The following is a 136,810-nucleotide window of genomic DNA, read 5'->3' on the forward strand; positions in this document are numbered from 1 at the left end:
TAAACAATACGAATGATGAAATATTGGAATAGAACAAAATGAAATATATTGGAACAATATGATAATATGAAGGGACACAGTAAAATAGTAAAAACTGATTATTTACATTTTTTAGATATTTTATAATAGAGCGGGATAAATTTATCAATCTATTATTTGAATGATGGATAAAACAAAATGAATTGTATTCTTTTCTATTTTTATATTACCTTATTTTAAAAACAATATTATTGAATATATAAAATATGTAGAGGTAGAAAAAAAATATTATAATTTTAGCGGTTATCATTGTTTCAACCATTCCCTTCCAAGTTCCAATCAATTTGGAGGGTATGAATAGAATGTGATAACATCGTCTTTGATCTCACTTCATCCTCATTTAACAATATTATATTATACAATGGAAATTAATCACGCTCTCTCATATTTCATCTCATTTCACCCCTCCCAGGCTCCCATCAATTCAAATATAGTTTGAGAGATTATGAGGTAAAATTAGAACTTTATTGCATTAAAATAACATAGCAAAGAATAAGTGCATTTCATCACAAAAGTAATACGTGGAGAATCTCGTTTAATTTATTGAAGCAAAGAGACTGTTAGAAGTCCCACATTGGCTAGAGATAGAGCATAGATAGCCTTTATAAGGGTAGTGCAAACCTTAACTCTTGAGCTAGCTTTTGTGGTTGAGTATAGGTCTCCCAATTTCTAATATGGTATCAGAGCCTATCCTAGATCCATTTGTTGTTTGTTGTGGAGACTTCTCATATTTGGGGCACCCGTTGTTGTTGTTCCCACGTTCCAGGTTGTTCAGTCCTGGACGTGAGGGGGTGTGTTAGAAGTCCCACATTGGCTAGAGATAGAGCATAGATAGCCTTTATAAGGGTAGTGCAAACCTTAACTCTTGAGCTAACTTTTATGGTTGAGTATAGGCCTCCCAATTTCTAATAGAGACTAAGACATAAATACTTAGTTCATTGTTTAGGCAACCGAAAGTTGTTGTATATTTGTGATGATGCAAGAATTAAAGAAACAATTAATGTAAGGAAGATAGTTTAGAGATAAATTAAATAAGTCTCAATGTTACAGTGTAATAATTGATTTTGGTCCCCAATTTATGTATCATATATAATGTCATAATGATTTATATGAAAGTCAATTATACTCATTTACCTCACGACCAAGTTGCTGCTTATAACTTCCTATCAAAACTCACTACTCACAAGTACATGCACACATGCTGGAATGCACAAGCATGAAGACCAAAGGGGGTGTTCAACGATCAACTATCTAGACAAGTTGAAAGTATAATTAAAAAGCTAGTTCTAAAACCTCTTCCTGGTGCTAATTATTCTTAACAACACCACAAGTTGGGTGAACCTAATATGCACCATTTTTAGGGAGTATAATTTTACACCACCTACTTTGATTGGGTATAGCAGATCAACACATTATTTTTTTTTAAGAAAAAATATCATTAAAAATTTATCATATATTAAATTTCTTTAAAAAAAGATGTGTTGATCTATTATAACAGGTTAAAAAAAGTGATCTAAAATTAGACTATTTTAAAAATGGTCCACATTAGGGGTCACCTAACAAGTTATACTTTTTTTTGACAGTATCTTAACAAGTTATACTTGACTCAAGTAAATTAATACCTATATATCCCTAAAGCGAATTAACCGTACTAGAGATTAACTCCTCCGTGCAGGGGCGGACCCACGTTAGAGTCAGGGGTTCAGACTGAAAAAAAAATTTCCCACTTACCCCCTTGTATAATATATTTTTTGAACCCCCTGGAAAATTTAATTTGCACCAAAGACCCTCTCTCTCTCATAGACACGCACGCACCAGAGCACCACCGGCCACCACCACGCCACCACCAGTCCACCACGCACCCTGTGCTGCGCCTCTGCCTCTGGGATCGATGTTGGTAGCCTCGCCTCCGTCGCGGTTACGAATGCTTCCGTGTTGAAGCTGGTTGTCAACAATGGGGAAAAGATCAACGCGTGGGTTGATTACGAGGCTGGTTCGAAAACGTTGGAGGTTCGTTTGAGCAAATTGGGTGAACCCAGATCTTCAGATCCAATTGTTTCGCACCGCATTGATCTGTTCAACCTCTGGGATCGCAAACCTGTGTTCGTGGGTAAGATTCTGCACCTATTTTGATTTTGATTGATTTTTTCCCCCATTAATTTTGATGGTTTCTTGTTCTTTTGATAAAAAAACAATTGTTATGGATTCAGTTCCAGCTGAAGGAATGAAAGGCGGCTTGGCCATTCTGTGGAGGAAAAACGCTTTGGTGATTAATAGGGTGGTAAAAAATCAAAGGTTTTTTGGCATATGCGATTCTGAATGAAGCTGTGTTCTGTTTCAATAATTGTGAGAGTGGCAGTGGGTAGTTGGAAGGAACACTGGTTTATGTGTTGATTGCATTTGTGCTGCTGCAACTTGAAGGAAATCTGATTTGTGTTTTTGAATGCTCATATGCTACTGCAACTGGGAGGAATTCTGGTTTGTATTTTTTTATTGCAGATTTGCTGACAGATTTATGTACTTGATGGAGAGGCTAGAAAGGGTTGCAGGTCCTCATATTAATTGCTGAGTTCAAGGGTGAGAGGACTGCCAAAGATTTGTTACAATGGTTATGAATTGGGATGTTAGAATCTTGAGGATTATGCAGAAATCTCGCGGGCAATGGAGAGTGGAAGAGTGGCTTTGGTATTGGTTGGCTACTGGGGTGCTTGTGGTGCTGTTCATGTGGGTCATCTTCTTTCACAAGCATGAGGAAGAGTCTCTGGCTAAACTCCCTAACTACCCTGCAGATGTAAGGTATGAGAGAATTGATGTGTCTGTTGAGAAGCATACAAAAGATGATGAGAATTAGACGCATAGGTTATGTGATTTGTGATTTTTTAGATGATGTTGTTCTTGTTGTTGTTGTGTATCTGTATGATGTGTAAAATTCTTTTGTAGGAGATTATGATTATGATATTGTAAATTTACTGTGACCAATCATGTAAAATATTTTAACATCCTGTTTTGGGAGCCACTTTGATTACAATCTTGTTTGTCAATTTTTGCACTTGGAAGTTTTGTAATCTCATATGATCCTTAGCTTAACTGTTGTGTACTTGTGTTACCATATATTGCTACTTTTCCCCCTTCAATAAGAGTTAAATTGGGTGAATGGTCACTTTCGTCCCTAAAGTTACAGGGGTCGAGCAATTTAGTCCCTATTCTATGGAAATGTCGCTCGTAGTCCCTGATATTGCAAAACGTCAATCATGTTGGTCCCTAGCTTGGCTCCCGTTAGTGAATGTTAACGGGAAGGGTGATTTGGCACGTTAAGTGCCTATGTGGACTTTCCACGTGGATTTAAATATTGGAATTTTTTAGAAAAATTTAAAAACTTCAATTTAGTCCCTGACCAAATTCCCCAAATCAGAAAAGTTTTAACCTCTCCATCATCTTCTTCCTACTCATCTTCTTACCAAGAAAAAATAACTGAAGTTCAATGACTTCAGAAGAAACCCAGATGAAAATAGAATTTGGGGGTGGAGACTTACATAGACAAGTTGTTAAAAGGTCAAGTTTTTTCCTTTTACTTGCTCGGTGGATGTTTGATAATGACCAAAGATATAATTTTCTTTCCTTATCTTCATCTTCCAATTCTTCTTCCATATTCTCCTGCTTCTGTGACTTTACAAAAACCCCAATAGATTCCAGAAAATAAAAAACCTAAAGAGAGAAGGAGAGAACGACAAACACCATGAGATCTACACTTATGCTACCCTTCCTTTCAGATATGAAAAGGGTTGTTTGTAAATTGGGGTTTCCTTTTCTGCATTTTCACTATTAAAAGTTTCAATCTTCTTTGATTTTTCCTTTTGTGTTTGCAGCGTTTTTTGGGTTGTGAGATCTCTTGGTGGGTTTGTAGGTTGTGGATTTTTTGGTTTTCAGGGTTAGGAAGGGAGTTGATTCTTTGATGGTGGCTAGTGATGGTTACAAAAAGAAGATCTTATTGGAAGGTGGATTGATGCTCATGGTGGGGAGGGTTTGGTTGTGCGTAGGGGTGATTTTGATAAAAAGCTCAAGCTTTTTTCTGGGTAAGATAATAAGGAGGAAGAAGATGATGGAGAGGTTGAAGCTTTTCTGATTTAGGGATTTTGGCCAGGGACTAAATTGAAGTTTTTAAGTTTTCCCAAAAAATTTCTCAATATTTAAATCCACATGGAAAGTCCACATAGACACTTAACGTGCCAAATCACCCTTCCCGTTAACGTTCACTAACGGGAGCTAAGCCAGGGACCAACGTGATTGACGTTTTGCAACATCAGGGACTACGGGCGATATTTTCATAGAATAAGGACTAAAATGCCCGATGCCTATAACTTTAGGGACGAAAGTGACCATTTACCCTTCATTATATATGTCTGGTGTAAAATAATCATTATACTTTCTCTGTCTTTTCCTGTTTTCCAATAATCAATCTAGAATTATTCATCAATCTACACACTACACCATTTGGCTTTTGAGGAGTTGACCCATTAACTGAGTAAAGTTGACTTCTCTTTTCTTCAGGCTACGGACTCATTGTGCAATTCCTTACATAATTGCCACAAACAGGCAACTGAGTGCAATGCATCCAATCTACAGGCTGCTGCATCCACATTTTAGGTACGGCTTTCTTTTATTTACGCCCCACTTTCTCTTTATTCCACTCACTTTCTCTTTCTAACTCTATCTTCAATTCCTATCACTCATCTTATTGTTCATTTCCTTCTATGAGTGTGAGTGTAATTGGGGTGTTAACGAAACTTTCATTAGGTACACAATGGAGATCAATGCTCTTACTCGTGCGGCATTAATAAATGCCAATGGAGTAATAGAGAACAATTTCGCTCCAGGGAAACTCTCCATCCTTCTAAGTTCAGTTGCCTATGACCAGCACTGGCAGTTTGACTTGCAAGCTCTCCCTGCTGACCTCATCCACAGGGGAATGGCAGAGGAGGACCCAAATGCTCCTCATGGCTTAAAGCTATCCATAGAAGACTACCCTTATGCCAATGATGGCCTCATTCTCTGGGATGCTATCAAAAGTTGGGTCACTGACTATGTGAACCATTACTACTCAGAGCCAGAAACAAACACAGGTACATGGAAAATGGGGCGTTCGTCCACGAGAAAAAATTCCTTAAAATATAAGGCTTAAACAAGTTTTTAGTTCTCTAATTTACACTCAAATTTGGTTTTGGTTCCTACCATCTAATTTTTATGGTTTTGGTCCCTACTTTTACATATCAATCTGGTTTCAGTCCCTCCTCCGTTAACTGGTAATGTAATTAGTTGAAGGTCACGTCATCATGGCCACGTGTCCAGAATAATCTTACATGGCATGTTTTGCTGGAAAGTCAGATACGATAGCTTGCACAGTGCACTTATAATAAATGAAATTCTTATAGATTGAAAAATGATAACCTTTCATATAGTGATTTTTTTTATAAAATGAGCTTGTAAGTGTATCTGATTTGGAAGCAAAATATGCCAGATGTGATTACTCTGGACCAGACTTGTTAATAGCTCGCTATAGCGGCGCAATAGCCTATAGCGTAGCGCCCTAAGGGTTCACCGCTATTTGCCACTATAGCGCCGCAATAACGCTCGAAATAGCATTTTTTGGGCTTGCCGCTACACTACGCTATCCGCCATTAACAACCCTGCTCTGGACATGTGACAATGGCGATGTAGCCCTCAGCTAGCCACACCACCTGTTAACAGGATATTGTAAAGCAGTGAGTGGAACCAAAGTTATATGCAAAAGTAGGGACCAAAACCATAAAAATTAAATGACAGACCAAAATCAAAACTGACTGTAAAACAAAGGATTAAAAACTTATTTAAGTCATATAATAATATCCATGTTATATCTGCCCCCTGAAAAAAATTATATTGTCTTATTAATTCTTTCTGGCTCCATTCCTGCTCAGGCACAAGCCTCATTGAGTCAGACCAAGAACTGCAAGCATGGTGGGAAGAGATCAGAACAGTAGGCCATGGTGACAAAAAGGACGAGCCTTGGTGGCCTGTTCTGAAAACCAAACAATACCTTATTGAGATTGTGACCACCATTGTGTGGATAACATCAGGGCACCATGCAGCTGTGAACTTCGGACAGTACTCTTATGCAGGCTATTTCCCCAACAGGCCAACTGTTGCAAGAAACAATATGCCAACAGAGGACCCTTCTGACCCTGAATGGGAACTTTTCTTGGACAAACCAGAGGTGACACTGCTCAAGTGTTTCCCATCTCAGATTCAAGCCACAACTATAATGGCAGTGTTGGACATTTTGTCAAGCCATTCATCTGATGAGGAGTATCTTGGGGAAACTCTGGAGCCATCATGGGAACAGGATCCAATTATCAAAGCTTCGTTTGAAAAGTTTCAAGGGAAGTTGAAGGAGCTTGAAGGGATCATTGATTTGAGTAACGCAGATATGAACCGGAGGAACAGAAATGGTGCTGGGATTGTGCCCTGTGAGCTTCTGAAGCCAGTTTCAGAGCCAGGGGTCACAGGAAAGGGAGTTCCATATAGCATCTCTATTTAAACTTGCATTTATAATGTATGATGTATCGTCTTGATCTTTGAATGCTCCGTTTTGAACTCCTTGTGACTCGAATGAATTGTATTAGAGAACTGTTTATCAGTTGCTAAATTGTGAATTTCTAATAGATGTGGTTCAAGCCTTTGCATGAGCTTTGTACACAATCTCATAAATGGTTAAATTAGTTTATCTAACCAACATTTAAACGACAAATATTGAAACATTTATGTGACTTGTTCAGGCAATAATGCCTATGAGTTCTTTTTGCTCATGTGTGACTAGTATTGAAAATACCAGTGAAGTCTCCTCCAAGGAGTACGCCTGCACTTTTCTTCACCAAATGACAGAATCAAGAAATGCGAGAAAGGTTGCTACTTTGTAGTATCTAACGACCAAGTATTCGGCCGTTGGGATAAAGAAAATAAAACACGGGTAGTTGTACGTAATATTTTGAAGTTTGGATTGAAGTGGTTTTGAAAAAAAATAATTTAGAAGTAAATCTTAACATGTCTATAGTACTGTTTTTTTTAATGGATGTCTATAGTACGTACTGTTGCTGGAATCTAAAGCTTAGGTGAAACAAAAATATGATTTGTTATTGTCTACGGCATTCATTCCCCTTTTATTTTCTTGCCTCTGCCAAACGACCAAAGATAAGAATTTTTCCCGTCCGTTTCCTTGCTGCTGTTTTCCATTCCCCTTTACAAAATCCCCCCCAGAAACGAACAATGCATTAATATTTGTAAACTGATTTCACAAAACAACAAAGGGTCGTCTGAAATTTGGATTGTTTGTTTAAATAAAATCAATTTTAATAAAAATCAGTTCAAATATATATATATATATATATATATATTTATATATATATGTTTATTGCTTAAAAGTCCATCTCATACAGTACAATTTTAAGTGGAACCCACAATTCAATGCATATGAATATCGTGCCAATTATTTTTTGATTTTTTCCCATTCTAAACCATATACAACCTTTATTATTGAAAGGCAAATGTTGGGGTATCTACCCTTATATATGTCTGGTTTGGTGTGACGTTAATGCGATTTTAAGTAGCTCAATATATCAATAGAAAAAATTTTAAAAAAATTATATATCAATAGAAAAATTAGGATTTACCATGTTGAGTTTAATGTGGATATGAAAAATATATTTCAAACACACTTAAATACTAACAAGTCTACTTTTTTTTTGAAACTACAAGTCTACTTGAAAATGAATATAGTTACTTTAATATATATATATATATATAGGGAGCATATCAGGTGAGAGGAGTAGTTTATTATGAGAGATGAGAGGATTAATAATAGCCATTCGATAGTTTTGAAGGGTCATGATTTAATCTCATTTATAACCCTCCACGTGACACTCCAAACTCCAATTTTTAATCCCCACGCGCACCTCATCTGATTTGTCTTCTCCCAACCTCCTCCTCCAAAAAATCTCTCACCGGCCGCTTCTGCCATAGCCGCCAGCCGTCGACCGCCACCTCTCATTCCATCACCGGCCACCACATCAACCTTCTTCACCACCAATCTGACCCATTCCTTTTCTCTGCCTCAAACGCACCACCACTGCCCACCGATGTCCAGATCTGGAACAGCACCGCCGTCATGGACCAAGACTTCGATAGATCGGAACCACCATGGCGAGTTCGCGTAGTTGAAGGTCGCTCACCAGTCTGTAGTGTTGGGGCGCTGTTGTTGAAGGTTCCACGCTGATTTGCAATCAAAGCAGTGAATTGGATTTAGAGGGGGTGATGTAAGAAAAATGGGTAAAATGCTATACAGATCTGCAACTAAATTATATATTGTTGATATATATGTTCCATGACCCCAAACCCAATTGAATTGAGGATTTGATTTGGTCATTTTTTTGTATCGGTTGTGTGAAATTGGAGAGGGGAAATGGTAGAAAGGAGAACAGTGAGAAAGACGAAGCAGGGAGATGAAAGGGGTTTTCAGTGCGCGTGGGGCTTTGGGAAAATAATAGAGTGTCACGTGCACAGTTCAGTTGAATAAAATATCTGAACCGTATAAATTAATCCAACGGTTAATATGTAATGCTCTCACCTCTCACAATAAACTACTCCTCTCACCTGATATGCTCCCTATATATATATATATAGTTGGGTTCTTAAAACAAACATGTTGTTAAAGATTAAGACTTTGAGTATGAAAATGAGTATTTGTTGGGAGAGGCAAGTCTCAATTTTTATGCCTTAAAATGGAGTAATCTCTGAATATCGGTTAGGGATGACAATGAGCCAGATAGTTCTTCTTCGCTCCCTACTCCTCCTTCAATCATTTGTTCTCGTCCCTATCCACATGCATCCCCTATCTTTTACGGCCGAGTGAATTTTTCCCTCATTTCCGTTTAGGGGTGGAAATAGGCCAGCCGGCTCGTCAGGGGCCTATGGCTCGGCTCGTCTGAGGCTCGGCCCGGCCTGACTCGTTTATTAAAAAGGCTAGACTTAGATTTTTTAAAAGGCCTATTTAACTAAAAAGGCCAGGCCCAAACAATTTAAAAAGCCTATTTAGCCTGATAGGCCGGCCTACTTATATATTATTTTTATTAATAATATAAATAAATATAATTTAATTATATATAATTTAATTTTTTTTAAACTGATGTATACTTTAGTATAAAAGAAAACCCTAAGTCCCTACCCTAACCTAGATTAGAAACGTTTCAAACATATTCAGCATAGCACATCCTCAGCCACACAGGACGCAAGCTGCAGCCAGCCGCCACTACCGATCTACCGCTGCTAAGTCCACCTCTCATCCAATGATATAGGTTTAGTTTTTGAAATGCAATGATACAGGTTTTTTTATTTGAAAAGAAAGTGCAATGATATATAAAAGACTTATTAGCCCGCAAGTCTAATGACCTTCTTTTGATAAAATTGTCTGTTAAATAGGCTTTTAAGAAGGCTTGTAGGCCAGGTCAGACCCTAGAAAAGACCAGGCCAAGCCATAAAATTTGGCCTATTGATAGACCACAGGCCAGGCTTGGGCCACGAAAAAAAAATGCAGGCCAGGCCTAGGCCACGCAAAGCTTGGCTCGGCTCGGCCTATTTCCACCCCTATTTCCGTTCCTCACCTCCCTACGAGTCCCTATGAGGATCCCAACACATTATTAAAAATAAAAATATAAAGAAAATACATAAATTTATGCAATTTTTTTATCAAAATCCACTAATGACAATGGAACCACATCGAATCTAATAGGAAATATTTGATAAAATACAAATAACATTAATTGAAATTCATCAGAGAAATCTACAAAATAAAATTTTCGGAATGTAAAAACCAATATTCTATTCCTATGAAATGTGAACTCTGACACACTCAAAATATACCCTTAAAAATCAACTTATCCACAAAAGTAAAGTCTTCACTATAAGCGATCTAATTTTCATCTCAAGCGAAAAGTTTTTGTTGTTGAAATTATTTTTTAGCTTTTTTATATAATGAGTTGTGCTTAGCCCGTTTTTGTTGGTACATTAAAAAGATAAATTATACACTGCTAATAAAATTCATTCGTGGGTCTACCCTTCCCAACTTATATGTCACACAACTCTTACCGTTTGAATTATCATTCGAAGTCATTATATGAATAAATTAATTTATGAAAATTTCGAGTCATAACTTAACATAAAGTTTAGTCCACAATTCAACCTTAATAATTAAACTTAAAAAAAAAACAATAATATATACACATTTCATTTTCTAAACACTTCATTTCCACTCATTTTTATTTCTATCTCTCTTCTCTTATCATCTATCACATCTCATACTTTCTCTCTTTTACTTTTTCTTTTCTTCTTATCTCTCTCCTCCTCCACCTCTCTTAACCTCATCTTAGAGGTGTGGACATAACATTATTCAAAAAAAAAACAATCAAGTTGTCTTGCCAAGCTGTGCTTGTATCCGGTCATCATGAGACTAAATCATTATTTTAATCGATGTATCCGGTCATCATGAGAATAAATCATTATTACCTACAGTTAATATACTATCTACCAAAAAAAACCTACAGTTAATATACTAAGCATTAGCATTTTATCAATGAGCTTTGTTATTTGGACGTCTCAAATTTGGAAATTTGGAATTGTACATGGAAATCTATCACGAGCAATAATGCACATCTCATTGCTGTAGTCTCCTTGACTTTAAAAAGAGTTAAGCACAAAGTTCGCCCACTCACACTCAGAGTGACTAAATATATGAAAGGAAACTCTCTTGTGTAACTTCATCCCTCAATTTAATCATTAGAACCTCTCCCACTCTTCTTGCTCAAAACAAAGAAGCAGTGTACGTAAATATGCTTCTGCAACAAGTTCATGTATCAAATTCAAGGCCAAATGGTTTCATCTTGCACAAGCCATGCTTGATCCAGAGTAATTACCACCCATCTTTTCAGGTTTTGTCAAGGCCTTCTTCCTTGGCAAACCAAAAGAAGCAAAAAAGGTTGGTTAGGCATCATGGCTGCAGTAAAATCAAAGCTGTGGCTGTGAGTACCGAAATTGAACTGAAATCAACTACGGTTAAAGCCACCGTAACTGTTCAGCCTACGGTTGGTGGGTTTTTCTCAGAACTTGGTTTAGACCGAGGGTTGGATGATTTAACAGATTTACTTGGTAAATCACTTCTCTTGGAGCTTGTTAGCGTCTCGCTAGATCCCAGTAAGTACTTATTTAACTGGATTTTCAATTATGAAAGAGCATACACATTTTTTACATAAGAGGATCATAATCACACGGATCTAATAATGGACGAAGAATGATAATTTTCTATTAATGGACCAAGATGAAATTATGATAATTTTCTATTTTTGAAAAAAGTGGCATTGTTTCCTCTTTTCAACGATCATTTAAATGTTTAAATTGCTTCTTAATTTCGTTAAAATACATTTTAACATGTTGTTTTAAAATCTTATGCATGTACTTAATTTTTTTTCTTTGTTTAATTTGCTTGAAAAAGAAACAACACAAGAGAAGGAAAATATCAAAGGCTACGTCCACAAGACGCATCAATCAGCACAAGAGGTTAAGTATGAGGCTGAATTTGAAGTACCAGAAAGCTTTGGGGAGATTGGTGCCATTCTTGTGGAAAATGAGCATCACAAGGAGATGTTTCTTAAGGAAATTGTTCTTGATGGCTTCCTCACTGGCCCCGTCAGTTTTTCCTGTGAATCCTGGGTTCATTCCAAGTATGATAACCCTGTTAAGAGGGTGTTTTTCTCCAATAAGGTTAATTTCATCACCTCCAGATTATCCTAATTGTAAAATAACTTGTCCATATCAAATTTCGTGAAATTTGATGGGGTCAAAATTATTTACAATTGAGAGATAATAATCTCATAACTTATACTATTTAAAGTGAGGATTATATTTTTAGTGAATATCACATAAATTTCAACAACTAACGGGAGAGTGTTAAGGAAAAAAATTAATAGTAAAAGTTATTTACAATAATTAATAATAATTGTACTAAAAAATAATAAATATTTTTATTAATGTGATAGTAAGAGAATAATCTTGATCATTAGACCTAATTATAATTAATAACACTAAGACATAAAGTAATAATTTTTTAAAATGACATGACATTTTCAAGTGAAATTTCTCACTAGCAGCTATAGTATAAATCCCTGACACATGTATTTACCATCTATAGTATTAAAAATGTGATATATCATGAATTCATACATAAAAAATGTTAACATCAAATATGAATAAATAATTAAATATTGATGCTTACCAATCACGTGCTTGCAGTACCCAAAAATTCAGTATGTCAGCCTTTGCGCTGAACATAGTACAACAATTTCAGAAGAAAAAAAAACATCACTAGCACATGGTATGTTCAATTACCAGACAAATCGTTTTTTCTAAAAAAAAAAAATCAAAATAGGCAAATCATGTGTCTTGAAACGTAAAACGTGAAAGAAATCTCCACATTATTTTGATATGTTTGTATTGGAAGGAGGATGTGAAAGTTATTTCATTAAATATAACTTTTTTTTTTGAAATGATTAAATTTAACTCTTTGTCCCATATGTTTGGATTATATATATGATTTCAGTTTCTTAGCATATTTTATCTCTCAATTTAATTGTTGAAAATCAAGTCTATGTATCATTATCATTATACTTAAAAGTTAAAACTCTCAATTTTTGGCTTTTTAAGAAAAATCTTAGACAAGGTGAACTTAATTATTCTAGATATTATTCGGGTGTGTTTACTATGGACCACATTTTTGTGGTCTATAATTACACCACCCCTTTTAATCTGCTAGTGCAGGTTTCTTGAATTTCTTTTTTAAATAAAAATACATATTTATTAAACACAAAAATTAATATAGTTAGTGGATAATTAATATGATTAAATCTAAGTGAATCATCATTTTCAACCTTTCACAATCTTATCCTCTCATCATCCACCCAACCACCACTGCAACACCATCTTCAACACAGATCCGAAAATACAACTTCCCTTCAACACAATCTTCCATCTCCAGATCTGCATTTCCCTTTACTCCATTTACCTATTCAAACCTCTGGCACAGTAGTGATCATATCATCAAACTCTAGATCCAAAAACAAATGCAACAAACACAAATCTTCAAAATTTATACTTTTATGATGAAAACAGATTCAACACTAGTCAGTTTTCATCTCTAACAACATTAACAACAAGAGTAGCATGTTTAAAATCACAAAGCGGAGAAGAAAAAAAATGGAAAAACGATAAGCGATGAAGAGTGCAGAGGAATTTTGTGGTCGGTGGTGAGTGAAAAATTTCATTATGAAAAATCCCTGATGCTCTCTACCCCGCTTCATCTCCTCCTCTCCCCACCATTTTTTCTCACTCAAACCCAACAACCTGCAACCCAGATCTGGTGGTGGTGGTGGTGGTGGTTGTTCTCCACCTCGAATATGGAAGATCGGCGCTGGAACCGGCGAGGAGTGTGGCGGCGCTGGTCACAGCAACAGATGAAGGTATGAAAAACGGTAGAAAGGGGGGTTTGAATAACGTTTTCAGTATAAAACTTCCACCTTAAAGATTTTGACAAATCTTTCGAGAACTTAAGTGCTAAAGATAAGAGACAGAAAAGCACACAGGGATTTTATCCTGGTTCACTTGATAAATCACTCAAGCTACTCCAGTCCACCCGTTAAGGTGATTTCTTCCTTCTTAGAATGAAGGCAATCCACTAATCAGGTAAGAGTTACAACTGCACTTGAAACCTACAAGTGACTAACAATTACACTGACTTAGCTCACACTAAGATTCATTCTCTTAGTCTTCTCTAGGATCCGATCAACCTTGATCTCCTAAAGGAACTAAACAAACTGTTTATCAAAGAATTGTTTACAAGAGATTTGCTTCTAAAAAGCTAATAGTAAACTCAATGAATTTCAGATGAAAGAAAACTTAGAAGATTTTTGAATATGTCTTGCGTATGTGAATGCTTCTTCTCGCCGTTTCTTTCAGTCTTCAGCCTCTTTATATACTCCAAGGATTAGGGTTGAGCGATGCATGGGAAATGCTACCGTTGGAGGGCAGTTCTGGAAAATCCAGCTTCTGCTGTGGCTGAGAACGTTAGGTAGGTCGTCAGGAAGGTACAGTAGCTTTTGTACTTGGATAGCGACGCGACCTTTAAACCTAGGAGACTTCTGATCAGGGGAATGCTTCGTATTGGAACTTGTGAAGCCGGTTGATCAGAGTCAGAGGGAAAGCACAGATCCTCTGACCATTGTATCTTCTGATTCTGAACTCAGAGGGAAGAACATGGCCTTCAGAGTTTCTTGCTTCTGGACTTCAGAGTTTCCACTATTCAGCTTCTGGATCTTCAGAGTCTTCTACACCATCAGAACATCTGAACCTTCAGTGTTTCTTGGTTATCAGAACATCTGGATCTTCAGAGCTTCTAGTGACTGAGTCCACATCAGAGTTTGTATAACTTCAGAACTTCTGAAGCTTTTCCACTGTTCATACTGAACATGGTGAATGCGAAAGCGTTGCTTGGGTAGCTCTTTATACACAGTGCTTCTGATTTGTGTGAGATTGAGTTGAGGTCAGAGCCTGCAAATAGCACACTCAGAAAAACACGTTAGAGTACCACAATTGTTCATATCAAAAGGTTAACTTGTAATCATCAAAACATAGAGTTGTACTACTAGATCAAAACTTGATCTTACAACAGAGGAGGAGCGTGGCGACGACGCTGGACACAGAAGAGCATGGCGGCGGCGCGATTTGATCTGGAAGCTGAAGCGTCTCCTAATAAACCTCTATGGCGGAAAGTTCGTGGGGTTGAAGAAGATTTTTTTTTTTTTGTAGGTATGGGGTTGGAGAAGATGATGACGAAGATGGGTGAATTAATTTAGGGATTAGGGATTAGTTTATTTTTGGTAAACCAAGTTTAGATAATTTAATTAAAAATTAAGAAAATAAGTTTTTTTTTTAAACTTGTTATTGGGGGTCAAAAGGAGGTGGTGCAACTTTGCACTACTTTTTAGTGGTCCATGATAAATTTTCCCATATTATTCCCATTAAAACTCACTAATCAAATTATTAAATTGCCACCATGGGTTGACACCACTAGCTTTAGGTTTTAGATTTAACTCTGACCTCCCAATTAGTTGAGAGTTTGAATCTTTTAGGGCCCGTTTGGTGGTCAGGATAGGATATGATAGGATATGATATGTGAATAGGATATCAACAGGATAGGATAAGAGCAGGATAGACTCTTATCATATCCTGTGTTTGACGTGCACATGATAAGGACAGGATATGATAAGGAAAAATGTATCAGATTTATATTTGAATAAAAAATACATTTAAAATTAATCATTCTATTAAATTTAATTTCTTTACATTTTCATGAATGAGTCTATATTTTAAAATAAATAAAATTAATTTAAATTTTATTAATTAGCCTATATTATTGTTTTGAAGATACCCTATGTTTTAAATAAAATTATGCAGTTAACCGATTGGTTTTCACTTAGTTGTGACACGTGATAATTAACAATAAAAGTTAAATAAATTAAGAATATTATTATTTCAAAAGTATTTTATATTTGAATTATAAATTATTATATAAGTAGATAAGTAGTTTTAAATAATAGGAGATGAAAATAAAAAATTAATCTATTACTATTAAAAAATCAATATTTGTAATCAATGTTTTTCACTTAGTTGTGACACGTGATAAAAAATAAAAATTAACTAAATTAAAAATATTATAATTTCAAAAATACTTTATATTTAAATTATTATATAAGTAGATAAATAATTTTTAAATAATAGGAGATGAAAATATTAAATTAGTCTATTATTATTAATAAATCAATATTTGTAAGTTAGTCTATTTTACTATTTATGAATAATAATTTTATTTATTTATTATTTTAGTTAAATTAATATTTTTATATTTATTAATTAATATTATTATAAATTATAAATTATAAATTATATAATATTAAAATAAATTAATTTGGAGTTAGGATACTGAAAGAAAATATATAACTGGTATCCTATCCTGCTCTATCCTAGCTCCCCCTCAGGATAACTTTTACACATGATTGACAGGATATGATAGGATACATGATAGTGTTATCATATCCTGCTGGCGCAACAAACAACAGATAACAACAGGATATGATTATTATCTTGTCCTATCCTATCATGTCCTGGTCACCAAACGGGCTCTTAGACTTAGTAAAATCCTAGTTAGTGGATAACTTTCCTCGGAGAGATCCCCCAATCCCCCACGCCTCCTTCTAGGGGTGAGCTTATGTTGGCCTCCCAAGCATGTTACTGACGCCCTACCGATTGTTGAAGAGTCGTAATTTAGATGTGTTTTATCTCGGTTCTACCATTTTTGTAAAAAGAAAATTATTAAATTTCATTAAAAAATTAAAATCTCATTTCCATTCATTTTGAACATGTTGATTCATTTATTTTGGTTTATTGACTGTGGATGAACAGTCATTTTTACCCTCAGAAACACCAGAAGGATTGCAGAAGCTGAGAGAACAGGAACTGTTACATTTACGCGGCAATGGCCAAGGTGAACGCAAAACCTTCGAGCGAATCTACGATTACGATGTCTACAACGACCTCGGAGATCCCGACAGCGACATCGAACTCAAACGACCTGTTCTTGGCGGCAACCAACATCCATACCCTCGGCGTTGCAGAACCGGAAGACCTCGTTGCCACAAAGGTAATCAGTTTCATCATCATCATTCAATTGTAATTCATGTAACCATCATTCTAATTTGTTGCACAATGTTGATTTGTGTGTGACAGATCCGTTATCGGAGAAAAGGAGCAACACGGTGTATGTACCTAGGGATGAATGTTTCGCAGAAGTGAAGCAGCTATCGTTTTCGGCCAAGACATTGTATTCAGGGTTGCATGCTCTGGTGCCGTCACTGAGTACAGCTATAGTTGACAAGAATCTTGGGTTTCCTGTGTTTTCAGCCATTGATGCCCTTTTCAATGAAGGGCTCAGCTTGCCTCCTCAGAAAGCCAGAGGACTTCTCAGCGGGCTTTTGCCGAGGCTGGTCAAGTTAATCCAAGACACTGAGAATGATGTTCTCCGTTTCGAGACTCCCGCAACAATGGACAGTAAGACAATACTACACATACAATAAGGGTTTTAAATTGTAGTTGCGGTTATGTCGCGAAATTGCAAATGAATGTGGGTTGAAATGCGGTCGCAATTTATGTTGCGGCTGTAATTGCAATTATAGACCGCAATTTGAAATCCTCACTATATGTTATCGTTGTGTATGATAGTTTGTGTTTTTTGAGGTTAATTACTAATCAATGAATCTGGGTGCTTGTGATTTCAATATGGCAGAGGACAGGTTCTTTTGGTTTAGGGATGAAGAATTTGCAAGGCAAACTGTAGCTGGTCTTAACCCATGTTGCATCCAATTGGTCACGGTACTAGGCCATGTTACCCCTTTTTTATAAAATTGATCAACAGAAACTTCTAACTTGTTTGTAAATATACTGAAATCAATTGCAAAGATGGCCAATGATACATTTTTTGGATCAATCATTGATACTTGGAGCAAAAATATATTTGTCATGTAGGAATGGCCAATGAGAAGCAAACTTGACCCTGAAATTTATGGCCCTCCGGAATCAGCAATTACCACTGAAATAGTTGAGCGAGAAATCAGAGGATTCTTTACGGTGGAAGAGGTATGTATATAGTAGTCAATTATATCATGGTTTGAACTCAATAAATAGTCTCTTATATAAGTGAATGTGGTTTTTTACCTTTGGTTTAATAAGCAATAAATTATATCATGATGTTAACTCAAGAAATAATTTAGTGTTAATTGTTGACGTAAAGTAAATTTTCTGGTTTTTTTATGCAATTTGAGCAATGCAGGCCATAAAACAGAAGAAGCTGTATGTCCTGGACTACCACGATTTTTTATTGCCATTTGTGGAGCAAGTTAGACAACTTGAAGGCACAACGCTATACGGGTCAAGGACATTGTTCGTCCTAACCCACGATGGCACATTGAGGCCACTGGCTATTGAGCTAACTCGGCCACCAATGGATGGAAAGCCGCAATGGAGGGAAGTGTACACACCTTCTTGGCACTCAACTTCCGTTTGGCTTTGGAGGCTTGCCAAAGCTCATGTCCTTGCACATGACTCTGGTTACCACCAACTTGTTAGTCACTGGTATGAACCAATTAACTGATGATCAATAAACATTAATTGAATTGAACATAAGATGCTGCAAGATGCAGGTAGTTGGGATGAGGATAACCATATCTTTCAATAACAAAACATTTTATATACAGAAGGTTAGTTAGTATATATAGTTTGCCTTTAAATACCAGGTGACTTCAACTTGAACAAACTTTTATCCCAATTCATCAGAAGAGTTTCTTTCTCTTTATAGCTTGAAGAATGTGTTAGCAAAATGACACTCATATTACTTCTTTGGTGCATTGTTTTTTGCTTACTGATTATGAATATGTATAATACTTTTCAATTCAAGGTGGAGTTTTGAATAATAAAATGCAATCATTGTAAAACATTTGAAACATTCATTATATATATCTGGTGTAAAATAATCATTATACTTTCTCTGTCTTTTCCTGTTCTCTAATAATCAATCTAGAATTATTCATCAATCTACATACTGCACCATTGGGCTTTTGAGGAGTTGACACATTAACTGAGTAAAATTTATTTCTCTTTTCTTCAGGCTACGGACTCATTGTGCAACAGAACCTTACATAATTGCCACAAACAGGCAACTGAGTGCAATGCATCCAATCTACAGGCTGCTGCATCCACATTTTAGGTACGGCTTTCTTTTATTTATGCCTCATTCCCACTTTCTCTTTATTCCACTCACTTTCTCTTTCTAACTCTATCTTCAATTCCTATCACTCATCTTATTGTTCATTTCCTTCTATGAGTGTGAGTGTAATTGGGGTGTTAACGGAACTTTTTCATTAGGTACACAATGGAGATCAATGCTCTTGCTCGTGAGGCATTGATAAATGCCAATGGAGTAATAGAGAACAATTTCACTCCAGGGAACCTCTCCATCCTTCTAAGTTCAGTTGCCTATGACCAGCACTGGCAGTTTAACTTGCAAGCTCTCCCTGCTGACCTCATCCACAGGGGATTGGCAGAGGAGGACCCAAATGCTCCTCATGGCTTAAAGCTATCCATAGAAGACTACCCTTATGCCAATGATGGCCTCATTCTCTGGGATGCTATCAAAAGTTGGGTCACTGATTATGTGAACCATTACTACTCAGAGCCAGAAGCGAACACAGGTACATGGAAAATGGGACAGTTCGTCCACGAGAAAAAATTCCTTAATATAATACGGCTTAAACAAGTTTTTAGTTCTCAAATTTGGTTTTGGTTCCTACCATCTAATTTTTGTGGTTTTGGTCCCTACTTTTACATATCAATCTGGTTTCAGTTCCTCCTCCGTTAACTGGTGATGTATGTAATTAGTAGAAGGTCACGTCATCATGGTCACATGTCCAGAGTAATCTTACATGCAATGTTTTACTGGCAAGTCAGCTAAGATAGCTTGCACAGTGCACTTATAATGAATGAAATTCTTATAGATCGAAAAATGATAACCTTTCATATAGTGATTTTTTTAATAAAAAGAGCTAGTAGTTATATCTGATTTGGAAGCAACATATACCAGATGTAATTACTCTGGACATGTGACAATGGCGATGTAGCCCTTAGCTAGCCACATCACCAATTAACAGGATATTGTAAAGCAGTGATTGGAACCAAAGTTATATGCAAAAGTAGGGACCAAAACCATAAAAATTAAATGACAAACCAAAATAAAACTGACTGTAAAACAAAGGATTAAAAACTTATTTATGTCATATAATAATATTCATATGTTATATCTGCCCCCTGAAGAAATTTATATTGTCTTATTAATTGTTTCTGGCTCCATTCCTGCTCAGGGCCAAGTCTCATTGAGTCAGACCAAGAACTGCAAGCATGGTGGGAAGAGATCAGAACAGTAGGCCATGGTGACAAAAAGGACGAGCCTTGGTGGCCTGTTCTGAAAACCAAACAAGACCTTATTGAGATTGTGACCACCATTGTGTGGATAACATCAGGGCACCATGCAGCTGTGAACTTCGGACAGTACTCTTATGCAGGCTATTTCCCCAACAGACCAACTGTTGCAAGAAACAATATGCCAACAGAGGACCCTTCTGACCCTGAATGGGAACTTTTCTTGGACAAACCAGAGGTGACACTGCTCAAGTGTTTCCCATCTCAGATTCAAGCCACAACTATAATGGCAGTGTTGGATATTTTGTCAAGCCACTCATCTGATGAGGAGTATCTCGGGCAAACTGTGGAGCCATCATGGGAACAGGATCCAATTATCAAAGCTTCGTTTGAAAAGTTTCAAGGGAAGTTGATGGAGCTTGAAGGGATCATTGATTTGAGTAATGCAGATAAGAGCCGGAAGAACAGAAATGGTGCTGGGATTGTGCCTTATGAGCTTCTGAAGCCAGTTTCAGAGGCAGGGGTCACAGCAAAGGGAGTTCCATACAGCATCTCTATTTGAACTTGCATTTAGAATGTATGTGGTATCATCTTGATCTTTGAATGCTCCGTTTTGAACTCCTTGTGACTTGAATAAAGTGTATTACAGAACTGTTTATCAGTTGCTAAATTGTGAATTTCTAAAAGATGTGGTACAATCCTTTACATGAGCTCTATACACAAGCTCTCATAAATGGTGAAGTTAGTTTATCTAACCAACATTTCTTCATCAAATGACAGAATCAAGAGATGCGAGAAATGTTGCTACTTTGTAGTATCTAACGACCAATCATTCCGCCGTTGGGATAAAGAAACTAAAACATGGGTGGTTGTCCCACCTAGAGTATACTCCTAAGCACTTAGTATGTTGTTTATCGCTATTGTTTTGTTCTGGAACTTATTGGTGTAGATGGGAAATTTGGAGTACCAAAATAAAAACAACTAACAAACATTACATTTCATAATGAGTAATGATTTCTGTATACTGGTAGATGAAACACACAGATTGTGGTAGTTTTTGAACGCAAAACTGCAATCTATGTAAAAAAAAAAAATTCTAGCGAATTGGGAGACCGCCACAAAGTTGCGTATTTACTATGCAGTTTTTTCTTTAGTTTTTATTTTTTTAAATTTATTTGATGGTTTAGGAACTCGGCCTGAAAGTGTCATAAAATTGCGTCTTTATTGTACAGGGTTTAAAATCTCCTCAAACATTTTGTTTTAACTCTTCGAGTTTATCAAGAGTCTAAACACGCATATCAGAAGTATGTTCGGAAACACAAGTTTATATATCAGTACTTTTCATAATACTCCCTCCGTTTCTATTTATAAGAACCAAATGAAGGGTGTAGTTTGGTCATTGTTATAAGAACCATTTCAAATTTCAAGATACATTAATTATTTTTTGGCAACAATACCCTCATTTAATAGAGATTTCTCTTTCTTTCCACTAGGCAACTCATTAATGATAAATAGAAATTAAAAAAAATAAATTGGGATAGTTTTGGAAAGTTGAGATAAATTTGAACAAATTCAATACTACCAACCACTTTCTTAAGGAGCGTGAAATGTTAGTTTGGTTCTTATAAATAGGAAGTATAAATTTTAGGAATCTGCTCGTGGTATAATTTTTCACCATCGGTCTACCACTAACACAAAAAAAAAACTTATGATGGTTAAAAATGACTGTTATATAAAATCCGCTACAAAATATACGATTGAGATTAACTTCACTTATTTTATTTTATTGATATTGAGAACTAAAAATATGAATTTATTTGAGGGGTCAAATTCAATACACTCAAAATATGAAGTAAAAACAACCCAAATCTAGACCCAACCCAAATCTAGTCATATCAAAATCAATATCTATAGGTAGGGAATTTATTCTGCATGTGTCCAATAAAAATGCATAATAAATAATGGTGAATTCTGTGATAATGGACTAATGGTAATTACGCATGAGCCGAATAGTGATTCGACATATCGTACGTGGTCCACGTGATGATTTGATTTGATGAAATGGGTGGACCCAATTCAAAATACCTCATCTTATATTGTACGTGATCCACGTGAACAAACTGACCCAACTCAAAATGTAACAAACATGATTGTACTTGTTTACACGGATTTTTGGTAAACAAATATCCTCTTAGTTCGACTAAAGGAAGTTTAGATTCGGGGTCCTTTTGAGAAAACGCTTTGCCAAAGTGTAGTGTGTGAACGAGTGTATTCTCGACAGCAATAAACAACTCAAACGAAACTGGACTTTATTGAATATGAGTCGATTACAAAACAGTCAAGCAAACTAAAATAGCATGAAAGCAAATTTCGACAAAACAAGCTACACACAAGAACTGAAAATCAACAAACTGAAATGCAGGGAAACTAAAGCGTTGGTTCTGCAACATACTCCTCCATCATCACGTTCTGCTCTCGAAGTCTCATTGATGCGGACGTTTAGAGCTTTTGGTGAATTTTCAGAGTTTTTAGTTGGGAACCCCTTCTTCTGCTGCTGCTTCCTCTATTTATATTGTTCTTTCTGCCCATGTTCTTGGCGGTTTTCCTTGGATGCACGATGGCTTCGTGGGTTTTGAATTTTGGCGCCATACCCCACGTTTAGCCGATGGTCTTCGCGCACGTGACTCTATTGCCATGTGGATGGTTCTGAGTCGTGGACAACCGTTGCTATTCGTGGCATCGTGGGTGTACGCACGTGCTTGTAGTTGCTTGTTATTCGGTAACTGCCTCTTCCATTAAGATGATCGAGATTTCTTCATCTTCTGAGTGTGTCGAGTTATGGCTTTTACTAACTTGTCTTTGAGGGACATCGTGTGCTGAGTTGCCGGCTTCGCCCAACCCTTTCTGTCGAGAAACCACTTTTGCACCATGGTGTCGAGAATTGTAGTACTTGTAATTTTGGCTTAACAATTGCCCCCCAAAAATGTTGGTTGTCGACTGCTTTAGCTCAAAGACACCAAGCATTTTTTTTTTTTATATCGCAGCCGTTCGATTCCAACGATTCAAATGCTTTGTGCTCTCGACCATTCGATCTTCAAGTCCAATCGGCAGCCATAACGTCTGATGACTTCTCCACTAGCTGACAGTTATAGCCTTTTTAGGGCCATGATTTCACCTATGCCAAAAAGCTGAGAGGTGACATGAATTAACTAATAAAATAATCGCTTGGACCCCAAATTTTTATAAATTGCTGCTCAATGCGGCTTGGGTTCCGTTTTCCCTTCCGTTTATAAATACCCTTTTGGTATTCCTTGTTCAAGCTTTACTCTTTCCTCCAACCTGCAACTTCTTCTTCCAGACTTCATCACTTCATCTTCTTCCATCTTCTCTGAAATACTTACTGCGTCTTTCAATGGCTGAAGGTATGAAAAACGGTAGAAAGGGGGGGTTTGAATAACGTTTTCAGAACAAAACTTCCACCTTAAAGATTTTGACAAATCTTTCGAGAACTTAAGTGCTAAAGATAAGAGATAGAAAAGCACACAAGGATTTTATCCTGGTTCATTTGATAAATCACTCAAGCTACTCCAGTCCACCCGTTAAGGTGATTTCTTCCTTCTTAGAATGAAGGCAATCCACTAATCAGGTAAGAGTTACAACTGCACTTGAAACCTACAAGTGACTAACAATTACACTGACTTAGCTCACACTAAGATTCACTCTCTTAGTCTTCTCTAGGATCCGATCAACCTTGATCTCCTAAAGGAATCACCACTAAGATTCACTCTCTTAGTCTTCTTAAGGATACTGACCTACCCGGTCCCTTAAGGAAAATCAAACAACTGTTTGAGGTTGGTGTTTACAAAGGTTTTGCTTCTAAATAAGCTGAGTGTAAACTAAATAAATTTCAGATGAAAGAAGCTTAGAATATTTTGAATATGTCTTGCGCGTGTGTATTGCTTCTTCTTAGTTTCTTTTCTCACGCCGCTTCTTTCAATCTTCAGCCTTTATATATACTCCAAGGATTAGGGTTGAGCGTTGCATGGGAAATGCTACCGTTGGAGGGCAGTTCTGGAAAATCCAGCTTCTGCTGTGGCTGAGAACGTTAGGTAGGTCGTCAGGAAGGTACACTTGCTTTTGTACTTGGATAGCGACTTGACCTTTTAACCTAGGAGACTTCTGATCAGAGGAATACTTCATATTGGAACTTGTGAAGCCGGTTGATCAGAGTCAGAGGGAAAGCACAGATCCTCTGACCATTGTATCTTCTGATTCTGAACTCAGAGGGAAGAACATGGCCTTCAGAGTTTCTTGCTTCTGGACTTCAGAGTTTCCACTATTCAGCTTCTGGATCTTCAGAGTCTTCTACACCATCAGAACATCTGAACCTTCAGTGTTTCTTGGTTATCAGAACTTCTGGATCTTCAGAGCTTCTAGCGACTGAGTCCACATCAGAGTTTGTATAGCTTCAGAACTTCTGAAGCTTTTCCACTGTTCATACTGAACATGGTGAATGCGAAAGCGTTGCTTGGGTCACTCTTTATACACAGTGCTTCTGATTTGTGTGAGATTGAGTTGAGGTCAGAGCCTGTAAATAGCACACTCAGAAAAACACGTTAGAGTACCACAATTGTTCATATCAAAAGGTTAATTTGTAATCATCAAAACATAGAGTTGTACTACTAGATCAAAACTTGATCTTACAATCTCCCCCTTTTTGATGATGACAAAACTAAGATTTTTGATGAACAATTCTTAAACATTAAACTGAATTCACTCAGAGTTTAGAGATATAGAATAATACTTATCCTGATGTGAATAGTTTATCTTGCTCATTCTGAATTCAAGTCACTGCTTGATTCTGAGCTTAGCTCCCCCTGAATCTAATACTTGATGAAAACGTTAGTAAAGTCTAGATTCTGAGCTAAAAAATATAAGAGTTCAGAGTGAGAAGCTTATGACATAGATGAAAAACGAATAATCAGAGCGCATAAGTGATCAGAGTCATGGACAAGGTATCAGAGTCTTGGGTATCAGAGTCAACTTAGAATCACTTCAGAAGAAGTGAAATGTATTCCTTGTATTTGCCCAGTGACACATCTATGGTCATGAAGGTGGAACTCTTAAATTCTCCAAAAGAAAAATAAATCACACTAACACATCTTACACATCAAAAACTGGGTTTACTCCCCCTTTTTGTCATAAGCAAAAAGCTTGGGGTGTGAAAAACTTAGCTTGAAGTACAAGGTACTCCCCCTTAGAGAAGGTCTAAGTTTAAAGAAAATGAAAACGATGTAAGAATCAGAGTTAGGCGAAAATAAATAGAAGAGTTAATGCAAGGGATGAACGTTTACCACCGGTCAAGTGAGTAAAGAGAAGGGTCAGTTACCAAGAACTTAACCTCGAGAAACTGTAATAGCATTAACTTTCAGAGAGAAAGTGAAGCCTATAAAAAGCGTTGGAGAGAAAGATAAGCTTCACACCTCGAATAATTTTCAGTAAGAAAAAAAATGGCATCATACAACGTAGCACTAGAAGAGCTGAGGAAGAAGGCCTTTGAAGAGGACTTGTTCCTGAACATCAGGCATCCAGAGGGTGCAACGACCATCGCGGAGCTGACACGGACACTGCTGGAAGAGGACCTGCGTCCAGAGTTGGAGAGAGACCTGAAGGAATTTCTTGCCTTCGTGAAGGAGGTGCAAGAACTCAGCCGGCTTGAACTCAAGCTGCTGGAAGAAAAAGAAATCTTGGAAAAGAAGCTAAGGACTTCAGAAGAGATTCTGGAGAAAGATGAGCTAAAGGTCAGACTCAACAACATCCAGCATGTACTGGAGCGTCTGGAGAAGGATAGGTCAGAGCAGCGCCAGGAGTGCAGAAGAATGAGAAGGGATCCTCCATTCTAGATTATATGATGTAAAGAAATATGATGTAAACATAGAACAATGAATAAAAAAGACTTTTGCAAACATATGTGACATAAGTATATAGATATATATGCATATATAATCACACACGAACAAAAGAGAATAAATAAATAAAAAGAAATAGAGTTTAACAAAAGGAAAACAAAGTTAACGAAAAAGAAGAAAAAGAAGAGATCCTAAAAACTAAGGTTTGTCAGTGCGTCTCAGAAGTTCCATCATCATTTGCTTCATCTCAATCAGCATGGATTCATGAGTGTCAAGACGTTGTTCCATGATGTCGAGTCTGGATGAGCTTGTCTGAGTAGAGCTGGAAGGAACATTCTGAGCAGCTTGAGGTTCTGGAATGGAAGCAGAAGCAGCAGGAGTAAACACAACTGGTGCAAGTCGCTCTGCCTCAGCCTCAGCTTCAAGACGCTCTGCCTCAAGTCTGGCTTGTTCAGCCTGAGCTGCTGCTTGACGTGCAGCTTCTTCTGCTTGTTCTTTCTTTCTCTTGGCTTCTTCAATAGCTTCAAGAAGCTTATTTCTCTGTTCTAGTTCATGAAGAGCCACCCTCCTAGCAAGCCTTTGCTTTGCAGCCTCAATGCTCTGACTGCCCTCTGCATGCAGGAGCTGCATCATAATTGGAACTTGAGCCACTAGCCAAGTGCTCAGATTGTTCCACTCATCAGCCACATTTTCAGCATTCTCACTGAGATCAGTCTGACCGTGCACATTGCGGAGCCTCAAAGAGGCTTCATGATAGAAGATATTGATGCACTCAGAGAGAGATGTGGGTTGACGGTGAGTATAGGGAATTATGGAGAGGTTGGGTTCAGGAGAGGCTGGGTGATTGCTGCTATGGGCTTCAGAGGCACCTTGTGGAGAACCAATGTTAATCATGGGAGCATTGGGTTCAGAGGTTCCAAGGTGAGGGTCTGAAGTTTCAACCAGAGGGTGAGGTGATCTAACCGAGGATTGGTTAGACACTGATTGTTCAGGTTCAGGGTCTGGTTGAATGGGCTCTTGTTGGTCAGGGACAGGGTGAGCTTGTTGAACTAAGGGGTCTGCCTCTTGGATAGGATTGGCCAAGATAGGTTCATCTGGGTCAACTAGACGTTCAGGTCTAGGGCCAGGATATCTCCTAGGGCTTGGACAGGTAAGGTAATACTCTTCCAAGGCAGATACCTTTTCTTTTCTAACCTCCATGAATTTTCTAATTGATTCAGAGGTATTGGAGGGAGGAGAGTCAATAACATTGGTTGGGAAGGATACAGGTGTGAAGGCTGTTGAAGAGTCTGTATCCGTGGTTCTGACAGCAGGACGTGCTGATGCTCTGGGAGCAGAGTGATCAGACGTTCTGGGTTGTGGTTCTGTTTGGTTGGGCTCAGGTTGGTCTTGGACGATTGGTTCAGAAGATAATGGGTCGTATGGAATGGTAAGGAGAGAGGTTGGATCTTCTGACCTAGAGGTTGGGTTCTGAAGCAGATTCCAGAGAGGTGCTTCAGAAGGAGAAGGTTGAAAGAAGGAAGATCTTGGGGAATGTGGTGGAGAGGTGGTTTGTTCGGCTGGCTGGGATTCAGGAATAGGAGTGAGGGGATTTGAGGAGTGTTGAAGCAAGGCAGAAATAGGGAGTGCATCAAATAAATTCAAATCATCATCAGAAGCAAGTGCAGGCTTACTTGAATGTGCTGATGATCGAGTCACTCTGGCAGGAGGTTCAGTCCTTCTGACCACTGCAGCAGCTGGTTCCACCCGAGTAGGCTTCACCACGATTCTGACCTTGTTCTGCTTCTTCTTTGGAGGACCATCCTCACTATCATCATCATCACCATCATCAGGCTTTCTCTTTGTCTTCTTGACCAGAGGGACATCAGAGTCTTCAGAGGATTCTTCCAGAACCATCTTCCTCTGAGCTTTCTTCTTTGGAGGAGAAGGAAACTCTGAAGCTGGCGGTAGTCTGCTGATGAAATCATCAAGGTCAATCTCGAATCCTTGAGCCCTGAGGTCTTCAACATAGCATCTGATGGCTTCAGGATGGTCTGCTTGAGTCCACAGAGGGTAGTCATTCAGAGGCATTCTTTTTCCTCTGATCTCAGAAGATGTGTCTTCATGAGCAGGGGCAATCTTCTTCTGGATTAAGCCCATCTTCTTCAAGGAGTTTGCAGTGAAGACATCACTGACAATTGTGCTCAAATCCTCTGTGCAACCAGCATCGATCAAATCTTGCACCAAGTTGCTTTCAATGAGAAAGTCTGAGAGCAGCCTCCCAAAAGGGATATATTTTATTGCAGACTTAATGGAGGCGGTGGTGCGAGACTTCCGGATGCATTCCTTCAAGTAGGAGAACAGGAAGTAGGGAAGGCAGATCTTCTCCTGATCTTGGATGAAGAACAACATCGCCTTCTGGTTGAAGTTGATGTAATCTGGGGAACTGCCCTTCGGTCTCTGATTGATGCAGTTGAGCAGGATCTTGTGCCAGATTCTGAGTTTGGGGTGAAGATCCATCACCTTGTACAATCTGCTCTTGAACTTGAACTTGTTCTTGTGCCGGGTTCTCAGAGCCCCTTTGACCCGTTGCCAAACCAACTTCCATGTGAGGGAACTGAGGTGCATCTGCAGTAGATCTTCTGGTTTGTCTCACCATTTTGAAGAGGTTGAAGGTTTGAGGTAGAAGATGAAGTTTGAAGGATGAAGAGAGATCGAGAGAGAAATCAAGAAAGAGGCGGTTTTGAAAAGCAGAGAGTGCGAGAGTGAAAACCGGAAGTGAACGAGAACGTGTGTGTATAGTGGGTTTTATCAAATAACCGTTGTTGATTCAAAAAGCACTTTAAGATCAACGGTTGAAAATTAAAGATTGATAGTAATAGTAAAATACACAATCACACATAGGAGATAAGCATATCTACACGCAGTCATAACAGACTGTCACACGGGCACAAGGAATTATGCATCAGAAATTCTGACACACGTGTTGTTGTCTCAGCTTCAGAGTCAGTACCGGTGGGCACACACACTCTGATTGAGTTACCTTCTGGACTAGACATCTTCTGATCAAGAAGTATCATAGTCAGAGGTTCTGATCCATCTTCACTCTGGACAAAAGTCCATTTTAGATTTTTCAGAATAAAATTAAATCTATCCTCTGCTAAGGGCTTTGTAAAGATATCTGCCCATTGATGGTCAGTATCAACAAACTTCAGAAGAAGTACGCCCTTCTGCACATAATCTCTAATGAAGTGATACTTTACCTCAATGTGCTTTGCCCTTGAATGCAAGATAGGATTCTTGCTCAACGAGATTGCAGCAGTGTTATCACAATAAATTGGGATATTGCTCTCAAGGATCTGATAATCCTCCAGCTGATGTTTCATCCAGAGCATCTGAGTGCTGCATATTGCTGCTGAGATATATTCTGCCTCTGCAGTTGATAGTGCAATGGTTGATTGCCTCTTGCTTGCCCATGAGACTAGATTGCTTCCCAGAAATTGACAATTTCCAGAAGTACTTTTTCTCTCTGTTCTATCTCCAGCATAATCAGCATCACAATAACCTGAAAGCTTATACTCTGATGTTTTCTTATACATCAAGCCAAGGTTAGTGGTGCCTTTCAGATACCTTAGGATCCTCTTAACAGCAGTTAAGTGGGTTTCCCTTGGATCTGATTGGAAACGAGCACATAAGTGAACACTAAATAATATGTCTGGCCTAGATGCAGTTAAGTATAGAAGTGAACCTATCATTCCACGATAGAGCTTCTGACATACTTTACCACTTTTATCTTCTTTCTCCAAAATGCATGTAGGATGCATTGGAGTCTTGGCCACTGTAGATTCCAGCATATTGAACTTCTTCAGAAGTTCTTTAGTGTACTTGCTCTGATGGATATATGTTCCTTCTGGTTTTTGATCAACTTGTATTCCCAGAAAGTACTTTAATTCTCCCATCATACTCATCTCAAATTCAGCCTGCATCATCTCAGAAAATTCTTTGCATAGAGATTGATTAGCAGAACCAAATATAATATCATCAACATAAATTTGCACAATTAAGATATCATCTTTATAAGTCTTGCAAAAAAGAGTTGTATCTACTTTACCCCTTACAAACTCATTCTCTAGAAGGAATGAGCTAAGTCTCTCATACCATGCTCTGGGAGCTTGCTTCAGATCGTAGAGTGATTTCTTCAATTTGAACACATGGTCTGGTTTCTTTTCATCTTCAAAACCTGGGGGTTGATGAACATAGACTTCCTCTGAGATATAACCATTTAGGAAGGCACTCTTTACGTCCATCTGATGTAGAACTATGTTGTGATTTACTGAGAAGGAGATCAACAGTCTAATTGCCTCCAGTCTTGCTACCGGAGCAAATGTTTCAGTGTAGTCTATTCCTTCCTGCTGGCTGTAGCCTTGAGCAACTAGCCTTGCCTTGTTTCTGACTACTTCTCCTTTCTCATTTAGCTTGTTTCTGAATACCCATTTCGTTCCAATAACATGGACACTCTCAGGCTTCTTCACTAAGCTCCAAACATCGTTCTTGGAGAATTGATTCAGTTCTTCTTCCATGGCCAGAATCCAATCCTTGTCCTGAAGAGCTTCATCTATGGACTTGGGTTCAATTAAGGACACCAATCCTTTCAGACTCAGCAAGGTCTCTTCAGAGGGTCTGAAGGCAGATCTGGTTCTGACTGGTTCATCTTTGTTGCCCAGAATCAATTCCTTAGGGTGAGCTGCAGTGATTCTGCTCTTCTTCAGAGTTTGTGAGTTAGAGGGACCAGCTTCTTCCTCTGGTTCATCTTCCTCTGGCTCAACTTCCTCTGGAGCTTTGCCTTTGTCAGAAACATTAATGCTTAAATCTGCAAACTTTTCAACTAGCTTTGACTGGTCAGAGTCAAGCTTATCATCAAATCTAACATGAATAGATTCTTCAATAGTCTTAGCATCAGTATTATAAAATCTAAAACCTTTAAATCTATCAGAATAACCAAGTAATAAACACTTAGAAGACTTAGCATCAAATTTATGCAATCTATCCTTAGTATTGAGAACATAACAAACACAGCCAAAAGGATGAAAATAAGAAATGTTGGGTTTTATGTTCTTCCACAATTCATAAGGAGTCTTATTCAGAATTGGTCTCACAGAGATTCTGTTCTGAATGTAACATGCTGTATTTACTGCCTCTGCCCAAAAGTGCTTAGCCATGCCAGTTTCTTGGAGCATGGTTCTAGCCATCTCCTGAAGAGTTCTGTTCTTCCTCTCAACAACACCATTTTGTTGAGGAGTTCTGGGACAAGAGAAATCATGTGCAATTCCATAGGAATCAAACAGACTCTCAAACTTGTCATTCTCAAACTCTCCACCATGGTCACTTCTGAAACGCACAATCCTACAAGCCTTCTCGTTTTGCACTTGAGCAATGAAGGTAGAGAACACAGCATGAGACTCATCCTTGCGGATTAGAAACTTTACCCATGTCCAGCGGCTATAGTCATCAACGATAACCATCCCATATCTCTTGCCACCTATAGACTCAGTTTTCACTGGTCCAAAAAGGTCGATATGCAGAAGTTCCAACGGCCTTGAGGTTGAGACAACATTCTTTGCCTTGAAAGGGACTTTTGTGAATTTGCCTTTCTGACATGCTTCACAAAGAGCGTCTGAAGCGAACTTCAGATTGGGTAAGCCCCTGACAAGGTTTAGCTTGCTCAGCTGAGAAATCTTTCTCATACTGGCATGCCCTAACCGTCTATGCCATACCCACTGCTCTTCATTAACAGACAGAAGGCACTTCACATTCTGAGCCTCCAACTCAGATAATCTGATCTTATAAATGTTGTTCTTCCTCTTGCTGTTAAACAGAACAGAGCCATCGATCTGACTTACAGCCCGGCAGGACTTTTGATTGAATATAACATCATAACCCTTGTCAGCTAATTGACTTATAGACAATAAGTTATGTGTTAAACCGTCTACCAATAAAACATTATCAATGCATGGACTACTATCTACACAAATAGTACCAGTACCAACAATTTTACCCTTTTCATTTCCTCCGAAGCCAACTTCGCCTCCAGGCTTAAGTTTCAGCTCTCGGAACATACGCTTTTCTCCCGTCATGTGACGCGAGCATCCACTGTCCAGATACCATGATTGGTGTTTCAGTGGAGCTATCAAGGATATCTGCAACATAGATGATCTTGTCCTTAGGTACCCACTTTCTGGGTCCTCTTTTGTTAGTTACCCCAGAGGTTCTGATCACCTTGGGTGTCTCAACATAATATTTTAAAGGAATATTTGCATGATATTTAGTCATAGAGAAAGATCCCTTTTTAAGAGGATGTTTAGCAACTTTAGCAGGTACAGGATCAGGCAATATGGTACCAGAGGGAACAAAGCATTCATACAAAGATTTAGCTTTAGACACAGAAGGCTCATTTCTAATTGGTTTAGAATAGCCAATGCCATGCATTCCATTTCTGCTTACGCCATAGATCATTGAAGCCATTAAGCTTCTATCCACGCTTTTAGCTAGGAATCTTTGAAAAGACTTTTCATACTTAGATTCATTTCTACAATCAGAGGCATCACAGGCAACAATTTCTTCTAACTTAGCAATTTGATTCTTAAGCACAGAGTTAGAATTAACTAAAGCATGGTTATCATTTTTCAAATCAGATATGATTTTCTCATGTTCAGAAGGAGTTTTAGAAACAGCAGATAAGTTCTTTTTCAGCTTCTTATGCTTAGACAACAAAGAGTTATACTTATCTATAATATCAGACAAAGCATGTTTCAGTTCAGAGGTTGAGAAAGAAGCGAATACCTCATTTTCATCGTCAGAGTCTGGATCTCCTTCTGATTCTGAGTCAGAGTCAACAGCTTCCTTTGACTCTGCTCCTTTGTCATTGACAATGGCCATGAGTCCTTGGACTTCACCATCAGAGTCAACATCCTCTGACTCTGATTCATCGAATGTCACCATCAGACTCTTCTTGGTCTTGAAGTGCTTCTTTGGCTTCTTGTCTTTCTTCAACTTTGGACAATCACTTTTGTAGTGCCCAGATTCTTTGCACTCAAAACATGTGACTTCCTTGATTGAAGACTTCTTCTGGCCTGAGGACTCATACTTGCCTTTTGCCTTTCCAGAGCCTTTGAACTTGCTCTGCCTGTGCTTCCAGATGCGGTTGAGTCTCTTGGAGATCAGAGTCAGCTCATCTTCATCAGAATCTTCTGATGCTTCTTCAGATTCTTCTTCTTCAGCTTGAAGAGCCTTTGACTTCTCAACCTTAGCCTTTTCAGATTTGGATTTCAAGGCTATGGACTTTTTCCTCAGATCTTGCATCTCTGAGCGTTTCAGCTCATGGCATTTCAAAATGCTGATGAGTTCTTCTAAACTCATATTCTCAACGTCTCTCGTGAGCTCTATTGAAGTCACCAAAGGCATCCAGCTTTCAGGAAGACACCTGATGACCCTTATGACATGATCTTTTGTTGTGTAGCTCTTGTTGAGAGGTCGTATGCCAGCTACAAGCAATTGAAATCTGGAGAACATTTCTTCAATGGACTCATTTGGCTCCATGATGAAGGATTCATATAAATGGAAATAAAACTAATCTCTATATGGCATAAAAGTTCATTCTGTAATAATTATAAAAAAGAAATTATTTTAGTTAGTACAAATATTTTCATCATTGATTAATTATATTATTTATTTAAACAGTGAAAAAAAATTATTTAGCCAATAACTTTTTTATAGGAGATACTATATTTATCACGTAAGTTGAACAAATATTTTTTAATTAACAAAATACCATGACTATTTGGAATTCTAGTAGGGAAATGTATATTTAAATTTTTAATAAAAAAATGGTATAAGAATCACATTATTTGACGATATTGACAAAACTATGTTGGTATATTCTTAAATTTAAGTCATCTTTCGAATCAGTTATTTCTAAAGATGTTAGGGTAGGAGAATAGCAAAAAATGAATTTGTAAGATTAATATAAATTATAGCGGCAACTAAAAACAAACATAAGAATTCCAATTAAAGGTATACTGATGACCAAATAGAAAGCATATCCTTCTAAGAGAGCCATATTTTTTCATAGATAAGTGTTGTACTTGAAGATACCATCTGCTCCTATTAATGGCTCAACCATAATAGCACATTATCTTCTTTATCATGCCTAACAGTCTTCTACATGCTCTCAGTCTTCCCTGCCACAACACCATCAAACATTATAGTGAAACCAAAATCATCTCCACAAATAGATCAACAATGTGATAGTTATATGTGTTTAACTATGTAATCCTAATAATGGAGTAATATCAATAACTATTTTTTTTAGGGGTCCTTAGGTTCAGGTCAGAGCAAAGTTATAAATTTTACTCCTATAATTCACTCTTTAGCTAGAGTTAGATTGGACAGGCCAAGAAGAGGCAGTAAGCTCTTTTTCATTTTCCTCTTCTTAAAGAAAAAAATGAGTATCAACAAAAGAAAAATAATTAAGAGATGGAAGCAAAATGAAATGAATACAAAGTATGCATAATCCAAATGAATTGATTAAATCATAACCAAAATACATAATCAAAATTTATCAATGGCTGCCCAAGACGTGTTCGCCACAATATGCCAAGACGTGTTTGTAAGATCAAGTTTTGATCTAGTAGTACAACTCTATGTTTTGATGATTACAAGTTAACCTTTTGATATGAACAATTGTGGTACTCTAACGTGTTTTTCTGAGTGTGCTATTTACAGGCTCTGACCTCAACTCAATCTCACACAAATCAGAAGCACTGTGTATAAAGGGTAACCCAAGCAACGCTTTCGCATTCACCATGTTCAGTATGAACAGTGGAAAAGCTTCAGAAGTTCTGAAGCTATACAAACTCTGATGTGGACTCAGTCGCTAGAAGCTCTGAAGATCCAGAAGTTCTGATAACCAAGAAAAACTGAAGGTTCAGATGTTCTGATGGTGTAGAAAACTCTGAAGATCCAGAAGCTGAATAGTGGAAACTCTGAAGTCCAGAAGCAAGAAACTCTGAAGGCCATGTTCTTCCCTCTGAGTTCAGAATCAGAAGATACAATGGTCAGAGGATCTGTGCTTTCCCTCTGACTCTGATCAACCGGCTTCACAAGTTCCAATATGAAGTATTCCCCTGATCAGAAGTCTCCTAGGTTAAAAGGTCAAGTCGCTATCCAAGTACAAAAGCAAGTGTACCTTCCTGACGACCTACCTAACGTTCTCAGCCACAGCAGAAGCTGGATTTTCCAGAACTGCCCTCCAACGGTAGCATTTCCCATGCAACGCTCAACCCTAATCCTTGGAGTATATATAGAGGCTGAAGATTGAAAGAAGCGGCTAAGAGAAAAAAAAAAAAAAAAGAAACACATATACGCGCAAGACATATTCAAAATATTCTAAGCTTTCTTTCATCTGAAATTCATTGTGTTTACTATTAGCTTTTTAGAAGCAAATCTCGTGTAAACAATTCTTTGATAAACAGTTTGTTTAGTTCCTTTAGGAGATCAAGGTTGATCGGATCCTAGAGAAGACTAAGAGAGTGAATCTTAGTGTGAGCTAAGTCAGTGTAATTGTTAGTCACTTGTAGGTTTCAAGTGCAGTTGTAACTCTTACCTGATTAGTGGATTGCCTTCATTCTAAGAAGGAAGAAATCACCTTAACGGGTGGACTGGAGTAGCTTGAGTGATTTATCAAGTGAACCAGGATAAAATCCTTGTGTGCTTTTCTATCTCTTATCTTTAGCACTTAAGTTCTCGAAAGATTTGTCAAAATCTTTAAGGTGGAAGTTTTGTTCTGAAAACGTTATTCAAACCCCCCCTTTCTACCGTTTTTCATACCTTCAATTGGTATCAGAGCGCAAGTTCTGATTACCACACCTAACAGTGTTCAGTGATCCGGGCCGGTGTGAAAAACAATGGCTGCCACCACCAGTGAAACTCAAAGAGATGGTTACAACGCAAAGCCTCCTATGTTCGATGGTCAAAGGTTCGAATATTGGAAAGATAGACTGGAAAGTTTCTTTCTGGGTTTCGATGCAGATCTTTGGGATATTATTGTGGATGGCTATGAGCGTCCAGTTGATGCAGATGGCAAGAAGATCCCAAGGTCAGAGATGACTGCAGATCAAAAGAAGCTGTACTCACAACATCACAAAGCAAGAGCAATTCTTCTAAGTGCTATTTCCTATGAGGAGTACCAGAAGATTACAGATCGTGAGTTTGCTAAAGGCATTTTTGAATCTCTGAAGATGTCTCATGAAGGAAACAAGAAAGTCAAAGAATCAAAGGCATTGTCTTTGATCCAAAAGTATGAATCCTTCATCATGGAGCCAAATGAGTCCATTGAAGAAATGTTCTCCAGATTTCAATTGCTTGTAGCTGGCATACGACCTCTCAACAAGAGCTACACAACAAAAGATCATGTCATAAGGGTCATCAGGTGTCTTCCTGAAAGTTGGATGCCTTTGGTGACTTCAATAGAGCTCACGAGAGACGTTGAGAATATGAGTTTAGAAGAACTCATCAGCATTTTGAAATGCCATGAGCTGAAACGCTCAGAGATGCAAGATCTGAGGAAAAAGTCCATAGCCTTGAAATCCAAATCTGAAAAGGCTAAGGTTGAGAAGTCAAAGGCTCTTCAAGCTGAAGAAGAAGAATCTGAAGAAGCATCAGAAGATTCTAATGAAGATGAGCTGACTCTGATCTCCAAGAGACTCAACCGCATCTGGAAGCACAGGCAGAGCAAGTTCAAAGGCTCTGGAAAGGCAAAAGGAAAGTATGAGTCCTCAGGCCAGAAGAAGTCTTCAATCAAGGAAGTCACATGTTTTGAGTGCAAAGAATCTGGGCACTACAAAAGTGATTGTCCAAAGTTGAAGAAAGACAAGAAGCCAAAGAAGCACTTCAAGACGAAGAAGAGTCTGATGGTGACATTTGATGAATCAGAGTCAGAGGATGTTGACTCTGATGGTGTAGTCCAAGGACTCATGGCAATTGTCAAAGACAAGGAAGCAAAGTCAAAGGAAGCTGTTGACTCTGACTCAGAATCAGAAGGAGATCCTAACTCAGACGATGAAAATGAGGTATTTGCTTCTTTCTCTACCTCTGAACTGAAACATGCTTTGTCTGATATCATGGATAAGTATAACTCTTTATTGTCTAAGCATAAAAAGTTGAAAAAGAACTTATCTGCTGTCTCCAAGACTCCTTCTGAACATGAGAAAATTATTTCTGATTTGAAAAATGAAAATCATGCTTTGGTAAATTCTAACTCTGTGCTTAAGAACCAGATTGCTAAGTTAGAAGAAATTGTTGCCTGTGATGCCTCTGATTGTAGAAATGAATCTAAGTATGAAAAGTCTTTTCAAAGATTCCTAGCTAAAAGCGTGGATAGAAGCTTAATGGCTTCAATGATCTATGGCGTAAGTAGAAATGGAATGCATGGCATTGGCTATTCTAAACCAATTAGAAATGAGCCTTCTGTGTCTAAAGCTAAATCCTTGTATGAATGCTTTGTTCCCTCTGGTACCATATTGCCTGATCCTGTACCTGCTAAAATTGCTAAAAACCCTCTTAAAAAGGGATCTTTCTCTATGACTAAATATCATGCAAATATTCCTTTAAAATATTATGTTGAGACACCCAAGGTGATCAGAACCTCTGGGGTAACTAACAAAAGAGGACCCAGAAAGTGGGTACCTAAGGACAAGATTATCTATGTTGCAGATATCCTTGATAGCTCCACTGAAACACCAATCATGGTATCTGGACAGTGGATGCTCGCGTCACATGACGGGAGAAAAGCGTATGTTCCGAGAGCTGAAACTTAAGCCTGGAGGCGAAGTTGGCTTCGGAGGAAATGAAAAGGGTAAAATTGTTGGTACTGGTACTATTTGTGTAGATAGTAGTCCATGCATTGATAATGTTTTATTGGTAGACGGCTTAACACATAACTTATTGTCTATGAGTCAATTAGCTGACAAGGGTTATGATGTTATATTCAATCAAAAGTCCTGCCGGGCTGTAAGTCAGATCGATGGCTCTGTTCTGTTTAACAGCAAGAGGAAGAACAACATTTATAAGATCAGATTATCTGAGTTGGAGGCTCAGAATGTGAAGTGTCTTCTGTCTGTTGATGAAGAGCAGTGGGTATGGCATAGACGGTTAGGGCATGCCAGTATGAGAAAGATTTCTCAGCTGAGCAAGCTAAATCTTGTCAGGGGCTTACCCAATCTGAAGTTCGCTTCAGACGCTCTTTGTGAAGCATGTCAGAAAGGCAAATTCACAAAAGTCCCTTTCAAGGCAAAGAATGTTGTCTCAACCTCAAGGCCGTTAGAACTTCTGCATATCGACCTGTTTGGACCAGTGAAAACTGAGTCTATAGGTGGCAAGAGATATGGGATGGTTATCGTTGATGACTATAGCCGCTGGACATGGGTAAAGTTTCTAACCCGCAAGGATGAGTCTCATGCTGTGTTCTCTACCTTCATTGCTCAAGTGCAAAACGAGAAGGCTTGTAGGATTGTGCGTGTCAGAAGTGACCATGGTGGAGAGTTTGAGAATGACAAGTTTGAGAGTCTGTTTGATTCCTATGGAATTGCACATGATTTCTCTTGTCCCAGAACTCCTCAACAAAATGGTGTTGTTGAGAGGAAGAACAGAACTCTTCAGGAGATGGCTAGAACCATGCTCCAAGAAACTGGCATGGCTAAGCACTTTTGGGCAGAGGCAGTAAATACAGCATGTTACATTCAGAACAGAATCTCTGTGAGACCAATTCTGAATAAGACTCCTTATGAATTGTGGAAGAACATAAAACCCAACATTTCTTATTTTCATCCTTTTGGCTGTGTTTGTTATGTTCTCAATACTAAGGATAGATTGCATAAATTTGATGCTAAGTCTTCTAAGTGTCTATTACTTGGTTATTCTGATAGATCTAAAGGTTTTAGATTTTATAATACTGATGCCAAGACTATTGAAGAATCTATTCATGTTAGATTTGATGATAAGCTTGACTCTGACCAGTCAAAGCTAGTTGAAAAGTTTGCAGATTTAAGCCTTAATGTTTCTGACAAAGGCAAAGCTCCAGAGGAAGTTGAGCCAGAGGAAGATGAACCAGAGGAAAAAGCTGGTCCCTCTAACTCACAAACTCTGAAGAAGAGCAGAATCACTGCAGCTCACCCTAAGGAATTGATTCTGGGCAACAAAGATGAACCAGTCAGAACCAGATCTGCCTTCAGACCCTCTGAAGAGACCTTGCTGAGTCTGAAAGGATTGGTGTCCTTAATTGAACCCAAGTCCATAGATGAAGCTCTTCAGGACAAGGATTGGATTCTGGCCATGGAAGAAGAATTGAATCAATTTTCCAAGAACGATGTTTGGAGCTTAGTGAAGAAGCCTGAGAATGTTCATGTTATTGGAACGAAATGGGTATTCAGAAACAAGCTAAATGAGAAAGGAGAAGTAGTCAGAAACAAGGCAAGGCTAGTTGCTCAAGGCTACAGCCAGCAGGAAGGAATAGACTACACTGAAACATTTGCTCCGGTAGCAAGACTGGAGGCAATTAGACTGTTGATCTCCTTCTCAGTAAATCACAACATAGTTCTACATCAGATGGACGTAAAGAGTGCCTTCCTAAATGGTTATATCTCAGAGGAAGTCTATGTTCATCAACCCCCAGGTTTTGAAGATGAAAAGAAACCAGACCATGTGTTCAAATTGAAGAAATCACTCTACGGTCTGAAGCAAGCTCCCAGAGCATGGTATGAGAGACTTAGCTCATTCCTTCTGGAGAATGAGTTTGTAAGGGGTAAAGTAGATACAACTCTTTTTTGCAAGACTTATAAAGATGATATCTTAATTGTGCAAATTTATGTTGATGATATTATATTTGGTTCTGCTAATCAATCTCTATGCAAAGAATTTTCTGAGATGATGCAGGCTGAATTTGAGATGAGTATGATGGGTGAATTAAAGTACTTTCTGGGAATACAAGTTGATCAAACACCAGAAGGAACATATATCCATCAGAGCAAGTACACTAAAGAACTTCTGAAGAAGTTCAATATGCTGGAATCTACAGTGGCCAAGACTCCAATGCATCCTACATTCATTTTGGAGAAAGAAGATAAAAGTGGTAAAGTATGTCAGAAGCTCTATCGTGGAATGATAGGTTCACTTCTATACTTAACTGCATCTAGGCCAGACATATTATTTAGTGTTCACTTATGTGCTCGTTTCCAATCAGATCCAAGGGAAACCCACTTAACTGCTGTTAAGAGGATTCTAAGGTATCTGAAAGGCACCACTAACCTTGGCTTGATGTATAAGAAAACATCAGAGTATAAGCTTTCAGGTTATTGTGATGCTGATTATGCTGAAGATAGAACAGAGAGAAAAAGTACTTCTGGAAATTGTCAATTTCTGGGAAGCAATCTAGTCTCATGGGCAAGCAAGAGGCAATCAACCATTGCACTATCAACTGCAGAGGCAGAATATATCTCAGCAGCAATATGCAGCACTCAGATGCTCTGGATGAAACATCAGCTGGAGGATTATCAGATCCTTGAGAGCAATATCCCAATCTATTGTGATAACACTGCTGCAATCTCATTGAGTAAGAATCCTATCTTGCATTCAAGGGCAAAGCACATTGAGGTAAAGTATCACTTTATTAGAGATTATGTACAGAAGGGCGTACTTCTTCTGAAGTTTGTTGATACTGACCATCAATGGGCAGATATCTTTACAAAGCCCTTAGCAGAGGATAGATTTAATTTTATTCTGAAAAATCTAAACATGGACTTTTGTCCAGAGTGAAGATGGATCAGAACCTCTGACTATGATACTTCTTGATCAGAAGATGTCTAGTCCAGAAGGTAACTCAATCAGAGTGTGTGTGCCCACTGGTACTGACTCTGAAGCTGAGACAACAACACGTGTGTCAGAATTTCTGATGCATAATTCCTTGTGCCCGTGTGACAGTCTGTTATGATTGCGTGTAGATATGCTTATCTCCTGTGTGTGATTGTGTATTTTACTGTTACTATCTATCTTTAATTTTCAACCGTTGATCTTAAAGTGCTTTTTGAATCAACAACGGTTATTTGATAAAACCCACTATACACACACGTTCTCGTTCACTTCCGGTTTTCACTCTCGCACTCTCTGCTTTTCAAAACCGCCTCTTTCTTGATTTCTCTCTCGATCTCTCTTCATCCTTCAAACTTCATCTTCTACCTCAAACCTTCAACCTCTTCAAAATGGTGAGACAAACCAGAAGATCTACTACAGATGCACCTCAGTTCCCTCACATGGTAGTTGGTTTGGCAACGGGTCAAAGGGGCTCTGAGAACCCGGCACAAGAACAAGTTCAAGCTCAAGAGCAGATTGTTCCAATTGCAGAACGGGGCTGTGCCGTTCACTGCGTATTTGCTCCTGAGGAACTCCAAGTCCTGGCAGAATGGAGATTCGACCTCGACAACCTGGCTGCAAATGGGTTTGATCTTCGTCCTGAAGTCCAAGCTCAAGGTTGGGGAAACTACTTCAACCGACTTCGAGGACCGGTGTATGAGAAGTTGGTCAAGGAATTCTGGAAGCACGCCGACTGCGATGATACTCAAGTGGTATCTCATATTCTTGGCAGGAAGATCATCATCACGGAGAAGTCATTCGTGAATCTGCTAGGTGCAGACACTGCTTATGGGTTTCGATTCCAATTCACTGAGTCGAAGCTGAAACCCAGCACCAAAGACAAAACCAACCAGGCCCTGTACACCACTTTCAAACCGGGGAAGACAAGTTACAAGGTGATGGACCTTCACCCCAAACTCAGGATCTGGCACAAGATCCTGCTCAACTGCATCAATCAGAGACCGAAGGGCAGTTCCCCAGATTACATCAACTTCAACCAGAAGGCGATGCTGTTTTTCATTCAAGACAAGAGGAAGATCTGCCTTCCCTACTTCCTGTTCTCCTACTTGAAGGAGTGTATCCGGAAGTCTAGGACTACTGCCTCAATCAAGTCAGCAATCAAGTATATCCCCTTTAGGAGACTTCTGTCTGATCTCTTCATTGAGAGTGGCCTCATTCAAGACCTGATCAATGCTGGTTGCACAGAGGACTTGAGCACAATTGTCAGCGATGTCTTCACTGCCAACTCTCTGAAGAAGATGGGTTTGGTCCAGAAGAAGATTGCTCCTGCTCATGAAGACACATCTTTTGAGATCAGAGGAAGAAGGATGCCTCAGAATGACTACCCACTGTGGACTCAAGCAGACAATCCTGAAGCCATCAGATGCTATGTTGAAGACCTCAGGGCTCAAGGATTCGAAATTGATCTTGATGATTTCTTCAGCAGACTGCCGCCAGCTCCAGAGTTTCCTTCTCCTCCCAAGAAGAAAGCTCAGAGGAAGATGGTTCTGGAAGAATCCTCTGAAGAATCTGATGTCCCTCTGGTCAAGAAGACAAAGAGAAAGCCTGATTGTAAGGCCCAAGTTTTAACGCTTTGGATAAGTGAATAAAATAAAAGAGTTTATTTGATTAAGATAAATTTGTGAAGGAAAAAGGTTCAGGAAAAGTCCAAGAATTTATCGAAAAACTGATAAGAGTTATAGCACGACTAACATACGCTTAATCCTAGGTCAAAGGTATTAGTGAATAGTTAATTTACGCTTTAGGACATGATGGAAACTAATTCCAAAAATCCTCAGAGAAATGTTAGAACTTCTCTTTTCCGTCCTTAAACAATTATTTCGATGCGAAATCCTGGAAAGTACGAACGTCAAATTCCAATTCTCGGAAGTTTGCCGAAACGGAATCCCTGATAGTTCGAGAAACCTAAGATCGACAGACGATGAAGATTTTTTCTATTCGGAGCTGCAAATGAAGATTCCACCCGCGTTCTCCTACTTCTCTCATCATTCCTAATCTTTCTTCAGAAGGAAGTTTTCTCATCCGACGATCACTGCAAAAAGTAGTTTTTCGGGATAAACCGACTTACACCGACTTATGCCGATTTTGGATCTTTTGGTTTAATTCCAAGAATTATATTTTGAGTTCTGGAATTCTGTCGCCAGAACCTATCTTAGAATGCGCAGAGGAACGCGCAGGAAAAATCGGAATCGCAAAAAAATCATTTTTCCGTTTTTTTCCAAAACCTATAAATAGCTTGAAAATTTGATTTTTTGAGAAAAAACCCATTTTCCCCCACCCCCAAAACCGCGAGTTCCTAGAGAGAGAGAGAGATTCGGATCTTCGTCGTTTCTTGCCCGTTTTCTTCACCGATCGTTGCTAATCGAAGACCTTGAGGTAGGTAAACTATATCTCACTTCTGATCGTCAGATCTGTCGACTTTTTCCATGTTTTTCTGAGCTCAAAGTTTGGAGCTTTTTGTAAAATTGTCCAAATAGCTTGATTTCAGTGTCTAAACTTCTTCCCTGCATGCTCCTGAGCGTGTTCTGCGGATTAGATTTTGTCAAATGTCGACGAAATGCCGCCGGGATCAATTTCTACCTTAAATACCCATTTTTCGGTAAAGTCGCAACCTTTAAGCTCTAATCTATCGACTTGGCTTAGTGCTAGTAGGATTTGTCGTCATAAACGTCGTTGTGGACGTCTCCATCCAATCTGTTTTTCAAAAATCCAATTTTGAAATTTTGAGCTACAAATAATGACCAAACTACCCCTATATCAGTTTTCGATCCGAAAATTTTTCCGAGCCTAGAACCGTCTTAGTTACGGCGTATGTTAACCTAGGAACCAAGTTTGATCGAAGAAAAATCGACCCTCCCAATTAAGGAAAGTGGCCGAGAGCTATACCAAGGGGGGAGGAAATCCGACTTTTTCGAAAACTTGTCTTAACGCGTTAGATTGTCGTACCACAGAGTTTGTAATGTACCGTGTAACCCTAGGACTTATTGCTTGCTGAGTTTCTGACTCAATGTGTTGATTTCTGTGATTTTGGCTTAAGGTTCTTTTGAGGAGTTTCCTGGAGATCAAGGCGAGGAACGTGAAGGAGGTTGTGAGGAAAACGCTGGAGGAGTTACAGGTGAGGGCTACTCTCTGAATTACTAGATAATGCTTTAGGTGTCGATGAAATTCGACTTGATTTATGTGTTATGCACCTAATTGCTAAATGTCTGAAATGATTTCTGAGGCTTCGGCCGCACTTGTTGAGTACTTGATGCCATGATATTGTGTGCTAAATGATTCACATGCTATGTGCTACATGGTTAACTTAGGATGTGTTGGAATATGCTGTTTATGCCTATTGGTTGAGCTGTTTCATGATGCTATTCCACTCGTGCCTATGTTTCTGGAAAGTGAGGATTACGGGCAAGTCATGCCGAATTTTTATGAGATTTTGAGAGAGTTTGAAAGGACGAACGAAGTTCGGACCTTGTTATATTTTAATGGATCGAGACCTTCTCAGAAATTAATTGGGATTAGGGGATCCCTGAAACTCATAGGAAGTATCATAAGACTAAACGAAATCTATTTTCTCAAAGAAAATTCATAAGACATTAATCAATCTCTAAACCCCTTGAACAATGATAACAACTTTAGATAAGAGCTTAGAGCCTGAATATTAGTCTTGGAGATATGATAAGTGTCGTCGAGTCCAAGTTTTGAGGAACTTACAAGTTTTCGAGTATGTTGATACTCTTTTCGCTCGATGAGTAGTTTATTGTTTGGCTATCTAAAGTTTAGCCGGAGACTATAAGTTTCCAAGTACTTCGGTACCTTTTCGCTCGATGAGCAGTTTATTGATTGGCTATCTAAAGTTTAGCCGGGAACCATGAGTTCCAAAGTATCTTCTTCTTCTTTTGATTAATTCATTTTGTCGCAGAATCGACGTTTGCCTTAGGGTAGGCTTTTTAGAGACAATAAGTTAGCTAGAACACGTGACGACGTGTCGAGTGAGGTCGGAGACGTTGTTTGGCTAATCACTTGCATTCATGCACTCATTTTGAGGTTAATACACGGCGTGATACCGGACCTCGGTGGATTCCAAAATGGTCATAAGACCCGGATTTCCATATTTAGGACACTACGGTGGTCCTTAGTAGCAGACGGAATGGCAGACCTACGGGTTCACTGCTGATCTGACTACTTTTGTGTGGTGTAAGAGGCGCCCGAGCGGAATGGTCCCACTTTGGCCGGTGTTAGGGCTGACTCGATGGTGTCCATCCTTCTTCCGGAATGCATTTTGTTACCCAGCATTGCATTTCATGCAACATACATGCTGACTTAGTTGCTGAGTGTGATTGGTACCTGTTTATCCTACTTGAGGCATGCTAATTGTTATTATGATCTTTATATTCATTGTGATATATGCAACCCTAGGATGTTATCCCTAAACGTATAAGCCTGAGAGGCTAAATAATTATTACCCTATATATCTGGTTTTATTATTTATATAATTCTTTGGAGTTGACCCTCGCGTCTTCTGTGTGTGTTTGGGCGGACTACGCCATTGTCAGTTGAGTATGGCGGACCGGTTCACGATGGTTCACCCTTCAGGGGAAACTAGGTTGAAGAAGCTTGATCAGGAGGACTACGGTTCAGGGGTGGTCGACCCCGCTGGCCACCGAGCAACTTACTCGAGATGGGATTAGTGTAGGAGTAGTGTCGATGCTCTGACCGTCATGCTTCAGTTTTGGGGACAGGGTAGTTTCCTACCGGTAGCTTTTTGTGTGGTTTCCTATGGAGATCACAGAGAGCTGGTTGGATTTAGGGGGTCTTTTCTTAGGCCGCTGGGCCAACTTGTTCTCAGATTTTGAGGTTTAGTGTTGCGGACACAGTATTTTTACCTTGGTTTGTACTTTTGCCTACGGGCGTTACTCTCTTTTACTTTCCGTCACTGGAGGTTTGCTCGTGACGTGGTTTACAACTTACAGTGGGGGCTGTAATCATATTGTATATTAGTTCTGTTATCTTCGTTTTAGAGTTTCATCTCTTTCTGTCTTTACTTACATTATCGAAAAAAAATAATTCACGTTTTTCCGCTTAAGTTATTTCTTTGGTTACTAAAGTGACGCCACCGAAATCGGGGTGTTACACTGATGATGGTGATGATAGTGATAGTGAGGATGGTCCTCCAAAGAAGAAGCAGAAGAAGGTCAGAATCGTGGTGAAGCCTACTCGGGTGGAACCAGCTGCTGCAGTGGTCAGAAGGACTGAACCTCCTGCCAGAGTGACTCGATCATCAGCACATTCAAGTAAGCCTGCACTTGCTTCTGATGATGATTTGAATTTATTTGATGCACTTCCTATTTCTGCCTTGCTTCAACACTCCTCAAATCCCCTCACTCCTATTCCTGAATCCCAACCAGCCGCACAAACCACCTCTCCACCACATTCCCCACGATCCTCCTTCTTTCAACCTTCTCCTACCGAAGCACCTCTCTGGAATTTGCTTCAGAACCCAACCTCTAGGTAAGAAGATCCAACCTCTCTCCTTACCATTCCGTACGACCCATTATCTTCTGAACCCATCATCCATGACCAATCAGAGCCCAACCAAACAGAACCACAACCCAGAACGTCTGATCACTCTGCTCCCAGAGCATCAGCACGTCCTGCTGCCAGAACCACGGATACAGACTCTTCAACAGCCTTTACACCTGTATCCTTCCCAATCAATGTTGTTGATTCTTCTCCCTCCAATAACTCTGAATCAATTAGAAAATTCATGGAGGTTAGAAAAGAGAAGGTGTCTGCCTTGGAAGAGTATTACCTTACCTGTCCAAGCCCTAGGAGATATCCTGGCCCTAGACCTGAACGTCTAGTTGACCCAGATGAACCTATCTTGGCCAATCCTATCCAAGAGGCAGACCCCTTAGTTCAACAAGCTCACCCAGTCCCTGACCAACAAGAGCCCATTCAACCAGACCCTGAACCCGAACAATCAGTGTCTAACCAATCCTCGGTTAGATCACCTCACCCTCTGGTTGAAACTTCAGACCCTCACCTTGGAACCTCTGAACCCAATGCTCCCATGATTAACATTGGTTCTCCACAAGGTGCCTCTGAAGCTCATAGCAGCAATCACCCAGCCTCTCCTGCACCCAACCTCTCCATAATTCCCTATACTCACCTTCAACCCACATCTCTCTCTGAGTGCATCAATATCTTCTATCATGAAGCCTCCTTGAGGCTCCGCAATGTGCACGGTCAGACTGATCTCAGTGAGAATGCTGAAAATGTGGCTGATGAGTGGAACAATCTGAGCACTTGGCTAGTGGCTCAAGTTCCGATTATGATGCAGCTCCTGCATGCAGAGGGCAGTCAGAGCATTGAGGCTGCAAAGCACAAGTTTGCTAGAAGGGTGGCTCTTCATGAACTAGAACAGAGAAATAAGCTTCTTGAAGCTATTGAAGAAGCCAAGAGAAAGAAAGAACAAGCAGAAGAAGCTGCACGTCAAGCAGCAGCTCAAGCTGCACAAGCCAGACTTGAGGCAGAGCGACTTGAAGCTGAGGCTGAAGCTCTTAGATGCCAAGCACTTGCACCAGTTGTGTTTACTCCTGCTGCTTCTGCTTCCATTCCAGATCCTCAAGCTGCTCAGAATGTTCCTTCCAGTTCTACTCAGACAAGCTCATCCAGACTCGACATCATGGAACAACGTCTTGACACTCATGAATCCATGCTGATTGAGATGAAGCACATGATGATGGAACTTCTGCGACGCACTGACAAACCTTAGTTTTAGGATCTCTTCTTTTTCTTCTTTTTCGTTACCTTTGTTTTCCTTTGTTAAACTCTGTTTTTTTTTATTTATTTATTCTCTTTTGTTCGTTTGTGATTATATATGCATAACTATATACTTATGTCACATATGTTTGCTAAACTCGTTTTATTCATAATTGTTTTGTGTTTACATCATATTTCTTTCCATCATATAATCTAGAATGGAGGATCTCTCCTCATTCTTCTGCACTCCTGGCGCTGCTCTGACCTATCCTTCTCCAGACGCTCCAGTACATGCTGGATGTTGCTGAGCCTGATCTTTAGCTCATCCCTCTCCAGAATCTCTTCTGAAGTCTTGAGCTTCTCTTCCAAACTCTCTTTCTCTTCCAGCAGCTTGAGTTCAAGCCGGCTGAGTTCTTGCACCTCCTCCACGAAGGCAAGAAATTCCTTCAGGTCTCTCTCCAACTCTGGACGCAGGTCCTCTTCCAGCAGTGTCCGTGTCAGCTCCGCGATGGTAGTTGCACCCTCTAGATGCCTGATGTTCAGGAACAAGTCCTCTTCAAAGGCCTTCTTCCTCAGCTCTTCTAGTGCTACGTTGTATGATGCCATTTTTTCTTACTGAAAATTATTCGAGGTGTGAAGCTTACCTTTCTCTCCAACGCTTTTTATAGGCTTCACTTTCTCTCTGAAAGTTAATGCTCTTACAGTTTCTCGAGGTTAAGTTCTTGGTAACTGACCCTTCTATTTACTCACTTGACCGGTGGTAAACGTTCATCCCTTGCATTAACTCTTCTATTTATTTTCGCCTAACTCTGATTCTTACATCGTTTTCATTTTCTTTTAAACTTAGACCTTCTCTAAGGGGGAGTACCTTGTACTTCAAGCTAAGTTTTTCACACCCCAAGCTTTTTGCTTATGACAAAAAGGGGGAGTAAACCCAGTTTTTGATTTGTAAGATGTGTTAGTGTGACTTATTTTTCTTTTGGAGATTTTAAGAGTTCCACCTTCATGACCATAGATGTGTCACTGGGCAAATACAAGGAATACATTTCACTTCTTCTGAAGTGATTCTAAGTTGACTCTGATACCCAAGACTCTGATACCTTGTCCCTGACTCTGATCACTTATGCGCTCTGATTATTCGTTTTTCATCTATGTCATAAGCTTTTCACTCTGAACTCTTATATTTTTTAGCTCAGAATCTAGACTTTACTAACGTTTTCATCAAGTATTAGATTCAGGGGGAGCTAAGCTCAGAATCAAGCAGTGACTTGAATTCAGAATGAGCAAGATAAACTATTCACATCAGGATAAGTCTTATTCTATATCTCTAAACTCTGAGTGAATTCAGTTTAATGTTTAAGAATTGTTCATCAAAAATCTTAGTTTTGTCATCATCAAAAAGGGGGAGATTGTAAGATCAAGTTTTGATCTAGTAGTACAACTCTATGTTTTGATGATTACAAGTTAACCTTTTGATATGAACAATTGTGGTACTCTAACGTGTTTTTCTGAGTGTGCTATTTACAGGCTCTGACCTCAACTCAATCTCACACAAATCAGAAGCACTGTGTATAAAGGGTAACCCAAGCAACGCTTTCACATTCACCATGTTCAGTATGAACAGTGGAAAAGCTTCAGAAGTTCTGAAGCTATACAAACTCTGATGTGGACTCAGTCGCTAGAAGCTCTGAAGATCCAGAAGTTCTGATAACCAAGAAACACTGAAGGTTCAGATGTTCTGATGGTGTAGAAAACTCTGAAGATCCAGAAGCTGAATAGTGGAAACTCTGAAGTCCAGAAGCAAGAAACTCTGAAGGCCATGTTCTTCCCTCTGAGTTCAGAATCAGAAGATACAATGGTCAGAGGATCTGTGCTTTCCCTCTGACTCTGATCAACCGGCTTCACAAGTTCCAATATGAAGTATTCCCCTGATCAGAAGTCTCCTAGGTTAAAAGGTCAAGTCGCTATCCAAGTACAAAAGCAAGTGTACCTTCCTGACGACCTACCTAACGTTCTCAGCCACAGCAGAAGCTGGATTTTCCAGAACTGCCCTCCAACGGTAGCATTTCCCATGCAACGCTCAACTCTAATCCTTGGAGTATATATAGAGGCTGAAGATTGAAAGAAGCGGCTAAGAGAAAAAAAAAAAAAAGAAACACATATACGCGCAAGACATATTCAAAATATTCTAAGCTTTCTTTCATCTGAAATTCATTGTGTTTACTATTAGCTTTTTAGAAGCAAATCTCGTGTAAACAATTCTTTGATAAACAGTTTGTTTAGTTCCTTTAGGAGATCAAGGTTGATCGGATCCTAGAGAAGACTAAGAGAGTGAATCTTAGTGTGAGCTAAGTCAGTGTAATTGTTAGTCACTTGTAGGTTTCAAGTGCAGTTGTAACTCTTACCTGATTAGTGGATTGCCTTCATTCTAAGAAGGAAGAAATCACCTTAACGGGTGGACTGGAGTAGCTTGAGTGATTTATCAAGTGAACCAGGATAAAATCCTTGTGTGCTTTTCTATCTCTTATCTTTAGCACTTAAGTTCTCGAAAGATTTGTCAAAATCTTTAAGGTGGAAGTTTTGTTCTGAAAACGTTATTCAAACCCCCCCTTTCTACCGTTTTTCATACCTTCAGTGTTCCCATAAACATCACATTTGTAACTTTGCATTTGAAGATCTCCTCAATGGCTAAGACATATTCCTAGAAGATACATTTTATCCATTAAGTGGTGAACAAAGCCAAGCTTATTTTAAAACATTTCCAATCCCTCAACCAAGAATGAAATATGCGCATCATATGTAATAGCAAGCATTGACACAAAACAGGACATGAGTTAACTTACTAACATATTGTGCTCTGGATCTCGCTTGTCGAAAAGGGCATCAGGTTCGTTAAGACTATTTTCAAAACTTGCTACTAATTTCAGTTGCTCCATAGCCTCTAGTAAAGCATGATAAAAAAAAGAATAAAAAATCTAAACAATAGTGGAACTTATAAGAGAAATAATGAAGAAGAACGAAAGTAATTTAAAATATACAAAATAAAAAACTAATGAAAGCCCAAAATTAAGTCAAAATGGAATCAAAATCCATTCAATCTAACAAAAAATGAGTATATTCGGGTTGGTCCTACAACAGAAAATATAGTCATGATCACAACTCAAGATTATATTGGTGCCTAGATGAACCATAAAAAAGGCATATACTCATCCACTCCAGATTTGACAGATTAGTTATTCTGACTCCTGATTTCCATGTTTCTTATGACTCATCAACTCCAGCGATCGAGTTAGCTTTACGTGCCATACCTAACAGAGAGAAGGTTAACATGTATGTTGTGATTGGAGCACATAAAAGACAGGAAGGCAAAAACATACTCATTTCGTTGGCTTCGAAATATCAATCCATGTAAGAAAACAAAAGCAATATAGAGAGACAATAGAATATAAATAGAAAAAAAAAAGATAAAATCTTGACAGGAACACACATCTGACCGGTCAAATAGAACGCAAAAAATATCAAAGATTTATATTCAAAGAAGTTGTAGCAAACTGTTTCAGATACAAAATAGTGAGAGCAAGAGTAAAGCATGAGAGCAAGAGTAAAGCATTATGGAACACAAATAAGCTCAAAGTTGAAGGATTCAAAATCTCAAATAAAAAAGAATTAGTCAGGCGGTAGAATGAAAAAGAATGAGGAACAACAAAGAAAAAAGAACCAAAAAGGAATAGCAGATAATTAAAAATTCAAGAGTGAAGAGGGAGAAAAAGCAGTGTTAAGTTGAAAATTGAGAACATAAAATAATAAAACTAAAATAGAAAGAATTGATAACAGAATCAATAACAAAATCTCTAAAAGCAGCTCTTAAACAAATTCAAATCTGAAAAACAAAACAAATTGATAAAAAAAAAACCGTGCAATCAAAATCTAAACCTTAACTCAATGAACAATCCTTGATTAGTGGAATCCTCCAACGATTTGTAACTCAAGAGAAATAGTAAGGCCACAAATAACCATCCACTCACATTTTAGAAACTTCAAATTTACTATCAAAACACTGTACTGTACCACTCCTTGGGGTTTCCATTTTATTCAATTTACACCATTTCAGGGTATTGAAAACGTCAAAATGCAAATATCACAAGAAGAAAAAAATACAACTTTGATAACAAAATGTAAACCTTAAAATGCAAAGAACAAACCTTGATTAGTGGAAACCTCCAACAAATTGAAACTCCAGGAATGCTAGACCCTGTGTAAACAAAACAACTTCAATAACAAACTTTTCTTTTGAAATGAATAACAAACAAACTTAATACTTTAAGATACAAAATCTATTTACCTTTAAGAAAATAAAACCTTAAAATAAAACAAACTAACCTTGATTTAGTGGAGACCTGCATCAGATCAAAACTCCAGAGAAGAGTCAAGGTAGAGTGCTACAGAAAGAAAAAATCGTTTCTTTAGGACTAATTACACAATAAAATAGAAGAAAAATTATACAGACTGAAGTACAAAATAAAAATCAAACCTTGGAGGATGATTAGATCAAGTAGTTGGATGGCTGCTTAGAGAGGAAGAGGGAGAGGCAGAAGAAGAGAAAGGGTCTGAAAAATAGAGAGAAGGGTTTGGGGAGAAATAATCCGGTATAGAGAAAAGAGAGACATTTAGTAGAAGTAGAGAATGAAAACAATACCTCAAACACCTTGCATGCAAGAGGGAGGACGAAGAACAACAGAGAAGAAGAACAAAAGGCAGTAAAATCATAAAAAATCAAGCCTGATGAAAATGTGAGGACCCCAAGGAAGAAGAACAACGAATGAAATTTCATTTTCTTGTCAAATAGTAAGCCTTCAAAGAGATAGAATTTAAGCATGAAGAGAGGAGATGAAACTAATCGAATGGGTGTAGAAGATGCAGATTGTGATAAAAGAGATTGTGATCAAAGATAGGGTTTGGATTAGTGAGATAGGAAATCTGAAGTACAATAGAAATAGAATTTCTCAAATTTTTTATTGTTTCTCTCTCCAATTGAGACAGACTTTACAGTTTAAATTTTAAAATAAAAAAGGACAAAGAGGGAAACAGAAGGAAGAGCGGGAAGGAGAAAAGGAGGAGAAAGATTAAAATAAGCCAAAAAAAGGAGGTGCTGACACGTCACCAGAAGGGGTTTCTTTTCATAGAGTATATTGATTGAAACAGGTTTTGATTTCTTCATGGCCAAAAAAACACTTGAAATTTTTCTTTTTAATTTTTTTTAATCGGAAAGATAAATTGCATATATTAGAGATTGATTCATGGACCTCCTCCACTTAACTTACATGTCCCTTAACTCTTACCACTTGAGCTATCATTCAAGAACTAAAACATTACTTCAAAAATAATTTTAGAAAAACAATTTAATGTAAATTAAAGTAAGTGTAAAATAAGTATGAAAATTATAACTTCTCTCTTATATATTGCATGAACCTTATCCTTTCTAGTTTCTACGTACTATGACAGCGCTAGGTGTGGAGGTGGTGCTTTTCCCACCCTCTGAGATAGGAGTCCTAATTTTAAAGAACTCTATCGATCCTGTAGTTTGTTTCTTGTGTTTTTTTTTTGTTTTTGTAAACCTTCTGATGCAAGAAAAAAAGAATTTTATATCCTTGAAGTTTTTAAAGTTTTACTCCGGCCCTCCAATCTTAATATAAGAAGCAAATGGGGATGCTGATCATTTTTATAAGAACTATATTGAATTTGAGTTTAATGGATATGCACTGACAGTGTAAAATAGTTTTACACAGTCATCCAATCAAAACATGCCACATAGGAGAGATAATTACATTTAACTTTAATTTTAATTAAAAGAATAAGATATTTTCTGATTTGGCGGAATTTAATTGGATGTCTGTGTAAAACTATTTTACACTGTCAGTGCATATCCATTAAACTCATTGAATTTTACATTATATATTAATTATTATTTTTTGACAATAATATCCTTAGTATTTAATTATGAAATGTCACATTTAAGTGTAATCTTCTCATTTTTCACTCTCCAAGACTTGCCTTTACATTAAAACTAGATATTATACCCGTGCGTTGCACGGGTTTACTTACAATATTTTTTAACATTATATATAAATTATTATAGTTTAAAATAAATAATCAAATATTTTTTAATTATAATTGTAAATAAGCTGTGTTAAGACATTTCAATAAATATTATTAGATTTTTTTGTATAAGTAATTAATATTACTCAAATTTTATTATTGATATTTAATTATTAGCATACAAATGATTTTTAGAAATAAAAAAAATTATGAAAAATTATTAAGTTAATTTGAAATATTTAAATTACGTAAAAAAATGTTAAGTGCTAGTGTCATGAAATAAATTTTAATATCATTTTTTATACTTTTGTTCTGGAAATGAACACTCAAGAATGGTATAAGCCTCAAACCCTAGTAAAGCATGAGTCTAGTAATAGCCTAACCCTTTAGAATAAATGTCGAATGATCCTTTGCAATGATCATAAAGTCCCATTTTATAGAGGTTACATGAAACCTTAACTTTGCCACTAATGGAGCTTGTTGGGTCGTACCTCACTCGGCTCAACTCCCTTACATACATCAACCGCCCGTGGCGCTTGCCCTAAGGGAGTCCCTAATCTCCTAAGTCCTTTCTCTCGCCCCTAGCGAGTTCCTCTCTTTTAGGTCTTGTTCGTCCCTGGGCAAGTTCCTCTAGGGTGTTGGGGGCTCGCCCAATCCAACTTTTTACCAAGAAAGTCATTTGTTGTGACTTGTCAAGGTCAAGAAGAATAAATTAATTTTAAATTTTAGAATTATGATAAGTGATAACATAAATAGCTTAAAATATTATCAAGCGAATTTAAATTTATTTAACTTATTTGGTTTCTGAATGTTTTCTCAAAGCCGATAGCCAAGAGACTTATAATCTCTCGAGGTTCTACGATCACATTAAATGGATATGCCTCTCACAACGAACATTTATTCAACTTTGACCATTATTATTTTTCTCTATTATGCTTCCTTAAGTAATTTTTTTTACAACAAAAGATGAATATTATTAATAGCAAATGATTCATGAGAACAACCCTCTCATGGATAAGTAATTTTTACTAATATATCATAGATCAAAATTATTATTAGATATTTTTTCAATAGTGCACATATATGTTATAGTTAACTTTAAATTCATTTTAGCGGCGCTTTTTAATTTTAAAACTATTTATCTACATTATTTATTAAAAATATTATTTTATTATTAACTAATTTTAATTTTCAATATTTGTCAAATGCAAAAATAAAGAAAATTTCAGTTTTTTTTAACAAAATTAATTTTTAATATTGACAATAAATTTTTTTAGTTTTTAATTTGAGAATTATATGGTTTAATGCATTTAATACTCTTTACTAATGAGTTTAATGCAAAAGCTCAAGTGAGCTTTACATATATATATAGATCTGTGTCATGGGTAATTTTGGAAATTCAATTCATCAATATTTGAAAGCAAATTAAATACAATTAACCAAAGTAGCCGGCATTTTTTTAAAAATGTGAAGTAATTGGTTGATTTTCATATCAACACGATCTCATATTCAAATAAAACATCAATTATATTTGTATATTTAAAAAATAAGCTGCCTTGAGGTGTGAGCTAGCTATATATATCAAGTATAGAAAATAGATAACATATATGAATACAAGTAGAGGAGGTAGTTTTATTCCACATATTCTGGACCATAAAACATAAAAACGAAGAGGAAGATGATAAAGCCTCATCAACTGCAGCATCAAACACAGCACAACACCAATCAAACCCTCCTGTTTCATCAACGCCCATTCGTCCATAGAAGTGCATCTCTTCCGCTATGGTCATGGAAGCAAGTGCAAAACCAAAAGCAGGTTAAGCGCCTCCTCCAACTCGTTCCTCCCAATGTTCAAAGCAACTCTACTTCTTCTGCAACAACTGCAACAGATACTGCAGAGATTAAGACCACCACAGAAAATGGCACTGCAGTGAAGCTTAAAGCTGTGGTTAAGGTTAAGATAACTTCTTCTGGTTTTTTCTCCAGTCTGAGGTTAGACCAGAGAATCGATGATCTCACGGATTTGCTTGGTAAATCTATCCTCTTGGAGCTAGTTAGCTCCGAACTTGACCCCGGTAAGTTAATATATACGTTGCTTAATTTTTATTTTTTTTCGTTACATAAAATTAATGTTGTTTATTTTTGCTTGATAATAAAAAAAAAATTGTTCTCGCAATTCCAACACAGATGTGACTGAAGGCCAAATGTCTTTCTGTTAAAAATAATAATATAAAATTTTTAATGTGACCGTTACTCAACAGCTTAAACTTTGAGATAATTGATTATCTGACATTGTATCATAACCTTTATGACCAAACGATCAAGAGTTCGATCATAACCGCCCGCAATTACAGCTTAAGCTTTTGGAAAAATTGGTTATTTGACACTTCCCAAGAGTGTGGCTCCTCATATTAGAACTCTCGACCTCAAACAACATCTTTTTATCACTATGATTGACATTGGATCAATATGTTGTTTATTTAGTTGTTCTTCATGTGGTATTTAATTACTTTTTTAAAAAATGTTTAGTGGTAACACGCAGAGTGAATTGAAGAAAAATAAATGATAAGTGTGAAATATATGATGCAATAGAAATTGAGAGAGAAAAACATAGTGTCTATGTATGTCGATTCTGTAATTGGGTATACCTACAAATTAGGATTGATTTTTTTTTATGTTGCGGAAAAAGTTATGATTAAACTCTGAGTAGTATAAAATTTACTTAAATTTTCTTTCCATATCTCTTTTTATCACATCATATCATATAATTTATAATTTATTACGTCAATTACTTCTCTAGAGGAAAAAAATGAGTTGATACATGAATGACACCTGATCTAGATAAACATAAGAACATAAGAGCGAAAAATAAAGATATAATGTATTGTGTATAGGAAAATAAGATAGGTATAGCTAGAATAGAAAATAAATAGAACTCATATGAAAGAAAAAGTGAGGTGTGAATGAATTAAAATATTTTTTCTATTTTCTTCTTTTCTCACTGAATCTCTACGCCCATTAATTGAGTGTCTACCCGACATTTTCCTTCGAGAAAATATGATATTTATTTAACTTAATTTAGTTAAGCTTAACTGGGGGGTTTGATTCATTCATACACAATTTCTTTTTCATCCCAATCAATATGTCTTTAGTTTCTCTTTTATATATCTCTTTTATTTTTCTATCACATCAAACATTTTATATTTCATTTTTCTTTCTTCTCTTCTTATATCACTTTTAGTGTGAGTAGCTATATCCTATGATAGCAATAAAAATGTATTCTTACTCTAAACCCACCCATGCTGAGGGAAAAATAAAATATATAATTGATGATGTGATTACAAAATAGGAAAAAGTTCAAAATATTATTATGTTATTTATAATTTCTTGAATATATATATATATGTATATATATTATTCTGTTAGGTCTAAAATACTTTTAAAATTGCATGAAGCTAAGTCTAACATTTTAATTAAATAGCTAGGTTTTTTGAAAAATCTTGGCTTAATTTATTTGATAAATAAGTCTCTGGTGAATATAATGTATGCTAGATCACTCCACACTTTTTCAATCTATAAGTTTTTGGTGAAATGTTTTTTAATTATATATATTTAACTTTTTGATATATTTATAGCTTTTGTCTAATATTAATTTCACACTCAAGTTTCAAAGTGTGAGGGTAATTTTATATAATTTTTTTTCATTTTCGAAAAAAAGAAAAATTATATTTTTTGGTTACAGGAGGAAAAGAAAAAAAAAATTATATGTTTTTTTATATATTTCTCCTTAGCCTTAAAAAAAATCCTAAACAAAAAGATAATATACTTTTTACATATACAAACAAAAAGCAATTAATGTTACTATGTTAGAATGAACTGGAATCTTGTTATGATGATTACTACTGTTTTGACAAATTGTGGTACCCGAGAAATCAAACAAACAATAACATGGACCAGCTTATGTTTATGTTTGGTAATTTCACTATCCAACAGAAACACACACCAACCATTGCTTATCTTGTTTGTTTTTCATGTGCATTAATGTGGTGCATCAGAGATATCGCGAAACCCTTAGAAAAGTCGTTTAAAACTTGAAAGGTGATATGGTCATATGGACATGCATGGCGTCTGCTAAAGGAGTGCTTAGAATCTGGTAAAATCGAGCACAGAACACATCTACCACAAAATGAACTCAATTATTGTACGGTCGATGTGAAACGGACAACCTATACTTTTTCAGTTTTTGTTATTTTCTGCTGTCAGTACCACAGTCCATTATTCCAAGTTAAATATATAAAATCTGTCCTTTTTCTTCTTCTTCTTAAACTTTTTTTTTTTTTGAAATATCTTAAACTTAAAATTGAGTAACAGAGATATAGCTCAATGGGGTGGAAATAGGCCGAGCCGAGCCAAGCTTTGCGTGGCCTAGGCCTGACCTGCATTCTCTTTTGGTGGCCCAAGCCTGGCCTGTGGCCTATCAATAGGCCAAATTTTATGGCTTGGCCAGGCCTTAGGCCTACAAGCCTTCTTAAAAGCCTAACTTAACAGACAATTTTATCAAAAGAAGGTCATTAGGCTGGCGGGCTAATAAGCATTTTATATGTAATTGCACTTTCTTTTCAAATAAAAAAACTTGTATCATTGCATTTCAAAAACTAAACCTATATCATTGCAAGAGAGGTGGACTTGGCAGCGGTAGATCAACAGTGGCGACTGGCTGCGGCCTGCGTCCTGTGCGGCTGAGGATGTGCTATGCTGAATATGTCTGGAACGTTTCTAGTCTAGGTTAGGGCATGAACTTAGGGTTTTCTTTTATATTAAAGTATACATCATATTAAAGTATACATCAGTTTAAAAAAATTATACATAATTAGATTATATTTATATTATTAATAATATAATATATAAGTAGGCCGGCCTATCTGGCCAAATAGGCTTTTTAAATTGTTTGGGTCTGGCATTTTTAGTTAAACAAACCTTTTAAAAAGCCTAAGCCTGGCCTTTTTAGTAAACGAGCCAAGCCGGACCGAGCCTCAAATGAGCCGAGCCATAGGCCCCTGACGAGCCGCCTGACCTATTTCCACCCCTAGACTTAGCATGCATGTTGAATGTGCAGAAATAGATCTCAAATATTCTCACACGAAAGAATAGAGGAAGAGCTTTAATAGTTGATATATGGGTTATACTTATACCAAAAACTCTAACATTAAGTGATTTAGGAGGGCTGTAATTATTGTGACTTATTATTAGGAGGAGTGCTAGCAAGTTGTAACAATTTTTTTTAGTTATGATATATACACACCTCTCTACTCCTTTTTCACTTTCATTTCTATCTACTTCTCTTTTCTTTATGAATCAAATTACATATCACATCTTTATTTTCTCTCTCATTTATTCTTATCTCTTTTTTCTTCCACCTCTCCACACTTTATTTTTGAGGCGTGAAGATATAATTATTCATTTTTTTAACATTTTTCTTTTTCAATTGGTTAGAATTTATGTAGATCCCACTAGTGGGATCCATATAATTTAGTAAATTCTACTTAAGTTTTAATCAGTAAAAGATAGATTATTAAAAAAAGTGTTAAAAAGAGTATTAATTGCTAGCATTTTTCTTGGTGGCAGCATATTTATAATTATGTTTTTGCTTGGTGGGAGTTCTAGTGGCTTGATTTCCCTGGCAACTTTGGAATGGTATTGGGGCGGTGGATTTAGGCTTTCAATTACCTTGTTTGTTTCCCTATAGTAGCTCTTCTTTGATTTTTTTTTTTTTCTTATGTATTGGGTTGAAGTACCCCTTGTACTTCTTTTCAATATATGATTATTGTTTATAAAAAAATCTAGTATTAGTGATGAAAAAAATAAGATTTTTTTTTCATTAACACTTATCTTGGTTTATTTAATCATTATTAGAGACTCAACCACACAAATTCGGACTTGAAAGGTGGTATAGTTAGAAACAAAGAATTATCGAGGGTCCACCACTACCTTCACATAGAAATAGAAAAAAAGGTTGTCTAATTAACTCATGTCAAAAATTGAGTTAAATCACCCATTGTCCAAGTGTACCAATCATGTTATAATATGTGTTTTATATTATACACCTCACTTAATCAAACTCTTTTATTTTACATTTTCGTAAATTTTAATTTTATTATATACAGAATAAACCTATAATTTTATATAATAGCATATCTCTCCTTTTGTAAAATAAAATACCTAAAGAATCCCTAATCCTATTTTCTTCCATGCTCATCTCCTCTAAACCTCCTCTCCTGCTACAACCTAATATATAGGCGACCACCTTGTATTCATGGCTTCATGGTAGCATAGGTACCATTGATGATTTAAGAAGCAAAGGAATGTTTGTTGTCAGATCTTATGCAAGGATGAACAACCTCCTCGAAAGCCTCACCTATTGATTACCAGTACTTCTATTTTGCTGTTTGATTTAGGATTGATAGGATCTTTTATACTGTTGTTTCTAATTAGTACGTGTTGTTTGCATACGAAAGCAAAGAGTTTGACATCAATGAAAATTGGGTATTTTTTATCATGGACAAAGCGTCCGGAGAAGATAAGCGTACAACAAAATATGATTCGGGATTCTTTGGGTATTTTTACAAAAGGAGTGATATGCTATTATATAAAATTATAGGTTTATTCTGTAATTAAATCATCTAATAAATTAAATATTATGAAAATGTAAAATAAAAGAGTTTAATTAAGTGAGGTGGATAATATAAAACACATACATATTATAACATAATTTATTTAGATAAATGTGCTTTTGGCAATAATCAAGATTGCACCAAACACTATAAATAGATGAATTGTTGGTTTCAGAGACAGGGACAGAGAAGGAGACAATAAAAGCGTACGCACACAAAGCAGGACGAGGTGAAGAATCTGTCAAGTATGAAGCTGATTTCAAAATCCCAAACGATTTCGGAGAAGTCGGTGCTATTCTTGTGGAGAATGAGCACCACACGGAGATGTTCCTCGAAACCATTCTCCTCGATGGTTTCCCAGATGGTCCTGTTCACATTGATTGTTCCTCTTGGGTTCACTCCAAGTTCAATTCCCTCACCAAACGGGTCTTCTTCACCAACAAGGTAATCACGTTTTTCCATTTTGTAATTAGGGTTAGGGTTAGGGTTAAATGTGATTTCAATTTCATACAATGTGATTTATGCTCAAATTTGATTGGGGTTCTGTAGTGTTACTTGCCGTCGGAGACACCGAGTGGGCTAAGGAGATTGAGAGAAGAGGAATTGAGTAATCTGCGGGGCAATGGTGAAGGTGAACGCAAGAGCTTTGAGAGGATATATGATTATGATGTGTACAATGACATTGGGGATCCTGATCATAGCCTTGATCTGCAAAGACCTCCTTTAGGTGGCAAACTACATCCATATCCGAGACGTTGTCGAACTGGCCGTCCGCATAGCGAAGCAGGTAATTTATTTCATCCTATTCTGATCATAAACAAGATGAATCCGGTTTGGAAGAGCTTATTTGTAGTGGCATAAATAGGAATTTGAAAGAACATGGCATGTCTACTATGGTTTTTACAGCTTACATACATATGTATCACTCATGCAAGTGTGCCTCCGCACCGCCCTGCTTATTTTAGCTTATCTTATAGCATAAACACTTATGCAAGTGTTTGGATAATTTTGTTGCATTTATTTCAGCAAGTTTCTCAAGTAAACTTGTGAATAAACACTTATGTGATAACCGCTTATAGCCATAAATGCTTATTTAAGATGTTTGTCCAAACACCCTTTCTGTTTTTGTTGGTAGATTGTTCACACACAGATAAAAATGACATGTAACTAAAGAAAAACATGAACTCTTTTCAGAAGGAAATATTAACTGTATAAGTCGTGCTTGATGCAGATCGGTTATCTGAAAAGAGAACTAGACAATTTTATGTTCCAAGGGATGAGTGCTTCTCAGAGGTGAAGGAGCTAACGTTCTCGACCAAGGCCTTACATGCAGTGCTGCTAATATTGCTTCCATCTTTGGGGAGTATTATGAGAGAAGGGGAGCTTTCTTTTTCATTCTTTCACGACATAGATTCACTTTTCAGCGTTGGACTTGACTTGCCTCCTGAAAATGAACCTGAGAAGGGATTCTTAGGAACCATGATGCCTAGGCTCGTCAAAAGTATTTCTGGTGATAGCGGACATGTGCTTCGCTTTGAGATCCCAGAAACAATGAACAGTAAGACTATAAAGTGGATTAAATTAAACGCTTATACCTCTGATAATACAACATGAATCAATTTGTATTTGGTTTGCAGGGGACAGGTTTTTCTGGTTCCGGGATGAGGAATTCGCTAGACAGACTGTTGCTGGTCTCAACCCATACAGCATTAAATTGGTCAAAGTATGCATTATTCTACACATGTTGATTAAAATCTTAATTTATTTTGGTTCAAAAAATTAATCCATTGAAAGTCCAAGTTCACTTTTCTCAACCATAGTATATAAATAGCAAAAACTTAGGGTCTAATGGCTCATGTTTAAGAGATTATGTTATGTCACATTAAGTAATTAAGGTAGTCACTTACTTGGACAGGAATGGCCATTGAGGAGTAAACTTGATCCAAATATATATGGTCCAGCAGAATCAGCAATCACCTCAGAAATGATCAATAAAGAGATTGGAGGCATACTTTCTGTAGAAAAGGTTTAAATCTTCTTCTATTTATATTTGTTATTGTATTAATTAATGCTGTGATGTGGTGCGATTATTTGTGAATAAACTCATTATTTGGATTAGCAAATACAAACATGAACATCACATATTTATTTATGTATAAGAAACTCTAACTTTACTTTTTTGAAGGGACATCTTACCCTTTTTAAGTGAACTAACTCTTCATTCTCGAACTAATTATACGAGTGGATATGTAATTCTAATATGAAGATGCATGCTCATGTAGGCGATCGAAGAAAAGAAGCTGTTCATGCTAGACTACCATGACATATTGTTACCCTTTGTAAGAAAAGTACGCAAACTCAAAGGAAAATCACTCTATGGTTCACGAACTTTGTTCTTTCTAAATTCAGAGGGGACTCTGAGGCCTCTTGCCATTGAGCTGACTAGGCCACCAATGGATGGAAAGGGCCAATGGAAGCAAGTTTTCAGACCTTCTTGGCACTCAACCAGTATTTGGCTCTGGAGGATTGCCAAGGCTCATGTTCTTGCACATGACTCTGGCTATCACCAACTTGTCAGTCATTGGTACGTAACGTCTTTGTTTGAATTTCTGTTATATTGACCTAAAATTGGGAGATATGGATTTCCGTTGATAATGCTTTTAACCATTGCTGATGATAAGCCAAAAAAAAAAAAACATTGCTGATGGAGATTGGATAGCCAAGTTGTGTTTATCCTGTGTCTTTTACCTGTCTCGTGGCATCTAAGTAACAATTCTATCTCATTAATTATAATTCAGTCCATGTTCACTGATCATTGTGAAGAGGGTCTCGATTAACATTATATTTCTATCTTGTTTGATAGGTTAAGAACTCATTGTGTGACAGAGCCCTATGTTATTGCAACTAATAGGCAACTTAGTGTGGCACACCCCATATATAGATTGTTACACCCTCATTTTCGTTACACGATGGAGATTAATGCTCTGGCACGGGAAGCCCTTATCAATGCTAATGGCACAATTGAGAGTTCATTCTCGCCAGGAAAGTACTCTATGGAGCTTTGCTCGGCTGCTTACGGTCTTGAATGGCGATTTGACATGGAGGCTCTACCTGCAGACTTGATTAGAAGGTAGTCTGTTTTACTTCAAACAGGTGTCTGACAGAGTGAATAGGGAAGTGGTGACTATTTTTACTATAAAGTGAGAGAAACAAATAATAACTAATAGATCTATTCAATAAGGGTTAAGATTAAAAAAGTCATCTAATATTTTTAAATGATCTTTTGATATTTTTTAAGTAGTTATATAACTAATAAATAATTTTTGGTATTAACTATTATGTATAATTTTAACTTGTAAGTTGAGTAAGTTCATGAATAACATTCAACTATTTACAACTTACATGAGTTTGACACATTCACTTGATTAATAGGGGAATGGCTGTGGAAGATCCATTTGCTCCTCATGGGTTAAGGCTTACCATTCCAGACTATCCATTTGCCAATGATGGGCTCCTTCTATGGGATGCTATAAAGCTATGGGTCACTGACTATGTTAACCATTATTACCCTGAACCTAAACTTGTGGAGTTAGATGAAGAGCTACAAGCATGGTGGACAGAGATTCGAACAGTTGGTCATGCAGACAAAAAGGATGAACCATGGTGGCCAGTTCTTAAAACCCCAAAAGACCTCATTAAAATTCTCAACATCATCATATGGGTGACTTCTGGTCACCATGCTGCTGTGAACTTTGGGCAATACACTTATGGGGGTTATTTCCCAAACCGGCCGACAATTGCTAGAACTAAAGTGCCCTCAGAGGACCCTACAGAAGAAGAGTGGAAAAAGTTCATTGCAAAACCTGAAAGGGCACTTCTGAAGTGCTTTCCCTCAAAACTGCAAGCAACTAGAGTCATGGCTGTGTTGGATATATTGTCGACTCATTCACCAGATGAGGAGTACATAGGGGAGAAGATGGAACCATCATGGGCTGAAAACCCTGTCATAAAGGCTGCTTTTGAACGATTCAGAGAAAGACTGAAGAAGATAGAAAAAATAATAGATGACAGGAATGAAAATCCAAAGTTGAAGAACAGAAATGGAGCTGGCGTTGTCCCATACGAGCTTTTGAAGCCATTCTCCAAGCCTGGTTTGACTTCAATGGGTGTTCCCTGTAGTATATCTATTTAAATTGCCTAATGGTACATATTTTGGACACATTTTACAGTATTAAATTAATGCTAGTGTGCTTGAGCTTGAATAGAACACATAGCATGTGGGCTTTAAATCAAACATAAGAGAGGCACATTGTCACATAAACTGGATCCTCAACCAGAATTTGCATAAACTTGTATGACTAATGTTTCTTGAGGAAGTTCTTGTATCAATGACAGAACTTCTTGCATAAATACAGACATAGATACTTATAATTGATGAAAAATAATTTAAAGTTGTTACTGATGAATGATCGAGTCACATCATCTTATTAGGGATCATAACGACCTAATGCAAACAGTTTAATGTTTTTCAAGAAATTTCCTAAACCAATGGGCAGAGAGCTTTTGGTATCTTTTCAAATTATCCTTGTAATCGACGAAGTTGATTCCAAAACGCTTGGTGTAACCACCACCCCATTCAAAGCTGTCCAAAAGTGACCATGCAAAATATCCTTGTACTTTCACACCATCCCTTTGCACCAAAAGCCAACAAATAACTAGAGTTAAGATGCAGAAAACTAGATTATGAAATAAGTAAAGAGAGGATGCCAGTTACTTGATTGCAGCTGAAACATAATAAAGATGGCGATAGAAGTAATCAATTCTGTAAGTATCCATAAGTGCCTCTTCAAGTGGCAGTGTTGGATCATTGAATTCATCCATGCCTATAATTTAATTAAGATAAGAATAAGTTAGTTTATTTGGCACTAGATTTATTAGGAAGATAATGGATTTGGAGAAGTAAAAGAACAAAATTGAAGCATTACCATTTTCTGTTATGTAAATTACAGGGTCGTTATACTCTCTCTTTATATACAACAATAGTTCTCGAATCCCTCTCGGATAAACATATAACCATGGTGAAGCACCCTGAATAGAAATGATGTTTCTCTATCATCATCAACCCAACAAAATCAAATTATAGTATTTGAAATATAACAGCAAATCAAGGAGAGTCTAAACGTACTCTTGATCCAATTGGTATCCCGTTACGCTCATCTGTCATAAGTCATAGCAGAAAACATTTTTCATGAAAGGGGTATCAACATTGTCCTATATACATTTTCTATCACTGATTTAAAGTTATTTCAGCCTAATCTATTATAATTTCTTAGTCATATATTAATAACATGTTTGGATGAGTATATTTATCCTCAGAATCAATTCCGACAGCCAGAAGCTAAAAATCCTTCTCCTTGGAATTGATTGTGACTTTAGAAACAATTTAGAATGATTTCCAAACATGCAATACTAAGTTGAAATGTTCTGTTTTCCCCTTAATTTACCAAAAAGAAAAAAAGGCATATAATGTATAATTCTTTACTAAGAATTGTAATAAAGGTCTTCTTACTGGTTAATTTGACTTGAGAAATATTGTCATATGGGTGATCACTACTTGGATTGGGCATATTGGCAGCATACATCGTGGTGTAGTAATTTATTCCAATAAAATCAAATGAGCCAGCAAGTAGCTTGGATTGCTCCTCAGTGAAGTTTGGTAATTGGTTTCCCACCAAAGATTGCATGGTTTTTGGATACTCTCCTTTTGTCAATGGTTTCATGAACCTGAATTTAAATCAATTCTCTTCACTCAGAATTAATTCTGAAACACTTTGAAGCTTCTTTCAGAATTGATTTTGGCTTTAGAACCAATCATAAAAAAATTCCAAACATGCAACACACAAACAACAGATTATAGCATGTTTGCATCAATTTCTCTTTCCTCAGAATCAATTCTAAAACACAAAAGTTACTTACAGTAGCTGCTTCCCATAATTGATTCTGGCTTTAGAATCAGTTATAAAAATATTTCCAAACATTCAACATACAAACAGTAGATTAGAATAGCCTTTACCATCCAAACATGAAATCATGAGCACGTTTGGCAGCTTGATGATCTTCTTTGTCATCTGAGAAGGGCACGAACCAGTGTGAATGCAAGGAGATGCCAATCAAACCCTTTTGAGTTGCCTGCTCAATTTCATTTTTGAACATTCATAATCATAATTCATAACAATGATCAGGATTTCTACAAACTAATATTTTTTTTCATTAATATAGAACGAACTAGAGGTTCAGGTCCAGAGGTCTTGTAGTACTGCACCTGATAACTGGTTTTGTAGATTTTCACAGCAGCTCCATGAGCAAGGAGTTGGTAATGTGAGGCCGTGTAGGGCTCAGAACACAAACTGTTAGCAAAAGGTTCATTAACAGTAACCCAAAGCTTCACTCTATCTCCAAATTCCTTGAAGCAAAGCTCTGCATAGTCCTGGAAATCATTTCTGAATGTGGAAACATGTGTTCAGCACTGCTAAAATTCAAGCATTGATTTAAATTTTCCAACCATTCTATTTCTAGCTAGCTTGAATGAAAATCTGTGTAGTTTCACTTACATAATGTGAGGGCTTAAGAAGCCACCATACTCATCTTCTAAGGCTTGGGGAAGATCCCAATGGAAAAGGGTCACAAATGGTTTAAGACCTGAAATAATCCCACAAATTTATTATGAATTGAACATCACGGAGCTGAAAATCTTCTGTCCCTAAAAGGTGTTTCAATTTCTTGTCTCACCCACGAAACCTTGTCACGTTAGATAAAAGAGATATGATTGAGGCAATTACCAAACACATCAACATTTGATTAGTGAGACAGAGAATGAGACACAATTTGGGGACAGAAGATTTCAATCCATATCATGGATATGATGATATACAATAAAGAATGGATTATTTATGACCATTATCTAGTAGCTCGTTGATCAGGTTGTTGTAATATGTGATTCCTTCTTGGTTTATTCCCGAACTTATTTTTCCTTCTGTATAATTATTGGAGTGGTTAATGTAAATGGAAGATTGAAGAAGCTGAAATTTGTAATGATGTAACTAAATCCAACATTTTCTTACTAGGCAATATTCTTGACCATGAGATAGAGAATCTGTATGCATCAGTGTTCATGTACTTCATGATCTTAACATCTTCCTGTAAACATATAAAATTGTTAACATAGAGAAATGGTACTGATCCATATCAATGTCCATTTGGATTGTACCTTATAGCGATGATACTGATCCGAAGCTACATCTCCATTGCTTCTGTCCTTTATCTTTTCTGAATGCAATCATAACAATTTTGGTATTCACTTATTGCATTAGGATATAACATAAAGCACATTCTTTAACCTCTTTGGATTACTGAATTTAATCAATTTCAATATACAAGAAGTTTTTGTGTTACAAATATGTCACGTCATATGAGAATTCATTATAAGAACAGAAGAGGTAAATCAAGCATCTTTTATATTTCTTCCAAATATTCTTCACCAATTTGAGATAATGTAAAATTAAAGAAAGCAAGAAATAAATAAGTATACCTGGGGTTTTATGAGTAGCAGTATCCCATGTACTCGGTCCTCTGCCACCTTCATTTGCAGCACCTTCACTCTTCATCATCAGCACAAAAAACAATTATAATGTACCACAAAAATAACCCCAATTGCTCAAACAGAGAATTTTTTCCCTTCATAAGACAACACATGAATGATTTCATATTATATTTTTAAAATATATTCACCTGGTAGGCGGAGGAGGCGGTACCAAAGATGAAACCTTCCGGGAAACTGCTCCGGTTTAGAGAAGCAACATCAACAAATGTAGGCACAGCAGCTTCCATGATTGTAACAGAAGAGCTAATAACAAGAGTCAATAAACCAATGTGGATGAGATATAGATAATAGCCAAACCCATATACAAATGTACATTATGTTCAATATAATTACAATGGTGGAAGTGGATATGTGGGGATCTATTTATGCATCAAGATGAAGGAATAGATATAGAGATTTAAAAATTGCTGCATACTTGACTTAGAATTTGTTTGAATGCACTTGATGTTTCAGATGAGTTTCCTCTACTTTCGTTAATGAATTATCCTTAGAAGAAAAAAGAATACTTAAGTATGAAAATGTGTTTGGACAATGATATCTGTTACGAACTAGCATTAAATAATTTAAAAGAAAAACTGATCCAAGTGAAGCATCTTTTCATAACAAAAACAGTAGTTATGAAGGGTGTTTTTTTTAACTTAAATTTATTAATCAATAACTTAAAATTTTAATATAATTTAATCTAAGCCGTTTCAATATTTTATTAATATATACTAAGATGGAAGAGTTTATTTTAGAAAAGCTTTTTATCTGGTTCACTGATGGATATATAGCCCAGGACCTCCTAGCATGTCTGGATATAGAGGCATCAATTCGACTGACTATGGTCCATTCAAGTGGTTCACAATGGGCTAATGCCTAATGCAGTTAGTTTTAAATGCTATAAATTTGCTAGTTCAGTTCATTGTCGGTTTTTTTAAATAATAAATCAATAATGTTTAATAAAATGGATTAACTTATGTAATAAAGTAATAAAATATCTTTTAGTCATAATAAACATTGTGTGATTAACCTGGCTAATTCAAGTGAGATATGTTTCATTCTCTCAAGCAATGTCTCATGTTTGGATGGTTTATAAAAAAAAAGGAGAATTTACTCATCTTCATTTTGCTTTTGGACATAGCACATGGTCGTTTTTAGCATGGCCTTAACATGGCTTTTGCAATTTTTTTTTACTTATTCGGCCTAGCTATATGTTCGAATACTAATTAAGTGTTATATAAACACATTTTTATCTTGAGAAGAGTTTCATTCTATTTTTTACTTTGAAGTATGTTAATATCCTTTTGCACCGGTACCAATGGACATTCTTCTATAATTGATTATGTAGCCAAAATTAATTATGGGACAAGCTTTTGCTAGTAGATTTTAGACGCACAACATGAAGAAAAATAAAATCATTCAAACATGCAATAACTTACGATTCACAAGTGTTAGAAAACTTCAACGGAAAAATACAAATTCCAAATCTATTGGATTGAACGTGCAACTGCAAACACACACTAAGGAGAGTCACTTTCACTCCTTTCCAAAACGACTAATTACATGTCATTTTGAAAAATGGACTAATGAATTATTGCAGGCTATACCTGCAACAACCCATAAAAAACAGTGGTATGGTGCCATCGGAAACTGAGGATTGTATAATAAAGGGACCCATCTTCATTACATATTATGTGACCACTTTTGTAGCAGAAACAATGTTGAGTGAAAAGATGATGAGAGTAGATTTTGCAAGTCCGGAGTTGATTCTAAGAGTGGCAGAAGTTGATCCAAAGAGTGGGAGTGAGACGGAAAACTAAACACATAAAGATCCACAATAAATATTTGCACCATCCTAAAATATAGTAACATTTTAACCATAACAGAACACCATGAAAAACTAAAACAATTATGATACAAACATAAATACTTGTAACTTCGGAAAATTATTTAAAATTGAAGTTCTTGAATAACAATCAAGTTCACATCATATTATTGAGGATCATCATGAAATCATGCAATAAGTTTAATATTTTTTAAGAAAGTTCCTAAACCAGTGGGCAGAGAGCTTTTGATGTCTTTTCAAATTATCCTTGTAATCGACGAAGTTAATTCCAAAACGCACGGTGTAGCCAGAATTCCATTCAAAGTTGTCCAAAAGTGACCATGCAAAGTATCCTTGTACTTTCACACCATTCCTTTGCAACAAAAGCCAACAAATCAATAGTAATTAACAATAGAGTTAAGATGCATTTGATTAGATTGTGAAATAAGTAAAGACAGGAGGCCAGTTACTTGATTGCAGCTGAAATATAATAAAGATGACGGTAGAAGTAATCAATTCTGTAAGTATCCTTAAGTGCCTCTTCAAGTGATAATTTTGGATCATTGAATTCATCCATGCCTATAATTTAATTGAAATATGGACATTTTAGTAGACATTTAATGTGACTAGGAAGAGAATAAAAAAGACAAAATAATTATGGAAAAGTGATGTGTTTGGAAATTAAAAAGAACATAATTAAAGCATTACCATTTTCTGTTATGTAAATCAAAGGGTTGTTATACTTTCTCTTTATGTACAACAACAGTTCTCGAATCCCCTTTGGATAAACATATAGCCAATCTGAAGCAGCCTGCATATAAATGATGTTTCTCTATTCTTCATCAACCAAACAAATCAAGGTATTTGAGATATAACAGCAAATCAAGGAGAGTGAAACGTACCCTTGGTCCAATTAGTGTCCCGTTACGCTCAGCTGTCATTAGTCATAACAACAGACTTCATGAAATACAAAATCAAAGGCGGTATCACAGATTAATCATTCTATCAGTGCTTTAACGTTAATTCAGTTCAATGAACTCCTTGACCTCTTGGTCATAAATTATGTTGCCCATTAATTTTAAAATTTTGGATTCCCAGCAATCAAAGAAACCTCAATTCAGTGAAGTCAGGAGTCCGCAGCTGTCTGACAATGGGGTGAGATTTAAAGAGACTATTTTAAGTGTATAGTAACCTCTTCAAATCTGATCCGTCTAATGCGGACCCTAACTGAATGCAAGATTTCATGAGGTCCTTAATTTATGATTCTTCATTAAGAGTTGTAATCAAGTTGTTCTTACTTGTTAAGTTGGCATGAGAATCTGTGTAGTAGCTCGGTTTGCTTTTGTCATTATTTGGATGAGGTATATGTGCAGCATAATTAGTAGTGTAGTAATTTAGTCCAATAAAATCAAATGAGCCAGCAAGTAGCTTGGATTGCTCCTCAGAGAAGTTTGGTAATCGATTTTCCACCAAAGACATCATGGTTTTTGGATACTTTCCTGTTGTCAGTGGCTGCATAAACCTGCAACCAAATCAACTAAGAAGCAAGACAAACAGAAAGACAGTAGAGAAGACTAGTAGTATTTACTTACCATCCAAACATGAAATCAAGAGCACGCTGGGCGGCATGATGGTCGGATTTGTCATTTGAGAATGGCAAGAACCAGTGAGAGTTTAAGGTGATGCCTATGAAACCTTTCTGAGATGCCTGCTCATGTTCAACTTTTTAATGTCTTGAACATTTCATAATAAAGAACAAGATTGCTAGAACTAATAAATTGGACCATTAATGGAGAAAGATTAACAAGTTTTGAAGTCCTTTTACAATTGATTCTAAAGTCAGAATCAGTTATGGAAGAAGCTTCTGTAAGTAATTTTTGGGGGAAATTGCTCAACGGCACGAAACGAAGTTTGTCGCGGAGCCTTACTCTATTTTGATTGGTTATTAATTTCTGAATTTGTCTGAGTCATAAAATTTACTGTATTGCAAACAAACATAATTGGTTGTAATTATAATTCGTTAGATTCATGAACTAATATTTTGAGCCATGTAGCACTTCTCATTTTTGGGTGTCAGAAATTGATTCTATGGAAAAACAAGATGCTGTAGACCACCACTGTACCTGATATTTGGTTTTATAAATTTTGACAGCAGCTGCATGAGCAAGGAGTTGATAGTGTGAGGTCACATAAGGTTCATTAAAACCCAAACTGTAACTCCATGGCTCATTAAGAGTGATCCAATGCTTCACTCTATCTCCAAATTCCTTGAAGCAAAGCTCTGCGTAGTCTTGAAAACCATTTCTACACATAGAAATGCGGTTCAACACTACTACAATCCAGATCAGAATACTTTCATACGGCATGACATTGCCATGTAAAATTTTGTGTTTATTTCCCTCTCTTCATAAATAGACTGCAACCTATTTAACAAATATGATGAGAGAAGTATACACAAAAATTAAAGCTAACAATGTCATGTGGAATATCAACACATGAGAGGATTCTGATTCCTACAATCCATGTTGGGTCATGCCACTTACATGATATGAGGACTCGAGAAGCCACTATACTCATCTTGTAAGGCTTGGGGAAGATCCCAATGGAAAAGTGTCACAAATGGTTGAAGACCTGAATTAATTCCATCAATTTATTATGAATTTGAACATCATGGATGTAATAAAGAATGGATTATTTATGACCATTGTCTAGTAGCTCATTGATCAGGTTGTTGTAATACTTGATTCCTTCTTGGTTTATACCCGCACTTATTTTTCCTTCTGCATATTTATTAGAGTGGTTCAGGTAAATGAAAGATTAAATTAGTAGCTGTAAGTCATAAGGGTGCAAGTAAATCCAACATTAGCTTACTTGGCAATATCCTTGACCAAGAGATGGAGAATCTGTAAGCATCTGTATTCATATACTTCATGATCTGAACATCTTCCTATTAGCATGTAAAATTGGTAAGCATAATAGATACAAAAACTTGAGAGCAATTTACTGATATGCTCCTTAAAAGAAGGCTTTAGTTGAGCTTGATATGTGAAGAATTTACTGGTTCCATATAGATTTCAATATCATGCAAGGCACTTTTTTGATACTTAGGTTGTTAGATAAAAGTTCTCATCTTTTACTTACAAGATTGAAAGAATGGTGTTAAAATATCAACAGCCATTTGAATCTTACCTTATAGCGATGATACTGATCAACAGCTACATCTCCATTGCTTCTATCCAATATCGTTTCTGCATGCAGTTACACCAATTACTAATTAAGAAAGCATATATATGACTATTGCCAGTTCACACACGGAGTGGAATTATGGTTATTGTTGATTGATGCTTCTATTTTTTATTTTCTTCAACATCCCTATTTATTTTCTACTTCATTTTTAATTATCACCTTATTTTTACTTCATTTCCTATTTTGCAGGAAAAAAAAACTATAAATTTTCCCTATTTCCTATACAAAACTAACTGGAAACCAAGTAAAAATTTGAGAGAAGTAGACTATGTTTTTTTAGCTGTTCTAAGTTTCATTTTAACATTGGTTTAAGGGAAAATTCTGCAGAAGTTGTCAAGTTTGACACACAAAACAGAGGAGCTCCATTCAGTATGTTCCCTATCTTCAAATGTGAAAATATTTTGCCAGAGGTTCAAGTTGTCTGGTCCAATGAGTATCTTTGCCATAAGTGGGACATCTTTAAATCAATTTTTTTGTTTTCTGATTCACTTATGGCATTAATAGCATGCTTGAATCAGCTTCTCTTTCCTCAGAATCAATTCTGAAACCCATAAGCCACTCATAGTAACTTCACACCAGAATTGATTATGGCTTCAGAATCAATTGAATAAGTGTTTCCAAACATGCACAAGACATAAAGCACATTCTTTAGCCACTTGTTAACACCTTTGAGCTACTGAATTGAATCATGATCAAATTATCAATATAAATAGTATCTATGACTAGTAATTAAAAAAACAGAACATATAAACCAAAGCATCTTTCTAACAAATATTATTGACCAATTTGAGATAAGGTAGCTTATAAAAAAACCAAATTGAGATAAGGTAAAAAAAATAAATTGAAAGCAATAAATAACTAAAGATCTCTATTACCTGGGTTTTTGTGAGTAAAGGTATCCCATATACTTGGTCCTCTGCCACCTTCATTTGCAGCACCTTCGTACTACATCATCATCAATACAAAACCAAACAAAAAAAACCACACAAATGAAATCAACTCCTATTGTTAACCTTTTAAGTTGTTCCGGAGATATGTATTATCTATAAATATACTAGCTTAGGCCTTAGAATGGTCTTATGAAAATGTGAAGCAGAAATTAAAAGATTTTTCTACACAAACATACACAAAAACGCACCTGGTAGGAGGAGGAGGCAGTGCCGAAGATGAAACCTGCTGGAAAACTGGTCCGGTTTAGAGAAGCAACATCAACCAGAGTAGGAGCAATTACAACAGCTTCAACTATTGTAACAGAAGAGCTAATAACAAGGGTGAAGACACCAATGTTGATGAGCCAAAGAGATAAATAATAGTCACTGAATGCCATACCTAATGTTTTTGATTCTGCTTAATTACAATTATTAATGGAGGAAGTGAGAATGAGACTAATTAGTTGAACTTCAAGGTGAAGAAAGGAATAGGAAAAGACAAGAGTAGAGAGAGATATATATATATAGTTAAAAGTTAATGCTTGATTATTTTAGTATGTCTTGTTGGACTGCACTTGATTTCTCTTAACTACTCCATTTCAGTACTTGTATTTGTAAGGCGTTTCAAGTGCACACACTTTATGTGTTTAAAATCACGCATCATTTACTTATCCACAATCAAACACTCATGGCTAGTGGTGGAACACCCAAGGTTAGAGTAAAATAAAATAAAAAAACCAAGGTTAGAGTAAGCTTTTCTTAAATAATCGGATCTTCTTAATCTTAAGTTTGAGTCTGGCATTACTGTTATAGTGTTTCTTTTAACTTTTAAGTCTAAGCCTTTTACAGGCTAATGAGATACTTCATTATAACGTTTAAGTCAAAGTAAATGACTCATTAATTCATTTCTGATGAAGTTTATATAGTTAAATTCTTATTTTGATTTAAGTTTGCAAAACAGCGTTAAAGTAAATGTGAGTTTACAAAGCATGTGAGTTTACAAAGGATGAAAATAGATGTAGAAAGTCTCAAATTATACCGACCAAAATGCATAAAAATAATTAAATTTAAGGAAGATGAAATCATAAGGCAATATGCATTGTTTGCCCATTAGTATTTTTAAGAAAATTAAATGTCTAAGGTAAGTATCATACTACAGAACCTGCTAGCATCTTAGCATATATTATTGCAACTTTTTAGAATTTGATACTAAAATAAGAAAAATAGAAAATTAGGAGTGTAACGATCAAAATTCTAGTATAAACAGTCATGCTTTATTATAATCATGAATTTTTTTGCTGGATATAAGATATTCAACACAATGTACAAGTTTACACATACAACTAACGCGCACCCATCATGTTAGAGTCCGAGAAAGTAAAATAATTTAACTCAGGTAGTGTTACCTAGAGAGATTAGACAGCAAAACCCCTTGTGCTTTGCATCAATCCATCAATCAAAAAGACCCCATTTTTACCACTATTATCATTATTCAGCTCTCATTCATCTCTACCAAAACTTTGATCCTTAACCTAAAAAAAACATGATCCTTGAGAGGGGCACCTCAGGTAACCATCCACCTCAATGAGAATAGGTTCATTCTATTTTTCACTTTGAAGTTTGAAGTATGTTAATATCCTACACGTACCAATGGACATTTGTCTATAATTGATCATGTAGTCAAAATTTATTCTACAGATAAGCTTATAAGCTTTTGCTAGTAGTTTTTAGATGCCAAAGCGGGAAGAAAAATAAAATTATTCAAACATGCAATAATTAACTTACCGTTCACACACGTTAGCAAACTTCAACAGAAAAATACAAATCCCAAGAAGGAATATCTTTTCAAAACGACTAGTTACATGTAGTTTTGAAAAACAGAGTAATGAATTAATCTGTAAAAAAAAAAACAGTGGTATGGTGCTACCGAAAACGGACGATTGTATAATAAAGTAGGGATGACAATGGGTAGGGTCTGGGTAGGTACTATAGTACCCATCCTCATACCCGCGTTTTAAAAAATTACCTGTAGCCGTCTTCATACCCGCGTGGGTAGCAACTTGAATGCCCGTCCCCGTACCCTCTGGGTACCTATATGCCCGTACCCGTGCCCATTACCCGCAATTTAACTAACCAAAATATATTTTTCATTATTTTTGTTAATAGAAAACAAAAATACAACTAACTTTTTAAATAAAAAACACTAATATAAATACAAAAGATTATCTACGTAATAAATAGAATCATTCAACTAAGAATATATTTTTTTAGAACGAATAAGCAATAAAGATATAACTTAATTTTTAATTTTGGATTTATAATATAGTCCTAAAGTTGTAGGTTATTAACTTACTAATTTTAAAAATAAGTGGGAGTAAATTAGAAATGATTATGAATACTTTAAATAGTCACCTATTTTTTAAAATAATTAAGTTTGAAAGCTATAACTTAAGTTAATTTGTTCATATAATAATAATAATAATAATAATAATAATAATAATAATATGTGTGTGCGGGTATGGGGCGGGTTGGGTACTATAGTACCCATACCCGCACCCATACCCATTACTTTTTGCGGGTAATTACCCATACCCAATCTCATACCCATCTAGCGGGTTTTTACCCTACCCATAGTGGGTATTTTTTACGGGTACCCTATGGGTATAAGACCCATTGCCATCCCTATAATAAAGGGAAACATCTTCATTACATATTTCGTGACCCATCTTAGATTGCAAGAATTACTCCAAACACGTCCTGAGTGGGAGTGAAATGGAAAACCAAAATATATTTGCACCATCCTAAAATATATATAACATTTTTTTTTTGAAAATGAATATATAGAACTTTTAACCATAACAGAACACAATGAAAAACTAAAATAATTATGATACAAACATAAATACTTGTAACTTCAGAAAATAATTTAAAATTAAAGTTTTTCTGAATAGCTAATCAAGTTTTTTTTTACAACAAAAATATATATTTATTGAATGAGAAAACAAGCATGAGAACAACCCTCTCATGCATAAGGGATCACCAATACAAGACCGATCAACACATACAATACAAAATTCCTCTTGAAAGGTCAAACTTAGAATATGTGCCTCATTAAAATCTTACTAGGAAAAACTCATTTAACCTTGCTAGCAATCAAGTTTACATCATATTCTCTTATTTTATTTTTGACGGATGGTTTACATCATATTATTGATTATTGAGGATCATCATCAGATCATGCAATAAGTTTAATATTTTTTAAGAAACTTCCTAAACCAAAGGGCAGAGAGCTTTTGATGTCTTTTCAAATTATCCTTGTAATCGACGAAGTTAATTCCAAAACGAATGGTGTAGCCAGAATTCCATTCAAAGTCGTCCAAAAGTGACCATGCAAAGTATCCTTGTACTTTCACACCATTCCTTTGCACCAAAAGCCAACAAATAAATAAAAATAATTAACAATAGAGTTAAGATCATTTCAAAAAAAAAATCCAATAGAGTTAAGATGCATAAGATTAAATTGTGAAATAAGTAAAGAGAGGAGGCCAATTACTTGATTGCAGCTGAAACATAATAAAGATGACGAAAGTAGTAATCAATTCTGTAAGTATCTATAAGTGCCTCTCCAAGTGATAAGCTTGGATCATTGAATTCATCGATGCCTATAATTTAATTGAAATATGAACATTTTAGTAGACATTTAATGTGATTAGGAAGAAATAAAAAAAAACATAATAATTATAGAAAAGTGATGTGTATAGAAATTTAAAGAACATAATTAAAGCATTACCATTTTCTGTTATGAAAATCAAAGGGTTATTATACTTTCTCTTTGTGTACAACAATAGTTCTCGAATCCCCCTTGGATAAACATATAGCCATGATGAAGCAGCCTGAATAGAAATGATGTGTCTCTATTACTAATCAACCAAACAAATCATAGTATTTGAGATATAACAACAAATCAAGGAGAGTATAACGTACCCTAGGTCCAATTGGTATCCCATTACGCTCAACTGTCATAAGTCATAACAACAGATTTATCAAAGGCATTAGCAGATTAATCACTCTATCAGTGCTTTTAACGTTAATTCAATTTAATGAACTCCTTAACTTCTAGATCATAAATTATGTTGCCCCTTAATTTTAGACTTTGGACTCTTAGCAATCCAAGAATCCTCAATTCGGTGAAGTCAGGGGTCCGATATTGGACAGTAGAGATTTGAAGAGACTATTTTAAGTGTATAGTTATCTCTTCAAATCTGAGTCGTCCAATGCGGCCCTAATTAACCGAATGCAGGATTCCATGAGGTCCTAACTCTTTCCAAAAGGAGAAAAAGGGCATGTAATTTATGATTTCTTCATTAAGAGTTGTAATCAAGTGTTCTTACATGTTAAGTTGGCATGAGAATCTGTGGAGTAGCTCGGTATGCTTTTGTCATTCTTTGAATGAGGTATATCTGCAGCATAATTACTGGTGTAGTAATTTATTCCAATAAAATCAAATGATCCAGCAAGTAGCTTGGATTGCTCCTCAGTGAAGTTTGGTAATCTATTTCCCACCAAAGACATCATGGTTTCTGGATACTTTCCTGTCGTGAGTGGCTGCATATACCTGCAACCAAATCAAATAACAAGTTTGGATCAGTTTATCTTACATTATAATGAATTCGGAAACTTGGAAGCCACTTAGAAGCTTATCTCTATAATTGATTCTGACTTCATAATCAATTGTAGAAGAGTTTCCAAATATGTACTAAGAAGCAAGACACACATAGAAAGACCGTAGAATAGAATAGAATTGAATACTGTTTACTTACCATCCGAACATGAAATCAAGAGCACGCTGGGCAGCATGATGGTCTGATTTGTCATTTGAGAATGGCAAGAACCAGTTACTGTTTAAGGTGATTCCTATAAAACCTTTCTGAGAAGCCTGCTCATATTCAACTTTTTAATGTTTTGAACGTTTCATAATAATGAACAAGATTGCTACAACCTTCAACTAATATGGCTTATGTTTAGATAATCATTGACAACAATGCAAACAAATGTTAGCACTCAATTTGTAGAAAAGAAAAGTGAACTAAACTCTTATAGATTGAGATGAAAGTTCGTTTAGAGTGCAGTACTCAATTAATATCCAATCACACACTAATAAATTGGACCATTAATGGAGAAAGAATTAGAGACTGGGTCCTCCCGTGGACTAGCACTGCACCTGGTATTTGGTTTTATAAATTTTGACAGCAGCTGCATGAGCAAGGAGTTGATAGTGCGAGGTCAGGTAGGGCTCATTAAAAATCGAACTGTAACTGTATGGCTCATTAAGAGTACTCCAATGCTTCACTCTATCTCCAAACTCCTTGAAGCAAAGTTCCGCATAGTCTTGAAAATCATTTCTACACATAAAAATGCGTGTTCAACACTACTACAATCTGGACCAAGATACTTTTATGTTGCATGACATTGCCATATAAAATTTTGTGTCTTTTTCTCCTTCATAAATAGAGTACAATCTATTTAATAAATATGATGAGAGAAATAGACACAAAATTGTAGCTAACAATGTCACGTGGAATATCAACATATGAGAGGATTCTGATTCCTACAATCCATGTTGTGTCATGCCACTTACATGATATGAGGACTCGAGAAGCCACTATACTCGTCTTGTAAGGCTATGGGAAGATCCCAATGGAAAATGGTCACAAATGGTTGAAGACCTGAATTAACCCCATCAATTTATTATGAATTTGAACATCATGGATGTGATGATATAAGAATAAAGAATAGAGTACTCATGACCATTATGCAGTAGCTCATTGATCAGGTTGTTGTAATACTTGATTCCTTCTTGGTTTATACCGGCACTTATTTTCCCTTCTGCATATTTATTAGAGTGCTTAATGTAAATGGAAGATTGAAGTAGCTGAAAGTCATAAGGGTGTAAATTTGAATCCAACATAAACTTACTTGGCAATATCCTTGACCATGAGATGGAGAATCTGTAAGAATCTGTATTCATATACTTCATGATCTGAATATCTTCCTGTTAACATGTACAGGGGCGGAGGCAGAAAATTTTGAAAGGGGTGACTAAAATCTAAACCAATATAATTTGTAAGAAAATTTTAATTTTTATCAAAATAAAGAATGTGTCAAAAAAAAAACATAGGTATTTTAGTGAGAACAAAACTGAAGGAGCAGCATAGCAACAAACACCTTTTCTTTTGTACTAAAGTACCCTCACCTTTTCTTTTTTTAAACACATTGAAAGTTTGTTTGTTTTGGTAATTTTGGCCTTTCCTTCCCCTTTTCTCTCCCTTTCTCCTTCCCCAATCCACTTTCCCCTTTCTTCTTCAGATTTCTTCAGACTTCACCGACCTCCACACCCATGTCGCTGTAGCCTCTAGCTGTCATTTGTTTTGATGTAATATCACTAAAAATTGTTGCCCTTGGCTGTAACTAGATGCAAGAATTTGGAACACATTCAAATCAATTTAGTTAAGGTACTCAAGATTTTATCAACCATTCAAAGTTTTAGTACGAGATTTTAACAAGTCCACCATCACCTGAGAGGTCTAAGCTTTATTTGGATCCAAGAAATTAATTATCCACTTTAATTAGATGTCCTTCTCGTTTCCAAAATCTTCATTGGACAAGTTCAAAATTCAAGAGTAAAGAAACAGAGCGAGAGTAAATACATGGAGGAAGAGGCCATTATGCCAAGATAAAACAGGGGATCAAAAGAAAAGGAACAGAGACACGGTCACGGTCACCCACAACCGCATAATCATCCAACCACGAGCCTCTCATCACCAGCAAAACTTACAAAAAAGAAGGTGCTTGTGCTGTTGTACTCTCTAGCCTTTAAGAACTCTGCTTCAATTTTGAGAAATTCCAAAAATCCAGGGGTGACTAAGCAGGGGGAAGTCACCCCTGTGCCTCCGCCACTGAACATGTAAATTTGGTAATACAAGATAAAAAAAAAAATTGAAAGTGAAAGTTGATGAAAAAGTTTATTATATCTCTAAGACTCTCAACACTTATGAAAGACACATGTGAAGGTTCCTCAATGGTATATTTTAGGCTTAATTGCACTTTTGGTCCCTGAACATTGGCCTTCCTGTGAAAATCGTCCCCGAACTTTAAAATTAGCAAAAATCATCCTGAACATTTACACTTAGTTGCAAAACTGGTCTGCCGTTAGACTTCCATCCGAAAACTAACGTTTTCTGGGTAAAAAATAATAAAATAATAAAAACACATGAACTTCATCTTCTTCCTTCCTTCAAACCCAGAATTCCAGAAAAATCAAAAAAAAGATTCAAAATCAAGAATCTCATAATAAACCAACAATTAAGCCATGTTCCTAGGTGGCAGCAACTACCAAACCTACCATTTCTACCTGTACTACCAAATCTGGGCGAAAAACACAATGATGTTGGTGCTGACTCATTCCAACTCTCACCTTCTTCCTCTCATCACATTCACCTTCAAATCCTCTTCTTCAACGCCATTATGAAGAAGAACCCACCAAAATCACCATCACCACCATTTCAAACCCCATTGCTTACCCACCATCTCATTTGTTCTTGGTTCCAATAGAGATTCCACTCTCCCGTTACCGGACCTTATCACGGGATCGATTCCAAGACTTTTCCTTTCTGGGTTCTTCCTCCCTCGCCAAATTTTCCTCCTTTAGGTATTGTTTTGCCTCAAAGGGGAGAAATTGGAGCTACCCATTTCGTCAGATTCGTTGTTCATCTTCCATGGAACAAGGGTTGAGGCCCAAGCCAAAGAAAATTGGGCATGTGGAGAGAAAAATGCCAGATTTGGATGATGCCCAAGTCATGAAACCATCCACTCATGGGATTTGTAGTCAGATTGAGAAGTTGACTTTGTGTACTAGGTACAAAGAGGCAATGGACCTGTTTTAAATTTTGGGAACTTGAAGGTGATGCTGCTGATGTGGGTGGTAGCACTTATGATGCTTTGGTGAATTTTTGTGTTGGTTTGAGATCAATTAGAGGGATTAAGAGGGTGTTTAATTATATGATTAGTAATGGGTTTGAGCCTGATCTGTATATGATGAACAGGGTTTTGCATATGCATGTGAGATGTGGTCTCATGCTTGATGCACACAAGTTGTTTGCTAATATGTCTGAGAGAGACGCAGTTTCTTGGATGAACTTGATCGGTGGACTTGTGGACTCTGGGAATTATGCTGAAGCTTTTGAACAGTTTTTGTGCAGGTGGGAAGAGTTTAATGACTGCAGGGCTCGCACTTTTGCCACCATGGTTCGGGCATCATTCTGCGTTAGTTCGTCATGGTTTTGGCTGAATATTGTGGCAAACACAGGGCTTGTTGACTTCTATAGCAAATGGGGTAGGATGAAACATTGTCATTAATCATCCTCAAATGTTTTTTCATATGGCCTTGGGTGTGTACTTTTGATATTTATGCTTGATTAATCGCTAGTTGTTATGAGATTCTTGAATCTTGATTTGTTTTTTTTCCTGAAATTCTGGGTTTGAAAGTATGAAGAAGATGAAGAAAGAGATGAAGATGATGAAGTTCATGTATTTTTTATTATTTTATTATTTTTTACCCAGAAAACGTTAGTTTTCAAACTAAAGGCAAACGGCAGACCAATTTTGCAACGACATGTAAACTTTGAGGACGTTTTTTTTCTAATTTTGAAGTTTGGGGACGATTTTCGCAGGAAGGCAATAGTTGGGGACCAAAAATGCAATTAAGCCTATATTTTATGTCAGATAAGCTCCTTAAAGAAAATTTTTTTTTTAGCTTGATATATGTAGTACGTTCAATTTAGATTTCAATATTTTGGGAGGCACTGTTTTGATACTTCAGTTGTTAGATGAAAATTCTTAAATGTCTTTTATTACAAGATTGAAAGAATAATGGTGTCAAAATATCAATAGCCATTTGAATCTTACCTTATAGCGATGATACTGATCATCAGCTACATCTCCATTGCTTCTGTCCAATACCATTCCTGTATGCAATTACACCAATTACTAGCATATATATGACTATTGCCAGTTCCCACAGGGAGTGGAATTATGGCTATTGTTGATTGATGCTTCTGTTTTTTGTTTTCTTCAACATTCCTATTTATTTTCTACTTACATTTTTAATTATCAACTAATTTTTACTTCATTTCCTATTTTGCAGGAAACAATAACTATAAATTTTCCCTATTTCCTATGCAAAACTAGCTGGAAACTATGAAAAAAAAATTGAGAAAAGAAACCAAAATAATAATTATCTATGCTTTCTTTTAAGCTGTTCTAAGTTTTCATTTTAACATCGGTTTAAGAGAAAATTCTGCAGAACATGTCAAGTTTTACACACAAAACAGAGGAGCTCCATTCAGTATGTTCCCTATCTTCAAATGTGAAAATATTTGGCCAGAGGTTCAAACTGTCTGGTCCAGTGACTATCTATGAGTATATCTTTTGGTTTCCATGAAATGGATATCTTTAAATACAATAAAAAATGTTTTCTGATTCACTTATTGCATTAATAGCATGTTCGAACCAACTTCTCTTTCATGAGAATCAATTCTGAAACCCATAAGCCACTCATAGTAACTTCTCACCAGAATTGATTATGGCTTCAGAATCAATTACAGAAGTGTATCCAAACATGCACAAGACATAAAGCACATTCTTGAGCCACTTGTTAACACCTTTGACCCAATGAATTGAATCACTATCACATTATCAACATAAATAGTATCTATGACTAGTAAATAAAACAAAACAGAACATATAAATCAAGCATCTTTTTTATATACCACCAAATTATTCACCAATTTGAGATAAGGTGGCTTGTAAAAAAACCAATTTGAGATAAGGTAAATAAAAAAAACTAGAAACCAATAAATAACTAAAGATCTCTATTACCTGGGTTTTGGTGAGTTAAGTTATCCCATATACTTGGTCCTCTGCCACCTTCATTTGCAGCACCTTCAAACTACATCAATACAAACACACACACACAAATTAGCTCCCATTCTTAACCTTTTAAGTTGTTTCTGAGATATATATTATGACCTGTTTGGAAGATTTCATTTGAACTTGCCTTAGAGAATAAGCGCCTATGCAAGTGTTTGAGAAAACTTATGTAATTAGCTTATGCTCTCCCTATAAGCTCCTATAAGCTATTTTCAGCTTATTTTATTGAGTTTCGCAAATTAGTTTATGAATAAGTGCTTACGTTATAATTGCTCAGAATGGTCTTATGAAAATGTAAAGCAAAAATCAAAAGACCTCTCTATACAGACGCACCTGATAGGCGGAGGAGCCAGTGCCGAAAATGAAACCTGCCGGAAAACTGCTCCGGTTTAGAGAAGCAACATCAGCAATAGTAGGACCAATTTTAGCAGCTTCAACGATTGTAAGAGAAGAGCTAATAACAAGGGTGAAGATACCAATGTTGAGGAGATATAGACATAGATAATAGTCACTGAATGCCATACCAAATGTTTTTGATTCTGCTCAATTACAACTAATGGAGGAAGTGAGAATGAGACTTTGAACTTCAAGGTGAAGAAAGACAAGAGCAGAGAGAGATATATATAGGAAATTGGAGGAGCTTAAATTTTGATTATTTTAGTATGTCTTAGTCATGTTGTACTGCACTTATGGTTTTTTGCGTTAATAAACTTCATATCATTCTCACAATTTTTTTTACCCCTCAAATTTGAGAGTTACATACTGCACTTATATTTACGAAACTTTTTCTCTTTACGAAATACAAGCCATGCCTTTTGGAATCATGTTTACTAAAAAATACAAAATTAAAGATGGTATAAAAATATAAAAGGGTGGTGCCAAATTTATTATGATTATTATTTTAGTATCTGCCTTTGTAGCTTTTTAAGGCGTTTCAATTTTTGTCCCAATCCATCCTTGGGAAATTTAAACACACACTTTATGTGTTTACATCACATATCATATACACCAAAACTTTATGGTGTTTCTGAATTTTTTTTTTCATTCTTTCTTAGGCATTTTACGAAAAAATTATTAGTTTCAGCCTGGTAATTAAGTGGAAATGAAATGAGAATAAAAGAGAGAAATTAAAAGAAAAATGAGAGATGTGAATGGTGATATAATTAAATGAGAAAAAAGAGATAGATAGTAACAGAGGCGAATGCATGTCACGACATGAGGGGGCAAATGCCCCACTAGATTTTGTCAAAAATACACCAATAATATACAAAGATTCAGCTGGTAGAAAGTAATTGAAAATTTTATGCCAAAGGTTAAGCAAGTAGTTGCTCCCAATAAAGTGTTAGGGGAGACAAGGGAGTCCATGATCTGATGAGCAAGACACTAAGAGATATCGACGCCACATCTTAACCCAAAACCTTAAGTCATTACGTTTATGAGTCACATTTCTTATAAAGTCTTCTCATCACCAAATTTAACCAATGTGAGACTTTTACTCCGCACTTGAATTCTCAACCTAAGTAGTAGTTGCCCCCACTAAAACACACATAGTTTGACTTTGAATTGAATTATTGAATTACACGAAACTGTTTATTTTGTTCTATGATTTTAAGTTTCACTTCACTTGCTTATTATTCTTGTGGTTGCTCTATTTCGGGTGGGGATCCTCTATTTCATACATTATATGTTTAACATACTCCAATATCTTGTGTTCTGAAATTCTTGGTGTTTAACGTGTTGTCCCCAACCTTATGCACTCAGTAAAACATTATGTCCAATTATATGGAAGAAAAAAAATTAGATTTTGACTCATAAAGATTTTTAAAATTTTGAGATTTCAAATCAGTTGTTTTGAATCGTTTCACCAATTTAAAGACAGCTACTAAGATTTTATTTCAAAAGAAAATTAAATTGTTGAAAAAGCAATCCATGAGAACAATCTTCTTAAGAAATAGGTGAAAACAAAAAAACTCACATTAAACCTCCGAAGACATACTTCTAGAGGCTAACCCCATATCAAGAATGGCTGCCAACCTAAAGACCCCAAATCAAATTATCAAGAATGGCTGCCATCAAGGGCTGCAAACCTAAAGACCCCACGAGAACTACTAAATTGATTTGATTGCTATAATTCATTGCATTTGGTTTTTATTGCGTAAGTCTTAGTTTTTTTTGGTTTTTTTTATATGCAAAGAATATATTATTTTTTTGGTACATCGGAAAATCAAATAATATATTATTAAGCACGAGTGATGCTAACCCATATATAAAGAGAGAAAAGACAAAAGTAAAAAAAGAAGGAAGCAAAATAGTGCAAAAATTGCAGCACCAATGAATAACCCAAAAAATTCCCCCTGTATCGTAAACAAACAGCATATATACAACATTTTTTTCTCTTTATAGTATAATTTTATTTAATTCATTCATACCTATAACCGAACTAGTGGTAAGCTAGTTAGACTCATGTAATGATGATAGCATAAGTTCGAATATCGGGAAATACTTTTATTGGGAGAGGCATGTAAATATGTAACTGTCTCTCGAACGAGTGACGACATCCGTCAAAGACATAAAAAAAACATACGGTGATGGATCCATAAATTTTATGTTGTGTGGGCAATATGCATATGAATATTTGTAACAAGAAAAACATAACATATTACTATAAAAAGTATCAAAATACATCACAATTGTTCTTCACGAGCTTTCATATTTTGTAAACTCGACACAATTTTTTTCATTTTCTACACTATTTTGAAAATTCCCCCTATTGTTTAAAAGCATTGACTCGTCATTAACACGAAAAGTTAACGATTGGCACAATAAAAATCAAATGCAATCAATTTTAGCAATCAAATGAATTCAGAGGTACGAGAAATTGCCCATATGGGGTTTTTTCGTCGAGGAGGTGGTCGGAGGGAGGGGCTATGCTTGAAAGCAGGAGAAGGGAAGGAATGAGGTTGACAGTGGAAAATTTAGGCTTTTGGGTGGTTCTCCTCTCATTTGCTCCATTTTTAGTAGCACTACTTCATTTTTTTTCTTTAACGTACTTCCAGTCTTTCAATGCATTTTGTCTTCTTGTAAACTGTCATGCTCCACTTCTCTCTCAATGGATGCTCCAATTAATGTTGATTTCTCAAACACTCCAGGCCCAAAATATGCTACTCAACAATCCATTGGTATTAGTTTGACAATCCTTTCTTCGAATATGTTACATTTCTTCGAATATGTTACATGATCCATATATGCATTTTGATGATCGTAAAAAAATTTGCATTTTGATCATTGATGAGTATTTGTATCCCATATTGCTCTGTTCTTCAATACTCTTATTTTTTTTGAAACTCTTCAATACTTTTTAATAGAATGGAAGAAATTTCCTTTTCCTCAATAGAATGGAAGAAGAGGAAAACTTGTTTCTATTATCTTATTGAACCAAATGAACATACATGACTTTTATATACTAGTAAACTAATTACATGTGATCTATTAACAGAACTAAACTTCTTCACAAGTAGTTATTATAAACAGAACTCTCTAATATTGTGGAAGTAGACATATTCATAAAAACAAACCTCCACTAATTTTTATTGAGGAAATTCTTGAACCAACGGGCTGAGATTTTTGGGTATCGTTTTAAGCCATTTTTGAAATCCACAAGGTTAAGTCCAAATCGCACAGTGTAGCCAGAGTCCCATTCCATATTATCCAACAGTGACCACACAAAATATCCCTTTATATTCACACCATCCCTTCAATACATAAAAGTCAATATAATAATTAGGATTTTTCTCCCATTCCTGATAAAGTACAAGATACCAAATCAAATGCCCAAATAATTAACATCCTACTTTTTACACTTTCCTTTGATATCAAAAGAGAGGGGGCTCTCATTTTCCCGAAAAAGATAAATGTAAAAAGCATAGAAAACAAGTATAAGTTAATAAGAATTAGAAAATTTATTGCAAGACGCTTTTTAACACTATTTTTAGCATGCATTTTTATCGTTTGAAATTCATGTATGTCCTACCAAATAAGAAATCGACTCACTAAATTGGACGTGTGACCAGTATGATTTGGTGGATTGCATGTGGATTTTAGTCAATAAGAGAGGTTCTGACAAAGCATTACTTACTTGATTGCTTTATGAGCATAGTAAAGGTGACGATAAAGGTAATCAACTCTGTAAGTGTCCAAGAGGGATTCTTCAATTGATAGTGTTGGATCGTTGTACTCATCATAACCTATCAATTAATTTTGTAACATTTTCATCAGCTTTATTAATAGCACGGGATGTCGGGATGCATAAAATATCTGAGAAAATAACAAGTAAAATTGATGTTTTACCATTTTCAGTAATGTAAATTACAGGATTGTTGTACTCCTGTTTGATGAAAAGCAATAGTTGGTGAAATCCTCGCGGATAAATGGATAACCAGTCTGAAGCAGCCTGCACATAATATGGAATGGACCAAAAGCTATGACAAATAATTTCCAGGGATCAAAATGAAAGGCATTGATATGTAAAGAAGCTGCTAACGAAATGAAGAAATACATACCAAGGGACCAATGGCCTTGCCGTTTATTTGATCTGTCATTAAAAAATAAAAAATCATGCTATCATATATAGTTCATAGTAACTACAATAAGTTCTCTCTTTCAATTCTATTTGGCCATTCATTAGAACAGAAGCAATGCAATCATATAATCAACTTGATAATTACTTGTACAACACTGCTATATGTTACTAAGGAAAAATGTAAGAAATGTCATGTGTCAAAACTAACCGTGTTACTTGACAGAAATTATGGAGTTAGTGGAATTAAAATTCATCTTTTTTTTTGTTTTCTATCGTAACTTTTAGTATTTTCCTTACTTGTTTTATTAACAAGAGCATCAAATTGTTGGGCTGGTCCTGCGCCACGTAGGTGAGGTGCATTGGCAATATAAAAGGATGAGTAGTAGTTTAGGCCCAGAAAATCAAACGACCCCTTAACTAGCTTGGCTTCTTCTTGAGTGAACTTCAGTAGCCGTTTTCCCACATAAGATTGCATACTTTTTGGATATTCACCTTTTGTGAGAGGATCCATATACCTAACCCAAAATGTAAATTCTAGATACAATCAACAAGAAGTATTGAAATGCTATTTTCTCATTTCCTAATACTTTACACAAATGACAAATTGCTACATTTGAATTCAGTTTCAAAAAAAGAATTCAGTTGGTTAGATTTAAGTAGGTTACTTTTAAATTCAAGTCTAGTCAACTGAATTCAGATGTAGTTTGCCTTCAATTTAGATTTAAGTAGGTTATTTGAGTATTAGTAGACCAATCTTAGTGGAATCATCCACTAATAGTGATCAATAATGGGAAATGCTTAATTAACAATCACAATAAGATCATATAACTGCACATATTATAATGTTATTGGTCCACAATTTTCTTACTAAGTAGAGTGATACATCACCAATCATGTCATGACCATATTTTCAAAAATTATTATAATCTCTCCTTTAGTGTTTCTTCTCTCTAAGTTATGAAATATGAATAGTTAAGTGTAACCTTTACCATCCAAACATGAAGTCAAGGGCACGTCGTGCAGCATCAACATCTGATTTCGCTTGAGTTGCCGGCACAAACCATTCAGTATTTATGGTAACCCCTATTAAACCCTTTTGAGATGCCTGCATATACATTTTTAAATATTTTGGTCATTCACCAACAGTTTCAATAAGTCCCATAAAAAAGGGATGGTCTTCCAACAAGAAGAATTTAGGCATGGATTTGTACAGTAACCCTTCAAATAGAAACTTTCATGTTAATTAAATTTCAGAGCATCAACATTGATTAGAGCTTAAAAACCATTTTGTAATTTTGAAAAAGTTAAAGATTATAGAAGACCTGATACTTGGTCTTGTACACTTTGACAGCAGCAGCATGAGCAAGAAGCATGTAATGCGAAGTCAAATATGGCTCTGTCCCCGAATCGCCACCAGTGCAGTTCAGCTTTAGCCAAGCAGAACACCGACCTGGTGCAAACCTTCCATTTCCATAGGCATGCCGACTCACACTACTTGGTTCATTCAAAGTAATCCAATGTTTCACCCTATCACCAAATTCCTTGAAGCAAAGTTCAGCATAGTCCCTAAAGTCTTTTCTGCAAGCTCAAAAAATTATAAATTTTTATCAGTTCATATTCATAATTTTTACTAAAAACACTCCCTCGATAGTCATATATAAATAGATCTAGCCTCTACGTGGAAATTGGTGTCACTCACACAATGCGAGGGCTCAATAAACCGCGATACTCATCTTCTAAGGCTTGAGGAATATCCCAATGGTAAAGGGTTACATATGGTTTCACACCTGCATGGATATGATATGGTTTCTTAATGACTGTTTATGATAAACAACAACATGGATATGATACTAGTACAATGTAAAGAGTTAAGTAAATAAATAGTGATAAATTATGACCATTAGCCAGTAGCTCATTGATGAGGTTGTTATAGTAGTTTACTCCTTCACGGTTTACACCTCCGCTAAGCTTTCCTTCTGCGCGTAGTTAATAAGAAATTGACAATTGTTAGCATGAAACATAAACTAAGAAGCAAGGCTGTCTGGAGTGGAATATCAGCAAAGCAAAACCTGACTTACTTGGTAGTACTCTAGCCCAAGAAATGGAGAATCTATAAGCATCCAAGTTCATATTCTTCATGATTCCAACATCCTCCTAAAATATGTAGACCAGTCTATCATGACTCTACATATATTATATATATGTATACAAAAACTACCTATGTCGTACTACAATTTGGACCATACCTTATATCGATGATATTGGTCGCAAGTTACATCTGCATTAGCTCCACCTGCTATTTTTTCTGCATTCCATTTCATTGATAAATTAGTAGAAATAATGCTTGTAACTAGACAATTTATTAGCTTATTTGGCTCTGTGTAACAAGGGGCCAAATTCTAGAAGGTTAGAGCAATTCAAGAACCACTTGATGCTCAAATTGACAATTGAACATGATTCCAGCACTAAATACATCATTTTAACAAGTTACACAAAATGAATTGAACTTGTAGCATAGATCCAACATGCAGAAAGATAGTTCCTCCTTAATGCAAGGCAAAAAGGACTAGATGTCTAGATCAAATATACAGGGCATGATGATGAATCTTTTAAATTTTTTCCCCGAAATAAACTTTAAAAAATACATTATTTGCATGTTTATATCAGCTTCTCTTTCCTTATTAATTACAATCAATTCTGAAACCCAGAAGCTACTCCGTTACTCACATAAGTTTCTCCTCATAATGGATTCTGCCTCCAAAATCAATTATAAATGTAAATTTGCCAAACATGCATATACTATTTCACATTGTAAATTCAAAAACAAAGAAAGAGAAAAAAGAAGATGTGATAATTACCTGGATGTTTATGAGTGAAAGTATCCCACACACTGGGTCCTTTTCCACCTTCCCTTGCACCACCTTCATGCTACAAATTCAAATCAACATGAGAATCTGTTCAATACTAACTCAGAGCAATTACAATTTCCAAAATGGTTCAAATTCAATGAAAGATTGCATACACCGAACCTGGTATGCTGCAGAAGCTGTTCCGAAAACGAAACCTGGCGGGAAACTGCTCCGGTTGAGATCCGAATCGTCGAGAATGGGCGCAACAACGTGGGCGGATGAGGTAGCAAGAAGAGAGAAAAGGCAAAAAAGCACGTTCATCACGATCGTCTTCATCTTCATCTTCATCTTTGAGAGAGTGAACTTGAACAAGAGTATCTGGGCTTTTGTGCTATTTATAGATATGCATTTGTGGCGGTTTATTAGCGCTAATTTCTTCGTTTTTCTTTGATCCGAAAATATGGGGGGTCATTTATGCATTGACGAGTTTCAATCTCAAATTTAATCAACATGATGATTGATGAGTTGATCATTTCGCACAATCGTGGAATGTCCTATGTCATAGCAAAATATTTCCAGTCAATCCTACTTCAATTACTGGTGTTTGTTATTTTAGTAAAGGAAGCAGTTTTTTTTTACCATGTTACCAAATTATCTTACAGCTGATAATCATGATATTAATATTTCGCTCCACTACCAGTGCATTAATTGGGAGTTGGAGCCGGCCAATTTTTTTAATCTAATTATAATTATAAGAGCTGAAAATCATATCTCAAACCATTTGTTTAGTGGATAAAGTTTTGAATCACTACATCAACTCACTTAATTAATAAAGGAAATCCGTAGATCTATCTTTGTATACTTCTTGGCTTCTTGCCACTAGTCTAAATTGAATGAATAAGGGTAGTATGGATTTGACCTATTTAGCTTAAACATACTTTTCATGGGTCTAGGCAGAGGGAGGTTTCGCCCAACACTTTTTTTTTACTTAAAAGTTAAAATATAATATTTTTTTCAAAGATTGTCAAATATTAAAAAAAAAAAAAATTTGGGAGACAAGGTTTCATTTTTAACTTCAGACTCACTTTCACTTCACATATACTTTCGTTCTTACTCAACACTCTTTTTTTTGGAAGAGAAAATTTTCTACCCTTTAACTAAAAATTCCCATATCACCTAATGCAAAGATAATCCAAGCGAAGAAAACTGTTAAAAATTGTTCTTAACTTTAACATCCAAAACACCTTCAGCAAGATCTAATGTTTTGAATTAACATTATGTTAGAACTAGAAATTTTAAACTACGATTTCGTAATTGGATTTTGATTTGTTGCTCACGATATACTTTCATTTAGTAGCACGACTTCATTTTTTACTTTAACTGTACTTCCAGTCTTTCAATGCATTTTGTCTTCTTGTAAATTGTCCTGCTCCACTTCTATCTCAAAGGATGCTCCAGTTAATGTTGGTTTCTAAAACACTCCAGGCCCAAAATATATTCAACAATCCATAGGTATGAATCCTTTCTTCGAAAATGTTACATGATCCATATATGCATTTTGATGCTTACGAAAAAAAATTGCATTTTGATCATTGATGAGTATTTGTATCCCATATTTCCTTGTTCTTCAATACTTTTGTTTTTAAGCTTCAATACTTTTTAATAGAATGGAAGAAGAGGAAAAATTGTTTCTATTATCTTATTGAACCAAATGAACATACATGACTTTTATATACTAGTAAACTAATTACATGTGATCCATTAATAGAACTATACCAAAAATGTAACAGAACTAAACTTCTTTACAATGTAATAGAAATATGTAACTAATCCAATAACTCTATAATATTGTTGAAGAGGTCATATACATAAAAACAAACACCCACTAATTTTTATTGAGGAAATTCTTAAACCAATGCGCTGAGATTTTTGGGTATCTTTTTAAGCCACCTTTGAAATCCACAAAGTTGAGTCCAAATCGCACAGTGTAGCCCGAGTCCCATTCCATATTATCCAACAGTGACCACACAAAATATCCCTTTACATTCACACCATCCCTTCAATACATAAACTGATAAAAGTCAATAAAATAGTTATGATTTTTCTCCCATACCTGATAAAGTATAAGATACCAAATCAAATGCCCAAATAATTAACATCCTACTTTTAACACTTTCCTTGGATATCAAAAGAGAGGGGGCTCTCATTTTCCCAAAAGAGATAAATGTAAAAAGCATAGAAAACAAGTATAAGAATTAGAAAATTGCTAGCAAGATGCTTTCCAACACTTTATTTTTAGCATACATTTTTATTGTTTGAAATTCATGTATGTCTCACCAAATTAGAAACCGACCCACTAAATTGAAGGTGTGGCCAGTATGATATAGTGGATTGCACATGGATTTTAATCAATGAGAGTGTGTTAAAAAAATGTCAATACAAATATCAATATAGAGAGGTTCTGAAAAAGCATTACTTACTTGATTGCTTTATGAGCATAGTAAAGATGACGATAAAGATAATCAACTCTGTAAGTATCCAAGAGGGATTCTTCAATTGATAGTGTTGGATCGTTGTACTCATCATAACCTATCAATTAATTTTGTAACATTTCATGATCAGATTTATTAATATCACAGGATGCATAAAATATCTGATAAAATAACAAGCAAAATTGATGTTTTACCATTTTCAGTAATGTAAATTACAGGATTGTTGTACTCTTTCTTGATGAAAAGCAACAGTTCGTGAAATCCTCGCGGATAAATGGATAACCAGTCCGAAGCAGCCTGCATATAATATGGAATGGACCAAAAGCTATGAAAACAATTTCCAGGGACCAAAATGAAAGGCATTCATATCGAATGAAGCTGCTAATGAAATGATGAAATACATACCATGGGACCAATGGCCTTGCCATTTACTTGATCTGTCATTGAAAAATAGAAAATCATGCTTTCATATATAGTTCATAGTAACTACAATAAGTTCTCTTTCAATTCTATTTAACTATTCATTAGAACAGAAGCAACTACTGCAATAATATAATCAACTTGATAATTACTTGTACAACACAACTATAATCAACTTGATAATTACTTATACAACACTACTATTTGACAGAAATTATGGAGAGGTAGTGGAATTAAAATTCATCTTTTTTTAATATATTTTTCTACTGTAATAAATTTTAGTATTTTTCTTACTTGTTCTATTAACACGAGCATCAAATTTTTGGGCTGGTCCCGCGCCATGTAGGTGAGGTGCATTGGCAATATAAAAGGATGAGTAATAGTTTAGGCCCAGAAAATCAAACGACCCCTTAACTAGCTCGGCTTCTTCTTGGGTGAACTTTGGTAGTCTTTCTCCCACATGAGATTGCATACTTTTTGGATATTTACCTTTTGTGAGAGGATCCATATACCTAAACCCAAAATGTAAATTGCAGATGCAATCAAAAAGTATTGAAATACTATTTTCTCATTTCTAATACTTTGCACAAATGACACATTGCTATATTTGAATTCAGTTGGTTAGATTTAATTAGGTTTCTTTTAAATTAAGTCTAGTCAACTGAATTCGTATGTAGTTTGCCTTCAATTTTATATAGTTTCCACTAATATAAATTCATCCACTAATAAGTGATCAATAATGGGGAATGCTTAATTTACAGTCACAATAACATCATATAACTGCACATATTATAATGTTGTTGGTCCACAGTCTTCTTACTAAGTAGAGTGATACATCACCAGTCATGTCACCTTCATATTTTCAAATCTTAATATAATCTCTCCTTTAGTGTTTCTACCCTTTAAGTTATGAAATATGAATAGTTAAGTGTAACCTTTACCATCCAAACATGAAGTCAAGGGCACGTCGTGCAGCATCAACATCTGATTTCTCTTGAGTTGCGGGCACAAACCATTCAGTATTTATGGTAACCCCTATTAAACCCTTTTGAGATGCCTGCATATACATTTTCAAATATTTTGGTCATTCACCAATAGTTTCAATAAGTTCACATAAAAAAAGGGATGGTCTTCTAACAAGAAGAATTTTGGCATGGATATGTACAGTGCCCCTTCAAATAGAAATTTTTAACTTTCATGTTATTTAAATTTCAGTCCATCAACATTGATTAGAGTTTAAAAACCAGTTTGTAATTTTGAAAAAGTTAAAGAATAATAGAATATAGAGGACCTGATACTTGGTCTTGTACACATTGACAGCAGCAGCATGAGCAAGAAGCATGTGATGCGAAGTCAAATATGGCTCTGTCCCCGAATCGCCACCAGTGCAGTTCAGCTTTAGCCAAGCAGAACACCGACCTGGTGCAAACCTTCCATTTCCATAGGCATTCTTACTCACACTACTTGGTTCATTCAAAGTAATCCAATATTTCACCCTATCACCAAATTCCTTGAAACAAAGTTCAGCATAGTCCCTAAAGTCATCTCTGCAAGCACATAAAAATTATATATGTTAATCAGTTCTTCATGTTTACTAAAAACTTTCCCTCAATAGTCATACATAAAAAGATCTAGCCTCTAGATGGAAATTTGTCTCACTCACACAATGCGAGGGCTTAATAAACTGCCATACTCATCTTCTAGGGCTTGAGGTATGTCCCAATGGTAAAGGGTTACATATGGTTCCATACCTGCATTATGATTAATGACTGTTTATGATAAATAACCACATGGATATGATACTAATATGATGTGAAGAGGTAAATAAATAAATAAATAGTGATGAATTATGACCATTAGTCAGTAGCTCATCGATGAGGTTGTTATAATAGTTTACTCCCTCACGATTCACACCTCCACTAAGCTTTCCTTCTGCATATAGTTAATAAGAAATAGACAGTAATTAGCATGAAGCATGAACTAAGAAGCAAAGTTGTCTGGAGTAGAGTATCAACAAAATTTGACTTACCTGGTAATACTCTAGTCCAAGCAATGGAGAATCTATAAGCATCCAAATTCATATCCTTCATGATTCCAACATCCTCCTAAAATATGTAGACCAGTCCATCATGACTCTACACACACACACACACACACACATATATATATATATATATATATAAATAAAACTACCTATGTTGTACTACAATTTGGACCATACCTTATACCGATGATATTGGTCGCATGTTACATCTCCATTACCTCCATCTCGTATTTTTTCTGCATGCCATTTCATTGATAAATAAGTAGTAACTAGACAATTTATAATCAAAGGCAAACAATAGCTTATTTGTTCCTGTGTAACAGCGAGCCAAAATTGCACCCGGATACCCAAATTCTACAAGGTTAGAGCAATTCAACTACCCCTTGATGCTCAAATTGACAATTGAACATGATTCCAGCTCTAAATACATCATTGGAGAAAATCTAGCAAGTCACACAAAGTGAATTGAACATAGATTCAACATGCAGAATTAGAGTTCCTCCTTAATTATTAGCAAAGAGGACTAGATATCTAGATCACATAAACAGGGCATGATGATGAATCTTTTAAAAAAATTCTCCTAAATGAACCTAGAAAATACATTATTAGCATGCTTGGATCAGCTTCTTTCTTTTTCCTTATAATCAATTTTGAAACTCCGAACTAGTCAGTTACTCACATAAGCTTCTCCTCATAATTGATTTTGCCTCCAAAATCAATTGTAGAGGTAAATTTGCCAAACATGCAGATACTATTTCACATTGTAAATTTGGAAACAAAAAATGGAAAAAGGAAGAAGAAGAATTGATAAATACCTGGATATTTATGAGTGAAAGTATCCCATACACTGGGTCCTTTTCCACCTTCCCTGGCACCACCTTCATGCTACAAATTCAAATCAACATGAGAATCAAATCTTGCAATTTCAAAAATGGTTCAAATTCAGTGAAAAATTGCATACACTGAACCTGGTATGCTGCAGAAGCTGTTCCGAAAACGAAACCTGGCGGGAAACTGCTCCGATTGAGATACGAAACGTCAAGAATGGGAGCAACAACGTGAGCGGATGAGGTAACAAGAAGAGAGAAAAGGCAGAAAAGCACGTTCAACATCATCATCATCTTCATCTTCATCTTCATCTTTGAGCGAGTGAACTTGAACAAGAGTAACTGATTTGGTTATCGTTTCGATTTGCGGGACGAGAGGCTTTTGTGTTATATATATGCATGCATTTTGTTGGGACTATTTTCTTTGTTTTTCTTTGATCCGAAAACATGGGGTCATTTCTACATTGACGAGTTTAAGTCTCAAATTTCAGCAACATGATGATTGATGAGTCGATGATTTCGCACTATCGTGGAATTGGAATGGCCTATGTCATAGCAAAATATTTCCACTCAAAGCTACTTCAATTACACGTGTTACGTTTATTAAATTAAAATAGTATACATTTTTACAAATTGACAAATATTAAAAAAATTAATTTAAGAGACTAGAGTTTCATTTTTAACTTCACACCCACTTTCACTTCACCAATCACGATATACTTTACTTTTTTTCTGGCTTCATCTTCCACCATATGTGTCGCCACTTCTGTCGTTCTTCCACCCTACTCGATCTGCCCATCATCACTTTTGTCGTTGTTGATATGTTGTTGCTTTTACATTGACGAGTTTGATGTTAGGACTCTTCTTATAAACTGAAATGGAGAAAAATGTCACTACCACTCATTTTAACATTTTTTTTTCCAACACTCTTTCATTTATTTGATTGATTAAAATTTATGTGTGAGTCCACTAAAAATATGAGATACACATAAAAATTACAAACAAAAAAAATCAATAAAAAAGTATTGAAAAGTGGGTGTTAAAGTTAGTGATGATAATACTCATTTTAGAAAAGAAAAATCATAGGATTTTAATTCATTCATAGTCCCTCTTTTACATTGAAGCAATTAATATATCTATTATTTTTTCTTGTCACATCACTCATGGAGGAAGAAGTCAAATTGGCGGTAGCGGCAGGATGCTAAAAGGGGTGAAAAGTGAAGGAATGACAATAAGAGGTAGGGGTGCACATGGGTTGGGTTGGATGGATTTATAGGCTAATTATGATCCGAACCAATTACAATTATTTGGGTTGGATTGGGTTAGATTTCACGAGTTTTCACCCTCGGACCCAAACCAACCCAATCCGACGATCTTCGGGTTAGTTCAGATGGGTTAATTGCATCACTATATTAAAATAATAATAAATATGAAATATTGAAAGAAATATTAAAACTTCAAAAAAAAATTAGAAAAAATTGGTAAATAGGTTATGGTACAAAATAACATAAAAAAGACAAAACATTGTACTAAATAGCATGAAATAGTATTTCATAAATGACATATAGCCAAATACCATGAAAACAACTACGGCAATGAACTCAAGTTAATCAATACGACAATGTCATGACACTTAGAATTTATTTGTCTCCATTCTCCGACATGCCAAATAAAATTGAAACAAAAAGTGAAGAATGTGAAAAGTAAAATAAAATAAGGGGTTTAGAATTTTACATGTATGTTAGGTAAAATTATTAAAAATATAGATTAAATAATATATTATTATTGTATGTTTGAATTTCAGGTTGGGTTGGGTGGATTATTCTTAAATCCGGTATCCGATTCAAAGTTGATTGGATTGTAATAAAATCCGTCAGATTGACCCATTAGCTCAATCCAACCCATATTTTTTTCATTGGATTGGGTTGGTTCGGGCGGATTCATTGGATCTACCCGGCCATGTGCACCCCTAGTAAGAGGAATGAAAACACATTTTCAATATTCCTTTCACTTTCAACATGGTTTGGACAAAATAAGTAAACAAAAATGAGCCAACGAATATGATTTGGGAAAATAAACATGTAAATTTAACTTTTTTTATTTACATAGGTAGAATCAATATCTATCAAATACATCAATATGCATCTGCACATCCACTTTTTATTCCATATCAGGTCGAATAAGACCTTTTAAAAAATAATTAAAAATAATAATTTACTAGCAAGTATAACTTTCAATGCTTAATGAATATCATATTATTCAGCATAAAGTCTAGTTTCTTCTTTGAGGAAGTCCTTGAACCACAATGCAGAAAGTTTCTCATATCTTTTCAAGCCATTTTTGTAATCCACAAAGGTCATTCCAAATCGTGCAGTGTAACCAGAAGACCACTCAAAGTTGTCGAACAAAGACCATATATAATACCCTTTGACATTCACACCATTCCTGTCATATATAATTAAAACGAAACATATCGAAATGTGTTGCATTGTATGATAGAAAAAATACAACAAGCTGTTATAAATGTAAATGACTACCTACCTAATTGCACATCGAAGATAAAAGAGATGACGATAATGGTAATCAATTCGAAAAATATCCATGAGCGATTCCTCAACTGATAGTGTTGGATCATCATATTCATTTATACCTACAAGTTAAGTTGCAAGTTGTCATAAACCTTTAATACAAAAGGTTAACAAAATCTCATACACTAATGAGGAAGATCCTCTGTTTCGATTTAGTGTTCCATTCTATCCCTGACCAATAAATTTGTGGCATGCCATGATTTAATTGGTGAGACTAGGAAGAGAGAACACTAAATTGGAAAAGAGGATTTGGTGTGTAATCAATGTTATCACATTCAAGGAAACTAAACATGATATACATATAGGTGTTTACTCTTATACCATTTTCAGTGATGTAAATCAAAGGGTTGTTGTACTTTTCCTTGGTGTATAACAAAAGATCTTCGATTCCTCTTGGATAAACGTATAACCAATCAGAAGCAACCTGGATAATTATTGAAAGAGGGTTTGTTTTATAATTTTTTCGAATGGATTAAACTTGTTAAGTGGTTAATTTCAAGTTTAGGTGGCAATGCACGTACCTTAATACCTATGGGTTTGCCATCACGCTCAACTGCAATTAATTATGAATACAAAATACAAGTTGTTAATTATCAGCAATGATGAAATTCAACATATATATATATAAGCATTTTAGAGAGCTCATTGAAGAGCAAGGGATTGGTTCCTTACATGCAGGATTGACCAATGAATCTGTTACGTAGCTAGGTTTGGCATTTCTTAGTTGAGGTGCATCTGTGGCATAGAGTGAAGTGTAATAGTTCAGGCCAATAAAATCATATGAACCTTTAAGTAGCCTAGCTTGCTCTGCTGTGAACTTTGGTAATCGTGCTCCAACAAGAAGTCTCATGCTTTTGGGGTACTCTCCGGATGTTAGTGGATCCATAAACCTGAAGAAATCAATTGATTCAATTCAAAATTTTGTCCAAAAACTCATAAATCCTTATCGCAAAAATTAGATAGTTTCCATTATTAAAGTCTTATAGCATGTTTGGATCAATTTCCTTTTCTCATAATCAATTCTGAAATCCAGAAGCTACCAACATAAGCATCTCTCCAGACTCGATTCTTCATTTAGAATCAACTGCTGAAAGATTTCTAGACTTACTCTTAATAGTAATATGGAAGCCATGACCCAACTATTTAAGGCCTTACTAAAAGGAGAAATTTATGCCTATATTCCTTTGAAAAACCAATGATCATGCATGGATCCTAACATTACGGTATAGTTCTTTCATTTCTATCCCATATTCAATATCTCAATTTTTTTCTTCTTATATTTGCATGTGTATTTTGAAGATGAATCAAAATTCAGAGAGAGAGATATATGAGCTCTTACCATCCATACATGAAGTCCATTGCTCTTTCAGCAGCCTTTTGATCATATCTGGTGTCGGAGAGAGGTAGGTACCAATGAGATACCAAGGTTATGCCTATGAAACCCTTCTGAGATGCCTGCATATATATGAGCAATGTTTTAATATTTTAGTTTACTATTGACTTTTTTATTTTTACAAAAAATTGTAAAACAACAATTATCCTTAATTTCTTTTCCTAATTCTTGGACCCACACGAACCCACGAGCACATCAAAATAGTTAGAAATATAACATGAAACCATTCATGATCTTTTGTGAGACAGTTGATTCATGACATGACACCAAAGTTCTTTAAGTCCTTATGATCAAGAGGTATAAAATGCTCGAGCTTTATTACCCTCGTTATTCTAATAAATGAATCTGAGTTTCAACATAAGGTCAGAGATTTTGTGAAAGTTACAAACCTGATATTTGGTCTTGTATACACGAACAGCTGCTGCATGAGCAAGAAGTTGGTAGTGTGAAACCAAATAAGGTTCTATGGATGAATCACCACCAGTGCAATTTGTGTTCATCCATGCAGAACAACGACCTGGTGCAAACCTCCCCACTGCGTAGCCATTTTGGCTATAACCCCATGGCTCATTCAAAGTAACCCAAAGCTTCACCCTATCGCCAAATTCCTTGAAGCAAAGCTCCACATAGTCTCGAAAATCTTTTCTGAAAAATTAACAATCAAGTGTTAAACAATTTGTTAAGGAATGTTTGCGTTTGGTTTGACGTTGAACTAAATGTCGATCAACATTTGAATTAATTGTAGCAAAATCTTGCTTCTCTATTAATACTTTCGGATGTGTATTTTCTCGTTTGTGTTGATAGCTAAGTCAAACCAAACAGCACGAATAAGGTCTATTTTGGATTAATAAAAACTCACACTATGAGAGGGCTTAAGAAGCCACCATACTCATCTTCTAAAGCTTGCGGAAGATCCCAATGGAAAAGGGTCACAAATGGTTCTAGACCTGAAATTAATATGTTTTTAATGTTTAATTAATCAATTAGTACTACTCATATATAGTATCTGAAAGAAGAAAAAAAATATGACAAGATCATCAAGTCGATCAAAGTATAATATAAAAAATTTAAGTTGAATCAATTGAGTTTGTGAATCTGACCATTAGCCAATAGCTCGTTGATGAAATTGTTGTAATAGTTGATTCCTTCTTGATTTATACCTCCACTTAGCTTTCCTTCTGTTGTGGATAAATATTTTACAAAAAATTTTGATTTGGAATGGGTAATTAAATTATGCTAACCATCCAACACTGTGAAATTTAATTGAGAACAATAGTCAATGATCGATCAGCATTATTTGACTTACTCGGCAATATTCTTGACCAAGATATGGAGAATCTGTATGAATCTAAGTTCATATCTTTCATCATCTTAACATCTTCCTGTAATATATAAGGACCTAAATATATTTAGCATTCTCCAAATACATTATGCATGCAGCTAATTAATAAGAAGAAACAAATACTTTGAAAGAGTCGGGCTCTTGCAAGCCGCAATAGTAAAACCTTGTAATTGTGATATGTGTCAATGGCCACATCTCCATTGCTTCTATCCTCTATCTTTTCTGCATATGGTCAATACAAGATATGCACATTGTCAATATTATGTTTGTGAAGATATAAAGATATACTTTGTATTTTTAATTAATGGGAGGGAACAGAGAAATAAACACCAAATAATAAGGACATGAAAATTTCAGACTGAGAGACCTGGATATTTATGGGTGAAGGTATCCCATATACTTGGCCCTCTACCACCATCCATTGCACCACCTTCAAACTATACCCAACATAACATAATCAATATCATAATAACTGTTGTTTAGAGAAAAAAAATTGTTTTTATAATAATTATTCCCTAAAAATTCTAATAGAGCATTAATTAATAAATGTTTTTTTCACATAATGCTCTAATTATGAGAATAGATAAAAACACACTTTAAAATGTAAAATATGAAAATAAATAATATCTTTTAAAATTCATTATATTTATTTATTTATTAACATGTGTGTTTCTTCTCTTTTTGTAAGCAGTTATTCCCAAATGAACGAAGTATATATTAGTAGTAGCTTAATTAAGAAGTTAATTAAGTACTAGTTTGGAAAACATACATCCAAAGCAAGCAAACATTTTTATCTTACTACAAATTATTGAATATTGAATTTAACGAAAATTCAAACATGCACTAAGAATATACTTGGTATGAGGAGGATCCAGCTCCAAAGATGAAGCCGGGAGGGAAACTGTTTCGGTTGAAAGAAGCAAGATCAAGAACGGGAGCAGCATTTTCAGTGCAATGAACAATATTCGAGTTGGTAATCACAAGAACGAAGGCAACGAGTCCTAAAAGGTAAAAGCGTTTGCATGATGATGCCATGTTAATCTGGTACATGTTTCCTCTTTTCGCTTTTTAAGGATGATTCAGCTTAATTAACTAACTGCATGCATGCGTCGCTTTTTATATAGGTAGAAAGTAAGATCAGAATGCCACGTGTTCAAGTTGAAATGTCTCTTTTGACCAAAGTGAAAAACAATTTTGGCTGCTATATCGTATTGATCTAAAAAATTCCAAGATAAACTAGATATGGTATAGGTAGGCGCGCTTAATTAGTCAGAATTTTATCTATAGTGGATAACTTATACATTAATGTTTTGCCAAGATAACGTGTACACTTTCTTTAAAAAAAGATAAAAGATAACGTGTACACATTTTCGTGTAAATATGTTTATATTATATCTTTTGACCACAATGTGTCAACGCCAATATTGGATCATTGTATGTATCTCATTACGTGCCATATCTCATGCTTCAAGATTGTTGTACGCCAATATTGGATCATTGTATGTATCTCATCTCATTACAACGTGCCATATCTCATGCTTCAAGATTGTTGTTGAGGTTGATGGTAATAGTGGAATAAATCTCATGTTTTTTTTAGACTATTAGGTTTTTTTTATAAGTATTATGAATTATATTGAAAAGAAGTATAAGGGGTACTTCAATTCCAATACAAGTAAGAAAGGACGGAGGAAAAAAGACTGAAAAGAAATCAATACAAGGCAAACCTACTACTGCCAAAACTAACTCACTCATTACCCCCAAGGAAAAAGGCTTTATAGAAAATGTCTCATTAAAACCTTACAAGGAGAAAACCCCCTTGGGAAAACTTAGTAAAGAAAAAGAGTACCAATATATAAAGCCAAGAGGAATTTTCCTTGAGACTATTAGGTACGTCGACATATTATACATGATAATATAAGTTTATACAATAGTTTATGAGTTTATTCAATGTTTGTTGGTGTTAGCATTGTGTGTAGACTTATTTATCAATCTATTATTATATATTAAAATAATGGATTGTTTAATCCATGCATGCGGATAAGGTCCGTTGCCGCCATTGTCATTGTCGCCACTGTCGTTTGTTGCAGACATCACTGCCTACCACCACCAACACCACCACTACCGCGATCGCCATTAATGTTATTATATTGTTGCTGCCACCGCTACCAACACTGCCATTGGCACCATCACCACCACCACTTCCATGCCATCACCACCACCAACTCTATGGTTGTCGCTGCAGCTATTGTCATCGCCACTGCAATCACTGCCGCTGCAACCAAGGCTACCACCACCACCAACTCCACTGTTAGCATCGCCACCATCACCTACTGCCACCATTAACCAATTGGTTTCCCATCCCGCTCATCTGAGGTGTAAATATAAGTATAGATCATTATCAAAGATGACCAAATTCAAACATATAAATACAATTTATAAAATTGGTGGAAAGATAGAACATTGGTTCTTACATGCATGAACAACCAATGAATCTGTTAAGTAGTTGAGTCTGACATTTTTTAGTTGAGGTGCATCAGAGGCATAGGCTGAAGAGTAATAGTTCATCTCAATAAAATCAAATGAACCTTTGGATTGGTCTAGCTTGCTCTGTTGTGAACTTTGTTAACCTTGATGCAACAAGAATTCTCATGCTTTTGGGATAGTTTCCTTATTTTAATGGATCCATAAACCTTTTTTTTTTTTTTTTGAAATGAATGGATCCATAAACCTAAAAAGCAAGAAGCTTTCAATTTATCTTTTCCATTCAAAAAATTGATGGAATGGTATCACATAAGATAAAATAGAGAGAGATCTTTGATTATTAAAGCCTTTTTTGTCAATATCAAATACCATATTCTTGTGGCAGCATATTTCTTTGGATATATTCTTGTTGAAGGCACTTGGTGGTTCACCTCTTCAGGCAGATTTGGAATTAATCGTGCTGGAGCGTTGGAATGTGGCTTTTAATTCCCTTGTTTTGATCTGTTTTTTAGTCTTCTTGGAGGTTTTTTTTTTTGTTACAAATGAGAGGCTAAGCCCCAAAAAGACAAAATCTAAGGGTTAAGAGACCCAACGGATGCAGGAGAAGGGAGGCTGGAGTCTGCAGCAACAAAGAGGGGCATTCCCCAAAAGGAGAGTCAAAGGTGTGAGTCCCATAAGATAAAGAGAACCCCACCTTGGCCAGGTAATCAGCTAGGCAATTAGAACTCCTAGAAGCATGACAGGTTTTCCTTCACTAGGTTTTCCCAAGAGGTTTTTCCTAATAAGGTTTTAATGAGACTTTTTTCTAAGGTCTTTCCTTCAAGGAGGTGGTGAGATACCATTAGTAATAGATGGTTCTTGTGTTATTGTTGCAAATTAATTTCCCTTCTATTTCTACTTGTATTTGGTTGAAGTACCCATTATACTTCATTTCAATTATATATTCCATGGCTTATAAAAAAAATACCATAGCCTTGAAACCCTAAAATATGTGTTTTATTGTTATATAATCATTTTTCCCCACTATATTATATAAAGTGCGGTTCACCAACTCGCTAGTATGCCAAAATGAACTAACGCAACCCAACCTACATTTTGGCGAGCCCGACCAGCTAGCCCAACAGCTCATATTGTCACCTCTGAAATTGATGTTAGGACTCCTCTTAAAAATGTCACCAATACTCACTTTAATGTTTTCTTTCCAACACTCTTTTATTCATTTTGATTTGTTAAAATTCATGTGTGGTCCATAAAAAATATGAGATTCATATGATTTCAAAAAATTAATGAGACAATTTTAAGGAGCTGGTATGTGATATCCAGAGGTTGGTTTCTTCACAACCTGAAATCAAGTTCGAGGCAGTACTGCGGGAATCTAATTCTGTTGCGGATGTGCTTGTAAAGAACGCTAGATTTGGGTTTGGTACTCACGCGTTGCAGATGCTTTTGATGGAGTGTCGTAGTTTGCTTGTTCGAGATGCCTCAAAGGCCTTAGCCTCCCTTTGTGCTCCCTCGTTGTAGTGTTTTGTTTTTGGGTCTTGCCCCTCCATGTAAAAAAAACAAAAATTAATGAGAGTATTGAAAAGTGAGTGTTGACAATGCTCATTTTAGAAAGAAAAAAATATTGTAGGATTTTCATTCACACTCATTCTATCACGTATAATTTTCACCAATTTTCTCTTCATATATGTATCATATTTTTTTTATTATTTCACTCGTGTCTATCTCCTATCACTCTCTAGACGTGAGTATATTTGGGGTGTTGACCATAATTTTTTTCAAAATCATAAGACCAAAAGAGAGCGAAAGAGAAATAAACCAGAGAAACAAAAGAGAAAAAACTGGTGAACCAACATTTATATGAGGTTATTTAATTTTTCTATATATTTTTCACATAGTTTTATATGTTATTTAGAATATTTTGGTAATTTTAGGACACGTTTATTATAATTCATTTATTTTACTATTTTAAATCTATTTTTATATCTTTTATAGTTTTTTATTAATTTTCTAGATTTTATTAGGGTTTATTTACTTTATTTGAGAGGTGATATGTTAATTTTTTTAGGTGAGTGGGAAATAAGGTGATAAGTTAATTTTAAGTTGTTGTCTTATTTATTTTATTTTATAATCTCTTAATTATTTTATGTTATTTTGATTTTAATTTTAGGAAGAGACAATGGAAAAAGAGAGAAAATCAAGGAAGTGTCTATAGCAGCGCAAACAATTGCCGCGAAAAATGTAAGTCTTCGCCTGCTGTTTTATGCAGCGCAAATTAAACCGCCATGATAGGACCAGTATTTTGTGTCTGGCACTTTCTGCACTGTTTTTATGCGATCGCGCGAGATGCAGTGGTTCCGGGTTTCGTCGCGCTATATTTTGCTGCGGTCGCACGAGCTTCCGCTGCTATAAAAGGTTTTCTCACATTTTTTGACGGAACTTTCTCATCCGGAATCCGTTTTGCAAGCCGTTTTCAGCCGTATTCAGAGGAGAATGAAGGCAAAATTCCTAGAGCCATCTCTGGAGTTTATATGTTCTATTTTTCCTTTACAATCCTTCTTATGGCTATTTTTAGCTAGTTTCTCTTTTGTACCAAGGATAGATGATGTTACCTTTGATTTTGTTTGAATTATTTTCGGTTTATATATCAATGACTGTTTTCCGTTCATGAATTTTTCTCATGCTTTGATTGTTATCTATTGCGCATAGATTGTTTTGCTTGTTTCTATACAATTGGAAATTGATAGGAATTAGGAAATTAGGGAGAAATTGGATTTTGATCTCTACACATTACTATTGAAATTGGATTGTTATCTAATGCGCATAGAAATTGCATTCAATATTCCTTTCAACTTCAAAATGGTTTTGACAAGATAAGCAAAAAAAAAAAAAAATGAGCCAACGAAATGTGATTTGGTAAAATAAACAGGTAAATTTAACTTTTTTATTTTCAAATGTAAGATCAATAACTATCAAATACAACATCAATGTAACCAAAAAAAATACAACATCAATGTTCCCAAATGATAGCTTGCGTGGTAAGAATTATGAAACATGTGAGTTGAGTGGGGGAGGTCCATGTTCCCGAATGATAGCTTACATGGTGTAATTTATCTATCCGATGTAAAAAAAAAATACGACATCAATATACATTTGCACATCCACTTTTTATTCCCTTTCAGGTCGAATAGGACCTTATCAAAAAATTTTAAAATAAATAACTACTTACAAGTCTCCGAGGGTTAACTCAAGTGATAAGAGATAGGGGACATACGGGTTGAGGGAAATGAAGAGTGAAGAGTCCAGGGTTTGAACTCTAAGGAGAGGCTAATTTACTAACAACTAACATTTGTCCATAAAAAAATAACTACTTACAAGTATAACTTTTAATGAATGAATATCATATTATTCACTAGAAGCATAAAGTCTAGTTTCTCTTTTGAGGAAGTCCTTGAACCATAATGCAGAAAGTTTCTCATATCTTTTCAAGCCATTTTTGTAATCCACAAAGGTCATTCCAAATCGTACAGTGTAACCAGAGGACCACTCAAAGTTGTCAAACAAAGACCATACATAATATCCCTTGACATTCACACCGTTTCTGTCATATATAATTAAAATGAAATATATCAAAATGTGTTATTGTATGATGAAAATTTCAACAAGCTGTTATAGATGTAATTGACTACCTACCTAATTGCAGATCGAAGATAAAAGAGATGACGATAATGATAATCAATTCGGAATATATCCATGAGTGATTCCTCAACTGGAAGTGTTGGATCATTATATTCATTTATACCTGGAAGTTAAATTGCAAATTGTCAGAAACCTTTAATACAAAAAGTTAACAAGATCTCATACTCCAATGCATGGGATGAAGATTCTCTGTTTTGATTTAGTTTCGATTTAGTGTTTAAATGTCTTACCAATAAAATTATGTCATGGCATAATTTAATTGGTAAGACAAAAAAGAAAACACCAGATTGGACCACATCAATTTTGGTCTAAATCAATGATATTGCATTCAAGGATAAACTAAACATGATATACATAGAGGTGTTTACTCTTATACCATTTTCAGTGATGTAAATCAAAGGGTTGTTGTACTTTTCCTTGGTGTATAACAAAAGATCTTGGATTCCTCTTGGATAAACGTATAACCAATCAGAAGCAACCTGCATAATTATTGAAAGACGGTTTGTTTTATGATACTTTCTTCAAATGGATTAAACTTGTTAAGTAGTTAATTGCAAGTTTAGGTGACAATGAGCATACCTTAATACCTATGGGTTTGCCATCACGCTCAACTGCAATTAATCATGAACACAAAATACAAGTTGTTAATTATCAGCAATGATGAAATTCAACATATACTTAAGCATTTTAGAGAACTGATAGAAGGGTAGAGGATTGGTTCCTTACATGCAGGATTGACCAATGAATCTGTCAAGTAGCTAGGTTTGGCATTTCTTAGTTGAGGTGCATCTGAGGCATAGGCTGAAGAGTAATAATTTAGGCCAATAAAATCAAATGAACCTTTTAATAGCATAGCTTGCTCTGTTGTGAACTTTGGTAATCGTGCTCCAACATGATGTCTCATGCTTTTGGGGTACTCTCCTAATGTTAATGGATCCATAAACCTGAAGAAACCAATTAATTCAATTCAATTTTTTTTCCCAAAAACGCATAAATCCTTAACTCTAAAATTACAGAGTTTTCATTATTAAAGTTAGCATGTTTGGATCAATTCTCTTTTCTCATAATTAATTCTGAAAATCATAAGCTACAAACATAAGCTTCTCTCCAAACTCGATTCTTCATTTAAAATCAATTGTTGAAAGATTATAAGACATACACTTAATACACTTAATAGTAATATATACTGTTGAAAGCCATGACCAAACTATTCAAGGCCTTACTAAAAGGAGAAATTTACATTAAGGTATAGTTCTTTCATTTCTATCCCATATTCAATATCTCATTTTTCTTAAATATGTATGTGTATTTTGAAGATGAATCATAAGTCAGAGAGAGAGAGAGAGAGACGAGCTCTTACCATCCATACATGAAGTCCATTGCTCTTTCAGCAGCCTTTTGATCATATTTGGTGTCGGAGAGAGGTAGGTACCAATGAGCTAACAAGGTTATGCCTATGAAACCCTTCTGAGATGCCTGCATATGAGCAATGTTTTAATATTTTAGTTTACTATTGACTATTTTATTTTTACAAAGAATTGTAAAACAACAATTATCCTTATATTCTTTTCCTAGTTCTTGGGCCCACACAAACCCACGAGCACATCACAATAGTTAGAAATATAACATGAAATCATTCATGATGATCTTTTGTGAGACAGTATATTCATGACATGATATCAAAGTTCTTAAAGTCCTTATGATCAAGAGGTATAAAGAGTTCGAGCTTTTTTTACCTTCGTCCCTCGTTATTCTAATAAAAGAATTCGAGTTTTAGCATAAGGTCAGAGATTATGTGAAAGTAACAAACCTGGTATTTGGTCTTGTACACACGAACAACAGCTGCATGAGCAAGAAGTTGGTAGTGTGAAACCAAATAAGGTTCTACAGCTGAATCACCACCGGTGCAATTTGTGTTCATCCATGCAGAACAACGACCTGGTGCAAACCTCCCCATTGCGTAGCTATTTTGGCTATAACTCCATGGCTCATTCAAAGTAACCCAATGCTTCACCCTATCGCCAAATTCCTTGAAGCAAAGCTCCGCATAGTCTCGAAAATCTTTTCTGAAAATTAACCATTAAGTGTTAAACAATTTACTAAGCAATGTGTGTGTTTGGTTTGACATTGAACTTAATGCCGATCAACATTTGAATTAATTGTATCTTGCGTGACTATTAATGCTTTGGATGTGTATTTTCATGTTTGCATTGATGGCAAATTCAAACCAAACGGCACAAATAAGCTATGTTTTGGAATAATATAATTAAAACTCACACTATGATAGGGCTTAAGAAGCCACCATACTCATCTTCTAAAGCTTGCGGAAGATCCCAATGAAAAAGAGTCACAAATGGTTCTAGACCTGAAATTAATGTTTTTTATGTTTAATTAATCAATTAGTATTACTAATAGCATCTGAAAGCAAAAGAATATGACAAGATCAAGTCAAAGTATATATATAAAAAAATAAGTTGAATCAATTGAGTTTGTGGATCTTACCATTAGCCAATAGCTCATTGATGAAATTGTTGTAATAGTTGATTCCTTCTTGATTTATACCTCCACTTAGCTTTCCTTCTGTTGTGGATAAATATCAAGTTGATTAAAAAAATTGATTTTGAATGGTTAATTAAATTATGCTGACCATCCAACATTGTCAAATTTAAATGAGAACTATAGTCAATGATCGATCAGCATTTGACTTACTCGGCAATATTCTTGACCAAGATATGGAGAATCTGTATGAATCTAAGTTCATATCTTTCATCATCTTAACATCTTCCTGTAATATATAAGGACCACAATATATTTTGCATTCTCCAAAAATAAAAAATTGAAATAAACAGAAGCCACTCAGGAAGTTTATTTAATTTAATTTATTATAATTTCAATTCAACTCAAAATGCATCATGCGCAGCTAAGAAGAAACAAATACTTTGAAAGAGTACGCTACAAAGAAATCAGACTCTTGGATTACCTTGTAATTGTGATACGTGTCAATGGCCACATCTCCATTACTTCTATCCTTTATCTTTTCTGCATATGTCATATACAAGATATGCATATTGTCAATATTATGTTTGTGAAGATAAAAAAAAATAGTTTCGTATATTCAAATCAAATTAAGAAACGTGAAAATGGACAAAAAATAAGGACAAAAAAATATTTCAGCATGAGACCTGGATATTTATGGGTGAAGGTATCCCATATACTTGACCCTCTACCACCTTCCATTGCTCCACCTTCAAACTATACACATAATATAAATTATAAATATTGCACACACAACATAATCAACATCATAACAACGGTTCCTTTAGAGAAAGAAAATCATATAAAAACATACTCTAAATGGTAAAATAAGAAAACAAATAATTATAAAGTTAACCATATATATTAATTGCATTTCTTAACATATGTTTTTTATCTTTCTGAGCAATTATTTTAAAATAGGAAAGGGTATATATTAGTAATAGCTTAGTTAAATGGTTAATTAAGTGCTCATTTGGAAACCACACATCCAAGCATCAAGAGAAAACAACACTTTTGTCATAACTCAAACATGGATCAATGTTGAGCTTAACAGAACAGAAACATAAACATACACTACGAATTGAATATACCTGGTACGAGGAGGATCCAGCTCCAAAGATGAAGCCTGGAGGGAAACTGTTTCGGTTCAAAGAAACAAGATCAAGAGTGGGAGCAACATTTTCAGTGCAATGAACAACATTCGATTTGGTAATCACAAGAACGAAATTAGCAACGAGTCCCAAAAGGTAAAAGAGTTTGCATAATGATGCCATGTTAATCTGATACATGTCTCCTCTTTTCGAATTTTAAGGATGATTCAGCTTAATCAACTAACTGCGTGGCTTTTTATATAGTTATAGGAAGAAAGTAAGATCAGATCGAGTGTCACGTGTTCATAGTTGAAAAGTCTCCTTTGACCAAAGTGAAATACAATTTTGGCTGCTGTGTCGTATTGATCCAAAAATTTCCAAGATAAACTAGATGTGTGGTAGGTATAGGCGCGCGCTTAATTAGTCAGAATTTTATCGACATTGGATAACGTACATAGTACATACACTAATGTTTTGTTTTGTGTTCACATTTTTGTGTAAATACCTGTTAACACCAAAATTTCTAGCTTTAGAAATTTATCAGAGATATTGGGTATGTAAATGCATGGCATATTTTAGTATAGTCCCTACTTTCTACCAAATTATTATTACATATATTGGTTGAAATCATATGTCAATTGTTTTCTTAGTCGAAATATGGTGTTGACATTTGGTCGAAATATTTAAATTGCTAAAGGATGATTGAAGTTATATGGTCATGATAGATTAATATATATTTCGACCAAGTACGGAAAGCAATTCTTCGATCCAAGTGGCTATTAGATAGAGTGAGAAAGCATGGCAACATGTTAATACCAAGGTGCTTAATGTATGGAGTTCAAAGGGAAAACAATGTGGCAAATGCATGGTTCAAGGCACGGACGTGAATACTTGAATTTTAGCTTATCCATTTTGCATGTCTTGACATCTGTTTACACTGATTTTTGGTAAACAAATATCCTCTTAGTTCGACTAAAGGAAGTTTAGATTTCAGGGTCCTTTTGAGAAAACGTTTTGCCAAAGTGTTGTGTGTGAATGAGTGTGATTTCGACGACAACGAACAATTCGAGTGCAACCAGATTTCATTAAACGTGAGTCAATTACAAAACAGTTAAAATAGACTAAAATAACATGAAAACTACGCGAACCGCAGATTTCGACAAACAAACTACACAAAAGAACTGGGGATCAACAAGCTGAAATGCAAGGAAACTAAAGTGTTGGTTCTGCAACGTACTCCTCCATCATCACGTTTTGCTCCTTGAGTCTCATTGACGTGGACATTTAGAGCTTTTTGGTGAGTTTTCAGAGTTTGAGTTGGGAACCCTCTCCCTGAATTGGATTATCCTATTTATAGAGCTTCGTGCCCCGCGTGTCTTTGACGGTTTTCCTCCTCAATGGATAGGTTAGTGGGCCTGGTTTCCCCCCACGATTTGATGCTTGCTCTGGAAGCTCCATGCATGGTGGTGGAGATCGTGTGCTTCAACTGCTTCAACTGTTTCCTGGCCACGTTTTCGACCATCTTGGGGAGAATTTGACTTGGTCAATGTGGCACGTGTTACATATGCCTGTGTTTAGCAGTAATTGTTGTTGTCGAGTTTTGCTGCCCCATTAACTTGGTGCAACTTCCTTTTCCTTTCTTTAGTCAGAATTCGACTACCTCGAGCATTTTGGGCTGAATGCGTTTTTCTTTCTTGGGCTAAAATATTGGGCCAACAGATGCCCCCCAAAAATGTTGATTCTCGACTACCAGTCCTTGGAGAGATCAAGCATTTTTTGCCCGTGCATGTCGACGGAGCTTGACGGCTGTTTGCGACTTTTCCTTTTCTGATTTCAAGTCCCATCAGAGATCCAATCGTTTGACTTTTGCTCCAATCAGAAGCTTTGACGTCTGACCTCGTCTGCCGTGTGCCGTCTCTACTTTAGAGTAATCATGGCCCTTTTCTAACCTTTTCATTAGGGTTTGCGGTTATATAATAAAATAACCGTTGGATTTCAAAAATTTTATGCATCACCCTGTAATGCAGCTTCACGTCCGACTATTCGCTTGCCTATAAATACGCCATTGTTGGCCCTCTTCAAGCTTTCGAACACTCAAACTTTTGCCTGATTTTGCTTGTGACCACCTTCCATCGTTTGGTTTCTGTTTTCCCGGTGTACTCTCTGAACATTTCCATGGCTTCTGGTTCTGGTTCTGACAATGTCATCCCTTTGGCTGCTGCCTGTGAGATGAATGAAGCCAAGCGCACTCCCATTCCAGATCCGCCGTATGACATGGAGAAACGGGCTATCTGGAAATCCCAGGTATTTATTCCTATTTCTGTGAATGGCAACTTACGTGCCATTTTAGGCCCTTTGAAGAAGGCAAAGAAGGGCAGGCCTAACAGTCTCCCAGAGGGCTACGAGCATTTTCACCCCAGCATTCGTGGGGATGAGCTCATTCTTGCGTTTCAACCTTCTTACCGCTTCCCTTTTCTGAAAGATCCCAAAAGGACTTTTAGGTCTGCGCCTCCCAACCCATCTGCTGGTGAAGGAGCCTATCTGAGATGGCTCGACAGGGTGGAGGCCAGTAAGTCCGGGCATTGGAAAGTGACTGGAATTTTCGACCTCATTCAGTTGTCGAGGTCGCCGATTACTTACAACCCTGCTATGCTTCTGAGTTCTCTTTTCTTTTGGGAGCGGTCCACCAATAACTTTCATGTCCCTTTTGGGATGCTTTCTCCCACTCTTCTCGATGTTGTTGCAATTACTGGCCTTTGGGTGGTGGGTGATGATTACCATTCTTCTGCTGCTCCCATCAATCCTATTGCCATTCCAACAGATAACATTGCTTTCAGTAAGTTTATCAAAGATCACTATGTCGAGAATGGTGAAGTCTCCGATGCTGAGCATGTCGCGTTTCTACTGTATTGGCTTTCTGCTTATGTGTTCTGCACCAAGTCTTTGAGGATTCCGGCTAAACTCCTTCCTTTAGCCAATCTGCTACACGAGGGTCGAATAATCGCCATGGCCAGGCTCGTGCTTGGTAATCTCTACCAGATGATCAATGAAGCGATAGCTGACATTCGAGATTCTAAGGTTGCGTCTTTGAATGCAGCTGGTCCTTTCTGGCTTCTTCAGCTTTGGATGAATGCGGTTTTCGAACAATCTCTTCCAGCCAAGAACCCTTCCTCCTATGGTGTCTAACACAAGGATCGATGCTTTCAGGCTTGAAGCTCTCACCCCTCCTTATGATGCTTCCACGTTCGAGTTTGACTTCAAGAAATATTTTACCATGTTTTTCGAGCTGAAGCGCTTCCGCTCGAGCTTTGCACCGTACCACAAACCTTCTTATGGCCCTCGGTGGCTAAGGAATTCTTACCCCAATCTTCCTGGCTCAGAGAACCTCTCTCAGCATCAAGTCGAGCTTTGGCAGACTATATTATCTCCCAGGGTGTTAACCGTCAACTTTGCCAGTAATGATTTTACTCTTTGCGGTTACAATCCTCAGCTTGTGTCTCGACAGTTTGGGCTGAGTCAAGATTTTCCCAATACCTTGTTCGACAAATCCTTCATCCTCTATCCTGGTACCATCACCAAACGTAGTGTTTTCGACACTACCATTGGTTACTATAACGATGAGGAGCTACTTGGTCTTAGTCCTTTCAGTTTCACTCCATCCTTTTACGTCACCCAGGCGTTTAAGGCGTGGTGGTCCGCTTATTGGCATGATATTTCGACGCCAATTGAGGATTGCTTCCAGCGCATAACAAACATTTTTCTTTTGCAGAGGCAGGCCCCAAAGAAAACCAAAGGTATGCATACATCTGAGATCAACGCTTTTCAACAGTTCTTCAGTGTAGTATACTTTCCGGGTCCTCGACTTCAGGAAACGGTTGCCAAAGCAGCTCAAGTTCTCAGGCGAATGTGGGAAGCTAAAGCCAAGAAAACCCGATTGAGCCTTCCTTCTGATGAGGACGGTCTTTCTTTTATTATTCGAAAAACTGGCTTTAGGTTCCCACCACTGCCTACTTGTAAGTATGCTTTGGCTTTTCCGGTAGTGCTTCCTAAGTGGATTGATCATGTAAGTATCAAAAACTTTTACCACGGTGCACTGCCCCCTCGGAAGCGGGTGACCTGGACCAAGCGTTACCTGTGGAATTATCCCCTCCATGTGCCGGTTGAAATCTTCAACCACATATCGATAAGAACGCTTATTGGTCAAGGTAATTATTTCGACCTGGCATCTTTGCGATATCTATGGCTTAATCTTCCTTTGTTTTCCTTTTGTAGCTGAACCCATTCCTCGACCGACCCCTCAGGCTTCTCCTCGGGTGGCTTCTACGACTGTCGAAGTGGAGGACGATGATGATGATGATGTTGCCTTGGCTGATAAGCTCAAGATTCCTAAGGTAGTACTGAACCTTGTGAAACTTCGACTTTTACTCGACGTGTATATCTTTGTGATCACTTGCTTTTGTTTCAGAGTCGAAAACGGGGGGTCACCCCTACTACTTCTGCGAGCCAAAAGAGGGCTAAAGGTGTTGGTGAATCTTCTGCGGGCAATCCCTCCCCTGCTAAATCGACCAGTCAACGTGAGGAGGTGCAGCAAGGTGCTGAACATGGTGTTGATGAGCAGGCTTCTAATCCTCTTCTTCAAGGTACTACACCAATTCCTGTCGAGATGGCTCACGCCAAGAAGACCTCCGGGAAACGGTCTAGTCGCAAATCTGGTAGCTCATCTTCCCACCATTCCAAAAGTTCAACCAGTTCCAGTCCCCTCAAAGCATCTGGCCCTAAGGTGAATCATTATCTCTTGCCTCGTCTCAATTCGCTTTCTTTTCTTCTTTCTCAATCATTTTTTCACTTTTATTCTTCAGAGGGTTGGCATGTCTAAAATGGCTGTACCTCGAGCCACGTGGTTTTCTTCTAAACCCCCACCAGTTGTCCTGTCTAGCTCTCCGAGCAGTTTAGAGTCCTCTAGTTCGAGTTTAAACTCTACTGAATCAGACCCCGTGTGGGACAAGCTAACACTCTATTTTAACTCGAAACCCATTGCTTGGCAGCATCCTGGTTGTAAACCCTATTATACCAAAGAATGTCGAGATAACCTTTCTAATTTTCCTCCGCAGGACATGCAGAACGTGCCTTCCCCTGCTCGCGAAGAAAATGTACCACATGATGAGGTGCAGGGTAGTGAAGGTCAAGAGCCTCCAATCATTCAGCCTGATCAAGTGATTGGTGTGATGCCCCCTCCTAAGGCTGATGCTCTGGTCTCGACTCATTCTGAACCTTCTTCTCGACAACTTCAAACTTCTCCTCAACAGCCTCAACCTTCTCCTCATGCTAAGGGAGGCTCAGTCTCTTCTAAGACGGCTGCCTCTTCCCATACTTCTGGCGAGAGGCTCAGTGCTCTTTTAGTCGAAGACCCCCTTTCCATCTTTCAGAGCTTCTTCGATGGTACTTTAGATCTCGAATCTCCACCACGCCAAACTGAAACTACTGAGACTGCTCAGTCTGGTGGAGTAGCCAACGATGGCCAGATTGAAGAAGCTTTTGTAAAGTTAAAAGGGCTGGTTTTCGATTCGGGCTTCATCAGCGGGGTTCGAGCTGACCCTCGACTAGGCCAAGAGGTTAAAGAGCTGCTTGCCTTCCTATTGAGCCAACGACTTGACCAAACTCGAGCAGATGCTCTCGTCGAGCTTCAGACTCTCTTGGTCGATATCTTAGCCACGCTTGACAAGGCTATTGCGGTGGAGCAACTCATTGAGACTAAGCAGGCACAGGTGACTTCCAACACCAATGGACTCCTGCCTTCAAAGGATGAAATTCTGAAGCTGACTGCGAGAAAAGCTCTTATAGCAGATGAGTTGTCAAGCGTCGATGCTCGACTGGACGAGCTTCAAAGGGAGGTGGCAAAGCTAGAGAAACAGAAGGCAATGTTGATTGATGAAGGCCCAGCTGTGAATTCTCGGCTGAACACTCTTGCTGCTGAGTGTACAAATGTGATGTTATCGACAGCTCAACTTTCTAAAGAGGTTGCAGTGGAGCGGCGTGTAAAGCAAAGCTTGGATTCTAGGATTGCTGCTGCTGGGGTTCATCTTGAAGCCTTCAAGTCGAGAATTTAGGCCTTATAATTGTTGTTTTATTGTAATGGCCATGGATCTGTTATGGCCTTTGTTGCCAACTTTGTAACAATCATTCCTGTAACTTTGTCCGATTTCTGATTAATGAATGACTTTGTATTGGCAATGCTCGACATGCTTTATTTCTCAATTTGCATTTTATCGTTGAATCAGCTTTCGTTACATTACTTCTTGCATTGAATTGCTAAGTCTCACCATTTAACTTGGTGCCTAATCTAACCTTTCAACTTCCAAGTTTCTTGGAAAACCACGATACTTTATAACGCTTTTATCACGTTCTTGTTCAACGATTCAAGAACTTCCTCCATTTGTGGTAGTGGTTGACGTGGCTTGCCGTGTTTGGCTGACGCTTTGGTAACTACATGCTTGCATTAATGTGGCTGTTTGTTACCTTCCTATTATAAATGGAGCCGTTTTCCACTCGTCTTTCAGCAGCAACTCTTTTCTTTCCATTTTCATCTTCTTCCAGCGATTCAAGAACCTTTCATTCTTTACCATGGATAGCAGACTTATCCTACGTCGTATCAGGGGCTTGGCTTTCCAGGAGAACCTTTTCCAGAACCTGTATGACTCCTCTGCAGGCCTTGATGAGCTTCTAGGGCTCATTGATCAACTGCTTCATAGGCCAATCATCGCGCGCGTTAGAACCCCCCTTCAGGAGTTCCAGGGGCTTCTCTTGGAGGCCAAACCTTTGTTTGAAGAGTTCCGGGAACTTTCAGTAATGGTGTTCTTTCAGGAACACCAAATAGATGAGTGGAGGGAGAAATTCGATTTTCTCCAAGCCTCTTTGGATCAGCAAGACCCTGAAGACCTTGTTCGATCAGTCGTCGAGATTCTTGCTGCTTCCCTTGAAGACCTGGTTGCTCGTCAAAAGAAGGCTCGACTTGAGGGCCAGATGGTGGCGCTGGTGGATCGATTAGCACCCATGCAAGCTAAATATGACGGATACAGAGCCATTTTTCCTTTTTAGGTTTCTAGTTTTATTTGTATTTTGCCATACTTGTAACGTTTTTCGATCAATGAATATAATTTTGGCAATTTTATCGTTCATGTTTCATTCGATTTTGAATTCGTGCAACATTGGCTTATATGCTTTTAAATACTTGCCATTTATCGTAACACATTGACTCTGATTGCCCAATTCCTTAATCACGTAAGCATTATTGGGTAACGTTTTCTCGACTGTGAATGGCCCTTCCCAACTGGGGGTCCATTTCCCATAAGCTCTATCCTTTTTATCCATTGGGAGAATAACTTTCCACACATAATCCCCTGTAATAAAAGATCGATCTCTAACCTTTTTATTGTATGCTTTAGCTATGCGATCCTTTTGCCTTGTTAAGACGTCTAGTGCCAAGAGCCTTTCTTCGTCGAGGTTGACCATTTCATCTAGCATCATATTCCAGTAAACTTCGCTTGGGATTTCTTCTTGCCTTTGAATTCGGCATGATTGCAAATATACCTCTGCGGGCAGCACGGCTTCTTGGCCATAGGCCAGTCGAAAAGGCGTCGTTCCTGTCGCTTCCCTTGGTGAATTCCGGTAAGCCCACAGGACTTGGCTTAAAGATTCATGCCAGCTTTTTGGTTTTCGACCCACATGCTTCTTGATCAAGCTTATTAGGACTTTATTGGCTGCTTCTACTTGGCCATTAGCCTGAGCGTAGTAAGGGGTCGAGGTTAAAAGCTTGATGCCCCAAGATTCTGCGAAGGCTGCCACTTTGCGTCCCACAAACACTGTGCCTTGGTCCGTTGTAATGGACTCTGGCAATCCAAATCGATATACAATGTGGTTTTGTATAAACTCGATCACCGTTTCCTGTGTTACGTTTTGTAGTGGGATGGCTTCGACCCATTTAGTGAAATAGTCGACTGCCACAATGATATACTTGTGCTGCTTTGATGAAGCTGGGTGAATTTCGCCAATTAAGTCTATTGCCCATCCCCTAAAAGGCCATGGTTTGATAATAGAGTGCAATTCACTAGCTGGCACATGCTGGATTCCTGAGTGTTTTTGGCAATCTTGACAACCTTTTGCATACTCAATGCAATTTTTCATGATAGTTGGCCAATACAAACCTTGCCTAAATAGAATCCATTTCATTTTGGCCCCTGCTTGGTGAGCACCACACAGGCCATCGTGAGCAGCTGATACTGCGATAAATGCGTCGTCTTCGCTTAAGCATTTCAACAATGTGCCGTCGACGTTCTTTTTGAACAACTCGTTGCCTAAAATGGTGTAACTTAGAGCCATATACTTGACTTTTCTATCAGTTGACCCTACTGGGTTCTGCAGGTACTCGACGATTGGCTTTCTCCAATCGTTAGGAGTTAGATTATCAATGACCATAATGTCGAGATCTGAAGGACTCAATTTTTCTTTGATCTTAATTAACTCAGTCAACTTTAGCCTATCTATCATATACCCAGAAGCAATCTGCGCCAATTCATTGGCTTCTTGGTTCTCCACTCTAGGAACGTGTCCTATTCCAACTTCGTTGAATTTAGCCAACAAATTGTTTGCTTTTACATAATATTTGGCTAGATGCTTACTAACGCACTTGTACTCTTTGGTGAGTTGCTTTACCACCAACTCAGAATCCCCTTTTACGACGACGTTCTTTGCCCCCAAAGCTAGCAGGATCTCGAGGCCCGATATCAACGCCTCATACTCAACTTCATTGTTCGAGCAATTATTCTTGATCCTAAATTTGAATTTAGTGGGGATGCCCTGCGGGGACATGATAAACATCCCGATTCCAGTTCCATTCTTATGGCTGGAACCGTCGAAATATAACTTCCAAGGCTGTATGCCCACATAGGTTATGATCTCTCTAGGCATGGTGTGATCTGCCAAGAAATCAGCAACTGCCTGCCCTTTAATCGCTTTTAATGGGACGTAAGTTAATGAATATTCGGTTAGGGCCAAAGCCCATTTACCAATTCGACTATGCAAGATTGGTTTGGATAACATGTGCTTTATTATATCATAGTGAGAAAAAATCATTACATCGATTGGCTTTATATAATATTTCAACTTTACACAAGAGAAGTACAGGCATAAACACAATTTCTCGATCATAGTGTATCGAGTTTCTGCGCCATTTAATACCCTACTCAAGTAAAATATGGCCCTTTCGTTGCCATCTTCATCTTCCTGAGCCAGCATACTCCCGATGGTTTCATCTGTGGCGGAAATATACAGCTTCATTGGCCTCCCTTTGATGGGTGGCACCATTACAGGTGGATTGGACAAGTACTTCTTGAGTTCATCGAATGCCTTTTGGTGCTCTGCCTCCCAGCGGAACACATCTTCCTTTTTTAGTCGAAGAAGCGGAGAAAATGACTTGGTCTTTTCACTAAGGTTGGTAATGAATCTCCTTAGGAAGTTAATCTTCCCCAATAACGATTGTAGTTGCTTCTTGCTGGTTGGTGGACTTGTTTCGAGAATGGCTTTAGCTTTATTTTTGTTGATCTCGATGCCCTTTTTGTGCACCACAAAACCCAAAAAATCACCTGCAATAACACCAAAAGCACATTTAAGGGGATTCATCTTCAAGCCATATTTTCTCATCCTTTCAAAAGATTTCCTTAGATGCAACAAATGGTCATCCCTTGATGGGGATTTCACCACAATATCATCAATGTAAACCTGCATGAAAGTTTCGATAAAATCATGAAAAATGGTATTCATTACCCTTTGGTAGGTCGCGCCAGCGTTTTTCAACCCAAATGGCATGACCACCCACTCGTATGTTCCCAAGGCACCAGGACATCGAAAAGCTGTTTTCGACACATCCTCTTCTGCTATGAAGATTTGGTTGTAGCCTGAGTAACCATCCAACAAGCTTAAGTATTCGTGACCAGCAGCTGAATCCACCATCATCTCAGCAATAGGCATGTGATACTCGTCTTTTGGAGTGGCAGCGTTAAGATCTCGAAAGTCAATACAAACTCTCATTTTTCCGTTCTTCTTGATCACTGGAACCACGTTGGCTAACCAGTGAAGGTGTGAAAAACGACTAGAAGGGGGGGGGGGTTGAATAGAGTTTTGAATATAAAAACTTTCCCTTTAAGATTTAAAGAAAATCTTTTCGGTTTCTCTGAGATAGATGGTGCAGCGGATAAAGATAGAGAGAAGAGAAAAGCACACAAGTATTTTATCCTGGTTCACTTGATAAATCCCTCAAGCTAATCCAGTCCACCCGTTAAGGTGATTTCTTCCTTCTTAGAATGAAGGCAATCCACTAATCAGATAATTGTTACAACTGCACTTGAAACCTACAAGTGACTAACAATACACTGACTTAGCTGTCACTAAGATTCACTCTCTTAGTCTTCTCTAGGATCCGATCAACCTTGATCTCCTAAAGGAATCACCACTAAGATTCACTCTCTTAGTCTTCTTAAGGATACTGACCTACCCGGTCCCTTAAGGAAAATCAAACAACTGTTTGAGGTTGGTGTTTACAAAGGTTTGCTTCTAAATAAGCTGAGTGTAAACTAAATAAGAACAGATGAAGAAAGTAGAGGCTTGAATCTTTTCTTGTATTGCAGCTCTTTGTTTTCTCTCACTTAGCTTTCTTCTTTTCTTCAGCCTTTTATAGTCCAAGGTGCAAAGGATATTTCTGTTGAGAGAATATGACCGTTGGAGGGCATTTCTGGAACTTCCAGAACCTGCTGTGGCTGAACCTTGGTAGGTAGGCTTTTCAGAATAGTACACTGCTCTTGTACTTCTCGATAGAGACATTTGCCTTTAACCATTGACTTCTGATCAGAGTTATGCTTCGTGTTGGAACTTGTGAAGCTTGGTGATCAGAGTCAGAGGGATGCTTGGATCCTCTGACCTTCGTAACTTCTGCTTCTGGACCTTCAGAGCTTCTGGACCTTCAGAGCCTCTGGTCCCTCAGAGCTTCTGGTCTTCAGATCTTCTGATCCTCAGATCTTCTGATCCTCTGATCTTCTGATCCTCTGATCCTCTGATCCTCAGATCCTCTGATCTTCAGATCCTCTGATCTTCAGATCCTCTGATCTTCAGATCTTCTGATCCTCTGATCTTCAGAACTTCTGACGAATATATCTTCTGGTGTCAGAATCAGAACCTGTTTGTCAAAACACTCAAGACAAACATTAGAGTATCATAGTTGTTCATCCACAAATAAATACTTGTTATCATCAAAACATAGAGTTGTACCACATGACCAAATCTTGATCTTACAATCTCCCCCTTTTTGATGATGACAAAACCATGTATTTTGATGAACAACTCTAAACAAATAAACTGAATACACTCAGAGTATAAGGTATCAGAGTTAAAACTTATCCTGATGTGTATAGTTTATCTTGCTCCTTCTGAATCCAAGACTCGTGCTTGATTCTGAGCTAAGCTCCCCCTGAATCTAATACTTAATATCAATGTTAGTAATATCTAGATTCTGAGCTAAATAAAATAGGAGTTGTCAAGATACTATAAGTTCTCCCCCTTTTGTCATAAGCAAAAAGAATGAAGGTGGAAAAAAAATAGTAAGAGCAAAAGACGAAATACTCCCCCTCAGAAGTAATACCAAGGGATACTTGGCTGCTGATTAGTATATCTTCTTATGAGAGCAGAAGTGTCAAAGTCCAGAGGTTCTGGTGACATCTCCATTCTGGAAAAAATTCCATCTTCAGATGCTTCAGAATGAGAAGCTATGAACCTACTCTTCTTCTGATGACGCAAGTCAGAAGTTGTAGTAGCATCTTCTGATGTTGTTGCTTCTGGTTTGACAAGTTCTGAGTCTTTGTTTCTATCTGAAACAGTCATGCTCATCTCTACAAGCTTTTTCAGCTAGCTTTGACTTGACCAAATCTTACTCTACTGATGCCTCCAAGATTAACTTCACCTTCAGATTCAAGTTTTGGATCTTGGGACATATGTCTTTCTCCCGTCATGTGTTGCCTGCATCCACTGTCCAGGTTCCATGGTTGGAGTTTCGATGGACCTATTGAAGATATCTGCAACATATATAATCTTATCCCTAGGTACCCACTTTCTGGGTCCTTTCTTGTTAGTTAACCCAGAAGTTCTGACTACTTTGGGTCATTCAACAGGATAATATAAAGGAATTTGAGCATGATATTTTGACATTGAGAAAGTTCCTTTCTTAAGAGATGATGGAGCAACTTCAGAAGGTTTAGAATGACCAATGTCATATATTCCATTTCTGCTTACGCCATAGATCATTGAAGCCATTAAGCTTCTGTCTACGCTTTTAGCCAGGAATCTTTGAAAAGACTTTTCATACTTAGATTCATTTCTACAATCAGAGGCATCACAAGCAACTATATCTTCTAACTTAGCAATCTGGTTCTTAAGCACAGAGTTAGAATTTACCAAAGCATGATTATCATTTTTCAAATCAGAAATAATTTTCTCATGTTCAGAAGGAGTCTTGGAAACAACAGATAAGTCCTTTTTCAACTTTTTATGCTTAGACAATAAAGAGTTATACTTATCCATGATATCAGACAAAGCATGTTTCAGTTCAGAGGTTGAGAAAGAAGCGAATACCTCATTTTCATCGTCTGAGGTAGGATCTCCTTCTGATGCTGAGTCAGAGTCAACAGCATCCTTTGACTCTGCTCCTTTGTCTTTGACAATAGCCATGAGTCCTTGAACTTCACCATCAGAGTCAACATCCTCTGACTCTGATTCATCAAAAGTCACCATCAGACTCTTCTTGGTCTTGAAATGCTTCTTTGACTTTTTGTCCTTTGATGAGCCTTTGAATTTGCTCTGCCTGTGCTTCCAGATGCAGTTGAGCTTTCTGGATATAAGAGTCAGCTCATCTTCATCAGAATATTCTGATGCTTCTTCAGATTCTTCTGCTGCTGCTTGGAGAGCCTTAGCCTTTTCAGATTTGGATTTCAAGGCAATAGACTTCTTCTTGTGATCTTGATGTTCAGCACGCTTTAGTTCATGACACTTCAGTATGCTTATGAGTTCTTCCAAACTCATCTGCTCAACATCTCTTGTGAGCTCCAAGGAAGTTATCAAAGGCATCCAGCTTTCAGGAAGACCTCTAAGGATCCTCATGACATGATCCGCAGTGGTGTAGCTATTGTTGAGGGGTTTTATTCCAGCAACAAGCAACTGAAATCTGGAGAACATTTCTTCAATGGATTCGTCAGGTTCCATTTGGAAGGATTCATATTTCTGGATCAAAGACAGTGCCTTTGATTCTTTCACTTTCTTGTTTCCTTCATGAGACATCTTCAAGGATTCAAAGATGCCCTTGGCGGAATCACGATCAGTAATTTTCTCATATTCTTCATATGAAATGGCACTTTGCAGAATAGCTCTTGATCGGTGATGATCTCTGAACTTCTTCTTTTGATCTTCACTCATCTTCTCCCTTGGGATCTTTACACCATGTTCATCAACAGGAGGGGTGTAGCCATCAACAACAAAATCCCAAAGATCAGGATCAAAGCCAAGAAAGAAGCTTTTGATTCTATCTTTCCAAAAATCAAATCTCTGACCATCAAAGATAGGTGGTCTTGCACTGTATTGATATTTGCTCGTAGTAGTGGTGGAATCCATGAGTTTTTCACACTGGCCAGGATCTATTGAACACTGTTAAGTGTGGTAATCAGAACTTGCGCTCTGATACCAATTGAAGGTGTGAAAAACGACTAGAAGGGGGGGTTGAATAGAGTTTTGAATATAAAAACTTTCCCTTTAAGATTTAAAGAAAATCTTTTCGGTTTCTCTGAGATAGATGGTGCAGCGGATAAAGATAGAGAGAAGAGAAAAGCACACAAGTATTTTATCCTGGTTCACTTGATAAATCCCTCAAGCTAATCCAGTCCACCCGTTAAGGTGATTTCTTCCTTCTTAGAATGAAGGCAATCCACTAATCAGATAATTGTTACAACTGCACTTGAAACCTACAAGTGACTAACAATACACTGACTTAGCTGTCACTAAGATTCACTCTCTTAGTCTTCTCTAGGATCCGATCAACCTTGATCTCCTAAAGGAATCACCACTAAGATTCACTCTCTTAGTCTTCTTAAGGATACTGACCTACCCGGTCCCTTAAGGAAAATCAAACAACTGTTTGAGGTTGGTGTTTACAAAGGTTTGCTTCTAAATAAGCTGAGTGTAAACTAAATAAGAACAGATGAAGAAAGTAGAGGCTTGAATCTTTTCTTGTATTGCAGCTCTTTGTTTTCTCTCACTTAGCTTTCTTCTTTTCTTCAGCCTTTTATAGTCCAAGGTGCAAAGGATATTTCTGTTGAGAGAATATGACCGTTGGAGGGCATTTCTGGAAACTTCCAGAACCTGCTGTGGCTGAACCTTGGTAGGTAGGCTTTTCAGAATAGTACACTGCTCTTGTACTTCTCGATAGAGACATTTGCCTTTAACCATTGACTTCTGATCAGAGTTATGCTTCGTGTTGGAACTTGTGAAGCTTGGTGATCAGAGTCAGAGGGATGCTTGGATCCTCTGACCTTCGTAACTTCTGCTTCTGGACCTTCAGAGCTTCTGGACCTTCAGAGCCTCTGGTCCCTCAGAGCTTCTGGTCTTCAGATCTTCTGATCCTCAGATCTTCTGATCCTCTGATCTTCTGATCCTCTGATCCTCAGATCCTCTGATCTTCAGATCCTCTGATCTTCAGATCCTCTGATCTTCAGATCCTCTGATCCTCTGATCTTCTGATCCTCTGATCCTCTGATCCTCAGATCCTCTGATCTTCAGAACTTCTGACGAATATATCTTCTGGTGTCAGAATCAGAACCTGTTTGTCAAAACACTCAAGACAAACATTAGAGTATCATAGTTGTTCATCCACAAATAAATACTTGTTATCATCAAAACATAGAGTTGTACCACATGACCAAATCTTGATCTTACAATCTCCCCCTTTTTGATGATGACAAAACCATGTATTTTGATGAACAACTCTAAACAAATAAACTGAATACACTCAGAGTATAAGGTATCAGAGTTAAAACTTATCCTGATGTGTATAGTTTATCTTGCTCCTTCTGAATCCAAGACTCGTGCTTGATTCTGAGCTAAGCTCCCCCTGAATCTAATACTTAATATCAATGTTAGTAATATCTAGATTCTGAGCTAAATAAAATAGGAGTTGTCAAGATACTATAAGTTCTCCCCCTTTTTGTCATAAGCAAAAAGAATGAAGGTGGAAAAAAAATAGTAAGAGCAAAAGACGAAATACTCCCCCTCAGAAGTAATACCAAGGGATACTTGGCTGCTGATTAGTATATCTTCTTATGAGAGCAGAAGTGTCAAAGTCCAGAGGTTCTGGTGACATCTCCATTCTGGAAAAAATTCCATCTTCAGATGCTTCAGAATGAGAAGCTATGAACCTACTCTTCTTCTGATGACGCAAGTCAGAAGTTGTAGTAGCATCTTCTGATGTTGTTGCTTCTGGTTTGACAAGTTCTGAGTCTTTGTTTCTATCTGAAACAGTCATGCTCATCTCTACAAGCTTTTTCAGCTAGCTTTGACTTGACCAAATCTTACTCTACTGATGCCTCCAAGATTAACTTCACCTTCAGATTCAAGTTTTGGATCTTGGGACATATGCCTTTCTCCCGTCATGTGTTGCCTGCATCCACTGTCCAGGTTCCATGGTTGGAGTTTCGATGGACCTATTGAAGATATCTGCAACATATATAATCTTATCCCTAGGTACCCACTTTCTGGGTCCTTTCTTGTTAGTTAACCCAGAAGTTCTGACAACTTTGGGTCATTCAACAGGATAATATAAAGGAATTTGAGCATGATATTTTGACATTGAGAAAGTTCCTTTCTTAAGAGATGATGGAGCAACTTCAGAAGGTTTAGAATGACCAATGTCATATATTCCATTTCTGCTTACGCCATAGATCATTGAAGCCATTAAGCTTCTGTCTACGCTTTTAGCCAGGAATCTTTGAAAAGACTTTTCATACTTAGATTCATTTCTACAATCAGAGGCATCACAAGCAACTATATCTTCTAACTTAGCAATCTGGTTCTTAAGCACAGAGTTAGAATTTACCAAAGCATGATTATCATTTTTCAAATCAGAAATAATTTTCTCATGTTCAGAAGGAGTCTTGGAAACAACAGATAAGTCCTTTTTCAACTTTTTATGCTTAGACAATAAAGAGTTATACTTATCCATGATATCAGACAAAGCATGTTTCAGTTCAGAGGTTGAGAAAGAAGCGAATACCTCATTTTCATCGTCTGAGGTAGGATCTCCTTCTGATGCTGAGTCAGAGTCAACAGCATCCTTTGACTCTGCTCCTTTGTCTTTGACAATAGCCATGAGTCCTTGAACTTCACCATCAGAGTCAACATCCTCTGACTCTGATTCATCAAAAGTCACCATCAGACTCTTCTTGGTCTTGAAATGCTTCTTTGACTTTTTGTCCTTTGATGAGCCTTTGAATTTGCTCTGCCTGTGCTTCCAGATGCAGTTGAGCTTTCTGGATATAAGAGTCAGCTCATCTTCATCAGAATATTCTGATGCTTCTTCAGATTCTTCTGCTGCTGCTTGGAGAGCCTTAGCCTTTTCAGATTTGGATTTCAAGGCAATAGACTTCTTCTTGTGATCTTGATGTTCAGCACGCTTTAGTTCATGACACTTCAGTATGCTTATGAGTTCTTCCAAACTCATCTGCTCAACATCTCTTGTGAGCTCCAAGGAAGTTATCAAAGGCATCCAGCTTTCAGGAAGACCTCTAAGGATCCTCATGACATGATCCGCAGTGGTGTAGCTATTGTTGAGGGGTTTTATTCCAGCAACAAGCAACTGAAATCTGGAGAACATTTCTTCAATGGATTCGTCAGGTTCCATTTGGAAGGATTCATATTTCTGGATCAAAGACAGTGCCTTTGATTCTTTCACTTTCTTGTTTCCTTCATGAGACATCTTCAAGGATTCAAAGATGCCCTTGGCGGAATCACGATCAGTAATTTTCTCATATTCTTCATATGAAATGGCACTTTGCAGAATAGCTCTTGATCGGTGATGATCTCTGAACTTCTTCTTTTGATCTTCACTCATCTTCTCCCTTGGGATCTTTACACCATGTTCATCAACAGGAGGGGTGTAGCCATCAACAACAAAATCCCAAAGATCAGGATCAAAGCCAAGAAAGAAGCTTTTGATTCTATCTTTCCAAAAATCAAATCTCTGACCATCAAAGATAGGTGGTCTTGCACTGTATTGATATTTGCTCGTAGTAGTGGTGGAATCCATGAGTTTTTCACACTGGCCCGGATCTATTGAACACTGTTAAGTGTGGTAATCAGAACTTGCGCTCTGATACCAATTGAAGGTGTGAAAAACGACTAGAAGGGGGGGGGTTGAATAGAGTTTTGAATATAAAAACTTTCCCTTTAAGATTTAAAGAAAATCTTTTCGGTTTCTCTGAGATAGATGGTGCAGCGGATAAAGATAGAGAGAAGAGAAAAGCACACAAGTATTTTATCCTGGTTCACTTGATAAATCCCTCAAGCTAATCCAGTCCACCCGTTAAGGTGATTTCTTCCTTCTTAGAATGAAGGCAATCCACTAATCAGATAATTGTTACAACTGCACTTGAAACCTACAAGTGACTAACAATACACTGACTTAGCTGTCACTAAGATTCACTCTCTTAGTCTTCTCTAGGATCCGATCAACCTTGATCTCCTAAAGGAATCACCACTAAGATTCACTCTCTTAGTCTTCTTAAGGATACTGACCTACCCGGTCCCTTAAGGAAAATCAAACAACTGTTTGAGGTTGGTGTTTACAAAGGTTTGCTTCTAAATAAGCTGAGTGTAAACTAAATAAGAACAGATGAAGAAAGTAGAGGCTTGAATCTTTTCTTGTATTGCAGCTCTTTGTTTTCTCTCACTTAGCTTTCTTCTTTTCTTCAGCCTTTTATAGTCCAAGGTGCAAAGGATATTTCTGTTGAGAGAATATGACCGTTGGAGGGCATTTCTGGAACTTCCAGAACCTGCTGTGGCTGAACCTTGGCAGGTAGGCTTTTCAGAATAGTACACTGCTCTTGTACTTCTCGATAGAGACATTTGCCTTTAACCATTGACTTCTGATCAGAATTATGCTTCGTGTTGGAACTTGTGAAGCTTGGTGATCAGAGTCAGAGGGATGCTTGGATCCTCTGACCTTCGTAACTTCTGCTTCTGGACCTTCAGAGCTTCTGGACCTTCAGAGCCTCTGGTCCCTCAGAGCTTCTGGTCTTCAGATCTTCTGATCCTCAGATCTTCTGATCCTCTGATCTTCTGATCCTCTGATCCTCTGATCCTCAGATCCTCTGATCTTCAGATCCTCTGATCTTCAGATCCTCTGATCTTCAGATCTTCTGATCCTCTGATCCTCTGATCCTCTGATCCTCAGATCCTCTGATCTTCAGAACTTCTGACGAATATATCTTCTGGTGTCAGAATCAGAACCTGTTTGTCAAAACACTCAAGACAAACATTAGAGTATCATAGTTGTTCATCCACAAATAAATACTTGTTATCATCAAAACATAGAGTTGTACCACATGACCAAATCTTGATCTTACAACCAGTCCACATATCGAGCCGTCCTGATAAATTTACACTTGAGGAGTCTTTCGATTTCTTCCTTGATTTTCACCAACACATCTGGATGGAACCTCCTGGGTAATTGCTTGACTGGTTTCTTGTCTTCTTTGATGGGTAACTTCAATTCCACCAATTCGCGACTAAGGCCAGGCATTTCATCGTAGTCCCAAGCGAAACAGTCTTTGAATTCTTTGAGTAATTTCATCATCCTATCTTTTAACTCTGGGTCAATAAGAGCACTGATGTACGTTGGCCTCTTTTCTAAGCCATCACCCAGGTCCACTTCTTCTAAAGGGTCTTGCGCTTCCATTTTCTTGGAAACATCGACCACTAGCTTCTCGAAGCCTAATGGGCCATCATCGTAGATGCAATCTAGCCTCAAATTGCAAAGGTCCTCGAATTCGCATTCATCGACACTCTGCTCGTTTTCTTCCATGCACGTGTTATCCTTATTTGTTGTTGCCTCCTCCTGAGATGTCATTTCGACAGGCAGAATTGAGGCATTGACTTCGTCAGTAGCCATTTCTTTGGCTATTCTTACGGCCTCTAGGGCCGTCCTTATTCTGTTTTCGGCTGCGTAAGCCGAGATTCGAGCCAGGCTCGAATTAATCATCCTTAACATCATTTTGCCACTCAGTAGTGGCATCCTTTTCTTCGTCACTGTGCCATCCACTCATGGCATCAGGTTTGTAAGCTTCATTCAGGTTTAATCCCCTAATGGGATCCAATGTCACCGAATATTCCAAGTAAGGATTGAAATATTGATTAGCCACTGTGTCTAGAGGAGCAATTGTGGCTAAACTTTTCTCGAAGTTCTTTTTGCCGAAGTAACCTGTCTCCGCTAAGTAGTAGCTTTGATCTGCTTGCACGTTCTCGACAATCCCGTCTGATTTCCAAATGGAAATACGTTGGTGCAGGGTTGAGGGCACTGCCCCCACACCATGAATCCATTCTCTTCCCAGCAGCAAATTGTAGTTGGCCTTTGAAGGGACCACTATGAACAATGTGGAACGGGCTACTGTTCCTATGGTTATATTCAACATAATTGCTCCTAAGGAAGAACCTGTTTTCCCTTCATAATCGGAAAGTACCATGTCGTGAGGGATTAGGTCTGCTTCAGTTTTGCCCAGCTTCTTGAGCATAAACTTAGGCATTAGATTGATTGTGGCCCCTCCGTCGACCAGGACTTTATTGACTCCTTTTTCGTCGACTTTGGCCCAAACGAATAGCGGCTTCAAGTGGCTTTTCATTTGCTCTGTTGGCCTCTGGAAAATAGCCCTTTCGTCTTCGACGGATCCTTTTTGCATCACGTAGTAGCACAAGGGGTTGTCATCTGGCTCTTCCTCGTCGTAGTAGTCTTCTTCACTCTCGATGACCTCCGAGATTCTGTCGAATTCAGCGGGTAAGATAGACACTATGCAGATGATGTTAAGATCTTCCCCCTCACTGTCATCGAAATCCTCGAGCATGTCTTCATCCTCATCCTCGACAGCATCCTTCCCTTTTTCCTTGGCTGGATTTGGTGGCACGGTTGCTCCTTGTTTGATGGCGTGGTCAAGTTGATTAATGATTGACGCCACACTAGGTTCGTTGCGTGGGTTGTCTTCTGGCTTTATGTCCCATAATGAACGGAACTTGCCACCCCTTTCCCTTTCCGCTTTCCTCTTCCTCAGGAAACGTCTGAACTGAGTTCTGGTCATTTGTTCAGGAGCATAATAGTTCCCGGAGCCATAGGAGTAGTTCCGCGACACACGGGAATTGTTGATGTAAGAAGACCCCTGGCCCAAGTCGATTTTCTGCCACTTGGGGTATGGTTTTGGCCTTGGAGGTGCTGGCTTGAACCATTGATTTTTTGGTAACCCAGCATCAGGGACGTAAGTCTTGTCCTTGCTTCTTAACTTTTGGCCTTTATGGCCATCGAGTTCTTGATCTCTCTCAACCCACTCCTCGTGGGGGTACTTCAGTCTCCTGGATACAGGAGCTTTCTTTTGGTAATGCCTTTTCATTTCTGAATCTTGGTAGGCCTTGGCTGCAGATTTGTCGAAAACGGCGCTGCATCGAGGGCACAGCATGACTTCTTTCTCGCCATCTTTGCTCCGGGATAGAAACTCGACAAGAGTTTCTCCAGCCTTGGGGTAAACCTCTTCCAAGCTCACCTCTTTCGCGACCTTTGGCTCTTCGACAGCTATGTTTTCTTCTTTTGCCTCTCCAAGCGTCAAGCCCAGAATTAGCTTTTCGGAAATGTCGACCATGCCAATGTAGAAAGGCTCTACATAGTTGGCCTCAGCTATCTGCAGTGGGTCAGAGTCGATCTTCATTTGACTCTTGGCTTTTTCGTCATACTTGAGTCTCCCTGAGTCCAATGCCCCTTGCACAAGGTCCCTGAAACGAACACACTGTGAGGTCCAACGGCCAAAAAAGTTGTGATATTTGCAATATTTCTTTCCTTTCCTTTGTTCAGGAGAAGGAAGTTTTTGGTCTTTAGGGACCACAAGCCAACCATCAGACACAAGTATATCATAAATTGCATCACATTTGGTCACATCAAAAGTATAAGTTTTCACAGCAGGAATTGTGTTCTTGGGGTGTTCGTCCCCAAGCTTGTTTTCACGTGGTTTCAATGCTTTACAAATATAAGGATCGCCTGGCTGAAGTTCAGCCAGATTGACATCGTTTAATTCGACGTCTGCAGGGACTTCTCGATAGACACACGGACTTTGACATACTGGATCAGCATCTAGGTATGCTACTTTTTCCTTCTTTGGCCACTTAGTAGTCTTGGCCCTCTCCTCAGACTTCTCGGCCTTTAGTAATTCGATGTGCCTCACTCTGTCTGCGAGTAGAGACATATCTCGAATATACTGAGTGTCGATTTTCTTTCTAATAGAATACTCTAGACCACCAGCGGCTAAGACAACTAGCTCATGTTCGGGGACATGAGTGAAGCATCGAGATTTAAGCATCCTAAACCTGTTCAGATAATCATCAATGGACTCTGCTGGCTTTCTTTTAACACTAGCCAGATCCTTCAAACTCACTTTGCACTCTCCCCTAAAGAACTGTTCATGGAAAATTCTTTCCAACTGGGCCCATGTATGGACTGACCTAGGAGCGAGGGTGGTGAACCAGGTAAATGCATTCTTGGTTAAAGAACTCGGGAAGTACTTCATTTTTAAATTTTCATTGATGGCTAGGTCTCCTGCTTCGATTTGGTACCTGGCTATGTGTTCTACAGTGGACTCTCCTGAATCCCCCGAGAACTTAGTGAATTTGGGGGACCTTCCAGCCTCGAGGAAGTTCTGATTCGAGAACCTCCTCTGTAAAGGCTGACACAAAATGGGGTCTATTCGCGAAACCCACGTTGAAACCATGTTGGTTCAACAATTGCTCCACCACAGCAGCAACATTTTGTTGCCCCCCAGTGTTCTGGTGTCGAATTCTTTCTAGCACACCATCAGCGTGTTCTTCCCTGTTTACCATATATACATTTTGCAATGGTGGCTGCACTGCCTCGTTTCCCCTAAACAAAGGGTTTGCCCCCATCTCTTGGTGTTGTGGCGCTTGATAGCGCACAGGGGCAGGGACATGGTTAGGCAATGGCATTTGGTTAACCCCTGGTACTGGCTGAATTTCGACTGGTGCCCCCAGGGCTGTAGCTAGTCGATCCATCTGACGTGCCAAATGCTGATTATTGGCATTATTATTTTGGAGCACAGGGTTAATTAGTTCACCTATCTGTCGAGATAACATGTTAACCATCTCATGGTTACTATCATCTACTTGCTGCCTAATAGCTTGAAGTGAACCAGTGTTCATACCTGTAGACAAATAAATCTATGAACTGGACCCAGGGACAGTGCCAGGAGGGCTAACTTGACTCCCTAGGTTCAACATTGTTCCATTTGCCCCAAAGGGGGGTATGCTAAATGGAGGGACATTCTCGGGGAATGTCGAATATGTGCCCTGTATGCCTTGCATTACAGACATGGGCATACCGTAAGGCATGTCTCCTCTCGTGATAGTCGGAACAATTTGTGCCTGCACTGATGTAGATACAGGCATTTCTGCAACTGCAGAGATTGCTACGTTCTGGGTTGGCATATTGGTGCCAGGTCCCATCCCAGTAGACACCTCTTCATTACCACTACTTCCCCCGGGGCTGGCCTGATTGCCCACATTCGACCCTTGGGGGGAAGTTCTCCCTCGATTGCTTGCCATACTTACAGTCTTACCACTTCTCAGGTGCATACAAAGCGTAAATCACAACCAGGGCAAGTAACAAATACCAAGTAGCATGCAACAAACAAAACACACAAAACGCTTCTGTAAAACTTAGTTTTCACAAAAACGGTCCCACTGGGCGTGCCAATTTGTTTACACTGATTTTTGGTAAACAAATATCCTCTTAGTTCGACTAAAGGAAGTTTAGATTTCAGGGTCCTTTTGAGAAAACGTTTTGCCAAAGTGTTGTGTGTGAATGAGTGTGATTTCGACGACAACGAACAATTCGAGTGCAACCAGATTTCATTAAACGTGAGTCAATTACAAAACAGTTAAAATAGACTAAAATAACATGAAAACTACGCGAACCGCAGATTTCGACAAACAAACTACACAAAAGAACTGGGGATCAACAAGCTGAAATGCAAGGAAACTAAAGTGTTGGTTCTGCAACGTACTCCTCCATCATCACGTTTTGCTCCTTGAGTCTCATTGACGCGGACATTTAGAGCTTTTTGGTGAGTTTTCAGAGTTTGAGTTGGGAACCCTCTCCCTGAATTGGATTCTCCTATTTATAGAGCTTCGTGCCCCGCGTGTCTTTGACGGTTTTCCTCCTCAATGGATAGGTTAGTGGGCCTGGTTTCCCCCCACGATTTGATGCTTGCTCCGGAAGCTCCATGCATGGTGGTGGAGATCGTGTGCTTCAACTGCTTCAACTGTTTCCTGGCCACGTTTTCGACCATCGTGGGGAGAATTTGACTTGGTCAATGTGGCACGTGTTACATGTGCCTGTGTTTAGCAGTAATTGTTATTGTCGAGTTTTGCTGCCCCATTAACTTGGTGCAACTTCCTTTTCCTTTCTTTAGTCAGAATTCGACTACCTCGAGCATTTTGGGCTGAATGCGTTTTTCTTTCTTGGGCTAAAATATTGGGCCAACAACATCAATCTCGACTGAGAAATTGTGGCAGTGTTACTCGAAGAAAATATATGAAGCAAAGTGGAAGTCATCACATGCAGCGGTTACAAGAAGTCACCGGAAGAAGCAGAAGTTAGTGGGAATATTTAGTGACTTAGTGGAAGTTACTAGTGGCTATAGAAGTGGAGTAGTGAAAAATGTGGCAGTTACTTACTGAAGATGCAACATGGATGTGGCTTGGAAAATGGAGGTGGTTGCAAGTTATTGTGTTTATACTTATGGCAAGTGTATGACTTTAGTGTAGAGAGTTATTTTCTAAGATTTAATCTCTACCGTAGGATCTAGTAGCAGTTTCATTCCAAATTCTATAAGTAGCAAATATGATTGTAAA

The 136,810-nt window shown here is 37.0% G+C and overlaps 10 protein-coding genes and 1 long non-coding RNA gene across 15 annotated transcripts; 3 read left to right on the forward strand and 8 right to left on the reverse strand.

The window, feature by feature from the left end:
- The first annotated feature begins 1,770 nt into the window (after positions 1–1,770).
- On the forward strand, positions 1,771–6,774 carry LOC130747344 (linoleate 13S-lipoxygenase 2-1, chloroplastic-like). The gene is made up of 5 exons (XM_057600250.1): positions 1,771–2,149; positions 2,250–2,835; positions 4,588–4,683; positions 4,834–5,159; positions 5,994–6,774. The coding sequence occupies exons 2-5, from the start codon at positions 2,645–2,647 to the stop codon at positions 6,611–6,613; spliced, it is 1,233 nt and encodes a 410-aa protein (XP_057456233.1). The 5' UTR covers positions 1,771–2,149; positions 2,250–2,644; the 3' UTR covers positions 6,614–6,774.
- A 4,011-nt stretch (positions 6,775–10,785) lies between these two features.
- LOC130747345 (linoleate 13S-lipoxygenase 2-1, chloroplastic-like) lies at positions 10,786–21,091 on the forward strand. The gene is made up of 10 exons (XM_057600251.1): positions 10,786–11,313; positions 11,612–11,880; positions 16,630–16,867; positions 16,954–17,274; positions 17,510–17,595; positions 17,749–17,859; positions 18,053–18,354; positions 18,887–18,985; positions 19,144–19,469; positions 20,136–21,091. The coding sequence occupies exons 1-10, from the start codon at positions 10,953–10,955 to the stop codon at positions 20,753–20,755; spliced, it is 2,733 nt and encodes a 910-aa protein (XP_057456234.1). The 5' UTR covers positions 10,786–10,952; the 3' UTR covers positions 20,756–21,091.
- A 29,366-nt stretch (positions 21,092–50,457) lies between these two features.
- On the reverse strand, positions 50,458–53,123 carry LOC130743020 (uncharacterized). The gene is made up of 5 exons (XR_009021322.1): positions 52,516–53,123; positions 52,351–52,426; positions 52,200–52,258; positions 52,022–52,071; positions 50,458–50,760 (listed from the first exon to the last, which is right to left on the reverse strand). It is a non-coding gene; the product is annotated as an uncharacterized LOC130743020 (long non-coding RNA).
- A 2,388-nt stretch (positions 53,124–55,511) lies between these two features.
- Positions 55,512–64,907, forward strand: LOC130747350 (linoleate 13S-lipoxygenase 2-1, chloroplastic-like). Its single transcript, XM_057600255.1, has 9 exons — positions 55,512–55,990; positions 60,762–61,030; positions 61,136–61,373; positions 61,818–62,144; positions 62,224–62,309; positions 62,502–62,612; positions 62,869–63,170; positions 63,450–63,716; positions 64,019–64,907. The coding sequence occupies exons 1-9, from the start codon at positions 55,594–55,596 to the stop codon at positions 64,776–64,778; spliced, it is 2,757 nt and encodes a 918-aa protein (XP_057456238.1). The 5' UTR covers positions 55,512–55,593; the 3' UTR covers positions 64,779–64,907.
- A 195-nt stretch (positions 64,908–65,102) lies between these two features.
- LOC130747353 (beta-glucosidase 12-like) lies at positions 65,103–68,786 on the reverse strand. 2 transcript variants are annotated; one of them, XM_057600262.1, is made up of 14 exons: positions 68,662–68,786; positions 68,375–68,489; positions 68,175–68,244; positions 67,854–67,912; positions 67,708–67,783; positions 67,542–67,619; positions 67,198–67,285; positions 66,909–67,086; positions 66,660–66,775; positions 66,156–66,370; positions 65,772–65,803; positions 65,572–65,674; positions 65,361–65,469; positions 65,103–65,276 (listed from the first exon to the last, which is right to left on the reverse strand). In XM_057600262.1, exons 2-14 carry the CDS (start codon positions 68,471–68,473, stop codon positions 65,105–65,107), a joined length of 1,395 nt encoding a protein of 464 aa, XP_057456245.1. In that variant the 5' UTR covers positions 68,474–68,489; positions 68,662–68,786; the 3' UTR covers positions 65,103–65,104. The 2 variants fall into 2 exon arrangements, with proteins under 2 accessions (XP_057456245.1, XP_057456246.1); XM_057600263.1 differs by lacking the exon at positions 68,662–68,786 and having other exon boundaries at positions 68,375–68,629.
- A 1,369-nt stretch (positions 68,787–70,155) lies between these two features.
- Positions 70,156–74,719, reverse strand: LOC130747351 (beta-glucosidase 12-like). Of its 2 annotated transcripts, XM_057600258.1 has the most exons (13): positions 74,438–74,719; positions 74,175–74,244; positions 73,243–73,301; positions 72,925–73,000; positions 72,756–72,833; positions 72,597–72,684; positions 72,177–72,357; positions 71,646–71,761; positions 71,352–71,575; positions 70,956–70,987; positions 70,762–70,864; positions 70,524–70,632; positions 70,156–70,426 (listed from the first exon to the last, which is right to left on the reverse strand). In XM_057600258.1, the coding sequence occupies exons 1-13, from the start codon at positions 74,624–74,626 to the stop codon at positions 70,255–70,257; spliced, it is 1,497 nt and encodes a 498-aa protein (XP_057456241.1). In that variant the 5' UTR covers positions 74,627–74,719; the 3' UTR covers positions 70,156–70,254. The 2 variants fall into 2 exon arrangements, with proteins under 2 accessions (XP_057456241.1, XP_057456242.1); XM_057600259.1 differs by lacking the exon at positions 72,756–72,833.
- Positions 74,720–77,177: 2,458 nt separating this feature from the next.
- Positions 77,178–84,818, reverse strand: LOC130747352 (beta-glucosidase 12-like). 2 transcript variants are annotated; one of them, XM_057600260.1, is made up of 13 exons: positions 84,549–84,818; positions 84,165–84,234; positions 83,193–83,251; positions 80,205–80,280; positions 80,037–80,114; positions 79,867–79,954; positions 79,450–79,630; positions 79,049–79,164; positions 78,620–78,843; positions 78,213–78,244; positions 78,019–78,121; positions 77,782–77,890; positions 77,178–77,648 (listed from the first exon to the last, which is right to left on the reverse strand). In XM_057600260.1, the coding sequence occupies exons 1-13, from the start codon at positions 84,735–84,737 to the stop codon at positions 77,477–77,479; spliced, it is 1,497 nt and encodes a 498-aa protein (XP_057456243.1). In that variant the 5' UTR covers positions 84,738–84,818; the 3' UTR covers positions 77,178–77,476. The 2 variants fall into 2 exon arrangements, with proteins under 2 accessions (XP_057456243.1, XP_057456244.1); XM_057600261.1 differs by lacking the exons at positions 83,193–83,251; positions 84,165–84,234; positions 84,549–84,818 and adding an exon at positions 80,482–81,653.
- Positions 84,819–87,617: 2,799 nt separating this feature from the next.
- Positions 87,618–92,221, reverse strand: LOC130747354 (cyanogenic beta-glucosidase-like). The gene is made up of 13 exons (XM_057600264.1): positions 91,824–92,221; positions 91,653–91,722; positions 91,041–91,099; positions 90,873–90,948; positions 90,693–90,770; positions 90,494–90,581; positions 90,117–90,372; positions 89,784–89,899; positions 89,092–89,309; positions 88,775–88,806; positions 88,563–88,665; positions 88,351–88,459; positions 87,618–87,967 (listed from the first exon to the last, which is right to left on the reverse strand). The coding sequence occupies exons 1-13, from the start codon at positions 91,989–91,991 to the stop codon at positions 87,796–87,798; spliced, it is 1,545 nt and encodes a 514-aa protein (XP_057456247.1). The 5' UTR covers positions 91,992–92,221; the 3' UTR covers positions 87,618–87,795.
- A 1,110-nt stretch (positions 92,222–93,331) lies between these two features.
- Positions 93,332–97,877, reverse strand: LOC130747355 (cyanogenic beta-glucosidase-like). The gene is made up of 13 exons (XM_057600265.1): positions 97,568–97,877; positions 97,415–97,484; positions 96,777–96,835; positions 96,585–96,660; positions 96,410–96,487; positions 96,219–96,306; positions 95,847–96,102; positions 95,497–95,612; positions 94,850–95,067; positions 94,541–94,572; positions 94,330–94,432; positions 94,124–94,232; positions 93,332–93,700 (listed from the first exon to the last, which is right to left on the reverse strand). Exons 1-13 carry the CDS (start codon positions 97,736–97,738, stop codon positions 93,529–93,531), a joined length of 1,548 nt encoding a protein of 515 aa, XP_057456248.1. The 5' UTR covers positions 97,739–97,877; the 3' UTR covers positions 93,332–93,528.
- A 1,611-nt stretch (positions 97,878–99,488) lies between these two features.
- LOC130747357 (cyanogenic beta-glucosidase-like) lies at positions 99,489–103,835 on the reverse strand. Of its 2 annotated transcripts, XM_057600266.1 has the most exons (13): positions 103,605–103,835; positions 103,117–103,186; positions 102,913–102,971; positions 102,714–102,789; positions 102,508–102,585; positions 102,267–102,354; positions 101,797–102,052; positions 101,354–101,469; positions 100,687–100,904; positions 100,536–100,567; positions 100,336–100,438; positions 99,968–100,076; positions 99,489–99,871 (listed from the first exon to the last, which is right to left on the reverse strand). In XM_057600266.1, exons 1-13 carry the CDS (start codon positions 103,797–103,799, stop codon positions 99,682–99,684), a joined length of 1,590 nt encoding a protein of 529 aa, XP_057456249.1. In that variant the 5' UTR covers positions 103,800–103,835; the 3' UTR covers positions 99,489–99,681. The 2 variants fall into 2 exon arrangements, 1 of the variants encoding a protein (XP_057456249.1); XR_009022363.1 differs by lacking the exon at positions 100,336–100,438 and having other exon boundaries at positions 99,852–99,871; positions 103,605–103,818.
- Positions 103,836–108,378: 4,543 nt separating this feature from the next.
- On the reverse strand, positions 108,379–112,782 carry LOC130747358 (cyanogenic beta-glucosidase-like). The gene is made up of 13 exons (XM_057600267.1): positions 112,556–112,782; positions 112,112–112,181; positions 111,910–111,968; positions 111,639–111,714; positions 111,432–111,509; positions 111,207–111,294; positions 110,740–110,995; positions 110,290–110,405; positions 109,656–109,873; positions 109,509–109,540; positions 109,306–109,408; positions 108,924–109,032; positions 108,379–108,831 (listed from the first exon to the last, which is right to left on the reverse strand). Exons 1-13 carry the CDS (start codon positions 112,751–112,753, stop codon positions 108,636–108,638), a joined length of 1,599 nt encoding a protein of 532 aa, XP_057456250.1. The 5' UTR covers positions 112,754–112,782; the 3' UTR covers positions 108,379–108,635.
- Positions 112,783–136,810: the final 24,028 nt, after the last annotated feature.

This window comes from Lotus japonicus, chromosome 3 (genome assembly GCF_012489685.1).
Source record: "Lotus japonicus ecotype B-129 chromosome 3, LjGifu_v1.2".
NCBI lineage: Eukaryota > Viridiplantae > Streptophyta > Magnoliopsida > Fabales > Fabaceae > Lotus > Lotus japonicus.

What these genes read in the sequence shown, in the direction of transcription:
- LOC130747344 (XM_057600250.1), top strand. Translation starts at nt 2,645, where the DNA reads ATGGTTATGAATTGGGATGTTAGAATCTTGAGGATTATGCAGAAATCT. An exon ending in CTGCTGCATCCACATTTTAG is followed by an intron (nt 4,684 to 4,833) that starts GTACGGCTTTCT and finishes AACTTTCATTAG; the next exon opens with GTACACAATGGAGATCAATG. An exon ending in AGAGCCAGAAACAAACACAG is followed by an intron (nt 5,160 to 5,993) that starts GTACATGGAAAA and finishes ATTCCTGCTCAG; the next exon opens with GCACAAGCCTCATTGAGTCA.
- LOC130747345 (XM_057600251.1), top strand. Translation starts at nt 10,953, where the DNA reads ATGCTTCTGCAACAAGTTCATGTATCAAATTCAAGGCCAAATGGTTTC. An exon ending in AAGACCTCGTTGCCACAAAG is followed by an intron (nt 16,868 to 16,953) that starts GTAATCAGTTTC and finishes TGTGTGTGACAG; the next exon opens with ATCCGTTATCGGAGAAAAGG. An exon ending in AGAGCCAGAAGCGAACACAG is followed by an intron (nt 19,470 to 20,135) that starts GTACATGGAAAA and finishes ATTCCTGCTCAG; the next exon opens with GGCCAAGTCTCATTGAGTCA.
- LOC130747350 (XM_057600255.1), top strand. Translation starts at nt 55,594, where the DNA reads ATGATAAAGCCTCATCAACTGCAGCATCAAACACAGCACAACACCAAT. An exon ending in GGGTCTTCTTCACCAACAAG is followed by an intron (nt 61,031 to 61,135) that starts GTAATCACGTTT and finishes GGGGTTCTGTAG; the next exon opens with TGTTACTTGCCGTCGGAGAC. An exon ending in ACAGCATTAAATTGGTCAAA is followed by an intron (nt 62,310 to 62,501) that starts GTATGCATTATT and finishes TTACTTGGACAG; the next exon opens with GAATGGCCATTGAGGAGTAA.
- LOC130747353 (XM_057600262.1), bottom strand. Translation starts at nt 68,473, where the DNA reads ATGGAAGCTGCTGTGCCTACATTTGTTGATGTTGCTTCTCTAAACCGG. An exon ending in TGCTACTCATAAAACCCCAG is followed by an intron (nt 67,913 to 68,174) that starts GTATACTTATTT and finishes GATTGCATTCAG; the next exon opens with AAAAGATAAAGGACAGAAGC. An exon ending in TTCTTAAGCCCTCACATTAT is followed by an intron (nt 67,087 to 67,197) that starts GTAAGTGAAACT and finishes TTCCACATTCAG; the next exon opens with AAATGATTTCCAGGACTATG.
- LOC130747351 (XM_057600258.1), bottom strand. Translation starts at nt 74,626, where the DNA reads ATGGCATTCAGTGACTATTATTTATCTCTTTGGCTCATCAACATTGGT. An exon ending in CTTTACTCACAAAAACCCAG is followed by an intron (nt 73,302 to 74,174) that starts GTAATAGAGATC and finishes AACTGCATGCAG; the next exon opens with AAACGATATTGGATAGAAGC. An exon ending in CTTGATTTCATGTTTGGATG is followed by an intron (nt 71,576 to 71,645) that starts GTAAGTAAATAC and finishes ATTTGGTTGCAG; the next exon opens with GTTTATGCAGCCACTGACAA.
- LOC130747352 (XM_057600260.1), bottom strand. Translation starts at nt 84,737, where the DNA reads ATGGCATTCAGTGACTATTATCTATGTCTATATCTCCTCAACATTGGT. An exon ending in ATGGTCAAGGATATTGCCAA is followed by an intron (nt 80,115 to 80,204) that starts GTAAGTTTATGT and finishes ATAAATATGCAG; the next exon opens with AAGGGAAAATAAGTGCCGGT. An exon ending in CTTGATTTCATGTTCGGATG is followed by an intron (nt 78,844 to 79,048) that starts GTAAGTAAACAG and finishes ATTTGGTTGCAG; the next exon opens with GTATATGCAGCCACTCACGA.
- LOC130747354 (XM_057600264.1), bottom strand. Translation starts at nt 91,991, where the DNA reads ATGAAGATGAAGATGAAGACGATCGTGATGAACGTGCTTTTTTGCCTT. An exon ending in TTATTGAGCCCTCGCATTGT is followed by an intron (nt 90,373 to 90,493) that starts GTGAGTGACACC and finishes TTGAGCTTGCAG; the next exon opens with AAAAGACTTTAGGGACTATG. An exon ending in GCAAGGCCATTGGTCCCTTG is followed by an intron (nt 88,666 to 88,774) that starts GTATGTATTTCT and finishes TATTATGTGCAG; the next exon opens with GCTGCTTCAGACTGGTTATC.
- LOC130747355 (XM_057600265.1), bottom strand. Translation starts at nt 97,738, where the DNA reads ATGAAGATGAAGATGAAGATGATGATGATGTTGAACGTGCTTTTCTGC. An exon ending in CGATGAGCTACTGACTAATG is followed by an intron (nt 96,307 to 96,409) that starts GTCATAATTCAT and finishes ATCATAATGCAG; the next exon opens with GTATGGAACCATATGTAACC. An exon ending in TGCTCGTGTTAATAGAACAA is followed by an intron (nt 94,573 to 94,849) that starts GTAAGAAAAATA and finishes TTTCAATGACAG; the next exon opens with ATCAAGTAAATGGCAAGGCC.
- LOC130747357 (XM_057600266.1), bottom strand. Translation starts at nt 103,799, where the DNA reads ATGTACCAGATTAACATGGCATCATCATGCAAACGCTTTTACCTTTTA. An exon ending in ACACATATCACAATTACAAG is followed by an intron (nt 102,790 to 102,912) that starts GTTTTACTATTG and finishes TATATATTACAG; the next exon opens with GAAGATGTTAAGATGATGAA. An exon ending in TTCATTGGTCAATCCTGCAT is followed by an intron (nt 100,568 to 100,686) that starts GTAAGGAACCAA and finishes AATTAATTGCAG; the next exon opens with TTGAGCGTGATGGCAAACCC.
- LOC130747358 (XM_057600267.1), bottom strand. Translation starts at nt 112,753, where the DNA reads ATGTATCAGATTAACATGGCATCATTATGCAAACTCTTTTACCTTTTG. An exon ending in ACACGTATCACAATTACAAG is followed by an intron (nt 111,715 to 111,909) that starts GTAATCCAAGAG and finishes TATATATTACAG; the next exon opens with GAAGATGTTAAGATGATGAA. An exon ending in ATGGACTTCATGTATGGATG is followed by an intron (nt 109,874 to 110,289) that starts GTAAGAGCTCGT and finishes TGGTTTCTTCAG; the next exon opens with GTTTATGGATCCATTAACAT.